The sequence below is a fragment of the Labrus bergylta genome, chromosome 16, assembly GCF_963930695.1.
Source record: "Labrus bergylta chromosome 16, fLabBer1.1, whole genome shotgun sequence".
Classification (NCBI taxonomy): Eukaryota; Metazoa; Chordata; class Actinopteri; order Labriformes; family Labridae; genus Labrus; species Labrus bergylta.
In genome coordinates this window covers 8823519-8927487 of record NC_089210.1, presented here as the reverse complement: position 1 = coordinate 8927487, position 103969 = coordinate 8823519, and the positions used below count along the sequence as shown (strand labels likewise).

The 103969-nt window shown below is 40.5% G+C and overlaps 13 protein-coding genes across 18 annotated transcripts; 5 read left to right on the top strand and 8 right to left on the bottom strand.

Annotated features, from left to right (window-relative positions):
• Positions 1–1261: 1261 nt before the first annotated feature.
• On the bottom strand, positions 1262–14407 carry kmt5c (lysine methyltransferase 5C). Its single transcript, XM_020645707.3, has 9 exons — positions 14216–14407; positions 13684–13816; positions 12427–12592; positions 12081–12190; positions 11807–11970; positions 10403–10422; positions 10056–10192; positions 9740–9912; positions 1262–8160 (listed from the first exon to the last, which is right to left on the bottom strand). The coding sequence occupies exons 2-9, from the start codon at positions 13794–13796 to the stop codon at positions 2876–2878; spliced, it is 6168 nt and encodes a 2055-aa protein (XP_020501363.2). The 5' UTR covers positions 13797–13816; positions 14216–14407; the 3' UTR covers positions 1262–2875.
• A 1780-nt stretch (positions 14408–16187) lies between these two features.
• ppp1caa (protein phosphatase 1, catalytic subunit, alpha isozyme a) lies at positions 16188–27388 on the bottom strand. Its single transcript, XM_020645679.3, has 8 exons — positions 27164–27388; positions 26844–26972; positions 21451–21582; positions 20962–21192; positions 20765–20869; positions 20460–20683; positions 19847–19981; positions 16188–19615 (listed from the first exon to the last, which is right to left on the bottom strand). The coding sequence occupies exons 2-8, from the start codon at positions 26896–26898 to the stop codon at positions 19505–19507; spliced, it is 993 nt and encodes a 330-aa protein (XP_020501335.2). The 5' UTR covers positions 26899–26972; positions 27164–27388; the 3' UTR covers positions 16188–19504.
• Positions 27389–29223: 1835 nt separating this feature from the next.
• cldni (claudin i) lies at positions 29224–33049 on the top strand. The gene is made up of 3 exons (XM_020645741.3): positions 29224–29380; positions 30749–30881; positions 31714–33049. The coding sequence occupies exons 2-3, from the start codon at positions 30750–30752 to the stop codon at positions 32212–32214; spliced, it is 633 nt and encodes a 210-aa protein (XP_020501397.1). The 5' UTR covers positions 29224–29380; position 30749; the 3' UTR covers positions 32215–33049.
• On the bottom strand, positions 32601–40891 carry coro1a (coronin, actin binding protein, 1A). Its single transcript, XM_020645730.3, has 11 exons — positions 40744–40891; positions 39302–39505; positions 37778–37900; positions 37539–37668; positions 36440–36621; positions 36061–36180; positions 35057–35161; positions 34813–34958; positions 34576–34633; positions 33986–34201; positions 32601–33441 (listed from the first exon to the last, which is right to left on the bottom strand). Exons 2-11 carry the CDS (start codon positions 39497–39499, stop codon positions 33349–33351), a joined length of 1371 nt encoding a protein of 456 aa, XP_020501386.2. The 5' UTR covers positions 39500–39505; positions 40744–40891; the 3' UTR covers positions 32601–33348.
• Positions 40892–43318: 2427 nt separating this feature from the next.
• On the bottom strand, positions 43319–52904 carry paqr4a (progestin and adipoQ receptor family member IVa). The gene is made up of 3 exons (XM_020645734.3): positions 51728–52904; positions 49179–49397; positions 43319–48148 (listed from the first exon to the last, which is right to left on the bottom strand). Exons 1-3 carry the CDS (start codon positions 51999–52001, stop codon positions 47715–47717), a joined length of 927 nt encoding a protein of 308 aa, XP_020501390.1. The 5' UTR covers positions 52002–52904; the 3' UTR covers positions 43319–47714.
• Positions 52905–54824: 1920 nt separating this feature from the next.
• LOC109992935 (perforin-1) lies at positions 54825–58257 on the top strand. The gene is made up of 5 exons (XM_020645722.3): positions 54825–54943; positions 55225–55800; positions 55917–56055; positions 56148–56359; positions 56668–58257. The coding sequence occupies exons 2-5, from the start codon at positions 55268–55270 to the stop codon at positions 57536–57538; spliced, it is 1755 nt and encodes a 584-aa protein (XP_020501378.2). The 5' UTR covers positions 54825–54943; positions 55225–55267; the 3' UTR covers positions 57539–58257.
• A 345-nt stretch (positions 58258–58602) lies between these two features.
• LOC109992896 (perforin-1) lies at positions 58603–63024 on the top strand. The gene is made up of 5 exons (XM_020645678.3): positions 58603–58746; positions 60307–60872; positions 61008–61146; positions 61252–61466; positions 61590–63024. The coding sequence occupies exons 2-5, from the start codon at positions 60340–60342 to the stop codon at positions 62449–62451; spliced, it is 1749 nt and encodes a 582-aa protein (XP_020501334.2). The 5' UTR covers positions 58603–58746; positions 60307–60339; the 3' UTR covers positions 62452–63024.
• A 168-nt stretch (positions 63025–63192) lies between these two features.
• LOC109992894 (uncharacterized) lies at positions 63193–77329 on the bottom strand. Of its 4 annotated transcripts, XM_065964946.1 has the most exons (26): positions 77171–77329; positions 75500–75553; positions 75247–75273; positions 74396–74455; positions 74267–74299; positions 73921–73995; positions 73712–73795; positions 73578–73607; positions 73217–73261; positions 72889–72939; positions 71028–72056; positions 69287–69337; positions 68977–69021; positions 68832–68888; positions 68361–68414; positions 68069–68098; positions 67879–67914; positions 67710–67769; positions 67188–67232; positions 66750–66791; positions 66506–66565; positions 65636–65710; positions 65145–65177; positions 64750–64788; positions 64396–64452; positions 63193–63544 (listed from the first exon to the last, which is right to left on the bottom strand). In XM_065964946.1, the coding sequence occupies exons 1-26, from the start codon at positions 77235–77237 to the stop codon at positions 63540–63542; spliced, it is 2244 nt and encodes a 747-aa protein (XP_065821018.1). In that variant the 5' UTR covers positions 77238–77329; the 3' UTR covers positions 63193–63539. The 4 variants fall into 4 exon arrangements, with proteins under 4 accessions (XP_065821018.1, XP_065821019.1, XP_065821020.1 ...); XM_065964947.1 differs by lacking the exon at positions 67710–67769; XM_065964948.1 differs by lacking the exon at positions 71028–72056.
• Positions 77330–83556: 6227 nt separating this feature from the next.
• cox6a2 (cytochrome c oxidase subunit 6A2) lies at positions 83557–85524 on the top strand. 2 transcript variants are annotated; one of them, XM_020645717.2, is made up of 4 exons: positions 83557–83716; positions 84082–84157; positions 84411–84553; positions 85217–85524. In XM_020645717.2, exons 2-4 carry the CDS (start codon positions 84082–84084, stop codon positions 85304–85306), a joined length of 309 nt encoding a protein of 102 aa, XP_020501373.1. In that variant the 5' UTR covers positions 83557–83716; the 3' UTR covers positions 85307–85524. The 2 variants fall into 2 exon arrangements, with proteins under 2 accessions (XP_020501373.1, XP_020501371.1); XM_020645715.3 differs by having other exon boundaries at positions 84082–84160.
• A 996-nt stretch (positions 85525–86520) lies between these two features.
• Positions 86521–92510, bottom strand: armc5 (armadillo repeat containing 5). The gene is made up of 7 exons (XM_020645714.3): positions 91586–92510; positions 91461–91491; positions 91251–91361; positions 90133–91027; positions 89253–90037; positions 88735–88867; positions 86521–88489 (listed from the first exon to the last, which is right to left on the bottom strand). The coding sequence occupies exons 1-7, from the start codon at positions 91973–91975 to the stop codon at positions 87031–87033; spliced, it is 3804 nt and encodes a 1267-aa protein (XP_020501370.2). The 5' UTR covers positions 91976–92510; the 3' UTR covers positions 86521–87030.
• A 185-nt stretch (positions 92511–92695) lies between these two features.
• si:dkey-66i24.7 (uncharacterized) lies at positions 92696–94841 on the top strand. Its single transcript, XM_020645739.3, has 2 exons — positions 92696–93026; positions 93273–94841. Exons 1-2 carry the CDS (start codon positions 92933–92935, stop codon positions 93866–93868), a joined length of 690 nt encoding a protein of 229 aa, XP_020501395.1. The 5' UTR covers positions 92696–92932; the 3' UTR covers positions 93869–94841.
• A 774-nt stretch (positions 94842–95615) lies between these two features.
• Positions 95616–97848, bottom strand: LOC109992949 (putative nuclease HARBI1). Its single transcript, XM_020645736.3, has 3 exons — positions 97117–97848; positions 96505–96736; positions 95616–96408 (listed from the first exon to the last, which is right to left on the bottom strand). Exons 1-3 carry the CDS (start codon positions 97420–97422, stop codon positions 95696–95698), a joined length of 1251 nt encoding a protein of 416 aa, XP_020501392.2. The 5' UTR covers positions 97423–97848; the 3' UTR covers positions 95616–95695.
• A 686-nt stretch (positions 97849–98534) lies between these two features.
• On the bottom strand, positions 98535–103066 carry elob (elongin B). Of its 2 annotated transcripts, none has more exons than XM_020645746.3 (4): positions 102997–103066; positions 101165–101299; positions 100218–100326; positions 98535–100026 (listed from the first exon to the last, which is right to left on the bottom strand). In XM_020645746.3, exons 1-4 carry the CDS (start codon positions 102997–102999, stop codon positions 99914–99916), a joined length of 360 nt encoding a protein of 119 aa, XP_020501402.1. In that variant the 5' UTR covers positions 103000–103066; the 3' UTR covers positions 98535–99913. The 2 variants fall into 2 exon arrangements, with proteins under 2 accessions (XP_020501402.1, XP_020501401.1); XM_020645745.3 differs by lacking the exon at positions 102997–103066 and adding an exon at positions 102880–102990.
• Between the last annotated feature and the right edge of the window lie 903 nt (positions 103067–103969).

Below are 103969 nucleotides of genomic sequence, written 5' to 3'. Positions count from 1 at the left end.
AAGTGTGTAGCTTCGCTTGTTCAATGTTAACGTGACGTTTTAGTGATCTATTTACAGTCTATGGAGCTGACACATCAGAACGACATTGATCTTTAACAATACTGCTACACATGTAATATTATGTATTAACAATTAAATGACTTCATACATGGTAATTCATTTGTCCCAGGGGAGATTTTAATGCAGATTGAATACTGTACTTTTGGTACTTGTCTTTGCATTAGGCTGATTATATTTCCATACTTACACAAGTAGGACTGTAAATGTATTCTCCTTTACACTAGTTAAAGAAGATTAAACTGTCCCTTTAAATGAAACTTAAACTGAAATCAATGTTCAATTAAATAGCATTTATAAATAAAAATAACGTGTGCAGTCTGATAGCAAAAATACTGGTTCTATTTTTGAATATTTATCACGTTTATTTAGCCTATTTTTTCCCATGTCTCTTCTGTCCCTTTAATTGTACCATCTCCAAGACACCCGCTTCCTCTCTACTATAATGGATGATAATCCCTCCTTCTCTTTCCGTCCTCATTATGAAAAATACTGTTATACTTGGCATCAGAATTAGCTGCTTTGCTGCTACTGAGAGCCAGAAAGAAAGGCAGAAGTGGGTCACAAGCTTCAAGAGAGGAGAGGATAAAGGGAAGAACATGAACACGGGTTGGGTGGGATAAAAGCACAGATAGAGGATGAGGTAAAGGATGAGCACTAAACCAGCAGAATGTGTGCTTTTTCCACAAGCTTTCAATATAAGTACATAAATATGTATTAGTTACGGAAGACTGAATATAAAGCAAAACAATACATCACAGAATAACTCAATAATGTATGCAATCATAGCTGATAAAATACTTTCTGCACACTTGTCCTCAAGTCATAAAAGTTATGAGGGACTAACAAAAACAGTTGAAATGTAAACATTATCTCTAACATCCTCTGACCTATGTCCTCTAATCAATTCTGAAGTAGCATAGTAATCCATTACTCAGTCAATAGACTCTAAATATATCAGTAACTTTTTTTTTAATGATTTGGTTATTTTTCAAGAAAAACATACCAAACGTAAAGCTTTCTGAATAAGAGAAATCACATTTATGTTCAATGTAGTCATCAAGCTGGTATACCCATCCATGAGTTTGATTCTATAAGGGTTTCATTGTAATTTATGGATTATAATTGTATGTTTTTATTTCTCATGCCATAGCAATCAAAGTTTTTCCACCCCAACACATATAAAAGAGTCAAAGACCGAAAATATAAAAAAGAATTAAATGTCTTTAATGATATAGGCTACATTTCTACATTTCTACAGCAGATGTTCAGTAAGACTAACTGCCAATTAGAAAAAGGACAGAGAAAGTTGAACCTGTGTAACAACTGAAAAACTGAATATGTCAAAGGCTTTGAAATTAAATACTCAATGTAAATATTCACTTCAATACTTTTCCCCATTAAATAATAATAAAAAAAAATTTCATTGTTTGAACAATCAATGTGAAATATAAATTACAATAAAGCACCATTTCAAGGATGAGGATATTAAAATAAATAATTGACCTTTCATATCAAGACAGTATATTGTAATGATAGTGATCTAAGGCAGTGCAGTCACACTGATCACTCCTGCCCAGTTATGAAAAATGGGTTTAACATACAGTACATCGTGACATGAAGGGAATGCTCACATGACTTCCACAATCAACAGCAAATAACTCTGCTTACAATATAAACATGTATAAACATGAACCTCCTTTAGCAACAACATAACAAACAGTAGCTATCATTTTTGAACTTATCATTCTGTTCTCTGTATAATAATCTTTAAAATATTTGAAACACAAAACCAAATGGATTACAAAAGTGAGTCACTGTGAGAAGATTGTCACTCTACTAAATGTAACAATGTTTAAATATTTTTCTTAAACTAACAGTTGGAAGAACTCCCATACAAAGATTTCATGATGTACCATCCCTCAATTCATTAAGCACAACTGGCCCAAAAACATATTGCAGTCACTCCAACTCCCACCCTGTCAATAGAGGAACTGTGAAAAATTGCAAGAACATATTTCATGTCTTCATTCAGAAGAGTTGTCCTTAAATATATTGTGTTTCAGGTCGAGGAATCATCTGACTGTACACTGTTCATGCACAAACCTTCCAATGATGCACTACAGTCTAATGACCTTAATAGAAATTTGGCAGGGCAGGATGTCACGACAGCGACGATCAGGTATGAAAACACACCTCACTTTGATCCCTCAAAATCTGCCTGCCAAATGCATGCATACACTCGACTTGAACACAAAAAAGGTGAGAAAAAAGCTTATTGTGAGTATAAAAACAGGAGTGAACAGTTACAACAGATGCTTTAAAAAGTCACAAGAGAATATCAAAGACTGAGGCACAAAGCTGCCTTTTTTAATCCAACTCATAAGTACCAGCAACCAATGAGGGTGCTCCCGTCTCCACTGCCATACATGGTATAGAAAAGTTCATAGTTACATTACAGTACAGTAAGGGTTTTCAATGTTTACGGGGCCTTTAAGTTCAAACTCCCTGTCACAAATATATTAATGCTTTGTTTTCTTTTGACATTGTAATTTGGTATTTTCAGTTAATTGAAGTGAATACCTCTTTAAAAAAAAAAAATCATACAGTAGGTCAAACAAGCTGGTGTGCCTGCTTTTCTAAAAACTTGTACAAGTCATTAACAGTCCACCAAATTAATGGTTTAGAAAAATGTCAGTCAGCGGGCTTTCATTAAGAAGTGGTAGACTATGAATTACAGTTTTTACAAAACATGTTTAACCACCCTTGATCAAAACAACATCAAAATATTCTCCAGTCCACCTCTGGTGGTTATAATTTAGTCAGAGTATTGGAGATCTAAGTCTACTGTGCCATCTGTCACCACTAACCTCACTCTCTTGGGTTTATTTGAACCCATTGAGTGAGACGATGAAACAGGTCCATAGTGTGTTGCACCTTGATGTTCCCCAGGCTGGCACTGCTGCTGCATGTCCTTCCTGCAATGTTCGTCCTGAACCTTGTGCCCAGAAAAGCCACCCAAAGAGAAAGAGGCTGGGTTCGACATCTGTGGTCCGCAGGGTTCAAGAACCAGCCGTCCTTGGGTGCCTGAGGGTTCCATCAGGCAGTGGTAGGTGTAGTTTGTCGATCCTAATCCTGGGTAACCCTCAGCCCCATCCCTGAGACCTAGCGTCAATGAATGATCTCCACTGAAGTTAAGTACGTAAGGAGGACCTTGGTAGCCATAAGGGAAGGAAGCTGAGGAGGTTGAGGACTGACTCTTTGCTGGTGCTGGTGTACCAGGAGGTGTACTGTGGACCACTTGGGGGCTGTTGTGCTGAGACATGGGCGAAAGAGACGAGCCAAAGCTAAAATCAAAAGGGTCTTGCTGGGTGTAACAATGCTGGTGCTTCTCTGAGGTTGACATAGTAGGCTTATCCTGTTTTAAACTCTTGTCATGTGTTGACGAGTAACTCTCAGGCATTTTGCTGGGAAAGAAGAAGGGTCTTGGCAGCGCTGAAAGGTTTTTGTATGTCATGTTGGTCTCAACACTTGGATGCTTTTCAGATGAAATCTTACTTTTGCTGAAAGACTGAGGAAAAGAGGAGTGGGGTTTGTTGAAATGATGGTTGGACCTGCTGAGGTTGCTTGAGGGCCCAGGTTGGGGGACACCCTTTCCAAACCCTTGAACAGAAACGTTTCCTTTATGGTAACTATCTGTACCAACACCTAGTTTGTTACTCTGGTTGGTCCTATCAAAAGCAGCTGGTTTTGCACCGAATGTTCTGGATGTGACATTAGGACTGCCAGCAGCCGCCATGGTGTCTTTACAAGGTGCACTGTACAAGTTCTGACTCTGGTCCCCTCCCTGATACTTAAGCACCCTGTGGATAACAGTAGAGGTTTTCTCGTGATACTTAAATGGATTGTCAGGAGGGTTGGGAGTTTTCACAGTGAAGAGTTGCGGGGAGAGGAATTTGTTAGACATTTGAGATGATGGGACGGATTTAGTCGGGCAACCTTGGGGAGCTCCTCTCACTGTGTTTGGCTGACTGCTTGAAAAAGACTGGGGTTTACTTGGAATGGACATACGATGGAAGGGACCCTGGGTTCTAAGGTTAGACTGGGCTTTAGATTGACTGGTGCTTGCTTTGACATTCATGGAAGGTTGGGTTATTGTAACAGGACTTTGGGATGTAAGAGAAGATGACATTGTGCCAAGCAATCTTTGCTTGTTGACTACAGAAAATGACTGGTTTCGGAAGTCTTCTCTGGCTGGCCTCATCCCTGTATTTCTACTTATAATTCGGTCCTTAGCAGTCAAGTCAGTATTGCCAAGAGCTGAAAAGCTGAAACTAGGGTTGGGTTGGATTCTGTCTTTGGAGGTATCCTTCACTTCACATTCCAGAGGAACAGAGTCACCCTTGGAAGAAATTAGACCTGGAAAAAACTGCAGATCCTCACTGGTGAAGTTATTTCCTGGACTGGGAGGGCCGAGATATGGCGTTTCAGTGGTCCATGTATCAGACGGGCTGTGCGAAAGGGGACTGCTGAAAGGATCTGTTGGTGGATCCAGTGAACACAGATCAGATGGGGAGGATGGAAGTATATTCTGAGGCTGATAATAACCCTCAAAGTTCAGACACTGAAAGTCTAGAATATCATCACAGCAGTTTGTGAAGCTGGACTCATTGGAAAGCATAGTATCTGCAGTTGTAAATGGAGGAGACTGGGACGGGGGCTGGATAACTGAATTAGAAGCGTTGGAACAGGCTGCTGGCTTTTCCAAAGTCTGAGATGAACACAAGCCCTCAGAGAGTCGAGAGAGACTGTTGTCAATTTGTTGGAGAGTGTGACTAAGACAGGGGGTGGATGTTTCTACAGGCCCACACTTGTGTACTCTTTCCATTTTGTACCTTTGTTTCCTTCCTCCGTTGTTCATCTCTGGCCTGTCAATGACTGTATTTGTAACCGAGGATTTAACGTCAGTTTTACTGTCATTAAGGGGGGAAGACAGAGACAAGGGTGAAAGCGATAAGGAAAACGGCGGGGGTTCTGTTTTTAGAAGTGCTGAGTTGGTGTTGACTCGCTGCAAAGACGGGCACTCTTCCTTGAGTTTGCCAAGATCAGGACATCCTTTCTTCTGTTTCTCTAAAATCACACCTGTTGTTTCTCTCTTCACATTGGGCTCTTCTTTAAGTTCAGTTTGTTTGAGCTCTTCTTTGCTATCCACCTCCCAAATATCCTCTGCCTTTCTGCGTAGTTTAAGCACTGGTAATGGAAGACCATTTAAGTCCAATTCAGGCTGCACTCTTTGTTGTGTCTCAGTTTCAAACATACAGCAACTCCTTTCATAACAATCTTCAATTTTTGTTGCGTGCCCTACAGCTGACAGCATACTTTTAGGACTCTCAATTTTTTCTGGCAGAAGCTTGACTCCATTTGGAAGTTCCTTCTCAAGTATCTCTTTAGTTATTACTTTGTCATTAGGTATTTCACTCAGCCCATTATTATCAAGAATTGGACCTGTTTTTGCCTCTGAGGAGGCAGTCGTTGTTTTCCTTTCACTCAGCCTCTCACCTCTTCTTTTCAAACGATGCAATCTGCTCTTTGACTTCTTGCTAGCCTGCACATGAGCCTGAGCTGCCTCCATCTCCATGTTTAAAGTTGAAACAGAATCCATGATGGCTTTAAAGGGATCACATGTCACCAACTCGTCCCCTTTTTCTGTTTTCAACGCCATATTTTCAAGTCCTGCTTCTTGCATTTCCCATACTCTTCCTTTCCTCCTCTTGAAACGAATCTTAAAATTGAGGCCCGGCTTTGTCTCCTCCAAACCACTTTGCTGAAACAACTTTACCGCCTCATCTTCCTTTTGGGAATTATTTGGAGTTTTACCACACTGCATTACATTTCTAGCGGGATCCTCGGCTTGTTTGCCTTTTGCAAGCTTTTCACTCCCTCGTGTCTGAGCCTTGTCAAAGTCAACCTCATCTTGCCTCTTTAATTTAGATTTTTTTGCTTTCCTCACAAATTGGCTTCGCTGAACTTCATTTGCTCGAGAGCGAAGTACTCGGTTAAAGGTTGTTATCTTTTTAGAGTTTAACTTCTGGACTTCTGTTTTCCTTATTCCCCGTTTACAAATTCTCTTTGTTTTGAGTCTGTCCTCTGAACATGTAGTTACAGTCTGACTCAGCTCTTTAGTTGAATACGTGGCTTCTTCAGGAGCTTGACCTGAAGTACAATTCAAACCATGATCAGAGCCTATTTCCACAGAACTACGAAAGGTACGTTTTTTCAGAGGTATGTTGAACTGTATGTGTGCCTGTGGGTTGGCGTCTGGGTGCAGATTAATTGTGGCTTTTGCTGACATTAGCGACTTCTGAGGTAGTGCGTTTAGGCAGGCAACCGGTGGGTTTTTATGCCTCTGTGGTGGGTGAAGGGACAACATTTCCTCACTAAACTCAGTCTTTACTGTGGCTGAATCCTCTTTGCTCAGGTGCCCCTCGGTGCCTTTTCTTTCTGCTTTTGTTTTCACTGCTCTAGACCTCATCCTTCGTCGTCTCCTGATCTTCCTCTGCACTCCAGACTGGCACCTGCCTCCATTAATGTCAGTCTCTTCATCTTCCTCAGAAATGAGTGTTTCTTTACAGGCTGAGGTAGAAAACACCCTCTCTACAATATCTCCATGTAATCTCTTATCTATGAAGCACTTATCGTGTCTTAGAATATCAGACAGCAGAACCTTTGCCTGCTTTATGACTACATCTTCTTTATGCCTACACACTGGCACGCACCTGGCCATTTCTTCAGATGGATTAACAAGTCCATCCTCCGCTTTAATTCTAACACACTGTATGTTATTTTGTCCTCTTGTTTTTATGCATGGCACTGATTTGCATTCAGACTCCTTGACTTCTTCCTGAGGCTGGAAACTTTCTGTGGATTCATTGTTTAACATGATCTCTTTCTGTCCCTCAACTTTTCTTTTTACCATGTCCTGTTGCTCCTTCGTTACATCCTCTTTTACTTCTGACACAGTTTTTAATTCGATTACCTTATCATTCTTTTCTTTTAAGCTGTTGGATGAATTATTGACAGTTTCACCTGCATGTCGCTTCCTTAAATTAACTTTATCCCCAGATTTGAAAAACATTTCCCTTACCCCTCTGTTGCCCTCCGTTGTACTAATCCCAGAACATCCTTGTAGCCTCTGCAGAGATCGAGCCATTTTACCCCTAGACTGCACTGACAGCGGCGCTGGTCTAGGACGCTGGCTGCTCCTCCCTCTTGACTCCACTCCGTCTTTCCTGTCTTCCAAACTGTTATGTGCGTCTAAACTCTGTGGCAATGATAACCTTGTTATGCTGACTGTTAGGTATTGCTTCAGTGATAATAGTGGATTGTCTCCAGCTTTCTTCAATCTGTCTGCAGCACTCGGACAAACTTCTGACAGGGATGGTGCTCTTGTGGACCTGCGCTGTGTTTGTTCAGCAACAGCGCCGGTAAAGCAGGACTCTGTGCTGCTGCTCTTTTTGCTTTTAGTCTCTGTGATTGCTTTTTCCGTCTTTTGTTTTATTGCACTGCGGGTTTTGTTGATTCCTTCAGGCTGACAAACAGTCGTAGTGTTGCCTGTGTTACTGCACCCTGTTTGATGTGTTGGTGTGGACTGAACCATGCTTCTTGTTCTTGAAGAGGTCCTCTGGTGAACTGCCTGCTTTTCCACTACTGTGACAGACTTCCCATTAAGGTCTGAGCCATTTACTGCTCGTTTACTTTTCTGATGGGCTGACATGGAGGAATTAAGAGTGAAAGGCTTCAAGTTTACCTCACTGCTGTTACCTGGCTTCACTTCCTCCAGTTGCTCAAGCAAGGCTCTCTCTTTGCTTGTCGGATCCTTACAACTGAGTAAGAAATCCACAGAGTGGCGCCGCACTCTGACTCTCAGGTCCTTCAGAGTAACTTGGGACAAAAGTGGAATCTGTTTGGCTGTGGGGGATTTCAATGGGTGCTTTCCTGATAGTCTGTGCTGCTCTCGTCTCCACTTATTGGTTTGACTAAACTTTCTGTTCTTCAAGGCATTTCTTCTCATCTGCTGGGTAAACGAATTCCTGGAGGGGATGGCTATGTGTGAAAGAGAAAAACAAAGAAACAAGTGAACTTGAAGCTTCTGTATGTTGTATCTCATATGTTCAACACACCTTACCAGCTTTTGCATATTTACTCTTTAGCTAGAATTAATAAATAATCTCAACTAGCTCAGCAACAAAGAGATATTCAACACATGGTACTATTTTACTCTATGTACTTGTGATTTTGGGTCCTAATTTTTGCTTTATTTAGGGGAAACACACCTGAAATTTTCATTAATTTTTGATTTACAAATGTAAATGACATTACAATTCTTGCAGACCAACATTAAGTGGAGTTTATAACAAAGGGTTTTTTTTTTGCCCCTCCATCATCAAAAGATATGTGGTTAACATGAGTGATGGAGAGGATGAAACGCAGATTTTGTTGAAAATTACACATTTATAGGAACTTTAATTTAATTCAAGCACATAACCTTGAAAATAAAGACATAAGCATTTTCCAAACTTGCAAGATTTTGTATAAAATCTTTACATGTGAAATATATGAACGTTAAAAAAAAGTAAAATAAAATACAATCAGATCCATTTAATTTACTCTTTTTGTGTTAGGGTTGAATTGTTATGAGTTCTAATGTCGTCCTATTTGTTTATTATGAAGATGTCATCTTTACTTTAAATCCTTTGTTTTCTCCATGGTTACATGAGCATGAGCAAACTACTTTAAGTACATTTGTTTTTGTCTCTCACTATATAAAACAAAGAGAAAACAGAGGAACCTTAATATTGTTTAGTACAAGTAAACGATAGACGTGCTTATTCCATGTTATATTAAATGCTTATGTCATGAAGAAGAAACCTATTCTGCTTCCTAAACGGGCTAAATGATCCAGGAGATCATGTTTCAAACCCTTATTTTAATGACTGCATTCACACTAATTACTGAGCTATTCAACAAAGCCATCTGTTTTAAAAGAGTGAGACAAATTGGTCATTAAGAGCCAACTGAATGCTTGAGCCGGATCATATTTTAGCTCTGACACAGAAGAGTGATGTCTGTTTTCAAAAGAATCTCATGCAAGCTCAAGATCTAATGTCAACGTAATGATTTTCAACTTGGATTGCATCATCAAAAAAAAAAAAAAAAAAACACTTTCTGCAATGACAGGTTCACTAAAGCATTGCAGCTATAGTGTGTGAAAACAGCGGGTCACGGTGTGATTATAGCTTTCAAAGAGTCAGACTCTGTATGAGCTAATACAGTAGGCGAGAGCTTAAATCTGACTTTTACAAGAGAGTTTGAACACATTTTGTTATCGTCCTTTTTAATGTTTCGCTGTTTGAAACCTTAATTGCAGCAAGGTTTGTAAAAAATGTATCAAATGAGCAGCGTTGGTTGTCCTAAGGCTTTAATTTAATGGTTCATTTAATAACCACAGAGCAGACTGTCAAGCATTTAGTGTAACAAGCTGTTAATGTTGACATAACTGCTGTTAAATCGTCTCATAATAATAAGAAATATGTTAGTTGGTTTTGCAGTGCTGATTGGATTTTTAAGGAAGCCAACGATGTATCAAATTAGATTAGATTAGCGAAAATCCTGAAGCAGTTACCTTTAAAGATACCTGAGTGATGTCCTGGTATTGTTGGCCTTGTAGTAAAGTGCCCCTTCTCTCTGTGATGACGAAGGTACCTCTCCCTTAGGCGGTACTTCTGGCCCACGGGGTCCTTTGTTTCTTCACATTCAGGCTGCTTCCCTTTGTGTTTGAAGTGACCCTCTCCATTTCTAAACGGTGATTCAAATTGCAAAATTTTATTTCAGTAGAACAGGAAAACCACCATTCTTATCCATGACACAAAAATATTCCACTAGAAAGAGTTAAAAACAAGCGATTAAAGAGACAATGTCTGATCAGATGATGAACACACCTCTCACAGGTGCAGCATTCACACATTTCATTGCCTTCCCCAAAAAAGCTGGCGCCGTAGTAACACGTGATCTCCTCCCCAGGTGAGATGGGTCGAATCACTTCAACACACGCAATGTTCTTTTCACCAGGGAGAAACTGGGCGCGTGAAAAGGGGAGAAACAGAATAAGACAAAGGCAAGGCTTGGCCCATGGGATAAAACCCAGAGCAGAAACAGAAATAAATAGAAACTATAAATCTTACTAGATTAAGAAAATCTGATGCAAAAAATGTTTTAGCATAGCTATCAATCTCTTCATTTACCCAGATCAGTTTAGAACAGTGATAGGTATAAAATCGCTGATTACCTTGCAGTTTGGTTTGCAGTCTTCAACCCAGAAGGACAAATAATGCAAGAAAAACAGAAGGAAAAAAAATCAAGCTATTAATAAATATCAAATCACAGCAAGCAATAAAGGAATTTCTATTTTATTTGTCAGCTGAATTAATTTGGCACAAAGGCTCAAAGGCTAAGCTGATTAACTCTCAAACACTATTAGGAGATCTTGTCAGAAAGTGGCCTCTGAGTGGACCCGGGAATTAACTAGAATTTCACTGGATCTTTTGTACACATTACAGACCATTTAACCCCGAGGGCTGTGAGGAGCAAGCTGCTTATCTGCATGACTGACAACATGCTCAAAGCTATAAAATCACTACTTTGAAATAGACATTAAAATACAGACTTGGCCTGCAACTATAGAGCATGGTATTTTTGACCAATCTGGATTTGCATTCAAAACTACTCCCTAATGTTCTGTCAGTAATGAGGGAGATCAACTATTTGTTTCAGTTCAGAAGTTGTTGAGTCATGACCACATATAACAGGGATGTCATTGGCAAAGGATGAAAAGGAGGATATATACAGATTTAATCATTTTTGACTTATAAGATTTGATTATATTTGACTCAAATACCGTGTTTGCTTCAAAAACATGCACCACCTCCATTGATTAACTTCATATTATGGTTCTGGTGAACTGGTGTGTTTTAGGAGTAAGCGACATAACACTGTTTTGTATCTACTGGAATTAAAACTTAATGGTTCAACATGAATGAGTTACCCCAAGGTCTCAGTTTGGGAAACAGATAATGATCTTCTATTCTAGACAAAAATTCTAGGATTAAGTGCTTTATTAGCGTAGCATTCTGTCATAGATAAGTTGATAGAGTTACTTGAGGTGATTTCCATGAAAATAACTGGATAAGATTTAGTATTTAACATGGAGTCTGGATTTTGCTCAAAGCAGGAACACAAGAACAGACTTCATGTTTGATCGTTGATAACGTCATGAAACTTTTCTCATCCAGCTTGTATACTTATTCTGGCTTAAACAAGTTATTGTGCATCCAGGAACTTAAATGACAAAGTCGTTTTGACCATGCAAATTGTAGAAATATTTAGATACATACAAGAAAAAGTTTTTAACATAAAAAATCTGCATTTTATCAGCTGTGTCAGTTGACAAAGACTTCATTGTTGTTTAGTTTAACATTATGCAACAAAGACCTGCAGGTCACTTTGAGTGATAGTTTCTTCCATTATTGCTTTCAATGTTGAAACTTAGAATATAGACTGTGCCTTTAAACATTTGCTCCTGGAAGGTGAAGGCGAGCGCTCATATCAGCCATGAACATTTTTAATTAGTACATCTGTGTATACAGTGTGTGCGTGCTGGGAAAGAATGAGTCATGAATGAAAACAAACCCACCGTGGTTAATGAAAGCTGCAGGTCCAAGCCAGAGCTGGGCGCAGCGCTTGCGTGTGGAATACATCACACTGAAGTCATTGACTCCTGTCCTCAGCACAGCACTGTCAGTGGGGCTCAGCTCGGCTATGCATCCCAGCAGGACCTCCACCCGCTCACCAATAAACCTGAGCGCAATAAATTAGCACCATGTGTTTAAGTTGTAGGAAAAAAACAAAGTCCAGGAAATGCAACACAAATATATATATATATATATGTTAAGGATGTGGGTGATTACCAGTGCCTTGTTGATGTTATCTTTGCTCCGTTCGTCTCTGAAGAGTATCTGTCACAGGACTCAATCTTGACACCGCTATCCAAAAGGAAAGCATTGAGGTAGCGGTACACCTGTGGATGTCAAAAATAGTTCAGATTGAGCCCTAACATTCAAGCCAATCATTCAACAATCATGATCGTTTTAAAACTACAACACAAGGATACTACAAGACAACGACAAACAAAAAGGTCAAAACACATTATATTTAGTTAATGTATATTATCAAACACATTGCCATTTAATAAAGCCATACTGTGTGAAATGATTTAAAATCTTCTATTATATGGAAGCTTGAACATCAGCATACATGTTGCCTCAGCAGCTCCTGTCGATGGCTTCCCAATGCATCGAAGAAGTCACCAGCCAGGTCACCCACTGTCAAAGCCTCGAACGTGGCGTTGAAGTCATGTGTACGCTGAAAGCGCAGCAGGGTCTCTTTGAGGTTACCCCAGCGCCGGATCTCGGGCGGGGGACTAACAGAAGAGAAAATGCAGGTGACGGCATTTAGGAAGAGCAGTGTGACAAGTCAAAGTCGAAAGTTATGAGGATAAGCAAAACATGTAAATGTGTGCAAGGAGCACCACTTGAGAAGAACAAGGGTTAAATGTGGGGCGGGGGTTTCATAAACATGTTACATATGATGCAGATGCTATTACAGTAATACTTCATAGGCAACAGTTTATAATACAACAACTCTAATTCTAAATGGAACAGACTGTGGGTAGGAATAGTGTTTCACTGTAGATCTGACTTTAAAGAGAAAACAACAGGTTAGCCATCTTATTCTGTTAAACAGTATCTTGTGTTACTAGGAAAAGGGGGGGAGGTATTATACGTTTTCTTCTTCCTGCTCCTGTTTGCTCATGAACAGTGTTTCAGCATTATGGTGTTGAAACCATACACTGAAATGAGCAAATAAAATCAAATATGAAATGAAATGAAATATGACATTTCTGGAGCGGATGCGGCACAGCAGCAAACCGCATCTATTAGACTACACGTACTATCATTAAACAAAAGATTATCTGTGCTGTGTCAGACACATAAGTATGGATGTCATAACACAGGGGTCTCCAACAGGTAGCAGGTTTTCAGTAGCTCGCCTATAGGTTGACCGACTGTGTTAAAATTAAAAAATTAAAATCTGACGACGGTAAATGCATCCTCTTCCCCACTATTCATATATTTGGCCCATAAAAACAAGCATGAAGTACTCATGTTTTCTTGGACACTGATGTGGATTTAAGATTATTGATAAGCACTGGCTTATTGCAATTTCACACATGTACAAACAGCAGCTTAATTCAGCTGATTTGAGTAAATGCAAGCGATTTGATGCAAGCAGCCCTTGGTCACTTTCATTTTTTTTTTTTTAAAGTAGCTCTCAGATGAAAAAAAAAAAGGATGGAGACCCCCCCTGTCATAACATTTGAATACATAAACATTGATGTGCAGAATAAAAAAAAGAAAGATACTGTACTGATGTGGAAAAACTGTCCTACAATAATATTCACTGAAGTCCTTGTTATGATCCAACAATACTGGTGACACTGTGACGGATTACCTGATGTTCATTTTGTGGGTGCTGAAGCCCAGCAGGGGGTCCAGCACCAAACCAGTGGCCAAGTCATCTGTCTCACACAGCTCCTTCACACTCATTCTAGTGCATCCGTCCATTGCCTCCCACCATCAGCATGCTGCAACACACAGGGTCAAAGCACCAGCTATAACAACAATAACAAACCACTATCATGAGCTGTGCATTTAAGTCTCTTTCCTCACTTGCAGGGGCAGCATCAACAAAAACATGTCTTATGAAACTGTGAATACCACACACAGGAGATGGAAACTACGTTGTGTGCAGCTCTTCAGGTTCACGTTAGCCTCTACAGCACTGAGCTCTTCTTGCTCGCTGGGCTTACTGTACATGTTGTGTTATCAGCTGAGGTTCCCCCCACTAACAGTCTTGTAGCATTAGCAGCTCTGCAGCTAACGCAAACAAGACTGCAATAGTTGATTAAATCGAGGCGCGGAGATCTACCCTGTGCTCTCGCAAAAAAAACTCAAATTTGCAAATGGTTTTTACAAAAGCATACCTGGGAGTCGTTTGTAGTCAACGAGAAAGTATCGTCAGTGAGACAATTTATCGCAAGCAGCCACAAGCTTGCTCGGGTTCTCCTTCCCTCTGCAGGGGGAAAGTTAGCCTAGCGCTGCAGCTAAGCTTTCCGCCAGGCCAACAGCTTGGGGGGAAAATGGAGTCTCCTCGTCACTCCTGGAATTTTTTTTTTTTTTTTTTTTTAAGGGGGGGGGGGTTTGTTGGACGACTGTGAGTCCCAAGCGGAATCCAAAAGAGACCGATACGCGGCCGCAAACTAAAACTGTAAACTTAAAAAAAAAAAATGGATTTTGTTTTGCTAGCTAACTAGCTTTGCAGAACGCTCACCTAGTAGCAAAAGTTGATGGGCAACGTCCACTGCAACCGAACATTACTTGACCACGCCCCCCCCGAGCGACGCTATTCGCTGGAGTCAAGGTCAATTTTCCAAACCGAGCCCACTTTATTTGTTTTGAGCCTCGTGATTGGTTACACTTGTGGAGGCATTTTGAGGAAACGTTAACGAAGAGACACAGGATCAAGAGAGCTGTCAGTTTAAAAACACGGGGACGATCTGTGTACTCCAGTTATTTATTTGATAATTATTTAAGGTAGCCACGGAAAGAGCTGAATTACTGACGTGGTGGGAAATAATTATCACAGGGATTTAAATACTGAGGCTTGTTATGTCATGTCCTCTGTTAAAACCTATTGTTATTTAATGTAAATGAAATATGCATACAGTTTTGAATAACTTTTCTATTTTTTTTTTTTTTTTTATTCTTATTGACCAAGTTGTGAAATACAGATTGTGCACAGACAAATTATAACTAAGAATCGTCCTATATAATTCCTACAGAGGATATTCAGGTGACTCACAGTTAACCAGGTTTATCTTCCTGGCTTTTACTCCTGATAAACACTTAACCTTATGGAGTCTATTTTAAAGTCCACATCCATAGATCCTGACCCACTTTGATAAATACAACTGGCAAATTGAATACTATTAAGAACATGCTCTATTACCTAAAACGTTTTAACTTTACTAGTTACTCTAGCTTAAATTATTATAGATGCTGTGTTGCATTACCACAATCAAGCCTGGCAATCATTCACAATGTATTTTAGCCAATGTTATCTTTCTGTATATTTATTTGAATATGTAATAACTAATACAGCCACGTTAATTTAATCTAGAAATCACATTCAAGGACAGGCTTAGCCCAAGCTGAAAGGGAATAGTCAAAGTTAAAAAGGGGGGGTTGTTCTTCAATAACTCATTAAATGTTGAAATGTCTTGGGAATACATAAAGAAAGCAACCCAGAGTACTGCTATTACACTTGCATCTTTGTCTCTTCACACAACATGCATTTAAGTGATTCAGCTCTTTATTTTGAGAATACAGCATGCACACGTGTTGATGTGTTTGCGGTCTGATGAAGGCTCAAACAAAAGTTTGATTCATAAATCAACAGCTCAGTTTAATGCGCTGACAGGTGGAGCCTTCACTGTAGTCCACTTCAGGCTGCCGGCGACATCTGTTTTCTCATTAACTTGTACCACCCTGCAAGTTACCCCGCTTCAGGTAGAATACTTCATACTTAGTCACTCGCATATTTCTCCTGTTTTACTCCTGTCCCCATTTTTAAAACAGAATCAGGTTATATCAAATAAAGAAATGTGTAAAAATGCATACAGGAGAAAATTGAAGGCCACAGATTCTATTGACTCTCACCACTATATTTTACTGCCAGCATAGGCAACATTTGAAAAAATTTAATATTTAAAAAAAAAACAGTCTAAGGCAGAAAAACGGTGACAAAACAACTCTACTTCCAGAGCTTCTGGTACAGGTCTTAATATCATCTGGAGCTTCTTCCACATTTCATGCCGAAATCGATAGGATTTAATAGGCTTGTTCTCATAAAGGTGCCGAGGAACATTTGGAGAAAAAAAAAAACAGACACAAATATACAAATTCTATGTTTTATTTCTACCTTATAACAGAGACAATTTGTGATCGATTTGAAAACAAATGAAATACAAATAAAAAATACAGTTCATATCTCCTGTTTCTTCTTCTTCTGTACTGTAATTATCTTATCATTTCAGATCTACCCAGAGACAGTGCATGGTGCAAAACATCCCTGATTGATTATAAAATCCTACGCTAATAAGCTTGCAGTATCTAACGTTAAATTTGTCAGTAAAAAGAATATATGAACAAAAAAAAAAGTAAAAATAAAGACCAGATTCTTAGAGGTAATAACAGTAAATATAGAGTAATAAAAATGTTTTAAGCAAAGGTTTGTACAGCTATGAAAAAATGGAAATGAAGGTGTCCTCTTTATTAGACTTTATTCAGAAGACAGAGATCTACTAGCTCTATGTTGCTTCAGTACTATTATATCATGTCTTAAAGGAGCCACTCAATCCGTTTTGTATTATTAGAGAGACAATACGGTCTCTTGACACATTTGTAGTTAAGCAATTGTAATCACTTCTTTATTCTATTAGACTTTAATAACATACACTTTTGTACATGTTTAGCTTTCTTTCTACATCATATATGAACTTAATCCACAAAAGGTGGGCCTGTATCCTTTACAAATGAAAAAGTGACATATTAAGCACCAGGTCACTCGAAACATTGAACGCCTCTCCATGCCAAAGCTGGGCTTAACTCTTATTCATTTAACCTATGTGAACCAAAGCTGCGACTTATATCATGTAAAAAAAATGGTGACTGGTGTTTTTCTTAACAGACGTATATAAACATGGTTTCTTCTTACAATTGGATATAATTTGAATTCACTTCCTGAGTTGATCTTACTGGAAATGAATTGAAATGAACACACAATGACTTGAGATTATTTCTGCTTTTCACCGGCCCTCCGGAAGTTAAAACTGCTAGAAAGCTAAGCAGGATTCTGAATACAGCTTTCTGAAACGATCTGTTTTTGTCTGTTTTTTTTTTAAGACAACATTTTTTTTTTTCTGAGGTACCGAGTTAAAAACCTCACGCTGAAGTCTTAAAGTTAAGAGCAGGGAGATGGCCTTAACGACAGGGCCAATATTTCCCTGCTTCATACTCTGACAAGAGGGCTGAAGAATCATGACAGACAAATAGAGCCAGACGCACTCATTATGTACATTGGGACAGAGTGTGTTAGGGTGACGATAAATGGGCCATGACATACCCTGAAACGTCGTAGAAAGTTGCAACAGCTAGTCCTGAACTACAGACTGCTGTTACTGGGACACCCTGTATGCCTGAACTCAACTTAATGCACGCTGGGAGGGAATGCTAAATGGTCGACGTGTGATATTAAGTGGTTATAAACTAGAGTTCTTATTTTTTGACACGCCTATCAAACAAAGCAAAGGTTTATTTTTTCAGCTCTGAAATGGGGTTCACAGTTGTCACATTGATCACTTCTAATACTGTGTGAAGATGCTCTGATCCCCGTCTATGAGACACTCCCGTTCTTTCTCATGTTACATCTCTAAAGCTTACAAACTTATTCAGTAATTGCTATACAGTTGTAGCTGTTAAGCTGGGAATTGAAGCTTTAAGTCATTGAAAAGTTGCTGTAAATGATTCTTACATATATTGTGTTTATCTTTCATTAATACGCTGATAATGTGCTCAGATTCCCCATCACGGACCACCTTCACTCAGCTCTATCTTGACACCATTTCTTTCATTCTCATGTTCCCAGGTCCAGCTTGCACGCATGCATCCCTCATTCAGTGTGGGTTTAAATTACAATAAGCCCACTCTTTTGTTTGTATGACAGACTCAACTTAAGTGGTCTTGACTAACGCATTTCAAACTGGAAAGGTCAGCGCTCTGATTCATCATCTCATTTCCCTTTGATCACAGCAGAATATGGAAAACCATAAAGCCAACTCTTCTTCAGTAGAGTCATGAGTTAGCTGTGTTAGTTCAGCACGGATACATCTTGGCATCTACTCGTGGAACATAAACGGCACGTGGTGATTTTGTATTTTGTGAGGACTATTTCGCGTCGTGAGGCATTGAGAAAGAACCAGTCAGTATCATTACTTAAACTAGCCGTTAATCACCCTCCGATGATCAGAAAAAAAAAGGAGACATTTTCCACTTGAGATTTCTCATCAAGTATCTGTTCTTGCGAGTAAGCAGGCAACATCCGGATCGAAACCCAGATCTGAAGTTATTCTGCTGCAGTCAAAGAATCACCTTTAGCCAAATCACACTTGAGCAACATGTGAAAGGCCTTTTGAAGTGTAAGCTGGGCCAAAAGTTACACTTTAGAGTTTCTACATTTGTGAGCCTCATTCTAAAAGACATCTCTTCAAGCTGCTGCTTTGTCAATTCAAGGCGTCAAACTCAAAGACACACATAGCTGACGTGAACATGACAATGCGATGGCAAACACAAAGTGATCAGCGTAATAGCAAAATTCAAAGAAACAGTTATCTTTTTATTATTTCTCAACTTTCAGTGAACTAAAAAGAAATCAAACCATGTTGGTTTCATGTATCTACAAAAAGATAAAGACAAAGAAAAAACACTATTTCACATCCATGACCGTGTTGTCAAATCATTGGTTTTCATAGAGAAGAAGAGGAAATAAAAAGTAACCCAATCATTGGGAATCCATTTCATTGAAGGATTCACCTGCACATATTTCCACCTGTGCACCCAATGTGTGTGTGTGTGTGTGTGTGTGTGTCTGTGTGTGGTATGTGCCATTACTGTTTGAGCGTGCAATGTGATCCCAATCCCCAACCACCCACCCCTACCCATCACACAGACCTCGGAAATAGGATGTACAAAAGCTTGTGTTTTGCATTAAACAGTGCAGGGCCTTAACATAAACAGCTAAGGCTCCTCTCTTTACCCCCCCACCCCCCTCCGCTGCAACCAGGTTAGAAATTACATCACTGATGGGGAGAACTCATCTCTACAAGATGTCACAACAGAAAAAGAGGGCTAGGGAGGAGAAGAAAAAAAAAAAAAAAAACATACAAACAGAATACAGCATTACCCTCAGCATCATTCTCACGTTTTCTTTGACACACTCACACAAGAAATGCACACAAACAGCCAAACAAATAGTTAAAAATCATTTTAGGGAGAAAAACATGATTGAACCCTGGACATTTGAATGCTTTGTTGCCTTTTGGTGGCAAGGGAGAAAAAAGTTTGGAAGGTAGAGGGGGAAAAAAGCATTGGGTCAACAGGGGGGGTGGGGGGATGGGGGGGCTGGCAGGGTGTAGGAGGGGGGGAGCCAGCGGGTGTTATTTCTTGGCCTTGGCTGACTTGGCTGAATTTCGCGGCGGGGTGACCGGTCTCCCGGATTGCACTCCTCCACTATAAGGATACAATTTCTTATCTGCTGGCTTCAGAATCTGTGGAAGAGAAATTCTCATTTAGTTTCAGGTGAACACTAACTTTCAAATGGTGACAGTAGATATTTATCCCACATCAAATAAAAACCCACAGAAATAAGCTGAAATATAAATCAGAACACATGTCAAGTCAATCACCTGATTTTAATAATAATCCAAACTAAGTGTTGTGGCGTGATATTAGTAAACTAAATAGATTCAGCAAACGCACAACAACTCAGCGTTACAAACCTGGAAAGAGCACATGAGCGTCTCATCCACACTCATCATAGCACCGGCGTTGTCAAATTCCCCGCAGTAGTTGGGAGCCGAGAACAGGGTGACAAGTTGCCTCTTTGCGAAAAACTCATAACCGTCTTCCACCACCTGAGGACATAAATAAGACTTTAAGAACATGGACTATAAAAGAGAAGCAACAAATGTAATGTATTGATCATCAGATATGCGCTTGTTGGTACAGTGGTAGCGAAGATAGTTTATTTTAAATGGTGCTTCCAGTCTCATATGTAGCTGCATTAGTGGATTATTTTTCCCCTAAAAAAGAAAATATAACAGAAACAAAGCTACACAAGTCAATTTTTTTACCAATGCCTGATGGCTGTCTGATTTTTTTTATTTTTATTTTTTATCTTGGTTCCAGAATCTCAAACTCAGCCATATTCTGTGCTCACTGTCACTTCTTCTATGTGATTAGTATATTTAGAAGCTAGCTTTTTTGATTATTTATAGATAAAATTAAACAAAACAAGTTAAGCTAAAATAAAATACAATAGCGGATCCCAATATAAAACCTTAAAACAAGCCTAAGCAAAACCTGTCACAAGTCCTTCTGTTTGAACCTTACCTGATGCGCCCTGCATATTAGATCCATGTCGTGTTTGTGCAAAAATTTAGCCACCACATCTGCCCCGAATGTGAAGGACACGCCACGATCATTTTCCCCCCAGCCCAGCACATCTTTGTCTGGATCGGCCCACAGCAGGTCACACAACAAACCCTGGTCAGGCACATCTGTGGGCCGCATAACTCTGCGAATCTGCTCCATAGACTGGAGATCAGGAGAGAGGCCTGCAGGGAGAACCATCAGAGATGCTATTCTGGCTCTTGTTATCTAATCAAAATAATCGTAATGTGTTATACAAGTCATACCTCCATGACAGCAAAAGATTTTCTCATCTACAATGGCAGCCACAGGTAAACAGTTGAAGCAGTCTGTGAATGTCTTCCACAACTTAATGTTATACCGTCGCTTACCTACAAACAAGCGGAGAGATGAGACATTAGTAATTAGTCGGGTGAATAGACTTGACAATTCTCAATTCTTAACAAAAGTCCTCTGCACTCACACTCGTCATAAAAGCCATAGATTCGATTAATAGAGGCGCATTCATGGTTGCCACGCAGCAGGAAAAAGTTCTCTGGATATTTGATCTTGTAGGCTAGAAGCAGGCAGATGGTCTCCAGTGACTGCTTCCCTCTGTCTACGTAGTCACCCAGGAACAGGTAGTTGCTTTCTGGGGGGAAGCCTCCATATTCAAACAGCCTCAACAGATCATAGTACTGGCCATGGACATCACCTGCAGGGGGCAGCAGAGGAGCATAAATTCAACATCCTACTTTTACTGCTACTGGGTGTAGCTGCTTTTGCATGCCAGTGTCTACTTAACAACCTGAACAAGCAACAATTACAAATGAACAAAGTGTCTGCTTAGTGATGGGAAGAAAACAACAACAGACAAGGATCATTTTGTCCTGCTTTAGAGTCAGTGGTTTACATTTTGCACTCTGTTATGATGCTTTACTGACACTCCCTATCAGCTACATTAAAAACTCACCACAGATTTTCAGGGGAGCTTCAAGCTCGAGCAGGATTGGCTGGCTCAGGAAGATTTCACGGGACTTTAGGCACAGGCCACGAATCTCACCCTCAGTCAGCTGGACGTTCTTCCCTGGTCGAGAACCTTTCACTGAAAATAAGAGAGATATTGGACAGGGATATGTGGGTGTGTGTTTTTTAAGGTTTATTTCAGTTTGTAGTTTGTTTTTTCTGCCTTTATTTAGAGCTAGGACAGGGGAGTCAGAAATCAAGGCGAGAGAGAGAGTGGGGTATGACATGCAGGAGAGGAGCCACGGGTCGGATTTGAAATCAAGCAGTTGGCTTGGACGACTATAGCCTCCCAGCGCACTAACCACCAGGTTACCTGGGCGGGTGGGTGGGTGGGTGTTTGCGGGTGATAACATAGCACCACGTAGACACATGCATTTATACAGAGAAACCCTGAATGAAGATGCACATGAGGCACAGCAACCAAACGTGATGCTCAGATTATAAATCAGGCTTCCAGACTGGGCAGTTAACACCTCCCACCCGCCAACTGCTGGCAATTTCTGTTAGCATTCCAGTCTAACAGCCACTTCAGCAGGTAACCACATGAGTTTAGATGTAATAATATGCTCCAAGTTCAGAAAATTTGAGAGCTGCTTAGACACAAAATACTTTCAGGGGTTAAAAACACCACCAAAAAAACACCACATGCTTGTGCATATAGAGATAAAGCATCTTAGAAAAACCTAGTCAGTGGAAACTAGAGCGATGTCAGCCTCAAAAGCACGTATGTCTGCTCAGGTGGCGTTTCAACCACAAGCGATGAGGAAGACTTGAAACCCATTTCCTCTTTTTAGCTGATGTTGCTGAAGCAAACACAGTGCAAACAGAGAGTTAGGGCCCTCTTTGTTTGCACGGTTGTTAAAAATACAGGGCAATACGCTGTCATAAAAAGACCATAAAAAATAATGTTGTAATATACCATTAAATGTTTCAAAAGGAGGCGGCAAAGATTACATGATGACACTGTGTTCTACTTGCACTAATGCTATCTAAAGAATTCAGCAGGTTTGTCAAGTTTCTCTTGAGAACGTAGTTTCACGCTCGCCCCACACACCGAGTGGAGCCAAACACAGACACTCTGAAGGAACACTGACTTTTATTGACAGTCACGCAACACATCACAGAAATGTGTCATTATGATTCAAATACTGGAAAGGGTAGGATTGTAACAAAAACAACATAAAGGTAGTCAGAAATTATTTCTATCAAAGTAGCACAAATGCACTAATTCTGTTCATATTATTAGCATTCTGACAGGCCAACCGGATGCTGCACAACTGTTTATGAGTGTGTATTCTGCCTCGTTACACTCATTGAGTTTGGAATCCAGGCTGATTGTATCAATGACAGAATCAAACACACCCAACACAAACTGTACAAGCCTACTAATGACGAGTTCCCAGCTGAACAACGTAACCCACAGTCTACTGAACAGGTAATGTTGGAAGGTGATTGTGACAGAACCGCCTCAGACTGCTTCATTGACAATTATTTTGGGGCTGGGTGTGAACAGAGGATTGACTAAAGCGACAAAGAAATGAATGGCTCCACCTTTAAATGCCAAGCCATCGAAATGACGCAGATAGATTAGGATTAATAACAGTACAACTGTTGCTTTATTGATTTGGTTACATCACTGAGACTGTAATTGTAGCTGCCCCCTCTGGCCAAACTAGAAAACTTCAGAGGCAAAGCTACACAGTTACATCTAAAATTATAGCTGCTCTGTTCAAACTGAAATGTCAAATTTGTCAAGCTGCAAAAACAAAATATTCCAGTTCAACACGGACAGAACACTACAACCACTTTCACATTGCAACTATCAGGCAACTGACTAAAGTCCATGACCTTTCTAAACGCTTCCTCATTACGTGCACATTTCTATTAGAGAAGCTGATCTCGTTGTTGAAAAAGACTGTGTAGCGTTCACATTCTTCGAAAAGAGCAATGAATGTTAAAAAGAACTTGTGGAATCTTAAATCATCTATAAATTACAATGTTCAAAAATCACTGCGACAAGACAACTGAGACAAGGACCATCAAATAAAATGAAATCAACACGGAAATACAATGCTTCAGATTAACTCTGAAATTTGGATAAACAGTGTCACGTGAAACTGTGTCGCCACCGCAACTGAATTTGGTTGGCTTTTTTTTTTTTTTTTTTTTACATTTTACAAATCAAAATCAATGTCTTCAAAAAGAAATAATGAAAACAACCATTTCATCAAGTACTTTAAAGAGGTCCTACAACCTTTGTCCAAGTAAAAACAAATCCAGTTGTACATCTGTAATACTGCCTGTTAATTTTGAGGCATTAGTAGAAATCAACAAATACAATGTGAAATGGCCCTATCTTGCCTTAGCATCAAAGCATAAGGGGAAAAGGGGGTATAAATACTGCATTGCTGCTTGTCTCTTTAAACCTGGATTAAAGAGGGCTAAGCCCCAATAGAGCTTAAGCCAAAGTTAGCCACATAGCCAGTGGGCTACACTGGGCTAATCATCCAGGGGGCACAGACAAAAGGCTTTCCAGTACACTGATCAGGGTCAGGACAAAAAGAGCTGGACCAGCACAGCAGAAAAGCGGAGCTGGGAAAGCAGGAATCAACAGTTGGTTTGGCCCAATACTCCTGACTCAGTGCTGGGTGCTCGGGCTGAGCTTATATGATGTCATGCTCTGCAGACATGCTATTAGCAACATACACATTCTGGGTTCACTTAGCTGTAGATCTACGACAGTAATCCAATTTAAAGTGCTCATTATCCAAACACATTTAATTGGTTTGGTCTTGATACACAGCCCACAGGAGGGTTACCTTGTTGTCAACAGGAGAGTGAGCTCTTTAAAATGTATCAATCATTTGATTCAGCACTGGCAGCGGGGAAAGTATTTAATTAGTCTTAACAAAGTAGATATTGTCAACAGTTATCTTAACTGGTGAGTGGCTACTCTTGGTAATAAAACCGCAACTGCAGATTAAAAAAGGTCAAGTGAGTTACACAAGAGGGTATAAATATTGCCAGAGTCAGGCTTGTTTGTCTTCTCCTGCAAGTGCCAGACAACCTTATCACGGCCCAAGTATAACAACCCATGTACAAAACAGTGCAGCAGCCAACAGGGTCCACAGTGGAAGTCACACTCCCAGGAGGCAGTATGACTGCACAAGGATATTTGTGAATAATCCTGATCAGCTCCAAAGGCTCAGCTTAGTCTGATCACCCATTGCATATGTTTAAGAAGGTAAATAAACAGAGGACTAAGGTCACGTTCATGTTGTTAGGCCTGGGAAAATTCTCTTCATGACACATTCCTCATTTACAGACCAAAAAAAAAAAAAAAAAGTACAATACTGTAATTGAAGGCAGAGCTTTTATGCATCTTGTACAAGTCACAGGATGTTGATACCAACATACATGATGTTGTTCCTGTGAAGCAATCAGACAAAGAGGTCTCTGTGACAGCAGTGGAATCACTAATGTGTATTTGTTAAGCATGCAATAGTTCCATTCCCAGAGCACTCTCCTCGCAAGGACAACAACAGAGGTCAGAACCATATTTCTTGTGCTCTCCAGATGAACTGTACAGTTGAGTGTAAAGAGATTTATGTTTATGTTTGATGTCCTAGAGGCTCCTGTTACACAATCATCACATGGTTGTGAAGACAAAAACAGGCTAGTTTTCCAACATACACACTCTCAGCTCAAAACACAACGTCTGCACACATTGTATACAGTCGACATTCAGACGTGTCTAACTTCCTGAAGAGGAATGGTTTGCGTGACATTTGTAGAGCCAAGACTTAATATCAGTCACTTCATATCAGATCAAAGAACAGCTCATGACACACGTTTCTTTATGCAACATCCCTTTACTGCATTGGCATCTTGAACCATTTATGCACAAAATTGACATTTTATTTAAATAATAAGCATTGCTTTTAGAACTGTTCAAACCATCACACCTGTGGCGATGCCTTTTATTCACTGATGGGTACTACAGATTCAGAACACAGCTTTGAAGTTGCTTTAAACAGTTCATATCTTGCTACAAAAGTGGCGGGGGAGTAGTAAAGAGGGCCAATCAGCAGTTTCACACAGCACTACAGTTAGCATGTGTCAATCAAAGCATCATTGTTTGTACACCTCATTAACAAGGGACTCCTGAGAAGGCTGTGGCTGCAAATTGTAATCAGATGCAACAACAGCTAAACAGTAAGCACTACACATTCCACCCATGTAGCTGACAAGCTCCGGTGGAAAAGAGGCAACAGAAGGGGTAAAAATCTACAACCTATTACCTGCTTTGTTTTTTTCTACAGCAACAAGCAATCGCATTAACCAAGCAACCCCCAGCTCCCCCCCCAAAAAAAACACAACAATCAATCATATTAATAGATGTTTTCCCACCAAACCCTTCCTGAAGAGTTAGTATCCACTAAAGCAGGGGTCTCCAACAGGTAGCAGGTTTTCAGTAGCTCGCCTATAGGTTGACCGACTGTGTTAAAAATAAGAAATCAAAATCTGACGACGGTAAATGCATCCTCTTCCCCACTATTCATATATTTGGCCCATAAAAACAAGCATGAAGTACTCGTGTTTTCTTGGACACTGATGTGAATTTAAGATTATTGATAAGCATTGGCTTATTGCAATTTCACACATGTGCAAACAGCAGCTTAATTCAGCTGATGTGAGTAAATGCAAGCGATTTGATGCAAGCAGCCCTTGGTCACTTTCATATTTTTTTTTGACAGTAGCTCTCAGATGAAAAAAAAAAAAAAAAGATTGGAGACCCCCCTGCACTAAAGAAACCCTGATAACTACACACATGGTGATGGCTGATATAACCCTGATATATGGATTATATAATACTACATATGCATAAAGACTACTTACTCTAAACAGGGTTCGAAGAGCTAAAATAGATGATAGTTCCTGCTGTGCATTATGAATAAAGGAAGATCCAAGAACTGTGAAAAAGTTAGTGTGATCTGAAGATACCTATTGGTCAAGTAATAAGAGTACTGTGTGTGTGTGTGTGTATTCCTTGTTCCTCTTTTTCTTGCAACCCTTCATTTGCAGACAACTCTGTCTCCAATGCACCAATATTTAAAAAAGACATAAAAGTGAAATGTACTCAGTTTAGTGGGATGGATGTAGCTACAGCATGTCATCCCGACTTCAGATCACAGCAAGTAGGCTGACGTTACTACACGACGTACCTGGTGTATTAAACACACATTTCAATGTCTTCCCCCCCCCCCCCCCACTTGTCTTTACCAATTTATCTACCATGAAGTGTAATGCTGCACAGTGGGGCTCGGGTCCCCTCCTCACCTTCCAGGAGCCGCTGAATTATAGAGTCGATGTTTAGTTTGTCGGGCTCCGCCATTTTCTTTATTTTTCTGACGTTCTCGGGCAGTGGAGACCTTCGGGGTTTTTTTTCCTGCGCTGCACCTCCGATTTCTACGAGATAAAAGACAAAGAAGGTGATGCCAATGTTAAAGCGGAACTCGGAACAATGAATGAGCCCCCTCAGGATAAACACGCTAGCTAGTTAGCAACTTAGCACAAGTAGCTCATGCTAAAAAAGCAGGTAAACTAGCTGTAGCGAAACATGACGGCTAGTTAGCTGCTGCTGTTGTGTTTTAACTTACATACGGGTTAGCAAGTCCCCGAACCGTCACTTCGGTTTGAGCAACAAACCCCCCCCAGGAAAGGAAAACGGAGAAAATATTGATCCTCTGCGCACAATCCTGACCCCTTTCCTTTCGGTTTGGCTGGGTCCGGTCACTCTTCCCCCAGGAACTTTGTAATAAGGCCGTTTTTTACCGAAGTGTCTACGGTAACGTAGGAGGCTGAGTCAAACCAAGCCCTTCACGCAGTTCTCAGCACCTGATTGGTCATTCCTTGAATTTAACAGCCGGAGCTCTCGATTTTGATTGGACGCCTGCCGGGTCCGTCTTAACACTCCTACCTCAGCCGTTTATAGCTGCATCAATAGAGAGCGGTGGCTCACTGCGACACCCAGTGGTTACAGGTAGAACTGCAGTGTAAAAACCTAGATTAAAATAATTCCACTCTGATGTTTGCCCACAGGAGGCTGGTCTCTGTACATCAGGGATGGGCAACTGTGGTCACAGCAAGGGGCCACATTCATTTAATTCTCACTGCCAGAGGGGCCAAATTGTAGGATACAAAAAACGATTACAGTCAATAATGTCTCAAATTTAACTCAACATATACCAGTGATTAAATATTATTATGGACATATTTCTGGTTTTCACGATTTCATGGCAGATTTTGTCATGTTTTCTTCATGTTTCCACTTAATTGATATGTAAAAAAACTGACCCGAGGGCCACGTTGAGGATTGATGGGGGCCGCATGTGGCCCCCAAGCCGCCAGTTGCCCACCCCTGCTATACATGAACCGTCCGTAGGTGTAGTCAAAGGAAATATGACACATAAGCTCTGTAAAAAAAAAAAATCACATTTGTAAGACTATAGCCTTGAGCTTTATTCAGACTCTGAATGGACTTTATAAGAATCTTTAATTTTGTGGCTTTAGTTCCTGATGAAAAACAATTCCTGATGAAAAACGATTTTATAATGAATGTTCCTGTAATCCAACATTACAACGACTGGTTTCACGTAGGCTACCAGCAGGCTACATGTTTTCGCATTTCAAACAAAACTTGAACTGAGTTCAATAGCTACTTTTTTAAAAGATTTCTTTGGACTTCTTTGCCTTTATTGGATAGGACAGCTGAAGAGAGACAGGAAACGTTGGGAGGAGAGAGTGGGGGATGACATGCAGCAAAGGGCAGAGGTCGGATTCAAATCCATGGCCACTGCAACGAGGACCATAACCTCTGTACGTGTGGCACCCGCTGTCGGCACCCCAAGAACAGATCGCTTCTAGATAAGCATAAAAGAAAAAAAATTGCCCTTTTTTCTGATTTGTATGGTTATGATTTAATCTTCAGCTTGTGTTTGTAATGTGTTTAACCTCTATAAATAAAATGTACAAACTACAGTACAATAAAAAAAGAGAAACAGAGCTGACTTATTTCATGAACACTTTCTTGTAATGTTTAGACACTTATCTTTTTATTGGAAAAAAAACAGAACATGTTTTTATTTTCTTAAGTGAATGCTGTATGCTTCCCTACTCTGTCTGCCTGTGTAACAGATTGCTATATTTTGTTTTCATTACATTACCTTTTATTACCTCATAGTCATTCCTTCTACATGATCCATTATTCATCTTACACAAAAATCCTAATCTCACCCGTCTCGGTTTCCTAAATAAGTCTCCTACGTTGGTCATCATAGTTTCGACACAGGTAGCTGTGTGTGTGTGTGTGTGTGTGTTTGGGGGTTTGTGACGTGCAGGTATGGAAGCGTGAGCGGGGGAAAAAAGTATCCCAAATGACTCATATTTCTTTTTCCAGCAACTCAGGATTGATACTATAAAAACGACTCACCCAGTATCATCACCGCAATCACAACAATCTCTGTGTTTGAGTGTTTTTTTTATCACTTTTCACTTAAAACCACTGAATCTGAACTGATTTTATTCAGTTGTGTGATAGGTAAGAACTCCTCTAAGCACTATGGCAGCTCTATGATGGAAAAAAGAGAGGGAAACATACGTAGAAGACAAGTCCAGTCTGGTCTTGAGCTCTTTCCCTCCTGTGTACCTTCCTCCAGGAGCTCAGCCCCACCCTACACCTCAGATTCCTCTACAAATACCCCCTTATCTTATCCTGCAGACTTCATACTTGTGCATCAGACAACAAGAAAGGGAGAACCTCAAGGTCTGATTTTTTTTTTAAGATTCCAGAAGTTCAGAGGACAACTTTATTGAAGGTAGGCTTCATTCCAACACACTTTTTTAAATCACATGGTCGGACTGATCTTTGCAAAAAAAAAAAAAAAAAAGCAGCGATTCTGCAAAAAAATTAGAGAGGTTGTAAGGGTTGTTGGAGGATGAGGTTAATATTTTACTATGTGTAAAATCATGAAAATTGCAAGTGAACAGTAAAAGGGGAAAAGAGGAAAAAATGATATGATGCTCTGTAACACTTTGGGATATTTTTTGCCTGTTTAACAAATGTTTGATAAGACTTCACATACCTCACTATAATATAAATAATTGTGTGCAAACATTAGAACAAGCCTCATTTTGAGGGGGGAAAAGGTTTTTTATTTATTTGCAGAAATGGAAACATGATTATAAATTAATTGACGTACTTCCGTTGAGCTCTCAGTGTTCCTTCTGCTCTGTATGTTTGTATCCTGGGACGAAAAGGGTCAGGCTTAAAAGTAAATGATGATTTGTCCCAGTGTATCATACCCTCTACTACTTGGATTGAAGCTACCTAAAAATAGTTTGAGGAGATCAGGTTTAATAGTTGTGCTCTTCTGCTTCTGTTCAGATGTTTACGGAACATTTGAATTGTCTGCATGGAGGCAGAACAAAGAGAGCGGCTTCCTTTCTAAACTGATCAAATGATGAGTCTGTAACTTATACAAAAAATGTAGCCATTAATGTAGCCTCTACATTAATGTAACAGTTTTAATTTTGTAATTAATTTAGATGTTCGTGTTTAAGGACACACCAATTCTCCAAAAGATCAATAGCTGTTTAGTAACCATTCATGTGTGTGATATTCTAAAAACCGTCTTGATCTGCTTCTTCTAACTGCATCTCTTTAATGCAAAGACATTTTATAAAAGTTAAACTACGAGGTGTGGGACAATATTCCTTCTACCTGACTGACTCAATCTTTAATTCTCATCCTTATAAAGTGCAATCAGATAGTGTTCCAATAGAACAAAAAAAAAAAAAAAAAAAAAAGGCAGATGTTGTGAGGGAGTGGCCGAGTTGAGATCCAGGAGGCCCCGGGCCTGTCGAGACTTGACTTGGTTTTAAAATGTAGCCCTGAGCCACATAATCCTGTGAAGGCCTGTCTGAGGGAGCGGGTGGGTGTTCAGTATGTGATCACAAAAAAAAAACAACCCGCAGATCAACAGTAACACCTCGGCAGCAACACATGAATGAGTCTTCATCTAACAACAACTCCTCCTGAAACAAAGAAGGAAGCAGACTCAACGGTCTTAGCTTAAGACGGGGAAAATGTTGGGAAAGCCAAAACAGTAAAAGAAGGATTCATTTGAGTATGAGTAACTTTGTTGACTTATTCTCTGTCTTCTTTAATTTATTTTTTTATTCAGAATGGGATCTGTCGGAGTTCAGATCGTGTGTGTGGGCCTTGGGCTGCTCGGTCTTGTCGGGGTCATCGTGTGCTGCGCCGTCCCGCGCTGGAAGGTGTCCTCCTTTACAGGAAACAACATCCTGACTGCTGAGGTAAATACAAACTACAACCTCTTCTGTGGAAAAGTAAATGAGCAGAAATGACTGAAATGATGTTATGTCCCCCTGCGTAATCTCTGCAATGTCTTGAAACGCAGGCTTGAAAGTGGTTTGCGCTGTTGATCGAAAAGAGTGAAACACTTTCAATCCTGTTTAGAATTATGAATTAAAATACGACTACTGTTTCATTTCTAAAAAGAACCTTCAAACAAAATGTCCCTTTTTTGTTGCTTTAAACTTTTGGTTTGTCGAGATTTGGCGCCCCCTGTGGACAAAGCAGTACCTCATCTCCTACTGATGTTGTCTAGATGTGTTTACTGACAGTTTCGGTCCATTTCATAACCAGCTTAAAACTCCTCATAGGAGCTTTAATGCTTTTCCACACTAGTGAGATCTATTTATGTTGATCTATTTCATATTCATCCAGTTTAAAGGCCTCACAAAACAATATTCTCCATAAGATTCTCCCAAAGAGTGACTGGATCCTATATAGAAAGGCACCATAAAAAAAGTGTTTTGTTGTTCACCTGGCAGCTTTCTGCATGTCTCATTGTCTTTGGATGGATTTGCACAGATTAGCGCACATTGGAGAAAGATTAACTGACCTTTAACTGAAACAGCTAATCAAGTTTTTGAGCTCGTCATGTGTTTGGTCTGAAATAATCTGTATTTGTGAAACTGTAGGGTTCAAATATTTCCTTTTGATTTGCAGTGGAGTCAAAGTAGAAAGCAAAGTACAAGTACTGAATTCAACTCTTCCAAGTAGACTTGATGAAATGTGAATTGACTGACATTTCTTCTTCTGTGTGCGTCCGTGTGTGCGCAGAGTAACCATGAGGGCCTGTGGACGCAGTGCGTGATGCAGAGTACCGGCCAGCAGCAGTGCAAGAACTTCGACTCCCTGCTCGTATTGCCTTCTGACCTGCAGGCCGCCCGCGCCATGACCATTATCAGCTGCATGCTCAGCAGTCTCAGCCTCCTCATCCTCTTCTGCGGGGCCGACTTCACCACCTGCGTGCAAAACGAAGACGTCAAGCCTAAGATCAACATAATGTCCGGGGTGGGCCTGCTGCTGGCTGGCCTCCTGGTCATTATCCCTGTCAGCTGGTCCGCTCACAACTTGGTGAGAGACTTCAACAACCCCCTTGTTGTGTCAAATAGGAGGGAGCTGGGAGCGTGCATCTTTATCGGGTGGGGTGCCGGCGTGCTGCTGCTCCTGGCTGGAGGTCTGCTCCTCTGCTTCAGCAGGCCAAAGTCAGGCGGCTCTGGTGGAACCGCCAAATACTACCACAACAGTGCATCCGCCCCAAACAAAAACTACGTGTAGTGTTTTTATGAAGGGGAGTAGCGGAGGGGGATTTATTTGGTAAAAGTCTGGCGAGCAACAAAGTGCAGGAGTTGTTTTGTTTTGAAACATAAAAAGTCAATGTAAATACTTTATAATAAAAACCTCCAATGTTTTTCTGCATATAGTCATAGTTAGACTGCTGATGTTCTCTGGTGCTGCTTTAGCAATCGGTGAAGGGTTCCACATACGCTCTTTGAAAGGGAAACTTAATAGAACCAGCTGTAAATTAAAGGTCAAAGCAACATTTTGCTGATGATTTTAACCTGTGTACAAAACAAATACCTCCATTTACCTCCATTCAATTTGACTTTTTAAAGTGGTATTCAAGGGTTAACAGAATGAAATGCACTATAATGCAATTGTGTAAAAAAAAAAAAAAAAAAATGTATTTGTTATTTGTTGCTACAAAATTAGCAGATAAATAAAGGTCAACAACATTTCAGGAACAAACAACAGCCATCGGGCCTTTTTGATGCACTAGTGCTTCATATTTGAGTTTAAATAGCCATTCTGTCTGAAATACTTTTTTTTAATCACCTTTCTTTTTGTCTTTATTGATTTTTCTGTTTCAATTATCCACAGTCAAGAAAAAGCTCAAATCTGTCTTCAACCAATTTCACCTCAGTCGTCCTCAGGGATCATCTGTGTGCACATTGTTTCTCTGATGACAGTTCCCAAACGTCCAAATGACATTTCAACCTTTTATTATTTTTTTTATTTTTTTTAAACATATGTCATATTCTCACTTTGGTTTGTTTTTTGTCTCATTTTGTATGTTCATGATTATACATAATTAAAATCTGGTTTAATTCAAGCATGTGTTTCATGTGTGTATTTTTCATGTTTCAATAAAAGAAAAGTCAGTTTTTTTTCTCCAAAATACAGAAGACTTTATTTCAAACTAAAAACATATATCAAACCATTTCTTTTAAAACTGACCAGACAACTCAAATAAAACAAATTCAAGCTTAAAGCTTAAGTAAAATGAAGTAACATATTTGTCTGAAATGTCTCCCTTTGTCTCAATGCAATCAGAAGTTAGAGGAGAGCAGCCGTCTCCTCTGCCATGGCTCGGGTGTTTTTTTTTTATCTCTTGTTGTTAACACAGATCTTTTAATGCTTGCTCTCCAGCTCACTCACACGCTTTGTCAGCTCCTCTATCGCTGCTTTCAGGTCTTTCACCTCCTGTTTCAAGGACTGCACCTCCTTAGAGACATACAAAGAGGCAGACAGAAGAGAATGATTAATGACACACAACGTTTCAGGCATTGACAACAACAATCCAAAGATACAGTACGTAACAAATCAGAGGGGGGTGAAGTATTTAGACCCTGAAGTCAGATGAATTAGCAAAAGTATGGAGTCCTGTGTCCAAACGCACTTAAAACATGGCAAGAGATAGAATAATAATATAGAACCCAAATTAATTTAATTTAACTTTTTTTTGTGAAGAGCCCTTGCAGATAGATATGTAAAAAGGCTAAATATTGCATGATTTAGTTTTAATTCAATTGTAAAAACTTGATTAAACTGGTGTCAAATACCGCATATAAAATGCGTGTGGGGTACGACTACAAAATAACAGTTTTGCAACTAAAATGTACAAAGTAGCATTCAGCGGAATTTCCAAAGAAAATGAAAAGTAATGTTTCCTATTTGAAATACTAGAACAAATATACCTCTGCCAACGCAGCTCACGCAGATAAGCTTGAAAACGAATTCATTATTTGAATATCTTTTATTGTCTCACCCCGCTGGATCCCTGTTGATTCCCAGCAGAAGTAGTCGTGGTCTTCAGGAGACTCTTGTGGACTTTGAACTCCTTGGCTTTGGTTGTTGCTACAAACCCGTCCTTTAGAGAGATCAGAATAGGCTGACCATCTTTCCCCTGAAACCACTCATCGGCTTCTACTGAGGGCTCAGGACCGATTGTGTCTGGGTACAGATCCTCCTGGAACAGATCGGACTGAACAGGCAGAGACACAGACACTGAGTTAAAGACAGCAATTTTTTTTTTTTAATTATCCAAAAACTAATTTTTGATGACATTAGTCTGTATTGCATGATAATATTGGTTTGTCACTAGTATCCACTGATGAATGCATTAGAATCAATCATCTACACTGGCTGTAAATGAATATACAAGCAAATATGACAGGCAGGTAAGATTGCACTATAAGGCAATATACCAACATGATGCAAGCTGTTGACTACTGAGACAACCCATTGCAAGAATCTACACTCCGATACACTAGGTGGCAGTTTCACCTTTAAAATGTTATAAGGAAACACTGTGCATCTCTAACGTTACAGCTAGGGCAGTGTGGAAATAAATTGTACCTTGCGTGGCACCGTCATGATGATGGGCTCACATTTCCTCTCATGGAGTTTGTAGAACCTTGAAGAGAGAAATAAAAAGAGAGATCACTGATGTAGGTATGAAGCATTGTCTCAGCACATACAGGTCTACAAAAAAAAGCTTCATGGCAATGATGTGGCAGCAAAAGAGCCACACCACCACTGCTATTCAAAATCACTGAGCTACTTTTGGTTTAATCAGGACAGTAAAGTCACTACCTGGCTATTTCACATTTGTTGACCTCCAGGCCCCTCTTGGGCATGTAACCCACGCCCTTCTGGCTCTCCTTGCTGCTGTACATGGACAGGTAGTGGACATAAGGCGCTTCATCCGTCACCTCAAAGTAACGGATGCTGCTGTCTCCCTGTGACACAGATGTAAAATAAAAACTAAAACAATCAACTGTATGTTTCCATGTGGGTGAGGTGGGGAAAGGAATTTGTTTCAACATCCAAATCTAACCTTGCCACAGAGGTAGACGACTCCGGTGTCTGGGTCAAAGAAAGGCAGAAGAACGCCGCTGCTGGTGTCCAATTCCTGCAGGGTCAGCGGCTCTTTAAAGTTTTTCTAAAGAAACAGATTCCGATAAATTAAGTTATACCTTTCTATATGTACCAATGTTATATCCTCAATAAAGACAGCGGCAGACTACTGGTAAGCCAAGGATTCGTTTAACTGAGACTGAGGTGAGACATTGCAGAACAAAAACACTTTAATGCTGTAAGCTTGCAGTTGTGAAACAGCAGTGTTGTTAATACAATTAATTACTGCTATGTAAGAAGAGAGTTGCACAAAAGGTCTGCCTGTCAAGACTTTGAAACAAGATCCAAAGTAGCCCTCCCTTTGTCCTGAAATATTTATGTCACATTGGTGTTTCACCTTGTTGTCACATGTATCTGCTGATGGAGGAAAGTCTCTCTGTGGTCTTTTAAATGTCGCTTTAACACATAATTGTAAGTGCAGGGAGTTTATGACAATATTTTTTGCGATAATATTGCAACTGGATCTACTAAGGATAAGAGACAGCTTGTGTTCAGCAACTTTTCATAGACACAAAATCTTCATTCTATTCAATCACTCCTAACGCTGGATTAGAGGAAGATTAAATTCTTCACAAAGCAGCTGAACATTTTTGAAGACAGTCCATTTAAAAGAACGTACTACCATCAAAGCTGAGGATTTCATAATAGCATAAGAAATGTATCACAGCCAAAAACACACAGTATGGGGATTATAAGGCATAACTCATGGGCAGAAAAACCCTAATGACATATCCGACAACAATTTGTCAGAGGTTTCAAGTAAAATCTTGCCCATGCCCAAGTGAGGGAGTTCATTTTCCAGGGGGTTGAAATAAGCACCATGAATCTTCAAATCTAAAATGACGACATGTCCTGATTGAGACCGAAGCCCCTGTTGAACACTCTTCTTCAACTTGAACATGTACGTAGGTTGTTGACACTCACTGGGTCCCACAGCGCCACCTGCCTCTCACTCATGCGACTGAAGCCGGTAGTGAGGATCTTCCCGTGTGACACAAACACCGCCCTGACAGGCCGGGAGCCCTCATGAGGCTTCTCCTTCTCCTGTGGGAAGAGCACAGACGGAGGTGTTACACAATACCATCAACCTTAAAAGTAAAAAAAAAAAAAAAAAAACATTTCCTCTCTTTCTTCTTCTTATCTTGCCTGAGAGCTAAAAAAATAATGACACATGAAGTTATCTATAATGTGTTAAATAATTATTGATTAAAAATGTTCAAATGCAGACTCATAACTCAAGAGTTCATGGCTAAATGTACTGCTTGTGGTCATGGTTTTTTTTTTTTCTTTTTTTTAAACTTACAAGGAGTACGGTGCCCTTACGGGGGTCCAGCACCCGCATGGTCTTGTCCTTGCAGGAGGTGAGAATCTGGGAGCCGTCGTTGTTCCAGCAGGCGCTGTAGATCATGTCAGTGTGCACGCTGTCGATCCTCACCATCTCCTCCCCACGAGCCACGTTCCACAGGATCACCACGTTATCACAGCCTGCACGGACACAACGTGGGGGGAAAGAAACAGGTGAAAAACTGCAGGCCATTAAAATACATCATGAGTCAAGATCACATCAAGTCCCAGGTTTGTTTACAGTAATATGTTGTGGCAGAAAAGGTGCAGGCTGCACCCTGCTGCACGGCAGAGCTTCTGTGAGGGAGTGGGTGTGGCCCAGCAGAGGAGAGAACATTTCATTTCCTTTGTCCTGAATTTATGTTGAAAATGAATGTTGTTATAGTGAAATAAAGCTGTCATATCTTACCTGACATCACTGAACAGTACATTATTATGCTGAACTTATTCTAAACATTAAATAGTCATAGGAGCACAGCTGAAAACAGTCGAGCCTACATTTGGAGGACGTACTGGGTTATTCTAGACTAGAATGTCCTTCAATCAAAAGTTATAATGATGTATCAGCAGCAGTTGAAGCAGGACAATAATTTGATTATTGTTCATCCAATTTATCTTAACTTAATATAATATCATTGTTTTTAGTACAGTCCCATTGGCTCCCAGCTGATAGTGTCGTTGTTCAGCTGGTTTTAGGAGTTCTGTTCATATGAGTTTTTTAAGGTGCCGGCAACAATCTTGGCATGTTTTTTTTATGACAGTGTGACAGTCTGTCGGCTTGAAAATCTGATTTTGCTGAAATGAAAATGATTTATGTGAAATGAAGAGACTAAAACGTACTTCTTAGATAAAACAGTTAGTGAATATGTTTTCCTTTTGGCATAGTTTTCAGATGAAAATGGTAAATATCACAAAATGAGTCATGGCAAGTTTGAGGCTCATTAAAAAATACATCTCTGGGATGTCATGTAAGTTCACCAGAGAAGCTTCTCTAATATAAAAGTTATATATCTGCCCAGAGGCTGTCTGTCAGCCTGTCTGCACGCTGGCTGTCATACCTGCACTCATCAGCACGTTGTGAGCGGTGGGGTGCCAGCTCAGGATGCCCACACGTTTGGAGTGTCCATCCAGCTTAACCACCGGCTCTGTGAGAGGCGTTGTCAGCCCACCATCTGGGATCTCCCAAATCTATTTACCAAGGACACATCATACACACTGAATTCAGATATTTATGTTTAACAATTGGAGTGCAGTGTAATTTCACAAAGTTTCCCGTCGTGTTTCCAATCATGTCTACCATGACACTGCAGTCCTCAGAGCCACTCGCGATGATGTTGTCATTATGAGGACAGAACTCGATGTCCAGGACCGGTCCCGTGTGGCCGCACACAGTGGGGTAGGACATGTCGATACGTCCCGTCTACCAGGGAGAGGAAAAAAGAAAAAGAAAAACTCATCCTTAGCGTGACAAGACAAGAAACCTTGCAGCTTCTAAGGTAATGAGAGCAGGTTAGTTCAACACAATGAGATGGGAGGAGGGAGTTTAAAGTCTTATGAAAAATACATAACAGGCTGGTGTTGTGGTGCTCAGACTCGGTGTTGGTGTAAAGACAGGCCTGGAGACCACTTTTTGAAGGTCTCGTCTTGGAATCAAAAGCATTTTTACTCGGTCTTGTCTCGGTCTCAGACTGGGCGGGCTCCGGATTTTAAATCAAGGGGCGGTCAAGACCAACACCGATTGGCTATTTTTCCACATCATTACAGTGATTAGAAGCAAAACGCCCTGCACAGGACGAGTTATTCCACGTCACCACAGTTCATCTTTGGGATTTTATGCCCCGCTGGTTCCCTTGAATATTTCTTCTCCCTTGAGAATTCTATAAACCATCAGGGATAAGACCGGGAACAATGTGGTCTCTGCAAGGTTCACTGAACTATTCAGCATCTTTAAATACAACACAACACACAGATTCATACCTGAGTTACAGGAGAGTGAAGGTATGATGTTGGACGTCTAGTCTTTATTTCTATATCACCTGTTTTTCAGTATTTCCCAGCAGTATACACCAATACTCACTAATCATACAATTACTACGTTTAAAAGGTTGTGTAAAAGATGACGGTAGTGTCTGAAAGGTAGTGAGAGTTTAGGTTTAAGTTAAATTGTCTGACACTTAAAAAAAGACTAATAGGCAGTTAAGAGTAAATATTTCTGGCTTTAGCAAATAAACTGTTGAAGATTTTTTAATGAGTTCTTTATATGGAAGCTTGGTTGATGCTTTTTTAGACATTTCAGACCTGCAGATAATCTGTTTCTGAGACCACAGGGAACGTGCATTTGTCCCTAAGAGAAGCCTGTCTGAGTTCAAACACGAGTATGAACAAGGCCACAAGGTTCGCATTTTGCCACTCTTCTTTTCAGGCACATAAAATGCAATGAAGAAGGTTGAAGACACCTAATGTACGCCACAAGTGAGTGCAGAACAAGCAGGGTTGAGGCCACATCCTGCCCTTGCTGAACAGACAACCAGTCCTAATATGGTGAAAACTTCTCAACAGCAGAGCGAGTGACGTGTACAAAGACCCAAAGTCTGCATCCAACTTCCTTATTTAGAGTGTGTGAGATTGAGAGGCAGAATTCAAATTTTTCAAATGTAAGGGTGGCGTTCAAAGTGAAAACCCGACGGCAGTTTGCGTCTTATGTGGTTGATGCATCCAGAAAAAGATCAAACGACAAAACAGAAGGACACGAAGAGAAGAGCAGCAGATCTGTTCTCTTCTTTTCAAGCCAACACAATCAGAGCGATTCCCCGTGCATCACCTTGGTCAGGGGCAACACGATGAAGGCTCCTCCACCGCTGGCGTCCACGATCATGGCCACAAACTTGGGGTTGACGGAGCAGAAGAGGCTGTCCCACGTCATCTGGGAGATTCGTATGTCATCGTAGCATTGGTCGGCCTTCACAGCCTGTCCGAAGACGTGACGGAACTTACTGGACCTCACAACCTTCCTCGACATGGTGAACTGGAACGAGAGCAAAGTTTAACATGAAGTCATGGCTCAGTGAAACCCTGTGGCAAAGTCTAGAAAGGTTTCCTTTTGCAGATATCCCTCTCTCTGTGCAATTCAAAGGGACACCAAATGCCAAAATAGTTGTTTATCGAGACTGAAATACTCAATTTTAACTTCATAAAATAAGTTACTTAATGAATTCCCTTAATAGTTATACTGAAAGATGCATGTGAAAATAAACCGACAGACAGGGGGCTGACGCCACAGCTTAAAGACACGACAGAGGAAAGCTGAAAAAGAGGAAGCTCAGTTTCACAACTGCTTCCTCTAGTCTGCTGCTGGTACTCGGCGCCCCTTCTGTATCTTTTTTCGCCTCTATTTAGAATCTATTAGTTCACTAAATGATTGTGCATGCTCGTACAAGACATTAGAAATGGGATGACACGGGACAAAAAAAACAGTGCTATTTGTTAGCAGATGTGCTGCACGTGTTTCAAAACTACAAAGTGCAAGGAGTTACCCAAAGCAGCAGTTACACCACATCCTTAAGAGAGAGCTAAAAAAAAAAAACACACCGACCTTTCTCTTTTGCTGTGCTTCTAATTTACACACTCATGTTCTCATTGATTTTCCCACAGTTAGGCACTTCTGGAAGTATAACATTTAGCAAGTCTAGAGAAGAAACATGCAGTACATTTAGCTTTTAGCAACTAAGCATTCTAAATTGTACAAATGGGGTTTGAAATCATGATCAAGTTGAATAAAGAGCAGCTGCAAAACAAACCAACTCTTTCACTTTTTAACAACAGCCCCTCCAATCAAAAACACCAAATATGTTTTGCTTTACCTCCATTTTTCGCCTCGACTTCCTGAAATCTGCAGCCGCACCTCAGCTCAGACTCAGATACAACAGCTTTGCTGCATGTGCATCACAAGACCTCTCTCAGCTCTGTGCCTAATTTAATAAGCCTTAACAGAGTGAGCTGTAATTTTATCAGCAGTCTAAATGCATGTCAATAATTTGCGTCTCTCCCTCTGTTGTGACGGGAAACATCGGCTTGTACAAAGTAGGAAACAAATGCACTGAGTCGAACACGAGCCATGTGGAACATGAGGATGAGAGCTGTTCAATTTGAAATCGATGAAGTTATCTTTTGGGTGTTCATAGTTCCTGAATGAACGTGTTATCTGCGGAGATGTAGGTGTAAACGAACAGTGAGACAAAGCACAGGCGTACGCTGCAGGCCTACCTGGGAGTCGTGGGCGGTCAGTTCAGCTGAAGGAGTCTCGGCAGTGCACCAAACAGCCTGCCACCAGAATGAGAACTCAGAGGAGATGGTAGGTTAAAGTACATCACAACACAACATTTGAGGAAGTGACGGCTTCAAATGATGGTGGAAGTGGGAGGTGATGTATTGGGGTTTAAAAAAAAAAAAAAAAGAAACTGCCACATGAAGGGGAAGACTGAGTTTTTATGAGATGTTGAAGAAGTTTGTGTTTGGCTAAAGGTGTCAGAACTTTACATACTTACATTTTTAATGTAGTCCAGTCTGCTCCTGCATGAAGCAGAATCACCTCATTTCGGAAAGTGTAAAAATCAGTCAAGTTAAGAAACATTGTAAGTTCACTGAGATGCTGGATTGAGTGCTGGAGGTGCATTTAACCCTGAAATGAAATGTCAAACCATTAAGGCTAATCTTTTCTGTTTTTGGACGATAAGAAACATTCTTACACTTGACTGTGCCTTTTTGTTTTTAAATGATAGTCCCACACCTGTCCTATGGTTAAACTGTCTGGTCCCAGGCCAACCAGTTATTAATCAAATCTGTAGAGTTCATTTTACAATTGGGCCTTCAGGACAAAAAAAACCCAAAGAAGACATCATCACTGAGTCTAAGTCAATACAACATTTTCAGTTCGACAAATTGGATTGACTTCCATTATGTAAAGCTTCAGTTTAAGCGTTGAGTTTAAACAGGCTTACTCCTCAGCCTTTCTGCAAATACATACAGAGACTACAAGGCTGCAGCAGATATGGCAGAGCAGCTTCAAATGGCTTTTTTCTGTGAAAGGAGCAACATCCTGGAACTGGCTAATCCTTGTAGCTATGTCATAACTAAATGTGTGGCTTATTGTATCTCGCTGAATCCAGTTTAAACTGTTTGAAACTTGAATCTACACAAAAGCTCTTCTAGGGACAGCATCCGCTATATATACACTACGATACTTGCATCCGGTGGCTGTTTTCAGTTTGTCTATGTATATTGTATCCGTGCCTATCAAATATACCACACATAAATAAATAAATTATCAGAGAAAAACATTTGGATGAAGCTAGCTGTGCATGCTTCACTGAAATTAAACTAACTTTGATTCATGCTTATTGCGTCCTGTCCTGCGTGGTTGTTGATGTCTTTGTTATTTATGTTGTATGTTAGTATTCTCTTCGTGCAACACATATTCCACTTGGGGCACTAAAGGTTTCATCCATGCATTCAAATGTGGCTCTTCCTCCCCCCCCCCCCCCCCCCCACAAAAGATGGTGTTATCTTCAGTGATCATTAATTAATGATGTGATGTCAGTCTGATGAATTGGAGGGACTTCAACTTTTCTCTGACGCATAATTTTTTAATTCCTTATTAATGTGTATCCCGCACCTTGCTCACTTTAATGGACATTCTGTATCACTGGAGGGCCGTGTTAAACCCTTAAACTTGAGCTAATACTTTTAATTAACCTGAGCAATTAGAAACACACGCTCTAATCTACTCCTTGAAGACATGAGGTCGGGTCATTTCTCATCTTTCTATTATTGCAGGGTTCATCTAATTTCACCGTGCCTCATCAGACTCCTGGCCATCCTAACTACTGGACGAACTCCAGTGATTCCTCTTACATGAACCTGAACTGAAATTAGACTTCATCAGCCTCTTGCTGCTTTACAGTATAAGAGAACTTCATATCTACTTGTATCCTGTGCTCCTATTTATACTGGTACACCTAACTTTAATGCAAACATATTCTCAAAATAACCCCAATTCTGAAGTATAAGCTTTAATATGTTCATATTACTATCTGCTCGTCTTTGGCTCTCACCAAGTTCTACTACTGAGAGTCACTTTACGTCTTTGCCTTCTGGGATTTTGCTTCTATAATTGTGGGGAAATGTTTTCCTTTCTTCACATGCTGAAAACATCTGTACTTGTTCAGAGTTCCCCGACCAAAATAATGGACATCCTTGCCCAAAGTCATCAGAAAATGACAGCCTCAAACCTTCCCAATCTTCACTTAAGAGCCCGATAAATCCACAGTTACGTCAATGAAGAGAATCTTGACCTCGATTTTCAAGGCAAGTCTAGAAAGTATAAAACTTTATCAACAGATTTAAGCTTTTATTACGGAGGAAACAGGGTGAGATTTGAGGGGCAAATATGGTAGCCAATTCAAATATACTTGAATGTCTGTCGACTCATCCCCCAATGTCATGTCTAGCTTTATATAGCATTAGAAAGCCCCGTTCCTTTGGCTAATGATGTATGTCTTGGTGTGAATATATACAAATGGTACAAGAAATATCCCAACATGATAACTACCCAAGCATGTCAAACTGCAGTAGTACACACCTACTGAACTACATGTTCTCAACCTTTGGTTAAAATTAGCATGCGGTCAAAGTTAGCTTCTCTTTGACCTCATGCTCTGAATCTTAATTTCTTGTTAGAGGTGAAGAAGAGACTAAATGTCTACACACACCAAGTCCTCAACCTCGCACAACAGCACACATCTAAGTAAGAGAAACAGAGACAAAATAAAAGACCTATAGCCAGGTTTAAAAATATAGACTTCAGTTTATTGCACAATCGTTGCTGGAGACTGAGGAGTGTGAGAGCCTGTCTGTTACACAGAACATTGATGATGGACAGACAGGTGAGCTACAGCACAGGAACAAACTTGTCTGTGTTCATGCGCATTCATTGCAAGCACACAGACCGGGATAATGAGGCACTCTGGGGGACGCAATCAGGGCCCCCCCCCCCCCCCCCGTCAGTGCAGAGAGGGAGAAAGTAAAGTTGACAGCATACACGTTTCATGCTTGTATGGGTCCTACAAGAGAGCTCATACACACATGTCACACATACACGGTCGGGGGAGTATAAAATAAAACAACTCTGGGGAGGAACTGCAAGCCAGAGCTGACAGTTTTTACAACCTGTCAAATTAGTTTCATTTGCCTGCAATATGGCTACAGTAATGCCTGCATCAGTGCACATGAACTTCCACTAGATGGAGCCACACCCACTCCCTTGGACGTTTGACTTTGCGGATATGAAGAGACAATAACAGACAGACCCTCTGGAAAGCTCCCTCCATCCAAAAGCAAAGGGCTCGTCTCATGATCTGTACACATTGACCAGTGTTATTATTAGGATTCCACAGAATAACAGTAATCATAATAATCAGTATATAACAATACATGTAATCCTTTATAAACAGGTCATTAACAGGCTATCCGGCACCTGTGTTATATTAAAAAAAAGAGTATTGTTTTGTTAGTGATGTGTTCGAACATCCGTGTCATTTTCTTTTTTCTCATATAACATACAGACAAAAAAAGGACAGAGATTAATTTCCCAGGCCAGGTTCCACTCCTGTGACATGGTTAGGAGAGAAAAAAAAAACTCCCCGATTTCCACCTTCTTTTCTCCCTTCTGTCCAATCTGTTCCCCCCCAGTCCCCAGCACAAACAGACTGGACAAAGAGGGCAGGTGGAGGTAGATGCAGCCATGTTGCAGACCGCAGAGGTCAGGTCTCGGATGTTACAGCTACTGTTATGGCACCCTGAGAAGTGGGAGACCCAGGATGTTAGAGCGAAGGGAGCCCTCCGTTACAGCGGATCAGAGAGAGCTGCTATTACCCAAAACACACAAATCACCGTTAATGATCCTTTCGGCTGATAATGCATAGATAGACCAGCGGTAGTCACGAGGTATTCACATGCCCGCCAAGATTACCCCGCAATGGTCACAAATGTCTTTTCCTCATGTGTCGAAAAAAAAAAAAAATCATTCTTACATTTAAATGCACAGGAGCATTTTTTTTTTGTTAGGGTCACAAAGGGGCACTACACTGAATCCAGTTGTTTTTAGTTTTTTTTGTGTCGTTCACATACAGATGGACGTAGCGAAGCAAACGCGTCTCTGAAATGAATCCAAAGCACTGCACCGAGCGGCTTCCCTCTTTCATTATTAGCTTTGGCTGTGAAAGAGAGCAGCAGCGCATCGATGGCAAATCCCGTTTTCTTACGTTTCTGTCCTTTACATATCGTGTATCAAAACTGAATCAGGGTATATGGTTTGCACTGTATGTATATATCATCTACATACATGTATTTACATTATTTATATGGACTTTAAATAGGTTTCAGAATTGATTTGACTTCCGTCCAAAGCCCTTTTGAGAGCGATGAACAGAGCAGTTTGTTTGATAGTGATGTAATGCCTCAATGCTCAGTCATAACGACACCCCCCCGCTACCACCATAATCATTTCTTAGAGCCAGTGACGTGACCTGTGGAGGACTGGAATTAGCAAATGCTAACAATTTGTAAGTTTCTCAGCTACGTTCATGCATTATTATTTTTAAGTTTCATTCAATGGCCAATAATACGTCAGTTTCAGTTTTTACATTGTACTACGGTCATAGCAGGTATTAATCATTGTGTCAGAATGAGACGGCATCGTGAGAGGAGGGAGGAGTAGAATGGCTGGAGGTGCAGTCTCAGGCTAGTGTACGTGACTAAGACTGTGGGAAATCCTTCTTCACCTATGAGTCAGTGTTAGCACAGGAAGCAGAGGATGTGCAACACCTCAGACGAAGCCTGTTTGTCAAGATGAAGTGGGACTGACGGAATTGGCAACTCTAGGGTGTGGGCGGCTGGGACTGTTGGCATGGAAAAACAAGTGCAATGTCATTAAGAAAAGTAAAGTTGGCCTCTGAGGGAGAAACCCCCCCCCCCACTCTAAAGTCGCTCGTCTTGAGCACAAAGAAAGGGAGCAAATTAAGAGCAGTGACTGAAACAGCATGGAGGAATAATCATGGACATCTTTCACAGACATGGTGTGACTTTTACGTTAAAAGAGGATGTAAAGGGTTCATTCCTGTTTGGCAAAGCCAGCTTTATAAAACACAACTCCATTCTAACTCAAAAAAAAACTGTTCAAAGTGTTACAATAAAGTGCAAGTCAAGTTATGCTCTGTCACAGAACACAAATCCTGCTGCACGGCAAAAGCAGTGCATTTCAACACCAACGCATACAGTGGCAATAGTGTGACCTGCTATGTAGCATTAATGGCTGACCCTTATAATCCATCAGTAAGTAGGGTCAATGTACAGTAAACACCCCAGATATAGTAAACATTTCCTTTCTAGCCAGAGTAAAAATGAGATGAAAATAAAATCTTCAGAGGAGCGCTGCTTTAAAAGTCAAATACTCGATCGCTGAATTTGTGTAAATGTTATATGAACTGAGATAGATCTATTTCTACAATATTAATGGAGTCAAAAATCGGTGAAAGCAGTGTGTGTGTGTGTGTGTGTGTGTGTGTGTGTGTGTGTGTGTGTGTGTGGGGAGGGGTGGGAGGATAAGCAGCTAATCCTCTAGATTTGCATGCTCTGAATCAAACAAAAGATTTTCTCCGACCTCTAACTTGACCTGTCAGCCGGTGATCCTGCACAGTATCAACAGAAAACTGTATAGCTAGCCTACATGTGCACAACTATCGATGTAGCAGCAAACAAATAAATAAAGAATAATAAATAAAATCTATTTCCTTACAGTATTCTGTGCACGGTGTGCTGATACAAAGGTCGGCTTTGAGTGCGTGTTGCTGCCACATGCTCGTCCAGATCGATTGTTCACATGCTGGCTTCTCATTCAAACGTAGTCGTCATTAAAAGCGTTTTTTTTGTTTTGTTTTGTTTTTTTAACTGTTCTGTTGTTTGAAAGTGAACATTAGAGAGCTATTCAACAACAGATGTGCATAAAAACATTTAAACATATTAGACAGTTAATAACTTAAAACGTATCTTCTGTGTAAGGACAACCTTTGTTAACTTTAGAGCCTATCATAAATATTAAAAGAATAAATAACACAGACTTATCCAAACAGTAATGCTACTGAACAACACAGCTTGTAAACGTGTGAAACTTTCCTTTTCTGATTTAAAAAAAAAAAATGCCTCGGTTTCCATTGGCACTTAGCTCAGGCTGCAAAACAGAGCAATTAAGACTGTAGGATTTCTCCTAATGTGCAGTCTTTCAAGCAAGGTCAACTCGTGGCTAACATGCTAGCACGCTCAGGAATGAACCTTCTCACCCATCTCCAATTTCATCTCACTGAGTGACAAATCAGATCGATACGCGCGTCAATAAAAAAATAAAAATAAAAAAAAAGGAGGCAGCGGCAGGAAAACAAGGAAACAGGGGACAAGACAACCGGTCCTGTGAAACTCAAGTCACTTGGACGTAGTGAGAACTCGATGAGTGCTGCGTGCAATACTTTATGTACATGTAGTATTCAAAAACGTTGGGAGAGAGGGTGTCAGCGCGTTGTGCTGTGTATGCTGTGTTCATGAGTTTAGATATGGATGTGCTGCATAGGTAGCAACCGTGACATCTGAGAGGACTCGAGTGTGTGTGATATCATTTAGCCGCAGACTCTCTGAACGGACCGCTTCAAATAAAGTTTAACTTCTACTATTAAGTAAAGGTTTTAAAATCCGCGGGAACCTTTAACTAGAGCCGTTACCTAAGACTTTATAGTAATGTTTGTTAGATTTACTGGCTTGAATATCTCTATTATCCTCTGTGTGTGTGTGTGTGTGTGTGTGTGTGTGTGTGTGTGTGTGTAAGTGTGTGTGTGTATACACCTGCTCGTCCATGTTTACGGAAAGTGAGAGAGTCAAACTGCTTGTGCGTGTTACTTGACAAACTTTTGCCCGCTTTCGCACAAGATGAACGTAGATATGAACATTCTAAGTTGGAGCGCATGAGATGAACACATGCACGGACAACATCTCGTCTGACCTTACCGCATCAGTCCCCCCCCCCACTCCCTGCTCACATCCCCCCCCCCCCTCCCTCCCCCAGAGGTCTTTCATTGACCACCCCAGTGCTTCTTGTCTGGGGGTGGGGAGGGGGGGAGGGGCTGTGGGAGGGGTCAGTCTGAGGGACAGTTGTAGCTGTTGATCCACAACAGGTCGTCCAGCACGCCCCAGTGCAGGTAAAGGATGGAGCCTACCACCAGTACATGCATGATCTGGTGGCTGTTGCACCAGTAGTCAAAGAGGCCCGGACGGAAGCGCTCCGGGATGCGCATGATGTTGATGACCCCGCCCAGCACGGCCAGCGCGTCCATCGTGAGGAAGTGGCGTAGCGACGTGGGGCTGCCGCCGCCGACGCCCACCCAGCGCAGCAGGAAGAAGGAGAAGCGGAAAAGCGCTTGCCAGGCAAAGGAGCGCAGCCGGCGAACGCTGCTCCGAGCCGTGACGGCACAGTAGATGGCGTGGCTGGAGAGCAGGATGTAGACTAAGAGGGCCACGGTGCGGATGAACGGGTAGCACAGCAACGTGCTGTAGACGATGGGCAGCGCCCCTGAGACAAGGAAACACACAAAGGAAAGTAAGAAGAAGAAAAAAAAAAAAAAAAAAAAGACGGAGCGCTGATGTCTTACTCAGCAGCAGCCACTCAAACGCAAAGAGGTCGAGGTGTTTGAACCTCGTTAGTCGCTGTTCTCTGAGCTCTCTGTTCTTCAAGTTTTTTGCACAATTAGTCTTTAATAGAGAGTAGAAGCTGAAGAGAGATGAAAAAGGTGGGACAGAAAGAGGGGATAATGAGCATCACAAAGCTCAGCTGTAGTTTTACAAGGAGAAGGAAATGGGAGAATCTGCTGAAGAAATTGAATAATTGCACTTCAGCCTGTTGTTCTGCAAAGCAAATCATTTCAAGTAGTCCCCTTCAGCAATGGGGAATTAATACACTTCTAATGAAATCATTTCACAGAAGCAAATGTTCGTTGAAGTGATAGACTCTCAGACTTTTAGTATTAATTATTTGTTTCTTCACAGCATCAAATCCAAGCTTGGGTTGATACTTTTCTTTTTCTTTAAGGAAAAGAAATAAGGTCCAGGCATGTATCGCCATTCACTTTCAAGGAACAGCTGTGTCCTATTAATGCTGCCTTAAGGAGAAAACCTATGTTAAGAAAGGTTGAATGACAAACGTATATAACAATGACATTTTGAATTATTACTCTGTTGTTATTATCAGATATATATGTGCAGCGTGGCCAAGATACACTGCTTGTTGAGAGTGCATTAATAAAAGTAAAATATTGCCCTTGTCATTGTTTATTATAGGCGAATACAGGCAGCAGAGGCAGAACAGTAATCATTTCAGAACTTGGATTATTGCTTGGCATAGGCCTCTTGACTCAGTTGTCAAATTTGCTCTGACAGATCAATACTGGTAAACCTCCACGCAAAAGACTTCATGTTAAATCACTGACAATCAATGAAGAGAAGTTCTGCCCCTCCGAGCACACAGCGCGGCAATAACGCACAAGTGCTGCCCACGTCGAATGCAAAAAACGAGTGAAAAAAAAAAAAAATGTGCTGAGGCTCACCCAGCGTGTTGATCATGCAGATTCCACACACGTCCAGTTTGAGGAGGGTGTGGTAGACGGGCTCGCCTCCCTCGTGGTTCATGAAGAGGTGGTAGAGCACGGAGCCCAGCTGAGGCGACAGGCAAGCCAGGAAGTGGACCACGCCCAACCAGGTGACGCTGATCTGGGACCAGGGAATGTTGAGAGGCAGCAGCACCAGGAAGCAAACCAGAGGGATGCCTGGGATAAGAGATAACACAGGTTGTTGCTCAACTGTGACTTTAAATAAAGCTCATATGATGTGCCTGTGAAACAAATCCCTTTGTTGTACCTTTTGTGGGCAGACTTTTTGCAATAATGTTATCAATTTAATGTTCTTCCCCCCCCCCACCCCCCCTTGTGGATGTGTAGGGATCGGGAGAAAACAATACCTTCGGTTACATGAACACTCCAGCACGATAAAATAATATAGAAACTTTGACAAAACCAAATTAAGTTGCCATGTTTACTGTGATGGATTATCTAGCTCAGGACTTTTGAAGGCCCGGGGACGCGGCTTGTTTTATAACTGTCCAAGAGCGAGTCGCAGCAAAGGGCTCCCAACAATGCTGAGTGTGTGCAGACACCAGCAAGAATACTGTGGAGCGGAGCGGAAACCCACATGATTGGCACACATGTATCAGTGTTACCCTGTGAGGGAGAGACAAGGCTCACGCTGAGCTTTTGATTTTCATGCAGCAGAGGGCCACACTGCTAATGCTACCTAGTTCAAATTGGAGTGTCTGTTCTTGGCACAGAGAGGCTGCTCACTGCTTTGTGAGCAAAAAAATCCAGACCTTGAAATTTGATCCACATCCAGTTGTTACGATCATTTATCATGCATCAACCCCCCCACCTTTTTTTTTTTTTTTTTTGCTCACTCTGCCTTTCCCAATGTCAGAGACCAGCCAGGTGATACAGGCAATGCCATATACTGTAACACATCTATTTTAAGTATGCTATCTCTGCTCTCCCCCCCGACCCCCACCACCCCACCACCCCACCCCCCACACACACACACGTCCATGCAAAGACAACTGGCCTTTCTCAGCTCCTATGAGGGCTGAATCAAAGCTCTGAGAGTTGTGCACAGGGTGTGAAGAGATATGCAAACAAACCAGTTTGTTAAACTTCACCTTAAATGTTTAAGCATGAGTAACAAAGAAGAAAAACAAGACAAGCACTGCTCTGCATACTTTCTCCTGAATTTGAAAGAACTGGACAGAAGCCCACTGGATTAAACATCACTTCTTTATATAGACGGGCGGCGTTAAAGGCGCATTGTAGGTTATAAGCTCAGCTGACGTCACTGGGCTGTTATCAAGCCTTCCAGGGCCACTTCCCTGGTGATCATCACTGCAGTTATTGTGCGACTAGCTGGCGAGTAAAGTGCCATGAAGTGACGACCTTCACAATGAGGAAGTTGTCAGTGGCTCAGAAGTCACACAAGCACACGAAGGGTGAACTCGCTGCACTCTTCACGGCTTTAGGATGCAATTTTTAATGCACGTAATGGGGGGGGGGGAGAGAGGGGCAAAGAAACATGTTGCCAGGCAATTGGTGGTGTCATCATTTTAGTCTGAGAATAGTATAAAAGTGTGTAGATTGCTAACATGCTGACACACAGTCTAACCTCTGGTTGCACAGATCACAATATAACTGGAATTAATTGTGACGAGCCCTGACCTATTAAAACAGACATATTTTTGTGTAATAAATAAATTCCTTCTTATTTGATAACAGATGGTTTTCATAACCGTTCTTCATTGAATTGGACCTGAAAGAATTTCTCTCATTGGTTTTTTTTTGTGGTTTTTTTAAACTGTCTTCATCTTGGCAGAGATTTACATGACATTTTAAATCAAACTTAACTCTACAACGTGTCACACATACAGTAAATATTATTTGGTGTTCTTTTTTTTTTTTTAAAGAATTATTTTTGGCCTCTGTTTAGTTATAGTTATGCTTTGAGGACTAAAGCCTCAAGAATATGGGGCGTGCAAACTAACCACTTAGGCCAACCTGCGCCCCTGTGTTTTAATCATCAAGAAAAACATGTTTTTTCTCTGCCATCACAATCACTTGGTTAATTATGTTAGAACTGTATGACAACTTTCAAATCAGCACAGTGCGCAGGTCAACCTGAGTTAATGTACAAGTCAAATTGAAGACTTATGTAATATCTAAAACCTCCTGCCACTTTTTGAAATATTTTTACACTTAAAAAAAAATACATTAAAAACTCCCAAATGTGAATTATTCTGGATTAGCAATCACAAGGACACTAAGGTGTGGATAAACATGCATGAGCTCAAATCTGAAGGAGTTAAATCATGTGTGCAGTGCTCGGTGCAGACAGTGCAGCAGTGCTCTGGCTTGGCATCCTTTTTTATTTTTTATTCTTGCAGGTGCTGAGGTGTTCTCTGAACGGGTGTGCAAGTTAACACTCAAAAAAGTCACACCGGTCTGCACAAAAAAAAATCTGAGAAAACACCGACGAAGCAAGTTAAACGTAAAGCTGTTGCACTCACCGTGAGTGTATATGTTTCCGAGTTCATTGTGCAGGTAGAACAGGCTTCTGATGCAGTCTTGCACAGAGGAGCTTGGCCGGTATCCCGTCAGGACGTATTTATTAAACTGAAGATGGGGAGGAGAATTCGCCCAGTCCAGCAGCCTGGGTCCATTTAAAAATGCCATAGCAAACAGGACCGTTAAAATGACGCCGCCGAAAAAGTAAAAAACAGACTGTACACCTATATACACATTTAGTAATATTATTGCGACTAAAACCTTATGGGATACCATTGGTGTAGGTAGTTGTTTGGGTCTCTTTTTTTTGTTTGTTGTTGTTGCAAAAATATTGTGCTGTTAGCCTCCTTAGCTTGCCGCTAGCAGGGCTCACGTCCGAGTCTCACAGCAACTACCCGGCGACGGTGTATCCGCGCCGCCGCTGCTGCTGCTGCTGCTGCTGCTGCTGACTGCTCTCGACCCCCGGTGCCCGAGTGAGCGTCATCCGCAAGGCTGGAGACAGACGCGGCCGGCCACATACATGGTGCAAGCTCAGTGCGGTCATCACATTTGGCATCTAAAAGCTGTCCCGTTGTGGCACCTGCGACGCTGGGGCGGATGAGAGACAATGTTACCTCGACATTTTTCTTTTTTTTTTTCTTTTTTTTTTTTCCCCAAGCCACTTCCTCGTTAGTTGGCGTTCCCGTGCGGAGGAAGGCTCCAGCAACGCGTCCCGGGTCGCAGGAGATGCTGTGGGTGTCCCATCCAACTCCGGATGACGCTAGCTTGATACCTAGCGGTCAGATTCGCAGCAGAGGACTAGCAGGTCATACCTTCAGTACTTGATTGAAAGCAGACAGGTGTTGTACGCTCAGTTGAGATCCGTCTGACAGGGGCAAGTTTTTGTTTTGTGATAGGAAAAAAGAAAATCAGACATCCGCGGTTCTGGAGCTGGAGGTGGTGGTGGGGGGGGGGGGGATTAAAGAGGAAGGGACTGCGGGGCTAGCAAAGCCGGGAAGTCGGCTACCGATGTCCTGTCACTGGGGTTGCTGAGATTTGAGCTGGGTGACTCCAAGCACTCACGGTCCGGGCCTTATAGCTTATATCCGGTTTCCTCAACATCCACTCTATCCGTTTATTTTCCGTCATTGTGTCTGGCGAGGTATATTCCTTTGAAAATGCGGTGTCTCCTCTGGCGGCCTTAAGTCCCCTGCATCGCCTCTAACACAACTGTCAAGTTACATGGATGACAAATGACGACACTTCCGGTCATTGTTTTTCAAAATAAACCTTTACACCTAAGAACATGCTACGTTTCCCCAGGACGTTAGCTGTAGGTTATAGAGGGGGGGGGGGGTATATCCTACTGCAGTTAATTGATTTAAGTTACAATAACGATATGATCAATAACAACCCTGATTATTTTTTGCATCACATTCTTTTGCACTGAAAATAACTAGTATAATGATGATTAAGATTTCAGTTTTTACACTCTGTAAGTCATGAACACACACATACAAGCTACCAGACCAACTTCCATATTTGGTCCGCACCCGGACTTGAACCGGCGACCCTCCGGTTCCCAACCCAATGTATTATTATGTTGTTTTACCACACATTTTACCTTTATCAAAAATGAGTCTCCTGAAATATTGATATCACTCTTGGCCTTTACCCGCTAAAATATTGAAAGACTGAAATTAAATTGACGTTCAGATTCATTTCCCTCTATCCAAATCTAGTGTGAGATTTTAGGTTCCTGTACTAATACAATTAAAATATCCTACATTTTCAAACAAACAGGAAAGTGTACTTAGGAAGCTCATGTGTTCACAGTGTTGAGTTGACTTAAGTTAAACACCACATATACATTAGGGGATGATGACAACGCCCTGTGGGAGGGCCGAAAGCAAATATTTGTCTTTGAAAAAGTGCAGCCCTATAGCTTTCTAATGCTTTCCCCTTACTGCATTGCACTCTGTCAACCTGCACAGAAACAATACTACACACCCAAAAGTTTTCAATTTTTAATCAACAACATTACCAATGACAAAAGACGCACAATAAAAGCAGGAACTTGGGAAAGACTGGCGCCCTCAACAAGCAGCTCTCTTAGCTGGCCTAGTAATCAAGCTCACTCTTTCAAATAAATATAAAACTTTTTTAAACAGAGTTTGAATTAAAGGTCAAATTTTACTTTGAAAGCACAATCTGTTCACTTCTGGTCATATTGTTGTAATGTGAACACCAACACTGACAGAATCATACCTCAATACCAGAACAAAGAATAATCTAAACTGATCTTATAAACACAAAAAACATGGTTATTATTTTATAGTTCCAACTTGTAAAAAAAAAAACAAAGGTGTTTACCCTGAATAGTAATACAGGGTTTAAGTGTTTAAGTTATTTGGTTATTAATTGAGGTTAGCCATGAAAAAGTACTGGGTATGATACATTTCTGAAAAAAACTAGTATGCACAATGGAATATGCAGGTCTATAAATGAATCAATATTGATAACCATGACTGTTAAAGTCAAGTGCTCGATTATCATATACACAGCTTGACTTTCTAATTGTAAAAAGAAAAAACACCCATTACATCTGCTTGTTTTAAAATGGTAAATTTAGTTTTTATAACAGCAAAAATATAATTGATGCATCAAAGGTAGAAGTTTCAAAGGAGCACTTGAAGTCAGTAGGTAAGGTCCTCCATGAGAAATGACTGTTGAAGCTCTTGATGAGTCATATTACCTCACCCCTGCTTTAAACTTATGACTTATAGCCACCTACACACAAACATCTTAGGACTTTGACCGACAAGACCTCCTTTTACGATGGACTATTAACTTGTCAGATGTTTAAGAATGGAGGCAAAGTTTGTATCTGTATGGGAGCATTGTCATCTAGGTCTAGGAGAACCCTTAACTCCCACCAGGATATCAATATTTAATCATATTAATACTCAAGACAAATTTATAAGAATTTCCAGTGATACTTCCCAATACTGTGATCACATTTTGTCATGTTTCAGGGCCACAGTGTATAACCAACCACGACTGGAGAAAAAACAGCTCAATAGTTTGAACATCAGTGTTAAACCACTTTAGCACTTCGCGCCCCCCCCCCCCCCCCCCCCCCCATTATGATCTGCCCACCTCGGTCGCCTTTAAAACCAACTGACTACATTTTTTGCACACTTTTATTCATGCATGCAGCATGAACACTCAAGATAGAGGTGAGTCTTTTCTTATTACAACTTCTAGTAATACTGTCACTATTGTTCTTGTTAATGAATCAATTTACACTGTCTTAAAAAAAAAATCATGTTACATGGTGTTAAACAGTATAAAAAGGAATTTCTTTTTAAAGGCAAAATATCTTCTTTAGTAAACCAACTAAAATCCAAAAGTCATGTGGATGACTTTGTAAGAGCAACAGTGCTATGAGTTTTATACTAATGTGACTAAATATGTTGTAAATATTGAATAAACTAGCATTATTATGTTTCTTATTCAGAATAAACCATCCGTTTGCATCCACCACCAAACTACAAAGCAACATGTGTCTGTTGAAAACGTGCATCTTTGCCCTCCTCCTGCTGTCTCTCCCTCAGTCGACAAATCAGTCATGCATAGAGGGGTCACCAAAACAGTGCCTAGATGCAGAAGTTGCTCCAGGTACCAATTTGGCAGGCGAAGGCTTCGACATTACCAAAATGGAACGTAAAGGGGCCTTTGTGATCGACATGAATAAGTGGAAAAACAAGGACAAGACATGCACTCTGTGTACGAACACCTTTCTGGAAAACAAACTGCAAAAGCTGCCCGTGGCAGTGGTAGACTGGAGAGCAATACAGTCCTGCAGCAGCAAAGTGGTCAGTAAACTCCACAGATCCAGTGAGTCTCTGGTCAGTTCCAGCACGTCTTCTGTTGAAAACAACTGGCAGGCAAACCTAGATCTTAAATTAGGGAATAAAGGCGCCTCCCTGATGCTTGCTGGTACAGATTCTAAATTGGCTGATTACTCCATGGAAAAAACTAAGAATGACAAATTCAGCTTCACAAGCCAGGGCATGGCGTGCGAGTACTACAGGTAAGGAGATAAAGAAGTACCTGATCAAGACAACAAATTTACTTGAGTGCTGGATTACAATACTGTTTTATATTGGTTTCATACTGGTCTGTCATTTGTGTTGTCTCTCTTAACAGCTACAGAGTGTCTAGGAGTGCCAAGTTGCACAGAGAATTTCAGAAAGCGGTGAATGATCTCCCCAAGATCTACAGCTCTGAGCAAAAGCAACAATATTACAAACTGATTGACACTTTTGGCACACATTACATCACCAAGGTGAACCACAATGACGACATATTTCCATTTCTAGCATTTCTTAAATTAAAAATCAAAATAGTTTTTGTGTAATGTGTTTACATAATTTCCAGGTGAAACTGGGAGGAAGAGTTCAATCTGTAACCAGCATCAGGCAGTGCGAGGCCAGCCTAAAGGGTCTTAGTGTGGAGGAGGTTAGTATGTGCCTGGAAACTGAAGCGTCAGCTAGCTTCCATGTTACAGTTTCAACTAAATCAAAACACTGCAAAAAGGACACTGACAAGATGGACACCAAGTCCGCCTTCTCCAGCCTCTTCAATGACAGGTATGGGACATAGTCTTTTCACATGTGTTACATTGTCTGTTCATTTGCACTTCTTACTGCCTGTTCTTAACATGAAAGGCAACTGTGTTTACCGACTTATGTCACATATTCAAATATTCCTCCAAATCGAAGAACCACTCTCCGTGTGCAACAATGGTGTAAGCCTTAACTTTCTTGCATGGCTAAGTCCAAACAAATTTTTTGCTTTTGATGGTATTAAAGTTCAACCCTTATGTGTCTTTGACTTCTAGAGAGTATTGTCCAAATGTATGCCCTGGTTCAGATGTTGAAACAACTCTTCTCTACAGGTTCACAGAAATAAAGGGTGGCCATACGACAGAGCCAGACTTACTCTTTTCTGCTGACAAAGATCCATCTGCCTACAAGGAATGGCTTAATACCATACCACAGAATCCAGACATAATCTCATACTCCCTTGACTCCCTGCACGAGTTACTACCCATCAACAACTCTGTACGGGTAAACTTGCGCTCTGCAATAGGCCATTACATCCTGGAGAAAGGCTTGTGGAAGAACTGCAGTGAACGCTGTCAGGCAGGCAGGAGGAGTGACTCAAGGGATTCCTGTGTCTGCCAATGTCACAATGACCCGGCTGTAAACCAAGACTGCTGCCCGACCCGTAAGGGCATGGCGCAGGTCATCATTACTGTACAGCGAGCCTCTGGTCTTAGGGGAGACTACTTCACATCCACAGATGGCTATGTGAAAGTGTTTGTTAACAAGGTGATGGTCCAGCGTTCTCCTGTCATTCATAACAACAACAACCCACGCTGGGCCATGATCGTCCCCCTTCAGTCCCAGGATTTGTCATTGGGAAATAAAGTGACATTTCAAGTGTGGGATAAGGACAACAACTGGGACGATGATCTGTTGGGACAATGTGAGCAAGCTCTGTCCGCAGGAGTTAAGGAGGATCTTTGTAACCTGAACCATGGTCAGCTCTTTTTTAAGTGGGAGGTCAAATGTGCTCCAAGTCTGTCTGGTGCTTTATGCATGGACTACAAACCGTCACCTATGAGTGAACATTTGAAGAAGCTGTATGTGTCCCGTCATGCCCACCCTGTTCCAAAGGCCATTCTGTTAGAGATGGGCGTGTTCCTGGACAAAACAACCTCAAAGACAAACCAGAGTGTTAGTGCAGCATTTTCAAAAGGTTGAGGTAATATAAAACGTGCGTTTGGCCTTACTTATGCTTATCTTTAATACCAATGAAAAAGATAAGCGATAGAGGAGTAAGAGAGAGATTCATAAACTATCGTTGACAACGTGTCTGCAACTGAATATAAAAAAAAATGCTTTTATTTGCTCATCTCATATGTTAACTTCTAATTCAAAAATCTCTATCATGACTCTGACTTAATGTAGCTTGTACCAACAATTTATTGTTTTTGCCATATCTCTTACAGGTCTTTTTTTTTGTATTTTCTTGCCTTTATACGGGCATTTAAAACATGTACAAAGCTGTTTTGTTATGATTCGCTTTTTGGCTTTTAATGCCGTCTTTTGAGAGGACAGGACATTGGATAGATTCAGAACAGTGACTTGAGCAGGGAAAGAGATGCAGTAAATGGCTGAGGGTTGAAGTCGAACCCACAGCCGCCGCTTCAAAGGCTATAGCCCTCTGTACATGGGACGTGCAATTTAACCAATGATCGAAACCAGCGCCTTACAAATGTGTTTCTTTTCTTTAACTCAAACTGTTAACCTTTTGATTCTTTGCGGGCTATTTGAGTACGGTTTCTAAAACATATTACTCATATTTTTACAAATATATTTTTTAAGTTGTTCAATATCTTACCTACTTGATGCTGATATAAAAATATAAATCTGCGATTTACCTTTATGTTCTTTAATAAAAGTTTTCATATAACAACAAATCTATTGGTTGTGTGTATTTAATTTTTTGTGCTTACTGCTGAAACTGTCAAATTTTACCACTAGGTTCATTACATTTAATCCTAGCTTATTGCTATGCAACTATCAATGTACTTTTTCCTGAGCTGAAATTAGGAAATTTGTACTTAGAGTGTGACAACTTCCTTTTCTCACTAAGTATGGCCAAAGCCTATCACCACTTCAGAGAAATGACAGGTTTGTGGTCTTTGGTTTGATGCTGACTGGAAATCTAGACTGACTTTTATGTTGCCACGACATGTATGAGTTTGTCTCCAGATGACAAACTCCTCCCTCAGACTCGATCTATTCAGCTCTGCGAAACTGTCTGACTACGTTTTTTCCCCTGCTTTTTTTAAGACCACCGCCACCTCACCACCCCCAGCCCTACTTTTATGACCATATAACACAAACCACTTATATTCATACTCACAGTCAGTTTCACAAATGCTGCATGAACAGGCAAGACAAAGGTGAGTCTACACTAAAGTGGTTATAATGAATTATTGTTTCCTTTTTTGAATAGAATTGTTATATCGTTTGTTACAATTTCTGGCAAGTTAGCAGCCTGTTTCACTATTTCACAGATTAATCAGCAAGTTATCTCCTAATTAGGCCTGCCATATATTATTGCAGTAGTTTTAAAATAGAATGCTTGTATACTGTAAGTCAAGTTCGTGTCAAGACAATAAATGTTGATCAAAGCAAAGAGTAGTTGAAAAAAAAGGAAGAGCTTAAGGCAGGATTTAAAAAATATCAAAGGATGAAGGGAACTTGAGACCAACATCTAAAATGTTCCAGTCAAAGATGGATACTTTTATCTCCTTTGGATTTTGACTAATAATGTACAATGGAGAGGCGCAATGGACAAGAGCATCTGAGAAGTTACATGTTGGAGAAGTGGGTAAGGAGAACCGAGATGTTAACCTGTGCAAATCCATGCAGTGCTTAAAAAGCAATAAATAGTCTCGGGTCAGTTTTCAAAGTCAAGATGACCCAACTTGGTGTGAGTGACAACTTTTTCAGAAACCCCAGGCTGGACAAGGATAGCTCAGAAGAAGTTACAGCAATAAATATTCAAGGAGATAGAAACATGTAAAACAATGTCCTGATCTAAAGCAGACCAACAAGGTTTTATTTTTGCAAACTATTTCCTTGTGTGAAAAATGTACTTAGAAGAGGTCAGAATGCTCCAGCAACACTTTTAGTAAGAAGATCAACTTTATTAACAATTTAGACCGACGCGTTTCGGGTCGAGGCCTTCATCAGGGTCAGGGTGAAAAATGTACTTAAAATGACATCTTGAGCAAACGCTGGGGTTTTGGTCCTATTGTCATTTATCTCTACTCTATACTGGTTTTGTCCATCCAGTAAAGTAATACAATTACAAAGGTGTAAAGATTTCTTGTAAATAAAAAAGTTTACACAGTGTTGAAATACAGTTCATTGAGAAACCAGGGGATCCCCCTGAAGAAAAGGGCTGGCTGGCGTACGGATAGTGAGGGGGCCCCAGCAAAGCGATGTGGTGACTTCAAGTTGTGGAGATGAAGACTGCTATTTGTACTTCCACGGAAAAAAATCAGTTCAGGGCGTTGGCCTTCTTTAACTCTCTGTGTGGAGTCCTTAAATGAGGTGGCACAAAGGGACCGTTAATCTCTTTTGAGGTAAATTGACACCAATATGCAAAATGGTTAAAAGACTTGAAGGGAGTTGATTGGTCAGGACACCGAACCTGCTCAGAGCTTAATGGTGTTTTATTATCTGACATTGTGAGCCGTTATGAACACGCTGTTCAAGGATAGGGTGATTCAAAGGTGTACATGGTGCCCAAACATCCAAGCTAAAGATTAAAGAATGACTTGACTATGGCATTATCAGATCCCTGAAAGTATGTCTGACACTTTCCTCAGCAGAAAGCTGACTTACCCAAAAGGAAATTGTACATTTAATTAATGATTAATGAAAAAGAATAAGGAGTTAACTAACTATCTGCTTCACTAACTTTGTCTGTTTAAATACAATGTCTCTTTCAGGATAAACCATCCGCTACCAAACCACAAAGCAACATGTGTCTGTTGAAAACGTGCATCTTTGCCCTCCTCCTGCTGTCTCTCCCTCAGTCGACAAATCAGTCATGCATAGAGGGGTCACCAAAACAGTGCCTAGATGCAGAATTTGCTCCAGGTACCAATTTGGCAGGCGAAGGCTTCGACATTACCAAAATGGAACGTAAAGGGGCCTTTGTGATCGACATGAATAAGTGGAAAAACAAGGACAAGAAATGCACTCTGTGTACGAACACCTTTCTGGAAAACAAACTGCAAAAGCTGCCCATGGCAGTGGTAGACTGGAGAGCAATACAGTCCTGCAACAGCAAAGTGGTCAGTAAACTCCACAGATCCAGTGAGTCTCTGGTCAGTTCCAGCACGTCTTCTGTTGAAAACAACTGGCAGGCCAACCTAGATGTTAATGTGGGTGAAAAAGGTGGCTCAGTGATGCTTGCTGGCACCCATTCCAAAGTAGCCGAGTACTCCATGCAAAAAACTAAGAATGACAAATTCGGCTTCACAAGCCAGGGCATGGCGTGTGAGTACTACAGGTAAGGAGAAGAGAACTGGGTTGAAAGTTTACTTACTGCATGTTTCCAAGTGTCCGAAAAAAATGGTCATTGTAACAGACGTGTTGCATTCTGATCTCTTTTGTGAAATCATGTCTTGTGTCTTGCTGTAATCAGCTACAGGGTGTCCAGCTCTCCGAAGTTGCACAGAGAATTTCGACAAGCAGTGAAGGATCTCCCAAAAGTCTACAGCCTCGAATACAAGCAACGATTTTACAAACTGATAGACAACTTTGGCACCCATTACATCACCAAGGTGGACAAACATTATGACATAGTCTAATATAAAAAAAAAAATCAATTATTCTTACAATTGAAAAATCACACTAAATACATTTTGTGCTTCAATTAACTTTTCCAGGTGAAACTGGGAGGAAGTGTTCAAACTGTGACCAGCATCAGGCAGTGCCAGGCCAGCCTTCAGGGCCTTAGCTTGGAGGAGGTTAGTATGTGCCTGGACGTAGAGGCATCTGCCAGCGTCAAAGTGGCTACGATGGCGGCTCAATCAAAACATTGCAAGTCCGACATTAACAAGATGGAAAACCAGAAATCTTTCTCCAGCCTCTACAATGACAGGTAAAGAACATTTTTCTCATATCATTTTTTATTCAATTGCACACTTTGTTAACTATATACACAAATTTCCTTCCCTAAAAAACAAATTGGCTCAGTTCCCTAAGCAAACTCTCTTCTCTACAGGTTCACAGAGATAAAGGGTGGCCATACGACAGAGCCAGACTTACTCTTTTCTGCTGACAAAGATCCATCTGCCTACAAGGAATGGCTTAATACCATACCACAGAATCCAGACATAATCTCATACTCCCTTGATTCCCTTCATGAATTATTGCCTAGAAACACCCCTGTCCGGAAGAACCTGCGCTCTGCTATCAGCCATTACATCCTGGAGAGAGGCTTGTGGAAGAACTGCAGTGAACGCTGTCAGGCGGGGATCAAGAGTGACGCGAGGGATTCCTGTGTCTGCCAATGTCACAATGACCCGGCTGTAAACCAAGAGTGCTGCCCGACCCGTAAGGGCATGGCGCGGATAATCATAACTGTGCAACGGGCTTCAGGTCTATGGGGAGACCACTCAACGGCAACAGATGGCTATGTTAAGGTTTCCTTCAATGGGCAAATGGTCCGCCGTTCTCCTGTCATTCAAAACAACAACAACCCACGCTGGGCCATGATCGTTGACCTTGGTGCCCAGGATTTGTCAGAAGGCGGTAAAGTGAGATTTGAAGTGTGGGATCAGGACAACAACTGGGACGATGATCTGTTGGGACAATGTGAGCATGCTCTGTCCGCAGGAGTTAAGGAGGATCTTTGCACCCTGCAGCATGGACAACTCTTCTTTAAATGGGAGATAACATGCGCTCCGAGTCTGACTGGAGATTCATGCACGGACTACAAACCGTCCCCCATGAGTCAAAGTCTGCAGAAGATGTATGTTTCTCGTCATTCCCACCCTGTTCCAGAGGCCATTTTGTTGGAGAAGGGTGTGTTCGTGGACAACTCAAGCTCACATAGAAACCAAAGCCACAGTACCGATAGTTAAGAGGCTGGTGGGTTAAAAAGCCTGGGATGCTTACACAGAAAAATAACTCTGTATGTGTATTGATGGGCTGTTTTCAAGCGAAACCCATACCTGTAACTGAATCCATCCTGCACATAGAGAACAATGTGTGTGTGTGTGTGTTTGAGCATTTGCTAGCCTCTTGATGAAGCTTAACTCAGTTGTGTAAGACAAAATCCTTCTGCATTTGAATTGTTTGAAATGCATTTCAAATGTTTAAATCACACATATAGCCGGAATAAAAGCAGTGGCAAAAAATAAACTTGTCATTCTCTATTTAGCCAGTTATAGCAAAGCATGTGCAATTTATAATATGAAGGTTCTTTCAGTCTTCAAATGATAGCTTGATTTATGTAGAATGTAATAATAAACTTGCTTATCATGATATCAATCGTTTTTCTTGGCAAATATATAATAACTTAAAGTGTGTGTAATGCTTCAGATGTTTTGTGTTGTTCAGTCACTTTGTAGCATTTTACTGTCAATACAAACATCATGTAGTGTGTTTGATGTTTCCTAACAATATTGCTTAATAAAGTATTATCTTGTCTCTTATCTTATCTTACTGTTCATTGTGTTATGTATTGTGCTGTTACTGTGAGTGTTGATATGAAGTTTGCGTTTGTAGGCGGTTGCCTGACATGAGAAAGGAAGTGGTAAAAACTTCCTGTCAACGGATGAGGCTATGCTGATGCTTTTTAAAGGGAGCTTCGTGCAAGTAAACATCGTGTAACATCTTTTTATTAACAGACTTTAATTCAGCATTTGACATATAATCTATTGGATTCAAACAGTGATATCATTTCAATAATCATTTCAAAACATAGAGACAATTTTATTTATGCTCATCTATGGTGGGGTAATAATGTGTTTTGGACAAAGACAAACAGATATGGGTAACAAATGTCCACTTACAGAGAAAGAAAAAAAAAAGAAAGATTAAACAAAAGACAACAGATAGCACAACAGGATGAATTGGAGTGAAACACACAAAAAAACGCTTTAAAAAACATACAACACTGAACACATTATGGAATTGATCCACTTGAAGAAGTTCAGGTCAACTTGAATTAGCCTGGTTGAAGACAAAGACAAAGAGGACAGGGGGTGGAGAGCAAAGATAATGAATAAGGAAATAAATATTTTTACTGGTTGATGACATGCACAAGACTGCAGCAAAGTCTGTGCAGTGCTGCTGATATAACACAATACATTTCTATATGTCACTCATAACAAACTCAGACGTTTTTTTATTTTCATGAAATGAGAGAAGCTCTTTAAATAAGGAATAAACGTAACATCAAAATGGATCTGATTTGAAAATCTAAGAACTTCTTTGGTGGGGTTGTAAAAAGTTTGATGATGTTGAGTCAGCATTTCTGGTGATTTGAGCTAGATTAAATGAGGCGCGCAGGATAGACGGGCATTGAAATAATGCCGGGAAGAATTGTATTTGAAAGTGGAAAAGTGTGCATGTTCAATAAAGTTCTGTCTGCCCCCTCAGGGAGAAAGAGGCTTAGCCCATCTATGCGCCACGTTGTTGCGGAAGCAGTACTGATCAACCGTTAAATGGTGTTTGCATGATCTGTGGCTGTAACAGATAAATTTATGCCCCTCAGCATTTTTTTTAAACAATGAGGTTTTAGGTGCCACACCGCTTTTGACACTCTGTTGCTAGATGGCTTACTGATTAATCTTAGCGCTGAGCAGCTATAAGATGATAGATTGGTGGATGTTAAGACATTATTGGTTGTCATGGGCACACATATTTTACTTTGCTGAATAAAAGAATCAGATATGTTGTGCTTTTTTTGTTGGCATATACTGTTGAATAGGGGCACACATGACACAAGGAGGTGAATTTAAACAATCTCGGTTTAAGCTTGACCTAAGAAGGATTAGGTGTCAACCGTCCCTCATTCTCACCTTTGTATCCGTTGCCAAGCGCACCATCCACTCCTCCATATTTGCCAGTTTGATCTCCTGTAAAAGCATCAAACCCAGTCATTGTTATGCTCATGTAATAATAGATGTGCTAAGAATAAATACACAGCATCAGGAAAGAGGTTTGACTGCTAAATAAAACCTAACAAGAAAAGGTTTGGTCAAAGGTCATGTAGTTGGACTCAGCCAACTCACTACATCGACATGTATAGAGACAGTTGTTGAGTTCATTTTTCAAATGAATCTTTAGCTGCTTTGTTTCAATTCACTCAGACAAACATTTGGTTGTTGAAAGTAAAATTAAAAACTGTGAAAAAAAAAAAATATATTGCTTACCCAAGGCATCTTGAGTTGCTCCTAGCTGTGCGCGGTAACCTTGTCAAACATTTGAAAGAGAGATACATTTTTTTAAATGTATAAATATATATGAAAAAACGTCTAGAACAATAGATGGATTAAAATGCACAATATAAGAATACATAAATATAATGATATAAAAACCTGTGCAGCATCTATCGCAAAATATTATAGAATTGACAGAGTATGCTGTTAACATAATAAAATATGAATTTAAACTTGTGTACAATATCTATCATAATCAAACTATAAAATTGATCTTTAAAATATAAGAATTTACTCAGGGAGGTTGATAGAGGTTTTTCATGTGTTGTGTTAAAGAATTAAAAGTGTAAAAAGGCACAGTGTCTCTGGGTTAGTGCATGAAAATTCACCTGTTTGCTGAGCTCCGAAACCTGCACCAGCCCCTGAAACAATATTAATGAATTGAAGATGAATTGATAAGGTGACAATGACAATGACATGAATTGATAAGGTGACAATGACAAGTCATGATAGAAATAGTGCACACGTGGAAACATAACACACATTTACACACAAACACACACTGCAGATCCTCATGGCCTCATGGCTCAGAATACAAGACTTTTAAAGATAAAGGTAGGGGACAAAAATGACCCAGTTTGTGGGTAATCTGGTCTGTTATCACTAGTTGTTGCAGTTTCAGTTCATGTTGTCCTTTTAAGATCAGTCATTTGTTCTCACGATAGCATGATTATGGTTTCCAGCCACAAGATTATCTGTTAAAATAAATAACCCACCCACTTCGGAAAAAGCAACGACCAGAAGTTTTTTGGGGGGGGGGGGGGCGGTTTTATCACAAATGGTTTCTCACGGTGTTCAGCTCACAGACATGCATTCTCACCAAATTTGTTGGCGGTTTTTGCACCTTCTGCACCCAGGGCCAGCTGCTGAGCAGGATATGGGTAGCCGGCATCAGCTGAGGGGACAAGTTTGTTAAGCATGAACGTTTCTGAAAATCTCACACAAGATGATTGTTTGTGGCATCCAAAATGAGAAAAGTGTGAGTTTCTGTATTTCATTGTTGGAGTTGAATTCTTTTCACTCGATATCATCTTGCACTAAATGTAAATGATACACACCAACGTTTCAATGCAAACACTTGAGGATCAAGTGGAAAAAAAACGAGTTAACTTTGGTATGTTGGGGCATCTGTTTTTAGGAAGGTAACAGTATTTGTACATGTCTCGAACTGTCACAGTTTGGACGCCATGGTTACGGTGCAGTCATACGATGAACAGGTCTTGGTAGTACACGCATGGCAGTATCCACACCTCCGATCCAGGTGGTGGTGATGCTGGTAACTGTAAACCGTCCCCCAATTTTCTCCACAGTGTGGTATGTCATTGAAAACACTTTGAACATGCTAATGAGTATTAGACACTTATCCCTGCTGATTTTAAAAAGCCTCTGGATATGACAGCAGAGAGGGGTAAAGACGTTTCTGAAGCGAATCCATCTTGAGTCTATTAGTGCTTATGCAGTTATAGAGAACCTCGGCTAATGGTGTGAACTAAAAGTGTGCATGTACGATCCCGTGCGCACATAAGACAGCACTTGAGTAGTCCTGTAGTGGTGTACACGAGCTGCTACATCCACTGTTCAGTAACCGCAGATGTCTGGATCTCTCTTGGCCCTTAAAGCTATGTGATTGCACATTTCATAGATCATCAAAGGTAACAAAATTGTCTATGAGCATAGGTGAAGCTCTCACCCTCCAGTCCAGTAGGGATCACTGGAGCATTCGCGTAAGGAACCTGAGCAGCTCCTCCTACTGCAGAAGAAAAAAAAAAAGATAAGATAAAACAAAGGGACTCATATCTCTGATCTGTTTCAACACTTTCATCTGCACACTCTCTGCAATCCACTTCTTCAAGTCTGACCCTCATGAAAAGCCACACTGACAGAAGCTTGACTAATAGTGTGGCAGAAGGATGAGGTGGTGTCAGCAGGCTCACCATATTTGCCACCAGGGGATTCCAGGCCTGCACCGAGCGCTCCTGAGAGAAGAGAAGAGGGGCTTCAGTAACTAGCTTAAGAGCATCACAGAAAATATATCCATACAGAGCTCTTAGTAGTGGACAGAAGGATGTTGTGTTCCCTTCGACTTGTGAATGAAATGTGTTTTCCATGTTTTTAGCTGCCATTTTATACTACATTTTTGTCCTGATAAGAGCTCTCCTTCCATGTTAGTGTGAACAAACTTCAACCATTAGAAAGCCTGACAATGTGACAATTTTTTTGTGTTGATATATGAATCAGATTGTGCAGCCTTGGTGGAGGCATTCCCACTTGCTTGCAGTATTTCCATGTGTTGGTTTATCAGTAGCGATGTTTGGCAGCCAGAGGAACACACAGTGTAATCTGTGATGCTGCTCCACACTTAAACCTCTTACCATACGCCCCCTGGACCTGCCCAGCATAGCCGCCTGTACCGAGGGCTGGGAAAAGTCAGAAAAACAAAAACATGCAGGTCAGGAAAGGCCAAGTCATTCACGAATAAACTGTGTGAAAAGCATCTACAGGAGCAAGAAGTCAGAACACACGCGGTTAAACTGTTAAGCTTCTATTGATAAGAGACAATAGCTACACCCAGTGGATAGAAGACCACACTGGACATGTTCATTACTGGTTGTGTGTTTCCTTGATGGCCTCTTATTTCAGCTGTAAACCATCACAGGTTAATGCTTCTACGGGTTAGTGCAATCACCTGTTATGGATTTGAGCAGGTTATAACAAGGGCTGCACAAACGCTCGGGACACAGAATCATGATTCTAAGAGCTTTTCTTAGTGAAAATAAATGTGGGATCACTCCTACAAATATAAATTCATATGCCAATGATTTTTAGTTTTATAATTGCAAAAATAATTTGTGCCAAATTATGCAGCCCTAGTTATAGCTCCTCAAATGTTTTACCTTCACTCTTTCTTGCTTTGTGTCCTGCACCATCAGTTAACTCTGCAGGGTAACCAAGCCCTGAAACATAGTTCTAATTAGCATTATCAATGTGTCTCTGTGCTGTGGGCAGTTAAAGAAGTCTGAGTTCTCCCAAACCCCCCCCTCTTGTTGTTTCATGAATACTCACCAGCCCCGTAACCGTCGCTGTAACCATTCCCATAACCTGTTGAGAGAAGATGCTGTATGTTTAAGCGTTAAACATATAGAGTTAAACTAAACAAGTAAACAATGTTTGTGACGTAACGGATGTATGCTTGTGACCAGTACCACAGGAAAGCAAATTTAAAAAGATAGTAGTTTGCATGCATGTGAAATACCTGCAGACATCGCCTTTGCAGCATCTCCACCTGCAGTTGGAAGAGAACAAAGACCGTCGCTCAACATAAAGGATCGGCTCGTCTTTGATTCTGATTCCCTCTGACACCAAACTAAATGAAGAATGACCCTCGCTCCTAGCAAGCTGAACTCAAGCTTCAAGGTTTTAGATTAGATTTTATAAAAGTGTATTTTTTATTGTCTCCTATGCTACCCTTGGTAACTCTCAAAGTGTTAAGTTTGACTTGTATCACTTGAATTTCCCTATGCATGTACTCATAGGTTTACACTTACCGTAGCCATTGCCTGCCATAGCACCCAGGTAACCAGTTACTCCCTCACCATAGCCTGAAATAACACACATTCAACAAACGTTATATATGACACAAACTTTCATATTCTCTCTTATTTTGTTAGCAAAAAAAAAAGCCAAAATAGAACTTAAACGGTTAATGGAAAGCTTCAAAGAAAACATTTTGTTGCTCTGAGAATAAGTTCTCTTCTACTTTTTGAAGCTACTAGACTGGTTCGTATTGTCAGTTATCAACTAGAAAAAAAAGGGAACAAAATTTGGCTTTGCATTCGGAAAATGTATTCAGGCAGATAAAAAATCTTCATTTTCTTCAAGTCTGTGTTTTTGAATAAGCGACTACATTTGCATAGAGTTGTTATATTTGTGGAGGCCATAACAATGAGCCCATTAAGAAGTGTGATTGGAAACGCTCCAGAGAAGAGTCTGGCGGTATAATTATTTTACAGCCTCACCAGGTGAGATCCCTGCAGCACCATGGGGATATCCACCCTGTCCAAGAGCAGCAGCAGCTGAAATATTTTTGGAATAAAGTGATGAATCAATGAAGCCCTACATCTAAACAAAGAAAATAAGAATACATCAAAATCTGCATCTTACATCCAAGTTTGCCAGTTGCACCGAGGTATGCTCCCTGTCCCAAACCTGTAAGAAGAAGCATAGAAATACTAAATAACAGCTAGCATCAATCTACATCAGCATCTCCAGCTGCTAGTGACAAATTTACATCTGTATCATGAGTCATCAGGGCGCAAAATTAAACTGTCGATCCACAGGCCTGCAGGCTTTTAAATGTTATAACTGTAATCTCAACTCTATACATAGCTTTAATTATATACAAAATATACTTATCTTATCACCATTTAGTCAGTTGATTGTGTTAATTTTGTGTGTTAGTGCCCAACTTTACCTGCCCCATAGCCCCCATGGCCCCCATAGTTTCCTGCTCCACCCATGTAACCTGTGGAGGAAATGAACACGGTCAATGCTGGGGGATAAATGCTCACGATCCCTTTTAAAATATATCAAACAATAGTGTCAGTAATTGAAGGGAAAACGCATGGGTATCCATGAATCAGCACTACATTTAGTTGATGGTTGAATCATACTTTAAACACATGATAATACTCAGACATAATAACCCCGCCTTATTCAGCTGTTTCCATATACAGAGGACACACAGGCTTTTAATTCAATATGTAACATGTGCAGCTGATGGGTGAACAAAAATAAACACACACACATAATGGATTCCTGCATCTTTGCCAGGGTTGGATGGTTTTTAACAACCTCTTTTACTGGACAATGGCGCTCCTGGACTGAATCCTAAGAACCACAGCACCAGAGGCTGAATCTTTTTTTAGCATCTCCATACAACTTCAAACACGCATTTCTTCTTATTTTACACCGCCTTATCTCATTAAACCTCTATTTTCTTTTCATCTTCCTGTAAAGAACGTCTGTACTGAATGTGAGTCCAAAATGTTCAATGCAATAAAAGTTTGTTTAGCCAAATAATATTATACAAGCAATGGTACAGACACACAGGGACATGCAGGTGACAGTTTACTGTTGGTTTACTCTAACAACCCCAGGCACAACAGGAGCACTTACTAAACACAACAAACTAAGACAACAAGGCACAAACAAATGAAGATATTAAGGTGACACCATATTTATACAGGACAACATGACAGCAGCTGTGGGTAATGAGCTTGTGCCTAAAGCTTCCTGATGCATAATTTATAATCATTATGAGCAAAGAGCATTGGAAATGGTCCCTATTCACCACATACAGACTTTCCACATCAGATATGAGCTAATCACATATTAACTGATTATTAAAAATCTTAAAAGTCAACCAATAATAAACACATCCACTAATGTGGTAATGTGAAAAAAAAACCTAATAAAAATTGGAGCTCTTTGACATACCAGACAAACATACCAGCAGAAGAAGAAGCTTTAGATACTCTGAGTTCAACATTTTTTATCTAGCTTTTATCTAGCGCCAACGCTAACGCTACCATCACAACACCTTGACGACTCATATGGACTGATGACAAGAGAGACAAAGGTTTGGGTGGTCAGATAGCACTTCAGTGTTGTCTTTGTTGCATTCACCCAAGCCGTAACCTCCTGGGCTAGAAAGATGGAGACAATACTATCAAAAGTGTAGTACCTTTACCAGCCACTTGAAGCTGGCCTCTGAAGCGAGTGGATTCACATAGAGTTGCATTGAAATGCCAAACTTAACATCAGAATAAAGACGTTTTCAGCCCAGAACAAACAAAGGTTTAGGTCTCTAAATGTTGCTCCAAGAATACAAGATGACAACAGCCAAAACACCAAAGTCTGAGCTTCAAAATACAAACTAACGAGTATGCCACTTCTTTGAATACTCTATTTTCTTCCACCAAACGGCAGGGAAACAGAAAGTGAATCAATGTGAATGAGGTGATAATGAAGACAGCTTCCATCCGGCAGAAGACATGTTTTTCATCAGTTTGAAAATGGCTTATCAAAAGTTAGAAAAAAAAAGCATAAATCACAGGAAAGATTATGAGATATGCCACTTTCTGAAGATAACAGTCACCTAAAAAGGGGTTCTTGGTAAATCAAGATAATAAAAAAAAAAAAAACACTCTTACTTGTTGCCTGGTTACGCCTCCCAGTCTGTCCTGGGATGCTGAGAGCTTTTGACTTTGCGACATCATGGTCAGTATGAGAAAAGGGTATTTGTTCCTGACCATCAACAGTTACACCTTCACCTTCTTGCCTTTCTATTGAGGTAATGCCTAAACTTTGGGTTTCACTTCCACTCACAGGTCCTTGGTTCCTCGCTCCTTGTACCTGAAGATTAACAGAACCAGGACTAAGGTTTTCTACAGCAATGCTCCCATGAATCCTAGGCCCTTTTGTCTTCTGGGAAGGCCCAAGGTCTTTGACAGCCTGCCCATCTGCTACGGCAGATAAATGGCTTCCGGTTGCCTGACCATGTGATAGTGAGTATATACCACTTCTGACATCTTGAATTTGTGGGAGAGGCAGTCCATAATTTATTTCGCCTTGTGCTTGTTGAATTGTGTGTCCAAGGTGTTTGCTGTCCTTATCAGCATGAATCCTGGGAAATAAACTCGGAGTCCTCTGCCTTTCTGACCCAAGAAGCTCATGGCGCTTAATTTCCAGAACACCTGATAAATCTCTAGTTGGTCCACAGTTTGGGCGTCGCTGATTTGGATGGATTAATGAATCATATTCTCCTGTATGCTGTACCTGAGGCGAACCCTGAGTTCGGATATTGGCTTGAACAAGTGGAAGTTGCTGTCTTACACTTCGGGCGGCAAGTGTGGCTCCATGGTTTGCTGAACGCCTTCTTTCTAAAAGCATAGGATCATAACTTTCGCCTCCTTGTGCCAGAACCTTTCTTTGTTTGTCAAGGGGTGTCAAAGGTCTAAGACTTGATGACTTAACCATTGGATCAAGGCTTTTGACCTGTCTAAAGCCAGTGTCAAGAGCAGTGGGACCGAGTATGTTGCCTCTCCCCATACTGGGCGTTTCAAGTCCAACAGTCGTGTCTCTTTGTCCATACAAGTGACTGCTTTTTTCTCTCTTCAGATCTTGAACAGCCTGGCCCAGATTTGCCATCTCAGGTCCACCCAAGTCTGCTGTAGACACACCTGGCAGAGAAATATCATCAAGTATTCATGACTTCTTGGAGGCTCAAATGCACACTTTGGTGGTCAGCGGCAAAAATATTCACTGTTTTGTATTTCAGTTGATGTGTGTATTGAAGCATTCAATGCAATATAACACATCATCCACAACGGGGGTAATTCAAGACCAAATGGAATTGGACAAAATCCATTATGGTCTGATAGTAGTCCAGTTTCAAAGGACTCAATCATCACCATAATAAAGAAGCGAGTCAACAAAGAGACGACATACAACCATGGCCATTCTTTGGACGACACACACAGCAATTGTCTTGAGTCAGAGTGATGGCATCAACAGATAAAGCATGACATGACAACAAAATGCAGTCAGCCTAAATTGTTGAAATACCATGAAACACATAGGAACAAAACAAAGACAATCCCTGACTCAGAGAGCATCAGTGTGTGACAAAGACAACTGATAAACAAAGTTTAGTAAACACTGATGGGATATGAAAGCAGACACCGACACAGTGCACAGCAAACGTTTCAAAGAGAAAAAACATTTGCCAGCTGATAGAAGTACTTCCAAGTTTTCAGTGCATTTTCCCTCATCATGTCATTTTTTTTAACTCCAACATCCATACTGAAACCAAATTACTATGGGCCACATGAACCCAGTGAGAAAAACAGCAAAACAGAGGAGATGACAATAAGATAGATGTGATTTCATGCAAACCAAAGCCTACATGAACGCAACATCTGTTACCCCAGTTTCACAGAGGTTACAGACAAACAACACAGAACACAGACTAACAAAGACAACAGCACTCGGTTGAGGTTGTGATGGTTTTACCAGGTTTTTGCTCTTTAGCCTTGTGTCCAGTGTGATACCCAAGTCCAGCTCCTAATGACGGCAGATAGTGGAACTGTCATTAGTGTCCTTCAACAAGTAAACCGACACTCATGACAACAGTAATCCTGGAGAGGCCTGCGGTCTTCAGGCTTTTGCAAAGATGCACATGGAATCATTCAACAAATCTGATAATTATATTCTCTTTTTTTGGAATCAGTTTAATCTGATTCTTAACCCTGTGCTGTGAGAAATAAAATAAAAACAATCACTCTAGCGTAGAAGAAGAAGTAGCAGGGGGTTTTATGGTTAGACCTGATTCATCACTTACCTGGCCGGGCTCCAGGATAAGCGATGCCGGCTAAAGGTCCGTATCCTGGCATGAAAACAAAAAGCCAAATTCAATGGACATCAAGCACGTCTATAAATCTTGACATGCACTCTGATTACATCATTTGATCCTCAGGTTTTCTCTGTTTTAAAGGGATGCATGATTTATTAGCTATGATAGTCTGCCCCATAGATCATGTTCAGAGACAATGAAAGAGTACCACTTAGCTAAAATTTATTAAACAAACAAGGAGGGGACTGACATGATTTGTATTTCAATCTGTATTCTTTTATTTGCTAAAAAAAAAGAAAAAAATTGATCATTTAAATTCTAAAATAATTCATTTTTGATAATTACTCACCCGGGTGAGTACCAAGACCAGCGCCGTAAACTGGAAAATAAACACAGTTACTTTTAAGTTCATATTTATATTCTGTTCATCTTTATTCTTGTCTCCTTATAACAGTTTTATGATATGTGTTATATCTTCCTCACCACGCTTTCCTCCCTGGCCCAAACCCAGTCCCAGTCCATTAGTTAGTCCAGCCCCCAAAGGCATTCCAGCACCCAGATTTGCACCTAAAATAACAAGAAAAATATTATATAAATCATTTAAGCTTTATTAATATATACATCAAATCAGTATTCTATCAAAGCAATGAAATAGAGATTTTTAAAAAGCTGTTTGATAAGTGGTTATGTACCATAGGCCCCTGGAGTTCCATATCCACCTTGCCTCAGGCCGGCCCTACCTCCCAATCCAAGAGATCTGTAACCTCCTGTGTGAAACAATAAAAAGAACACATTTAATAACGGTGGCGAGTACCACAGACAGAAAAAAAGGATAATCATTCAGTAGCATTAATCCAACTTTAGTGAGACATTATTTCTCTGCATCAATACAGAAAGTGTTCTCTTACTTCGCATTTCACCTCAAGGATAGAAAGAAAATCCCTTTTTTTTCAAATGGGGAAAGGTCCTTCACAACTGTGTTAATTTATCTGTGCCACGAAACAGGCATTATATAAATGTGTGTTGAAGAAAACTTACCAGCACCAAGCTGAGCCCCTGAATAACGTCCAACTAAAATATGAAAAAAAAGAAAAACACAGATTAAGCATATCGAAAATGAATGTGCACAATGCCCTACACAGTATGTTAAACAGAAGTTAATCATACGTCCAGTCTTCATTGCTTTGCTGCCATATCGGCTTCCCAGTGCTCCAAGGGCACCTGCAACTGAGAAACGTGGAAAAAGAAAGAGTCAGATATTGTATTAACCACTCGAGGCCCAATGGAAGTGTAACAATTCTTAGCCTTAACCTTAAGTCTTTGCCTTTCACTATGTTTGGTCAAAGGATTTATTACATTGTAAATGCTTTAATTATAGTTATATATAGTTAGTTATAGTTTAATTATGTTTTATGATTTCATTCTTGATTTTATTTTAGTTTAATCGCATTCATCATAACCCTGTAGCTGTAACAGTTTTAATTAGGTCGTTTTGAATATGTCTCCTTCACTGTCTCTCGAAGTAAAGGCTATATGTATGTATAAGTCGGAGCAAGAAATGTATGTTATGTATTATGATCCATTATGACTAGAACATCCAGAAGTGCTTTGACATTTATGTAGGCTACCATCAGGGCTGTAGTGCAATTTGTAAACCTGAGCAGTGCGCTCACTTGACGCACTTGCATGTGTGTTAAAATGTGTTGATAAACTTAAACTAGCCTACATGTTGTAAATTTGATGTGTTAAAAAATATTGTTTTATAAAGCTTAGCCAATGGAAATAATAAATGTAATTAGCCTAACACTTAAACTGTCTTCTGAACAACACATACATATTTTATGATAAATCTGTGCACAAACCAGACTGTAAATATTGAGGCACAAACTTATGACTCAGTCGGTGAAGGTGTTATTATTCATATTTTTATTAATACTAGCCTATTTTTACGTTTGATTATAAGCTCTTTCACTAAATAACAATTTGGTCTTTTGTTGACGTGTTAAGAAACTACTTACCTCCAGGTTTTACTCCAACGCCAACACCTGAAGAAAACAAAACGCAGAGAGGAGGAACTTAAAAAACAAAAATGGCAATCCATGTTCACTAGGAGCCTAGATCATTAAGATAATTTTCGATACAAACAAATTCCCAATAAAATTTAACTTTAACTTTAGGTTATACATTTCACGGTCATACAACCCTTATTCAAACTAAGTAAAAAATAGAGTAAATAAATAAATAAATAAATGAATAACCGTTGTGAGTTACCTCTCACTGGCAACACTCTCCCCCAGGACACAGTTTGTGGTTGAGGTTTAACCCCTGTGAAAAAAATGGTAATAACTTTATAAAAAAACATTGTGGTCTACTTTTTTCTGGCATTTTTTTAGAAGGACAATAATGTCTGACACATTAAGAAGTAGGCCTGTAAAAAATAAGAAAATAAAAACAAAAAACCTTTTGAAAATTGCACCAACTGCAGATAAAATCACCAGCTATGATGTGTGTTTTTACTGTGCATTCGTTTTATAGAAATGATAACAATAATAATATTAACAATAATGTGAGTAAATGTGACTAAATATTTAACTTCTGTGCCTTTAAAATGTGTAGGCTACATTTTGGCTGAAGGAGTAGTTGAAGGGGTACATTGATATTAAAATAAACTTCCTGTTTACCGCCTTAATTGTTGTCACAAAATCAAATGTTTTGAACTGACCTCCTCAAATATAATCAGAAAATATTGGAAGAGATATTTACTGTAGATGACAGCAACAGGCCTACAGTTGGCTATTACGTCCACATTAGTGTCTCATGAATACTGACACCTGACCAGACAACAGAAGTAGAGAGGAACACTTATCCATTGATGTAAAACACAGGATCAGCCAAATTGGAGCGACAGCTTGGAGCCTGTATTTTTTTTTTTCTCACATTGGGTCGTGAGATTTTACCAACTTCTGCCATCTTTTCATCTAATCCTTTGATTCAAAGGTATTAGATAATCAAAACCACAGTGACTTGGCAGGATGATTGTAGGAGGGGAGGGAATAGAGTCTTTCTCTCTCAGTCTCACAGACATGAGATGTAACAAGTAAATGAGAGTGAGGCAGTGCAGGTCCAAGACATGAGAGAGCTCAAGGGGAAATCATACAATATATGCATTATGTGATGTGAAGGTGTTACTCATAATGAAAAGAGACATTAACCTCGTTAATGCTATCCGTTTGTTTGCAAAAATAACCATTACATTTAACAAAAAAGAAATTTGCAGGAATTATCAGACTGTGATTTACATTTTTGGTGAGGTTAAAAATTGGCAAGTCATTTTCATTTAATTTTACGTATTTTTTTAATATTCCCACTAAACTGAAATGGATCAACATAATCACTAATATATACTGTAAAATGATAAGTAATACTTTTACAAAATGTATAGAAGACAACAGCAAAGAAAATAGAATGTGATTTGGCAAGAGCACAAAATAAACATGATCCTCATGACAGGTTTTTGCTGACATGATATTTAAGTCATAGATGGACTTGTATGGTGCCTTTCTAGTCTCAAATAAAACTTGTTACTTTTTTACACTACATGTCACATTCATCTATTCTCACCACATTCACTCACAGATGGCAGAGGCTGCTATCTGAAGAAATATTCCATTTACACACATTCACACACCACTGGCTTCGCAGCGGGTGCAATTTGGGGTTCAGCGTTGCCCAAAGAAACTTCAACATGTGACTGCAGGATCTGGGGGATCGAACCCTCAACTTGCCATGTTGAGTCACGACCGACTCTACCACTGAGGTACAGCTGCCACAATTAAGACAATCTAAAAAAAACAACTGAAGTATATTTTTACCTTAGTTCACAAATACTGTCCTGTAGTTTTGTTATGTGTAATCATAGACTGTATGTAATCTGTATCTTACCGCCTTGCAGAGTTTGCTGAGCCAACCAGAGAACCAGAGAGGTCTGGAGCAGAGTGTGACCCAGCATGGTGAAGGAGACCTGCGACAAAAAAAAAAACCTAGCAAAGAGATCAACTGATGAACAGATGAGCTTTAAGATTGATTCTTTCGGCAAGATGACCACCCCAATGTCTTATATATGGTATTCACTTTGATACACTCCCACTGCCCGGTCCTGCCCTCTGCACACACACACACACACACACACACATGCTGTCTAAACAGGGCAAAGTCAAAGGGCCCGGCTTGGTCCAGTTCCATTAGCAGTGAATAGAAACACACAAGGCAACTCAGATGATGTATTTTCACCTGCACCTGAAGATTCACACGACTTCTGTGCTTGCCGCTTTGTACATAGAAAATAGGACGTATAGGAGCTGATGTTTGTGATAACAGAAGATACAGTTGATCTTTTACTATATGCTCCAATGAGTGCACCATTCGATTTAGGGCTCCGTGGTGTGGCAGAGCGGTTCCCTGAGCAGTTATGTAAACAATCAGGATGTTTTCCTCAACAGGAGAAGGTCTTCAAATACATGCAAAAGTGTTTTTTCTATGATTATATTTACGTCCGGGTGGAGAAAAAATAGGTACGACAATTAGCAGCAGAAAAAAGTAAGATGACATTTTGCAAACATGCACACACACACACACACACACACACATAAATTCTACCTGAACAGCCTTGAACAACACAGACATAATTGCTTTCCTTGCCCAATACAGTAAACACACACCAAAATGAATTTTTTCAGGAAATTGGGTTTCGAGAGTTGGTTGAACTCATTGCTTCTGCAAACCAACTCACCTGCGTCAAAGATTGTTAACAAAACACCTGTTTTTCCTTGTAGAGTAAACATTACACCTTCTGAAAACAAGATGGGGAAAATTATTTAAAAAAGCAAGCAAACAGAATGTGTTTGTGTAGTGTGAATGGCCCTGTAAAGAAAAAAACTGTGCTACAAATTGCAGAGTAAACATTACATTACTTGGGTTTATATTGTGTGTTTATGCAACAATTAATGCTAAATGAGGAAACACACACTTTTGCTGGAGAAATAAGCCTTAAGGTTGCCATCTTATTGTAATTAAAATCTTGTTTTCTAGCAGTGTGTCTGGTTTTCTACAGGAGACCATTGTAATGTGAACTGAAACAACCTGCCATCTGTCAAAGGGCACTTTGGGATAAATCAGTGTGTGACTACAGTCTGCTGAGCCTGTGTACCAGAAGCATTGGTCCATAGTGGTATCAACACCAGGCTCCAGGATCATGCTCATATTCTATAGTGTGGGAGGTCTCCTGTGTAAGTTGTAATGTGTAAGTTTTTGTCTTGACCTTAGAAACAGCAGCACTCAATGCAAACATCTGGCTCAAGAACCACATTTGAAGGTGAACGGAGTCCGTTGTTTTTATGCTACCTGGGGAAAACTGGTGTCACATTTGCAGACCACCACATCGACTTCCCTGGTGGTGCCGAGCATAAGACAATAATATAACCCACGTCTGACTCATGACTCATCCACCCATGAGTCACCTTTAAACATTTATCTGTCTGCATTTTTCAGAGGTCCCTATTAAGGAAAACATCTTATCCATAAGGAAAGTGTTGATTTGAATGAGACGAGATGTTATAGCTTTCAACGGAGGAGCCTCTTGTTATCAGAGGTTGGAAAAAGGTGTTGGAGACTTGGCTCATTTAGCCACTTAACGGTGTGAACAGAGGGATCGTGGTTTGTGGAGACGCATCTGGATGGCAGTTTCATTGTGGTCTGTGTTAACAGAAACTCTCTGTGCCTCAATATATACATAGAAATCATATTGTGTGTGAGTCCGTATGCTGTCCTTACACGTCCTTTAAGGTCAAAGAAGGAGAAAATGTAAAGAGATCTGGAGCTTGACTTCTGTTTTATTAATGCGGTGCCTCAGGATTATGTTTAAAAAAGGTTCAATTAATTCCTGTTCACTAACAAAAGTCAGTTCTATGTTTCATTACAGCAGATATACTTTCCAAGTAAAGATATGACATTTATATAAGCAGAATCCTTCACTACACATTAGCAATGGTATTTTCCCTTAAACTTGTTATTCACCTGACGAACAAGGGCACTGTTTTTCAACAATAGTTCATGCACAAGTACAGAAAAGTGCGTAGCTCTTGTGAGTTATAATGGTTGATCTATCATCAGCCAGAGGGAAATTTGTAACGTCTATAATCATATGCAAACTGACAATTCTAATCAATTCAATTCAATGCAATTAGTTGTATTTGCATGATGCTTGTTTGTACAATGGGGTGTAAACTGATCTCTATTAACAGGTGGCCAAGAATGCGAGAAAACTGTGTGGTAAATCAGAAGAAGCTGAATGCAATCTCCTGGTCCTCATCATCCATTCCTGGCTGTCAATTATAACACTTATAAAAATCGTTATTTACAGATGTCTTCATGCAATTGCACCTAAGAACCTGCTCTTTAACAGCATCTCTCAACACCAACGACTCTTTTCTAATGTTGCTTGTAGCATTTATAAATAATAAGTAATACATGGAAAAGGAAATCTTAGTAAGTCCTCAATGACTAATCGCTGACTACACCATTAGCCCTGAAATGGGCTGTTGCCAAGAGAGGCCACATCATCATCAGACAAAAGCTGATGGGCTCTGAGATTGTTCATGGTATATCCCTGATACATTTTGGGCATGCAGAGAATTACTATTATATTTATTTGGGGAAATGCATATTCTGAGCTGAGAAAGAATTCATAGATCTACAAATAAAAGAGGTTGTAGAGAGTGTTTGGGCAGTCAGGGAGCTGTTGAGGCAACATTTGTGAACAATGCAACTCTTTTGAACGGCTCTTTGGTATTAACAAGTACGCAACAGATTTGTCCCATTTTAACATTGTGCAAACATTTTACTGCCTGCCCTTTGTTCTACTCCTGGTACTCCAGTCCAGTTAGTGACAGCAGTGCACATTTCAGCTGATTTACAAACCAACATTTAACAATGAAGAAATCTAGCCCCCATTGTCCACACTAACAATGAGAACCGGTCAATCACAAGATGTAGACCTGTTTTTGGAGAAAAAGGATATCTAAACTTGGTGTTATTTTGGATAGCTGGAATGTTCCAATTTACCAGCACTTTCATGAACACTGAGAGTTGAGCAGCTTCATGGCAAATTAATGAAGTGGATGTGTTGACTTTTCAGATAAGCTGCTCAAAACATCTTTAGTCCCGAAATCTTCTGAAAGTTTTTTTTTTCCTTGGAGGGGGGACAAGAACAGTGGTGTTTATGGCTGGTTTTATGCTCCTCTTCTTTCACCTTGTTAGACTCTGTGCTCCACCTCCAGGGGGCTTAATATTAACGTTTCGCTCCATGTAGCATGTACACATTAGTGGAAGAACATAGAGACAAAGACTTACAGAGCAATGGTGCTGGCACACTCTTCATGCAGGTGTTTCAAGTGGTCACATTACTTCTTCTTATAGCTAAAAAAAAAAAAAAAAAAAAAAAGCTTTCTTCCTTTATGAGACTGTAAGTAAACACAGCAGATCTTTGACACACAGGGCGCTGGTGGCCTTATAGTTTGTGCACCCCTTGTACAGAGGCTCTAGTACCCTGTTCATGGGCCCGCAGCTCAGGTTCGAATCCAACCATAATATGGCTCCGTCCATTTCCGTCTCTATCCACTGTCCTGTCTCTTCAGTAAACATGCTTTCCACCATCTCTGCACATGCAGGAGCTGCTGAAGTAATGGACAATGTATGAAAGTTTCAACTAAATACATTGTCATACCAGCTTATCCTCTAGAGATTTGTTCCTTTTGATATTTCTTTTTACAGCACAGATTCGATGAAACAATAATTAGATAGCAGTTTTTTTTTTTTAATTGTCTAGTTTTTATTTTTCAAGTCTACATTAAACATACTGAAAAAGACGGCATGAGAAGTAGGATCTCTCCAGAAACTTGCCCTGATGTGAGCTGCTCTGAAATGACCTCAGGAATATATGGTTGCTATGTTGGCCAGAAGAAGGGAGACACAGATATTTAGGACGGAGTGTTACGACTAACAGGCTGCTTTCACCTCCGTCCAATATCACACACACTTACTGCATCGCACACTCTCCACAGTTGTCTGGCCATGAAACATACACAGACAGAGAGAAGGTTGCGGCTGTTTACACGCCTTTCTATTTGCATAACACAGTTTGCCCACACTTTATGATGACTTATAATGTGAATTTAAAAAAAAACGAAATTAAGTGGTGTCAAACAAACTACTAGCAGGAATGATCAGGGAAAATGTTATGCAGTACTTTTGGAAAATACAGACCCTAATGAGAGTTTGTTTTATGATGTTAGAGGTTACAGTTTACCTATTTAGCGTGTGTCTGTCTTGCTCTGTTGAGTCTACAGTGTTTCCTCTTGCAGGTTTTTGTTTGTATAATCTCTACAACCAATGATATAAATGCTTTACTTCTTAAGTTCTTCTGTTGGTTTGTTGGAGTTGTTGATTTGAGGAGTGGATTTTTTTTTTTTTAAAGGGGGAAACATTATTTAAGCTGTAAAAATTGCTTAAATTTAGATATAACTTAATGGTAAGACAACAAATGCAGACTGCAGTTTAGGCTAGATGATGTCTGAATCAGTGCTTTGGTTCTAACTCAATGCTAACGTCAAAATTCATACAATGACCATGCTGTGATAAGCATGTTCACTGTCCTGATTTATCTCGTTAGCATGCTAACATTGATCATGAGCATGACCAAGTGATGCTCATGGTGATTAATGACATCAGTTTTTGTCATAACCAAGAAGAAACCTTCCTAGTTGGAAAAAAAGAAAAGAAAAGCAGCATTTAGCCTGACTCTGAGATTGTTGGCCTCTCAAACTCCAGCAGCACACCTGCAGCAATACCTCCATGCGTCTGTCTGATCTGTCCGTACATGTCTATGCACTGAGTCTTCAGAGACTGAGATGGTGTTTAACATCTGCCTACAAAAACACAAGTGGCAGACATTCAGACTGGCTGCTTGGATGAGTGTCTGACATCACCGCTGGCTCTGGCAGCTGTTTGCACTGCAGCGTGAAGTCGCCCAGACAGAGACGGAATATGCATACGAATTTACAATCAACGAAGGGGAGATTACTGTACTACAATAATGAAGTTGAAACTTGGAGAAATACCCTTTACCAATGATTTATTATTTGATAAGAGTTTGCAAAGAATGTATGAACTCTGTGCATTGACATTTTTCAGGTAATACAGAATCCCTTCAGCAGCTTCAAGTAGATAACTCTAAACAAAAGGAATGAACCAAACTGCAGAGGTGAACATGTTAAACTGAAATAAACAGGAGTCTAAAGCTGCTTAAGGACAGCGTCCGTACAATTAGAGTTCTACCCCATCTAGTGGACAATCTTTCTTGAGGTTAAAAAATATATATATTTTGGATTTTGACACAAATCTCTTTTCAGTGTAATTTTGGACATGAGGTCCCATTACTGGATTATTGTTATAAAACTGAAACCTGTTTCAACACACACTGGCTAAGAAATTCAAGTAATTCAAAGACTGGCATGAGCTGACCTTTGTCAATCATTATGGGATGTGTGGTAGCCCCCAGAAAGAGGGCTACCCCATGCTTGATAGATTTATCATTTTTTATGAGTGCCAAACGCATACTGTCAAGGTTTTATACGCTCTGATTGAATGTTAAATTCAAGTCAATTTGCATGAATTACTTGCTTTTTGTATTTAATTTTTTTTTTTTTTTTTTTAATAAAAGATGATTATTGTTTGAGTGTAAGTTCACACTCCAGGTATGCCATATGTGCACAATACATTACAGTGCAGTAAACAGGCAGCTGTAGGATAATGAGTGGATTTGCTCATTTCCAAATAAAGCCAATTTAATTTGGTCGTTTAATAAATGTGAGAAAAGTTATTGCTTTTTAAAGGCAACCCTGTAAAGGTGCATATTGATGTATTGAGAACAGACCAATCAAACGGGTTGAATGGATTAATACTCAGGGAAAATAAACAGAAGCTAGGGATAATTTTGCACTACAACTGAGCAATAGGTGCTTTAAGTATACATCTTTAAGGCTCTTACTGCTGCCCTCCCACTAGAACTGAAAGTGAAAGCTAACACACCAAAGTCTATAAAATCTTTCTAACCTGATTTGGACTATTCCATGCCCTTATTTCAGTCTCTATAAAGCAGCCTGAACGTTTTCGAGCAGCAGTACACCCCACCTCCCAGATCCTCTTCTTCTTCGTCACATATCAGCCCGCCTTTGCGCCTGCCCAAATATAAACTAATGTTTTTGGCAAGGGGACAGTTTGTAATGGGGAGGAGCCTTTGACAGACTGAGTTCAGATCAGGACAGACTGAAGGACAAACAAGCAGGAAGGAGGTGAACATTTAATCGACAACAGGTGCTGTGAAAAAATAGTGGGAAAAAATAAGCACTTTGGATATTGTCTGCTTAAGGAACAGTAAGTTTTGCATGATTCTCTTTCATTTTAAGAGATTGAAAGGTTTCTATAAGTCCTGGTAAACAGCTGAACTAGTAGGCCCTGATCCTGCCTGATATTTTATAGCTTGTCCTTTGATTGCACAGAGCCACATGACAGATTTCTTCTAGAAATTACTTTATATCTGAGAAATATACTGCATGTTAATATGTTTATATGACAGTATGTAAGGTTCTTTTTATTCACTCATAACTTCAATATGGCATTAAAACAAAATAGAATACAAATGAGGTCAGTGTCTCCTATCCTGGTGGTTTCCATAATATTAAATATTGTGCAAATGTCTATAAATCTTTTTTTCTTATTATCTCTCTCCACCTCTACAGATGTCTCTGTCTCCAGCTGCCTTGGCCGCACGTCGGGTGTTTGCTGCTGCGGCACATTCGAGCCATGAGGGTGGAGGTTGTAAGTCCTTGTCATACATACAGTAGTTGTGTTGAACATTAACTGAATGTCTTCAGAGGTGGCAGCCCCCCCCCCCCATGTTCATTTTACAGAGGCAATTTCAAACTTTGTGCTGCCGTCTTAAAAAGCTCTCTCAAAATGAAACTTGTATTATTATTCACACTGTATTACTGATTCAGACTCTGCAGAGACACAGCTGCTATAATTCTTTGTCCATAAAGCCTTTCAGTGATGTTTCTGTTTTCCACAGCGAGGACATGGAAGATACTCTCCTTCGTGTTGGCCATGCCTGGTGTCGGGGTCTGCATGGCAAATGCCTACATGAAGATGCAGGCTCACTCACATGAGCCACCAGAGTTTGTGCAATATCCTCACCTGCGCATCCGCACCAAGGTGAGTCTCAGATGTCTCCACGCACACCTACCTAATCAGAAATCAATGCTGAATAATATTTAAATGTGCAATATTGTATTTTTTCTTAAAGCTACCCGTGTTAAACATTGTTCTGGTTTTCTGTCAGGTTGCAATAAGACTTTATATCTATACAAATGTGCATGTACTGAACAGAGGTTAAAACATTTTAGACTGCACTGAATGCACTCGACTTTTCTCAAAGCTTGTTTTTTTATCTTCCTCTGTCGATAACTTTTTTTTTAAAGTTACAAGGATGCTTGTTTGGCTGAATGTGATGAATTTTGTTGTTTTTGTTGAAGAGAAGCACAGATCATTTTGTAGTGCTATGTGCAATGATAATAAAGGCAATCTTTTCTATTTACTGAAAATCTTTGCAGCTCCTCCATTGCACCTTCTCTGTTCCTTTATTCTTTTTATATTGTTCTTCGTTAGGTTCCTGTCATTAGGAGCACTGCTGTTTTATAGCGTCTTACTATTTTGCTCTATTTCTTCGCCACGTGTTTTGCACCAACAAACCAAGTGCGTGTGTAAATGTACTTGGCAATAGAAACTCATTCTGATTCTGAATCTTTCACACAGATTATAGAATATATATTATATATGTGTTTTTCCTCTCGCTGACTCTGTATTTTTATTCTTTAGAGATTTCCCTGGGGAGATGGAAACCACTCTCTGTTCCACAACCCTCACACCAATGCTCTGCCTGATGGTTTTGAGGGCCACGATCACTAAGACGATCGGTCACATTTCTCCGCTGTTTTCCTGTCTGCAGTGTACTTGGCTTGATTGTACTCACTGAGGGGCCAAGAGGTAGCGCCAACAGAAAGTGCACCAAGACATAAATAAATACGTGTTCAATTATGATGAGTAACTTTTCTTTTGTGTAACTCAGAAGTGTGCCATTTAATCAATCCTCATTGCTTAAATTAAAATGTGTTTTTTGAACCTAATTTCATAGACCTGTTTCTGATCTTTAAAGTGTCACAGCAGAATGCACTGCTCTGTCTTATGGTGTCTTTTTCAGTACACTAAATCTCACTCAGAATTGTTCGAATCCTAAACATGAGAGGTTTATATCGGATTCATTGAAGGCTCAGGAAGTCCATGATTTTACTTGGCAGGAAAAATAAGCTGAAAGGAGAAAGCCTGATAAAGCTAATTCCATTGCGTCATGACTCCTTTGCCATACAAGTACGATTAAAAAAACCTCAATGACTCACGCGGGTGCGCTGGGGGACGTATAAGTTCAGCACCATGGACCACACAGTTGTTTTTGACTCACTCCTACAGAGACCGTTTCCTCGTGTTAATGTTCACTGAAAGATATTCTTAAACAAGCACCATTAACTCACTTGCTTTTAATGGATATAAGAGCAATTCAATCCAGATGTGACTGTCTTTCAGCAGATTTCAGCTGTGTGCTCATTCAAGGGTGATAAAATGTTGGTTTCTGAGAGAACAGTTAATCACCCTTATGTAATTTCAAGAGAAGTGTGAGAGAGAAGGATTACAGCTAAATTGATGTGGATTTTGGTACTTAAACGTATATATTCTGATAGATATCATTTCTATCAAATAAAACCCTTTGAAAAATGTCAAATATAAGAACATTAAATGCTGTGGTGTAGTCGCATTTGCATCCAAAATATGAGACAAGTGAAAATATTTGACTGTTTTTTTAGAGACTTATGGAAAGTAAAAGTTTTGGGGCTCACAAAAATCATCCCCCTTATCATTCATGGCCTCCTGAGTGAGTCATCCTCTGGAGGCCATGAATGAGAAGGGAAGGGTTATACTGAACTCAGCAGGAACTGTTTTACTGTCTGTTGTGTATTTAAAAGTCTTACCGGTAAGTATAAATCATGTTAACTAAAGCCACACAGTCGGGTTCCTGGAGCACGGCCTGTAAACTCACACTGCAACAATAAGAAAACAAGAGCCAAGAAGATGTTCCAACAATATATTCAGAGGCATTAATGGGACAGTTGGACTCTTTCTATACGCGTATATCCGCTTATCCATATGATCTCTATGTACAAAATAAACAACTGGCTCCAAAAACAACTCCTCCAGTACTTCCTGTTAAATGACATTTATCATATGCATTGCAGACATTTGCTCGGTTTACCCAATTAAGAAAAAAAAATTACAATATATATGTCATCGGAAGTTTAGAAAGAAAAAGAAAAAATATTGATAAACCATTTCATGCTGGGGCACGCGACAGTTCATATTAGATAACATCGAAACTAAACAGAAATGTCTGCTTCCAGTTAATGAAAATAAATCACCAGTCCTTTACTGATGACATTTGTACAGCTTGTTTTTGAAGTAACCATGCTGCCGTTGTAATTTTTTTTTAGAGGCTTAGAGCAAGCCCCAAAGTGGACTTTAACATAACCTGTGCACTCTGAATTCACGTCTCCCATCACCCCACTCAGTGTATCCCTCCCTGCTCAGCTCAGAGCTGCTGTGGCCAGACTCAGTAGATCCTTTTTCAGAGTCTCCAAACAGTCGGCCTCTCTGGCAAACCGGGAAAGGCAATCACTGGCAAGTGAAGAGGAAGCGAATGTCTGAGGACAGTCCGCACAGCCCAGCAGTGAAGACAGGCAGGCCTGACCCAGTGCAGGGTAGCTGTACCGCTGTGAAAACCAGTACAACTGTGGGAGGAGGGCAGCCAGGGCCTCGCCTGTACTCGCTGCTGTGGAGGGAAGAGATTTCTGAGCTGCCGGTTTTAAAAGCTGTCTTGAGCTTTTCATCGAGTCCTTTGGTCGTAATCTCGACTCTTCTCGAATGAGTGATTTGTCTGCAACTGATGACCTGACGCTTGACGTGGTAACTGGAGCCACACTTTTCACTGTGTTATGGTCAACAGGTGAACAGGTTTTAAGACTATCTGTCTGATTTGGTGAGCTGTTTGGTTTCTTTGTCTGTCCTGTTAAATTTTCTGTTTCACATCCGGTCAACTCTAACTCGGATGCTCGTCTAGCCAGGTTGGCATCAGCGGACTCGTGGCATTCTTGGTCCGCTGGAGGAGCGGACTTTTCAGTGTTTTCCTTTTTGGGGGCTCGACTAGAAGCCCCGGTGGAACAGGACAGGAGGAGAGACGCACAGAGATCCTCCAACTCACTCTGCAGCTCATTCACCAAAAATCTGCACGCGCCGATCATCATCTCGCCCAAAGATGTTTTCTGGAAAGCTAAGTCTTCAGTCGAGTGATCATCATTCTGTTTCGGGCAGATTCCCAGACCTTCAAAGACTAATTTCTCCAAAACCTGACACCTTCCTTTTCTTCCTTCTTCATCTCCTTCCTTTTGGTTTTCTACGTCCTTCACAAAGCGACATCCGTGCAGGTAATGCAGAACTGGTAGCAGGATACCTACACTGACATCTTTAATGTGGATGGGTTCGTCTGCACTAGCCTGAGCCTCTCCAAAACCACCTTTCAACAGAGCCCTGAAGTATTCAGAGCCGACCCTGCCTGTCCCTTCAGCCCCAGCCACAGCCTCCCTGCTAGCTGGGACCCGAGTCCCGTCGTCCAGCAGCAACAGGAGGTCAAAGTCGGAGTCTCCGTACGGACACATGTTAGTCAGGCGAGGCCTTTTGGAGGGAGGAGGTGAATCTCTGTCTGTCTTAATGTCCAATGGAGATGTATCCAGTCTTAGATGTTTTTTGTAGAGCTCTATTTTACTGCCACTCATCAGGGTGGACAGGCATCCAAACAGGAGGGAGAAGTACAGCGAGTGGTGCCGAGAAGTCATGCCCGAATTCGGAGAGATTAACCACTCAGAGGGCAACTTGCTACAGTCAGCCGGGTGGTCTTCATTTTCGTCATCTTCATGGCAACCAAGTGGCTGTAGAGCCAAGAGCAGCCCCCCGCTGTCCAGGAGAAGTTTCTTCAACAGGGACTTGTTGCTGTTGAGAAAAAGAACATTTAAAGAGCGCAAGTCTTTGAGGACCATCATCTGGATCACCTTTGTACAACACAAATAGAAACAATTCTCTGAACTGCATTTAAAAGAAAATTGTAAAACTGTGACAACAGGAATATAATCAATGGCGCCATGAAGAAAAGGACGAGGGCCATGAACCACTTACAAACATGACATGTATAGAATCTCATGTAACTGAGCTCATAATGATGAAGATGTACCACTCACCTGTTGATTAACGGAAGAGACAGCGCACAGTTCATCTTGTCTGACTCCGAGCCTGACAGCGTCACATGGGCCAGAACCCCGGACCCAAACCCAGACTCACACTGGACTCGCAGATTATTAAGAAGAGTATTACCTACAGAGACAGTGGGTTGAAGAGTTATGGACCCTTGTATATTAATAAAAGCATATTGTGTTTACTTATATTGAACTATTTCTAATTATAGTTGTGTCAAAAAGGGGGAATGTTTTAAGTTATTGAGGTCTGAAATTGTTAATTGGTGCACACTTAAACAGAAAAAAAACAAGTTTAATGATTAAACCAATAATTATCACAACACTACTAGTACTACAGTAATCATTAATTGTGAAATGTCTATACGTTTTTAAAGGCAGTGAGCTCCTGCAGGTTTTCTTTTCACAACTGAAGTTAAACAGAAAAGGTTTGTAGGTCAAATAATAACTCTCTAATTTAAAGAGTTAGTGGTAGAAATGACTACACACCAAGCCCTGTGTCTTACCAAGTTGCTTGACTTTGGCTTTCACTCTGCTCGTCTGCCTTTCCTCGCCCTCTAATCCCCCCTCTCTCTGGCAGAGGTGGTGATGAATCAGTGCGACCGAACCGGTGCGGACCAGCGCTTGCAAACAGTTTGGGTTGCAGCTCAGTCTGCAGAGCATTCTGAGGCACCTGCTGCTTGGGTCCGGGTGCTCGGTGAGGTAGTGCAGCAAGCCGGTCATGACGCCCGAGCTGACCAGAGCGGCGCTCGGATCTGTGGCGTGGGAGAAACGGGACAGCAGCAGCAGGATGGGTGATTCGGGCGTCCAGGGTTCAGGGTGGTAGGGGTGGTGGTAAGCCATTGGGCGGGACACAGAGGGAGGGGTATCTAAGTTGAATTTAGTCAGATTAACTGCTGACTGAGCACATTGCCTCCTCCTGTGAGGAGAGGAGAATTTGGATGGAGACACTGGTGTTTGAGTTGTTTTAGTGGGAGAGGAGATGGTGCAGGAACTGGCATGTGTATGTGGTGTTGATGCACTGGAAGGTTGAGGACTAGAAGGAGCTGGATCGGGGATTTTCAATGTGTTTGGCATTGGCTTGGCTGAAGATGACACCTTTTTAGGAACTGATGAGGCAATAGGGTTGGATGGAGAGTTTTTAAGGGGGGGAAGGGAATATGGGTTCGGGGAGGAGGTTTGAGGTGACGAAGACGCCGGGATCTGCAGACTCCCCCATTCGCCATCGGCACCAGGTGAGTCCAGAAGGTCTCCCTCTGAAGAGATCAAACCCTCAGACATCAACCAGGACCTGAACAGAGAACAATCAGAGTGTAAATGATCAATAGAACATAGTAAAATTAGGATATTTAATCATATTAATAACTTGAAAACTAATTTTCTTACCTGAGACTCAAAAAACTTGATGAACAAAGACTTTGCTCCTTAGAAGCTTCTTCTTTCTTGAAGCCCTCGGGAGGAGGAAAGTCAAAGGAGTCGAAACATGTCGAGGGCAGGAGCTCAGTGGGAGACATGCTGGAGGAGAGGTTAACATCTGTCTTCTCAGCCGTTTGTTCCTCGCCTCTGCTGAGCTCGACTAGTCGTGCAACGAGCAGGGGGACCAGCCCTAACTCTTGCAGCTGCTCCATAGCAGATTCATCAAAAACAAAGTCCACAAAGGCCAGGATTGCTAGCCTGGAAAGGGGGTGACTTTGATGGGCTGCCAAGAAGCCAATTAGCACCTCCAATCCACTGCTCTCCTTCACTTTGGCACGGTTAACCGCCTCCTTGCAGCACAAGCACAGCGCCTTGAAGAAGACTCCTGACTTCAGTGGATCACTTTTGACCTCCTCAGTGAATTTCTTAATGGCTCCCAGAGACCCCACAAGGGGACGCAGGCAGCCTTGGGAGCACAAGTTGGCCAGGGTTTTTAGTGCCAGCTCCTCAAAAGGTTTAACAGGCTCCGCTGTGGCCATGACGCCAAGCTGAGCAAGGACTCCAGAGCGGGACACCTCCCTGGCGCATTCAACACCACAACCCCGGGTCAGCTCGTGGAGGGTCCTTAGCGCCACCCGCCTCAGCCCCTGGGGATATTCCGGAGCGATGAGAGGTGCGAGAGCAGACAAGGTCCCTTGGGTGAGCAGTGACAGGCGGTTAGAGGGGGTATCTGAGAGGTAGAGGAGAGCACGGGCAGCTGACTGAGCGCACTCCAGTTTAGGGCAGGGGTCTTTGGGTGGGGCAGCAGTTGGGGACGATGGGGCAGAAGAATGAGATAAGCAGAGGAGTAGAAGAGGAACACCACCTGTAAAAGAAAACATATTAAAAAAGTTTTAGTCTGGGGAATAATAAAATATATCAACAAAGTAATTTCACAGATGATATCAAAAGTTTCTGAGGCCATACACACTACTGTTAAACCTTCTGCACAATAAATGATAATCTGCTGCTTCTTTAACAGTACAATTCAACCAGCTGTCAGTTAACAGAAAATGATGCTGTGAGACATGCCGGCGTGTCAGACTTACCAGCAGAGTGGATTAACGCAGAGCTCTCTGGATCCATGGCCAAGTTTCCCATAGCGCGGGCTGCTCGATTCTGGACAGTCACCTGTGCCACATTCCTCTTGAGGATCTCCACTGAAAAAAAGTCATTGTTATTCAAAGATTACATGATATTAGCCATGATTATACCTTCTTTTTATAAAGCCCTTTTAGGAATGTATAATGACCACTTACCTACAATACTTATTCCATCCAGTTTACGGACCTAAAGTGGCAGACATTCCACAATGTGAGCGTTTTTAACGTATGGTTTTATAGATGAACGACTTTAAATACTAAATGAATACTTTTTTTCTTACCTCTATACGCGTCTGCAGCTCAGTGCAGCAGTTTGCCAGGATGCTAAGAGCCAAGTCCAGAGTTTTCCTGGAGCACTCTGGGTCTTTGAGCAGGTCCAGAAGGGGCCGTAGACCACTTTGAGTTCTGAATCTTGCAATGCCAGCCTTGTCACCTTTGATGTGCTTGGTCCTTATAGCAACCAGGGCTTTCCACTGAGAGACTGCGGCCCTCTTATCCACATCTTTGCCCCCACCTGAGTCAGACTTTCCATGCCCGTGGGGTTCAGCCCCTGATTTGGGTTTGGAGAGATGAGCCAAGCACCAGGTCAAAGACGACTCTGGTGATGGATTCCCTTCTTTGGAGGTTATTCGGGATTGTTTCCAGTCACCTTGAACAGGTGATGCAGCCATGGTCCTCTGCCTTGCAGGCTACTTGTTCAGTTACTTTAGTTTTCTTCCTCTCAGTTCAGACAGGTATTACACACACACTGTCAAGCATTACTGAACGTACACAGAGAAATGCTCATAAATTAAATCACACGCTCTATCATGTTGAATTATTACTAAACTGCTTGACATGTTTCCCATATGATTTTTCTTTTTTTAAGTTTCCAAAAAATGACATTCTGATGTAGTCAAAAAAAAAAAAAAAAAAGAACTACAGATACCATGGAAGAGGAAAAGTTGTACCACCTGACGCCGCACTCGCCGACGGGAGATGGAGTTCCAACAGCTTCGGTCCACTCCCTCTAAAACAGGCCTACATCGTGCGAAGGCCGAACTAGCGTTATTCTACGTGATGGACGTGCCTTGTTCTCAATATACCGTGTGTTTACACATTGAATGACGAATTTAAGTTCCTTTTGATCCATGTTTTGTTACCACTGGTCGAATAATTTTGTTGAAAATTTTTTGCAATCGTCTGTGTTAGCCGCTAACGCCATCTTTAGCCAAACAACAAAACAGGGGCGAACGAGGGAGGGAGCAGGGAGTTAAGAGGTGGGGCGGTAGACACATCCTGGGACTTGTAGTTTAAATTCGCTGCTTTCGCATACGCGTCCAAAATGTCCTCCTTTAAAAAAAACTACATTTCCAATAACAACGACAAAGGGTAGAATGACGTAAAAAGGTCGCAACGTTTATGGATTGTAGTTTAGCTAGTACACCAGATAACGTAAAGGTCCGTCACTAAACAACCAAATGGACTACACTTCCCATGCTGCCGAGTGACGTTGTTTTAGTCACCGTTTTATTCGACGCGTGTCGCTGCATCGCTGTCTCTGAAAGGTTGTTAAATTCCACGGTAGATACACCGCTTATGGAAAAAATAACAACTTAGACTTAATTTATTTGTCTCGATATAACACAATGGAGGTAATCGAGACTATTGTGATACAAAGCACTGAAGTGGAAGGAAAGGAAACGGTCGTGTCCAGTGTGGACACGGATAAATCCAAAGCAGGTTTGTACACTGAAGTGAAACATGTTGTATCTAGTGACTTCGCATTAAGCGAGGAGGGCATTATTCACACAGTCTGTGTGCGCAGTCTCTGCTGTGAGCATCGTCATGAATTAATTAATTGTTAATAATGAAACTGGTAATGAATAACATTTCAATGACACCAGTGATGTCAAAGATTATCATCTGTAAAAACTTGTAAGAGATTCAGAAGAAAGTCACATTCATGCACATTTGTTTCCCCTCTAGAATTTATATGGACACTGCAGGCAACATGGCACCTTGTCAACACCAGACTTGAAATGGACCAAGTTTTTGACCAGCCAGTGTGCAAGAAAAAGAAACTTTGGGAAATGGTGGCAGAGAAGGTGAACGCAAAGCTGAGAGAGGCAGATGCCACCGATGTGGCTGTGAAGGCCTACGAGTGTGATCTTAAGTGGAGAAACATACTGGCGACGTACAGGAGGAATGCTGAGAGGGCCAAGAGGCTCGGGGCAGCCAGCGTCCACTGGGAGTTCTTCAGTGCCATGCATGAGGTCCTGGATAAGAGCAGGGAGGAGGTTGAAGCCCAACGAAGGGCCAAGCTCAGTGGCACCAGAGTAGCCAGAGCCATAGCTAGCAAGAGGTTCACCCCTATCCTCCCTACACCTCCTGCCACAGCTGCCCCCTGCGCTCCCAGGCCTCCCCAGGACGTCCTACAGCTGTACATGGAGCTGCAGGAGAGGAAGATGAACATGTGGGCCCAACAGAAAGACTTGGAGGAGAGAAAGATAGAGGCCATTAACAATTTGGCACAGGCCATCTCCAGCCTGGCTCAGAAGAGCAGCACCACAGATGGACATTAGGCCAGAAGCGATGGGAAGGGTATCTAAACTTCCATGAGCTCTTACCAAAGACTTTTTTTTTATAATGTTGCACATAGAGAGAAAAATAGAATGTTTGTTATTTACATTTGCTGATTGGTTGTGTTGACACATGTCAAATGTTTCAAAATCATTAGTTCAGAATAAGACCAACAAATCATACATACTCTGGGTGACTCCTGTTTAAACCACCATCAGGTCTTTAAAGTTCATGTTTTCTGTTGACGCTTCATTGGATGAAAAAGTCAGTTATTTTTGTACTGAATTAGTGTACGATAGTTTGCTGTCTAATACAGACACCCTTCCATCACTGTACCACCTTTTTATACAAATATATCAATATCTGTTACATGTTATTGTATCGCAGGCACAAGAATGAAACCGACAAGCTAACCACAATGATGATGGCATGATTGTCATCATCAAGTATCTTCAAAATAAAACCTAACAATGTGTAGTTATAATAATAATAACACATATAGATCGATACTTTATTGATCCCGAGGGAAATTCAAAATATATAATGTTGATACTTAACATTGTTAGTCTTAAGAGCTGTCAGATACATTTTCAAAGAAAAGCTTTCACTTCTTTTTTTTAAAGATTTCTTTTGGGGCTTTTTCATGCCTTTAATGGAGAGATAGGACAGTGGATAGAGTCGTACATCAGGGAGAGAGAGAGAGTGGGGAATGACATGCAGGAAAGAAGCCACAGGTGGGATGTGAACCTGGGCCGCCCGCTTGGAGGACTATAGCCTTCATACATGGGGCGCGCACACTAACCACTGCACCACCAGCGCCCCAAAAAGCTTTCCCTTTTAATGACTTAATCTGCTTTTTTTGAGACACTATACAGTATTAATAACTTTCAATTAAACATTCTGCATTTAATATCCTCTTTGTAAATGTCCCCTCCCCAAAATAAATATTTTGCCATGGACAGACAATTAAAACTTTGTTTTTTTGACTGTCTTATTATCGGTGTTCTACCTGATAAGCTTGGTAACCTGTGCGCCTAAAAACAAAACAAAAAAAAACAGCTTTATTTGCATGAGAAACCAAAGGAAAGTTTTTGCTTTGTGTTTGGTCTCAACGCTCTTTAAAAAGTTCTCCGACTTCCTGTGGTGACAGTGAGGAACTGCGACATTGTTTTTTGTTTTTTTTTTTGCAGTTAGGAGTTTAAAAACAAGTGAAAACAATATTTATGTCCTGTTACAGCTCATTTCAAATATTCTCCAAGATGACACGATTAAGATCAGAACTGTTGATAAATGTGTTAAGATACATTTGTTTTTGGCTTAACGATGCGTTCCAGTCCAATGAGTTATCAAACTAAACAGAATTCATTTTTACGACCTCTTCATTGTTAATGTTCCCGTGTCTCCATTTAGTGCGCCAGAGCGTGTTACAAAATATCACCGTAAATAAACCACGATTTGTTGCTATTATACACAAAGCGTATATTGGCTGTTTCATAAACTTCTATTTGTTTAGAAATATATTACCTATTGATTCGATAAACCATTATCAGTCCAAGAGTCTATTCTGGGATGATCGTAGGTTTACGTTTTATTTCCTAAACTAAAATTTAAAAGCAGGAGTTGAAACTGTTCTGGACACAGGTAAGACATTTGGCTTGATCAACATTTGTCGTTCTTCTGTATTTCCCAGATTTACTTCTGTTCATTTTGATTTTGGTGTTGTGTGCTGACAAACCAAACTACTAGAGATTCTGTTAAAACGATCTTTTATTCTCCAGAACTTTACGCTAACATCCATAAACAGAACATTTTCGACAGATCTTATCACATCATCTGCTTCCAGAGTCAAAGTTCTTGAACAACAATTGTGAGATGGTGTCACGTCTCTGTACACCCTCTTCATCTACCTCCCCCTCCACCTCGCTGGATGCAGCTTCCTCCTTCTCAACATCTCCTTGTACCACCTGTCCAATGTCCAGAAACACGTTATGCAGCACACAGGCAGTCAGCACAACAATTCTGGCTCGATCATAGTTCCCGATATCAAGATATTGGAGCCTTTGAAATCTGGCTTTAAGGTTGGCAACCGCCTGATCCAGTATTTGAAAATGTCCCTCCAGCGTTTTGTTAAAGAGCTCCTCTCTTGGTCCGAGGCTTCCTGAGTATGGAGTCAAAATCTGAGCAGAGAGCGGGTAACCGGCTTGGGCCACGAGGCAGGAACCAGAGGGCATCATTTCAGGATGGTCTTTGAGTTTGTCTCTCAGAGCGCTGCCTCTGTCCACGTCTGACCCTTTGCTGATTCTGCAGTGTAAGAACCGGCCATTGATGTCACATACCAGCTGAAGGTTGAGCCAGGAGTCGGCATACGCCTCGGTTTTCATCCGTTTTACTTTAGGCACAGTGCTGTCCACATCATGTTTCCCCATAGGCAGACGGATAGGGATGCTGGTGTGTCCCAACACTCCCAACACTAGAGGTACTCCTTGCTCCTCCTCCATCTCTTGACTGGAAAGTGGAACAAGGGCCTCTATAGCCTCAGTGCCTGGAGGAAAGAGAAGAAACCCCCCCTTTTAAATACATTAACAACACCGCAATGATCATCCCAACAAATCTTGAACAAACACTGCGGTCAACCCACCGACTGGCCATCTGATGAGCCTCTCTCCCAGCATGTTGATGCGCTCACAGAAAGAAAAGAAGATCCTGTGGATGTTTCCTTTCTCCAGGTGGAAGCGGTGAGAAACAGAGCGGTAGCTGACACGCTCAGAAAGCAGAGTGAGGGACAGCTGGACGGTTTGGGACAGGGATAAACAGGCCCGTCCTGCCATTCGAGTTCTGGATTTGGAGCTCTGAAGCAGGTCCGCAATGTACTGATGAGAAAAAGAATTATGAGAACATTTTGTTAAAAAAAAGGCAACATTAGTAAGTCAGTTGATTGAACTGTGTGTACGGTTAAACTGGTATTAATTACGGTACAAAAATAAAATACAGAGAAGGACTGGACAATGTCTACTGATGTACTTTATGTGGATATTTGATCATTGTAAGTACATCATATATGTAAATGTGTATCAATAGGTTGAATACTGTAAGTACTTAAGTGAATATTTTAAAAAAAAGAAGATAACAACACTTGTTTTTTTGTGCATTGCAGGTGAGTAATATTATGATCTTGCCTCCTTGCTTGGCTTGATTTGTGCAGCTATTTTAAGATCAACAGTCTCAGGATTTGAAGCAGAAAGTTTGGTACCTGGACTGCAGAGTGGTCTGATGTGTGCAGATCTTCCGGGGTCTCGTCTTTTTCTTGAAAATTGGATGCTGTCGTCTGCAAAACTTGGGGCTGTACATCAGCCTGACTCGGAAGTAACTGGACGTATAAGTTGGGAGGAGGTTGAGTTTTCAGTTTTGCTATCAGATCAGCCTCCAAGATCTCCTCCACAGCCTGATCCAGCCGCTGCTCCAGCTCGCCCGGGGAAAGAGGCTGCCACTCGCGCTCCACCATGTCCAACACGGCTCTACCTGCAGATAACACACACTCACTAATATCCATTTCCATGCGTTTAGTTCATCTATAACCGCTAAGACTGTTTCAAAAAAAGAAGTGCATTATTTATGCACTCAAAAAGTTCATCAAACAGCTGCTGCTTAGCCAGGCAGCCGTTACCAATGCTAGTAAAATGCTACAAAACAATCCGGCTGCAAGCCTGCTAACTAATGTACGATGCGTTCAAGTACTGTTGGAAAGTTCGGAACAACTAATATAATTTGCTCATTAGTTACGTTTGTTTTGTCGCGTTTTCTGTTTGCCAATTAATCAGGGAGAGGTCCAAACTTCTGGACTCCCAAATAGGATTTTTTTTTCCTCCTGAATAGTTTATTCATTTATAGTTTGGCATGCAAAATTATGGAAGTCCATTTCCGCCAGTAAAAAAAGAAAAGAAAATAATAAAGCCTCATAATTTCATTATTTTGACTTATCTCATTATTATGACTTAATATCTCATTATTATGACTTAATATCTCATAATTTTGACTTTATCTCATTATTTTGACTTTTTTATATCATTATTTTGACTTTTTATCTCATAATTTTTACTTACTTTTTATCTCATTATGATTTTATTATTTTCATTTTTATTTTTTTAACTGGCAGAAATGGGCTTCCATACAAAATTGACAATACTCGCTTTTTCAAAATTCCAAAATGTGATCTGGTTTATTTTGAAGTGCATTAATCAAATTTCATTTTATTAACCAGACAGTTCATTAATTGAATAAATAATTTGTTGAATAAACTGATGCAGTTTTGTAACCAATATAATATATACTTACACAGATCTGTACGTCTACGGTTATCTTTTACATTAGTTAACAAAACAGGAAGCTTGCAAAACAAATCGTTCTGGTACCTACTTACTAAATATCTCGAAACACCTCAGAGGGAGGATAGTTTAGCATAAGCCATACGTGACTGGTTGCCAGCGTTTATTTTATATCAGACCTTCCTGAAATACCACATGGTCACTGCAACTCCCCATATCAGCAAAATCTTTTTTTTTTTTTAAATAGTTTTCATCCAACAGTTCCTGTACATATTAGAGTGTACTGTTCTGTTAACATGTTTAGAATTGACAACAACGGCATACAAAACACCACAGTGCAAAAGGGTGAAAAACAGTTGTTTTAATGTTAAATCAGTTACAAGTGCAACTTTGATCATGTCCCACTGTTTAACAGCCTCAATTTTTAAATGCGTTTGTCAACTATTTTTTCAACACCCCAGGTCAGAAAATAGTTTCCTGTCATAACTAATGGGGGATTGTTGTTTTTTTTAATCGTAGTTTTCTGGATAGTGAGAACCAGTGTTATACAATTTGATATTTGGATGTGGAGAGGAGTTTACCACTAATTCACCTTTTATATTAGGGAAACATTGTGCATTAAGGTATTCATGGTGTATAATACAACACAGTTGCAGCATGAACTAAACCTAGCAGAGCAATGATTGATGAATTATGAAGAGTCGAATGTGCAGCCCACCACTCACACGCACAGTATAAACTACTTGTTTTAACTTAAAGCGGTTTAGGTTTACTACGCATCAACATCTCCAAGATGTAATGGGCTACAATCAAACACTGGAGAGGAAGGTTGGTTAGTCTCCACCTTTTGTTAATAAGGTAAAAAATAATGAAAACAAATCAATAATCATTATCAATTCATTTTTGATTGCTGCTTTGCCTGTGGATCATTTCATTTTCAACACCAGGTCCACACCAGTGTTACAGTGTTGTAGATACCCACAACTGAGCGCATTCAGTCTCAGTAACCTCTGTGAGCAGCTACAGTATGAAAACTACAACTACTGATACGTAAAATACCAAGAAATGTTCATCTTAATGCCAGATCTTCTGCCAAATGAGTGAATCTATTTTGTTTTCAGATTCATGATGTCCAAAAGTTTCTTGAAATACAGATAGTAACTCAGAAATTCACAAACTCCTAGCTATTGTCGCAACACATATTCAGGCCAAAGACCAAAAACATGTTAAATCCTAGTAATAGTTTAATAAAGTAACACACAAACATAAAAGCCTAAAAATGTCACACCTTATCAACTCCCACATTTAAGCCAGCAAAATAAAAAACACAAGTAAGGCAGCAGAACCTTACCCCCCAAAAAGACTAGAATTAATTAAATACGAGGTACAATTCTTTACGTTCAGCCTTAACCAATCCCATGGATGACTGACAGTGTCGTGACAAGTCCGTCAGGTATCTCTGAAGGGTCTTGTGTGAAATTATCAATTTATCTAGCATGCGTTCACCGATATCAGGACAAATGAATCACTTTGAAGCGCCCACCCTCAAATTAACCACAAGGGGAATCCGTGTTTGAAAATGTTTATGCCCAGCTGAAGGTCTGTTGTCGGCAGGGTAAAACTCTCACGCTGAGGCATCTCCTCCCAAAAATCAACCCCTCCCTCCCCCCGTGCATCCTCCCTCTGGACCCCCTTTGCGTCGCTATCGTTTCTCTGCACCCTCCCTCACTGAACAGCCTGCTCGTTGGCTGTGCTGCCCGAGTCCTGGGGCTTCATGACGTCAGGGAGCTCTGGGGGAGTGGAGAAAGACTCAATCCTCAGCTGCTCAAATGAATCATCTGAGACGACAGAGAGAGAGAGACACAACAAGAAGAAAATAAAGAGAGAGAGAGAGAAAGAGGATTAATAATCCAAAGGAATGCACATCACAGCAGAAAATCAGAGCTACTCAAGATCACAATTACGGATCGACTAAAACCTAGACCACAAATGGGCTGATATGAGGTTGATTACAGAGTGAGGTGCTTACCACCCAGACGAAAAGCTAAGCCCACCGTGGCTGGGGCCTGTGGTCGAGCTGTTTGATTTGTGAAGCCACAATTTCCAAGACTTTGTCCGTCGTTAAGCATCACGTCATCCTAGTTGAGATATTAGAAAAAAAAAAGATAAAAGCAGTGCAGAGCCAGCTGTTCATTCACTACAGTTTTGTTCCACACTGTGAATATTAACAACGTTCAGACACCATGTTCAACGTTTCAGAAGGGAATGAGGAGACACAGTTTGTTACAGTGTCAGGCAAAGCTTGATGTTAAGCATCCACCCTCACTTCTGTGTAAATTTAAGGCTGCAGTTAAAAATAAGTTACATTTTTAATGCTCTGCCAGTGATGCCACAATGGATCAATCCCTCTATGACAGGATATCAGAGTTTATGATACAACATCGATAAACATTTGTTTTTAAGATGTAGAAATATACCGGTAGATAATATAAGAAATGTGTTAAGGCTGAAAAAATAAGATAGTTTGAATGTTTTTGATTAATGCAGTAAAGTAAATCATAAATTCTACCACAGTCATCTTCTATTATTATATTTATATTATTGATTAATCCACTAAATAATGCTGTGGGATCATTTTAATGATAAAACAAAATCTATACTAATACAGAGCTGTTAATGGACTAAATGTTGCAACTGGTATACCTTATTCCAAGAAGCAGTCAAGTTAATACCGTCATGTTTTCCTGTTGACTGTCTTCTCAATCACCAAGTGGTAAATCATGAATTTGTTTTTTATAGATAATAAAACACAGCTTAGCTGAATGTGACAAGCAGCAACAATAAAACAAAAGCTGCAAGTTTCTGTACATGTTTCATTCCCCCCTTATTACACTAATATACTTGATGATAAATAACTTCCATTGCTCACAGTTATTTCTATCAAAAGAAAAAATGTAATGTTTGAAGTTAGTTTACCTTATAAAGCCTCTGATCTTCTGGTGGCCTCTTTAAAATACCTTCCACAATGCGTTTCAGTTCATAGACTGTGGTAGACTCTTTGGCATCTGTAAAGATGGTCGTCTTATGACGTCTGATCATTAGAAACACATCCTGCGTGAGATCATTGGACAGAGGAAAGAGAACGGAGATCACATACTGTAGTCTGACAGAAACGTTTTCTACCCAAAAAGTTAGTCATTCGATCAACGCTGAATTCTCATGAACAACTTCTGTTTAATTCACGATGTGGTATTTTAAATCATACTCCAAAACGTCAACACTTGGAGAGAAAAAAAACTACTGAAAAACTTGAATTTTGTTAAATATGTGAGTTGATTTCAAAGACACAGAGGAATACAGTTCATTATGGTTGGGAAAAAAATTAACCACAATCTACCTGTACTAGTCTTTTTTTTTTAAATCTTCCAGCAAGTTTTTAACCTTTGTGGTGTTGGTCTTTGCTTTTCTGTTATGTTAAACGTAAACAATACACTCATAACTGAGCCACTGCCTAAGCAAAGGCACAAGGTGCATTTTATATCATAACTCGTGATAATGCAGAATATAGTATATGGAAGTAGAGTTCACTTAAATGCATTACACCCCACAGTACATGGCTATTCTATCAAAACATTTGTTTCAGATTATACCTATTACCTATAACCCCTGCAGGCAACTAAATTAAAACTAAATGAGGTCTTAAATTGATCCATCAAAAGGCTGTTAACACATTACCACCTGAAATAAAATGAATCTCTTTTTACAAAACAGGTGAAATGCTCAAAGCAAGCCAGAGCTGTACCCACTTATAAATAGTATCTTCAAACTTTATTTTAAACTGGTTTACAGCATTCGCATTGGTGTACATGTATTTTAATGCATCCTCATATTATGGGGTTTTAATGTTGTACACTTTAATCTGTTTGTTTACACGAGTTGCACATGAGCAATATCTAAATACTCTTCATGCAGCACATCAGTTTCATGCTTTGCTTTGAAATTATGTTAAATTGGCATTGTCCCTATTTAAAATAAATAAATTCAATTGAGCACCAACACAAGTAGGCAGGGGTTCAGCAGTGTGTGTTAGTAGCCTTGTGTAAACTGACAGCTCCAGCAGGTCGAGGATAAGTTAGTTAAGATGTATAATAAATAAACTCCATAACGTCACAGTGATCTCTGCAGCAGAGTTTAAAGAGCCACGGTGCTGCAGCTGCTCTGTAGCATCATGATTAGCTAGCCTAGCCTGTCATGATATCTGCTACTAAGAGAACAGCTCGCTTCTTTTGGTTGCAAATCAGAATTAACATTATATTATTAATTGTGCTTGAATGACGACGTTAACCTGTCACCACCATCCACGCTGTGTTTGTTAATTCTGTTTTTTGTTTTTTTTAGACGAGCAGCATTCTAACAACTTTAGCCACTTAGCTTCTCCGCGCTTCGCCAGACATTTCATCAAAAGAAAAGTTTGTTGGCTGGACAAAAGAACGACTTTATTTTCCTTGGACTCTTCTCTTGCGACACTTCCAACACCGGTGTTTAGAAATAAAACGCGGTGTGAAGCTATCTTCAGCCGCACTGTTGACGTTAACGAGCTAATCCTCGATAGCATTGGGGTTAGCTAAACAAAAGGCATTCTCGTTTTTTTTGTTTTTTTTCCGCTTTTTTTTTTGAGCCGAGCTACTGACCGTAAACATTGTTTTTGGTTTCGTGTTAACAGAAAGACTGTGTAGCAAACTAAATCAATATGCGGTCAGTCAACAGGACGTTACAAACTGAGTCTGTGTGTGTTTTTCCTCACTCACCATTTCTTGCGGTTGGTCGCACTCTGAATTGAAAAAAAAAAAAAAAAAAAAAAAAAAACGCCTCCTGCTGCACAGCGACAAACTGTGACGTCACATCAGCCGCGCCTGCAACTCCGACACCGTCCGTTAGGTGGCGGTAGTGGGACCCGTCTTATATTTATAGAGAATTTTTAACCAGATCTTTCCTTATTTTTCTTGGTATGATTTATTTATTTTTGTCAAGTTCTGTATGTTATTTTTAGTTTTTTCTTTATTTTTTTCTCTTTCTCGTCCAAGTATTTTGTTAGTTTGGGGTGTGTTACTGCATCCTATATACCAACATAACTCTTAAATGCAACTCGGCTTCCTTTAGAGTTCGCAGGAAGGACTGCCCTTATCTGTACATATGTGTTCATTGTTGACCTTGACCTTTTATTATTCAGAATGTGACTTCTAGGTGCAGCTGTGGTTGTTTGTCGTCTGGGTTAGGCTTGTCTCATGTTTGGATGTTTTGCGACATGTATGAGTGTTTTTGTTAAGGGTGGGTGGGGGGAAGAAAAGAAAAATATTTCCCTGTACAGTAAAAGCTATTTTCTGTTATTATCAATAAAAAGACCTTTGAAAGAACTGTTTGCTAAAATGTGTTTTGCTTAACTTGTTAATACATGAGAATAGAGATCATTACCTCTCAGATTAAAAAGGTATTTATCACACCTGCATGTCGCTTGCTCTGATATAAATTTCCTTGATCCAATAGATTTCTTTCAGATTTTTTTTTTAGATTTCTTTATTTAAAAGGGACAACGCACATTAATTAACAAGAGCAACAAAGTCACACATGTAATAAATGTGCCAGATTTAGACATCTGCAGTCCCTGGCAGGTTGATGACATTTAAGTAAACATTAAAAAAGCATAATAGCAAATAACTCATCTCACTGAAACAATATCAGCCTGTTCTGCGTCAAAGATAAAAGCGATGCCTTCTTTACTTT

Bases quoted from the DNA above. Each gene is read 5' to 3' on its own strand.
- elob (XM_020645745.3), bottom strand. The intron at 100,327-101,164 runs GTAAACTAACTT...TATCTCAACTAG, and splicing joins AAGATCAGAGGCTTTATAAG to GATGACGTGATGCTTAACGA. The intron at 100,027-100,217 runs GTAAGCACCTCA...CTGTCGTCTCAG, and splicing joins CTTAGCTTTTCGTCTGGGTG to ATGATTCATTTGAGCAGCTG.
- cldni (XM_020645741.3), top strand. From the start codon at position 30,750: ATGGGATCTGTCGGAGTTCAGATCGTGTGTGTGGGCCTTGGGCTGCTC. The intron at 30,882-31,713 runs GTAAATACAAAC...GTGTGTGCGCAG, and splicing joins ACAACATCCTGACTGCTGAG to AGTAACCATGAGGGCCTGTG.
- paqr4a (XM_020645734.3), bottom strand. From the start codon at position 52,001: ATGGTATCCCATAAGGTTTTAGTCGCAATAATATTACTAAATGTGTAT. The intron at 49,398-51,727 runs GTGAGTGCAACA...CTCTTATCCCAG, and splicing joins CGGAAACATATACACTCACG to GCATCCCTCTGGTTTGCTTC. The intron at 48,149-49,178 runs GTGAGCCTCAGC...TCCTTGTCTCAG, and splicing joins CTGCATGATCAACACGCTGG to GGGCGCTGCCCATCGTCTAC.
- LOC109992935 (XM_020645722.3), top strand. From the start codon at position 55,268: ATGTGTCTGTTGAAAACGTGCATCTTTGCCCTCCTCCTGCTGTCTCTC. The intron at 56,056-56,147 runs GTGAACCACAAT...CATAATTTCCAG, and splicing joins GCACACATTACATCACCAAG to GTGAAACTGGGAGGAAGAGT. The intron at 56,360-56,667 runs GTATGGGACATA...TCTTCTCTACAG, and splicing joins TCCAGCCTCTTCAATGACAG to GTTCACAGAAATAAAGGGTG.
- coro1a (XM_020645730.3), bottom strand. From the start codon at position 39,499: ATGTCGAGGAAGGTTGTGAGGTCCAGTAAGTTCCGTCACGTCTTCGGA. The intron at 34,202-34,575 runs GTACAATTTATT...CTGCCTGTTCAG, and splicing joins TCATGACGGTGCCACGCAAG to TCCGATCTGTTCCAGGAGGA. The intron at 33,442-33,985 runs GTGAGACAATAA...TATGTCTCTAAG, and splicing joins ATCAACAGGGATCCAGCGGG to GAGGTGCAGTCCTTGAAACA.
- ppp1caa (XM_020645679.3), bottom strand. From the start codon at position 26,898: ATGGCGGAGCCCGACAAACTAAACATCGACTCTATAATTCAGCGGCTC. The intron at 21,193-21,450 runs GTGAGTTTTTAA...TGCCCCCTGCAG, and splicing joins AGCTCCCCTGAAAATCTGTG to GTGATGTCCATGGCCAGTAC. The intron at 20,684-20,764 runs GTATGACTTGTA...TTCTCCCTGCAG, and splicing joins AATCTTTTGCTGTCATGGAG to GCCTCTCTCCTGATCTCCAG.
- LOC109992894 (XM_065964946.1), bottom strand. From the start codon at position 77,237: ATGCTGGGTCACACTCTGCTCCAGACCTCTCTGGTTCTCTGGTTGGCT. The intron at 69,022-69,286 runs GTAAAGTTGGGC...TTCTTCTTACAG, and splicing joins CCATGGGGGCTATGGGGCAG to GTTTGGGACAGGGAGCATAC. The intron at 65,178-65,635 runs GTGAGAATGCAT...ATATTGTTTCAG, and splicing joins AAAAACCGCCAACAAATTTG to GGGCTGGTGCAGGTTTCGGA.
- LOC109992949 (XM_020645736.3), bottom strand. From the start codon at position 97,422: ATGGAAATGGATATTAGTGAGTGTGTGTTATCTGCAGGTAGAGCCGTG. The intron at 96,737-97,116 runs GTACCAAACTTT...TTTTCTCATCAG, and splicing joins CAGACCACTCTGCAGTCCAG to TACATTGCGGACCTGCTTCA. The intron at 96,409-96,504 runs GTGGGTTGACCG...TCTTTCCTCCAG, and splicing joins GCTCATCAGATGGCCAGTCG to GCACTGAGGCTATAGAGGCC.
- si:dkey-66i24.7 (XM_020645739.3), top strand. From the start codon at position 92,933: ATGGAGGTAATCGAGACTATTGTGATACAAAGCACTGAAGTGGAAGGA. The intron at 93,027-93,272 runs GTTTGTACACTG...TTTCCCCTCTAG, and splicing joins CACGGATAAATCCAAAGCAG to AATTTATATGGACACTGCAG.
- LOC109992896 (XM_020645678.3), top strand. From the start codon at position 60,340: ATGTGTCTGTTGAAAACGTGCATCTTTGCCCTCCTCCTGCTGTCTCTC. The intron at 60,873-61,007 runs GTAAGGAGAAGA...TGCTGTAATCAG, and splicing joins ATGGCGTGTGAGTACTACAG to CTACAGGGTGTCCAGCTCTC. The intron at 61,147-61,251 runs GTGGACAAACAT...TAACTTTTCCAG, and splicing joins GCACCCATTACATCACCAAG to GTGAAACTGGGAGGAAGTGT.
- kmt5c (XM_020645707.3), bottom strand. From the start codon at position 13,796: ATGGACGGATGCACTAGAATGAGTGTGAAGGAGCTGTGTGAGACAGAT. The intron at 12,191-12,426 runs GTATGCTGATGT...TGACATCCACAG, and splicing joins AGGAGCTGCTGAGGCAACAT to GTGTACCGCTACCTCAATGC. The intron at 11,971-12,080 runs GTAATCACCCAC...TATTGCGCTCAG, and splicing joins ATAACATCAACAAGGCACTG to GTTTATTGGTGAGCGGGTGG.
- cox6a2 (XM_020645715.3), top strand. From the start codon at position 84,082: ATGTCTCTGTCTCCAGCTGCCTTGGCCGCACGTCGGGTGTTTGCTGCT. The intron at 84,161-84,410 runs GTAAGTCCTTGT...TGTTTTCCACAG, and splicing joins GAGCCATGAGGGTGGAGGTT to CGAGGACATGGAAGATACTC. The intron at 84,554-85,216 runs GTGAGTCTCAGA...TTTATTCTTTAG, and splicing joins ACCTGCGCATCCGCACCAAG to AGATTTCCCTGGGGAGATGG.
- armc5 (XM_020645714.3), bottom strand. From the start codon at position 91,975: ATGGCTGCATCACCTGTTCAAGGTGACTGGAAACAATCCCGAATAACC. The intron at 91,028-91,250 runs GTAAGTCTGACA...TTTCTTTTACAG, and splicing joins TGCGTTAATCCACTCTGCTG to GTGGTGTTCCTCTTCTACTC. The intron at 88,490-88,734 runs GTGAGTGGTACA...TTTTCTCAACAG, and splicing joins TCTCTTCCGTTAATCAACAG to CAACAAGTCCCTGTTGAAGA.